The sequence below is a fragment of the Hirundo rustica genome, chromosome 20, assembly GCF_015227805.2.
Source record: "Hirundo rustica isolate bHirRus1 chromosome 20, bHirRus1.pri.v3, whole genome shotgun sequence".
NCBI lineage: Eukaryota > Metazoa > Chordata > Aves > Passeriformes > Hirundinidae > Hirundo > Hirundo rustica.
This window is the reverse complement of record NC_053469.1, coordinates 2581542-2718416: the sequence shown is the minus strand read 5'-3', so window position 1 is coordinate 2718416 and position 136875 is coordinate 2581542. Positions and strand designations below refer to the sequence as shown.

The 136875-nt window shown below is 53.4% G+C and overlaps 6 protein-coding genes across 14 annotated transcripts; 5 read left to right on the top strand and 1 right to left on the bottom strand.

The window, feature by feature from the left end:
- Positions 1–28938: 28938 nt before the first annotated feature.
- Positions 28939–71241, top strand: NOTCH1 (notch receptor 1). Of its 2 annotated transcripts, none has more exons than XM_040083157.2 (34): positions 28939–29057; positions 30635–30716; positions 47255–47517; positions 47795–48133; positions 51059–51181; positions 51313–51546; positions 51648–51803; positions 51892–52077; positions 52495–52608; positions 53217–53330; positions 54288–54521; positions 54865–54975; positions 55656–55848; positions 56084–56229; positions 56734–56847; positions 57778–57897; positions 58141–58293; positions 58670–58898; positions 59003–59204; positions 59314–59467; positions 59698–59882; positions 60056–60188; positions 60613–60732; positions 60842–60954; positions 61390–61961; positions 62677–63105; positions 63881–64029; positions 64681–64897; positions 65242–65332; positions 65536–65701; positions 66371–66666; positions 66942–67089; positions 67202–67299; positions 67739–71241. In XM_040083157.2, the coding sequence occupies exons 1-34, from the start codon at positions 29000–29002 to the stop codon at positions 69245–69247; spliced, it is 7551 nt and encodes a 2516-aa protein (XP_039939091.1). In that variant the 5' UTR covers positions 28939–28999; the 3' UTR covers positions 69248–71241. The 2 variants fall into 2 exon arrangements, with proteins under 2 accessions (XP_039939091.1, XP_039939089.1); XM_040083155.2 differs by having other exon boundaries at positions 60475–60732.
- Positions 71242–71671: 430 nt separating this feature from the next.
- SEC16A (SEC16 homolog A, endoplasmic reticulum export factor) lies at positions 71672–103251 on the top strand. Of its 6 annotated transcripts, XM_040083067.1 has the most exons (32): positions 75957–76080; positions 80047–82598; positions 83340–83846; positions 84398–84543; positions 87360–87445; positions 88149–88278; positions 89083–89281; positions 90321–90498; positions 90890–91032; positions 91462–91523; positions 91745–91883; positions 92144–92386; positions 92626–92723; positions 93255–93336; positions 93492–93609; positions 93830–93941; positions 94164–94269; positions 94711–94851; positions 94947–95060; positions 95656–95857; positions 96057–96296; positions 96975–97063; positions 97459–97617; positions 97844–97921; positions 98147–98203; positions 98377–98488; positions 98793–98930; positions 99007–99107; positions 99487–99561; positions 100196–100255; positions 101141–101215; positions 101610–103251. In XM_040083067.1, exons 2-32 carry the CDS (start codon positions 80118–80120, stop codon positions 101676–101678), a joined length of 6540 nt encoding a protein of 2179 aa, XP_039939001.1. In that variant the 5' UTR covers positions 75957–76080; positions 80047–80117; the 3' UTR covers positions 101679–103251. The 6 variants fall into 6 exon arrangements, with proteins under 6 accessions (XP_039938997.1, XP_039939001.1, XP_039939000.1 ...); XM_040083063.2 differs by lacking the exon at positions 75957–76080 and adding an exon at positions 71672–71692 and having other exon boundaries at positions 80047–83846; XM_040083066.1 differs by having other exon boundaries at positions 80047–83846; positions 90381–90498.
- A 555-nt stretch (positions 103252–103806) lies between these two features.
- Positions 103807–113410, top strand: INPP5E (inositol polyphosphate-5-phosphatase E). 2 transcript variants are annotated; one of them, XM_040083224.1, is made up of 11 exons: positions 103807–103916; positions 104658–105710; positions 107193–107316; positions 107502–107599; positions 108143–108267; positions 108387–108506; positions 108879–108986; positions 109747–109908; positions 110445–110560; positions 110929–111065; positions 112058–113410. In XM_040083224.1, the coding sequence occupies exons 2-11, from the start codon at positions 104869–104871 to the stop codon at positions 112188–112190; spliced, it is 1965 nt and encodes a 654-aa protein (XP_039939158.1). In that variant the 5' UTR covers positions 103807–103916; positions 104658–104868; the 3' UTR covers positions 112191–113410. The 2 variants fall into 2 exon arrangements, with proteins under 2 accessions (XP_039939158.1, XP_039939157.1); XM_040083223.1 differs by having other exon boundaries at positions 103813–103916; positions 104650–105710.
- A 186-nt stretch (positions 113411–113596) lies between these two features.
- PMPCA (peptidase, mitochondrial processing subunit alpha) lies at positions 113597–119565 on the bottom strand. The gene is made up of 13 exons (XM_040083225.2): positions 119501–119565; positions 119108–119310; positions 118907–118986; positions 118515–118597; positions 118123–118217; positions 117865–117965; positions 117213–117476; positions 116912–117004; positions 116546–116664; positions 116023–116113; positions 115861–115923; positions 115356–115500; positions 113597–115091 (listed from the first exon to the last, which is right to left on the bottom strand). Exons 1-13 carry the CDS (start codon positions 119551–119553, stop codon positions 114922–114924), a joined length of 1560 nt encoding a protein of 519 aa, XP_039939159.1. The 5' UTR covers positions 119554–119565; the 3' UTR covers positions 113597–114921.
- Positions 119566–119658: 93 nt separating this feature from the next.
- Positions 119659–122339, top strand: ENTR1 (endosome associated trafficking regulator 1). The gene is made up of 7 exons (XM_040083597.1): positions 119659–119787; positions 119857–120057; positions 120503–120576; positions 120726–120837; positions 121104–121166; positions 121732–121868; positions 122180–122339. Exons 1-7 carry the CDS (start codon positions 119659–119661, stop codon positions 122271–122273), a joined length of 810 nt encoding a protein of 269 aa, XP_039939531.1. The 3' UTR covers positions 122274–122339.
- An 807-nt stretch (positions 122340–123146) lies between these two features.
- SNAPC4 (small nuclear RNA activating complex polypeptide 4) lies at positions 123147–136343 on the top strand. 2 transcript variants are annotated; one of them, XM_040083342.1, is made up of 23 exons: positions 123147–123312; positions 123955–124013; positions 124359–124517; positions 124901–125020; positions 125676–125754; positions 126253–126334; positions 126872–126976; positions 127437–127509; positions 127775–127939; positions 128156–128303; positions 128449–128555; positions 128821–128915; positions 129061–129155; positions 129432–129517; positions 129968–130357; positions 130743–130832; positions 131060–131285; positions 131375–131445; positions 131785–131868; positions 132111–132138; positions 132574–134609; positions 135091–135215; positions 135843–136343. In XM_040083342.1, the coding sequence occupies exons 1-22, from the start codon at positions 123147–123149 to the stop codon at positions 135202–135204; spliced, it is 4578 nt and encodes a 1525-aa protein (XP_039939276.1). In that variant the 3' UTR covers positions 135205–135215; positions 135843–136343. The 2 variants fall into 2 exon arrangements, with proteins under 2 accessions (XP_039939276.1, XP_039939277.1); XM_040083343.1 differs by having other exon boundaries at positions 135091–135237.
- The last annotated feature ends 532 nt before the right edge of the window (positions 136344–136875 follow it).

Here is a 136875-nt window from a genome sequence, read left to right as displayed (position 1 = left end):
GTGGTGTGACTTTTTGGGCAAGAGATCAGGGGTTGGCTTTTCCCGTCCAGCACTGCTCCCCTGCACTGGCTCGGCTCAGCTTGGCTCAGCTCGGTTTGGCTGCTCCCAGAGTTTGGGAGCACTAAGGGAAGCAGGGAGAGGCTGGGAACAGAGGAGGAGGTGGAAGAAGCCTGTTCCGTTGGTTAAATGTCAGCCAAAACATCCCTGTGGGGAGCTCTGCAGCGCAAGGTGTGAAGGGCAGCAGGTCGCAGGTCGGGGCTCTCTGTGCTCGGCCTCCCCTTGTGCTGTGCCGCCGGTGCCAGCCCAGCCCAGCCCAGCCCAGCCCAGCCTCACTCCCAGCGGCAGATTTCGATTTCCCAGACTTCCTCTTTCGGGTGAAATTTATGAAGGTCTGATCGCAGCAATTAGGAACTGGGAATGACCCAGCGAGGCTGCCCCAGGGGGTAAAAATAGCCCTGGGTGGTGACGCAGCGGCTGCAGAGCCCCGAGGCTGTGGACGCCCTCCCCGTGTCACCCTCTGCGCCCTCCTGTCCTGCCCGTGTGCCTCCCACACCGATGAGCCGTATGAGAAGGTTCCAGAGGAATCCAGATGTGTGCAGCGGGGACAATTTCCATGGTGGGGGCATCCAGGAGCTGATGTCCCGCCTCTGTCACGTCGCTGTGCCCACGTCCTGGCAGAGCCTGGCCAGGGGTGCCCATGGATGGGGGGCTGCCTTCCCAGGAGCCTCACAGCCTGCCTGGGGAAAGCAGCTTGGCAGCAAGGATCTGGAAGGAGCCAGGCTGGATGTTGGGAGCGTTTGGGGCTACGCTTTACCTGCTGATGCAAACACCCGCACGCCAGCAGCTCTGTCCCTCCCCGCCCTCAGGCGGGACTGGAGGGGGGCCAGACCCTGCGTGTGAGCACTGCGTGTCCCTGCCACATCCCGGCGCTGCTCCTTTTCCCTGTCTGATCCCATCAGGCACCGAGCTCCGCTGAAGCACAGCCCCGAGCGGCCGGGCACGCTCAGCCGAGCAGAAGCGTCTGCGGAGGGTGGCCGATCCCGCGGGGGGACCGTGCTTCCTCCCTGCGAGCTAAAAATAGGCGGCAGAGCCCGAAGAAGGAGGCGCCGGGCGCACACCTCTGCTGCTCAGGGCACGGGAAGCAGGATCTGCGGAGAAGTTGTGAGAACCAGCTCAGTTCAATGCACCCTACCACGCTCCAGTTTCGGGAGTCCCTTTTGTTTTCGCGGCAGATTTGCGCTTGGAAAGCCGCTGTCAAGTTTGCACGCACAAACGTGTAGCCAGGCCAGGAGCAGGAATGGTGCCCTCCGCTTTCCAGAGCCGTCCCAATGCCTGTTGCACGCCCACGGAGCAGCACCAGGCTCCCAAGCTGGCCCGGAGCAGTGAGTGAAAGCTCCACGGCGCATCCACCGGCAGCGCTGCGTGCTGAACCCACATCCCATCCCATCCCGGGGCAGACGGAGCTGCCCTGCCCGCTGATTAATGACCCTCCGCTGCGATTTCCCAGAAGGAAACAAGCGTCTTCCCATTGGAAGGAGCTCATTTCTGCCGACACGGCCCCGACAGCTCCCGCCATCCCCGGCAAAAAGGGGCTTTGACCGTGAACTCCCGCCCCGCAGGCTGACTTTGCATTCCCGACTTGGGAACAGCAGCAGTGCCAGTCCCTCCAGCCCCGCGGTGCTCCGGGATCGCCCTGGAGCGGGGCAGAGCTGATCCCTGGCTCAGCCCCTGTCTCCTTTGAGAGCGAGCTGTTCCCTCGCGTGGCGACACGTCCCCAGCCGAGCCACCCAGCACCGGCGGCGCCGGTGCCAGCTCATCTCTAAAGCTGAATTCTCAGCAGCTTAAGGGAGCTGTGTGGTCCGGGCATCACCGCGAGGCTGCCCTGCGGGAGCTCGCTCCCTGCACACGAGGCTGCACGGGGCGAGCGCTGCTGTGCCAGGGCCTGCGGGCAGTGGGGCTGCTCGGGCTGGAAATGCTGCGGGGAACCACTTTTAGGGCCCTGGGCCCGGCCAGGGTGTCCCCACACGCGTGGTTTGCACTTCTGCAGATGGTTTTGCATCATCCCAGCACGGTGCCAGTGGGGGAACAGGGGAAACCGCAATCCTGGCCGGCCTCAAACCATCCCGGTGCCTCAGCTGGCAGCCTTGGGGCTGCCCACATCCAGGGAGAATTTGCTCCAAGCCCTTTTGGTCAAGCGCAGAGAGCTGGAGAGGGCTCGTGCCAAGAGCTGGTCCTCTCCCACTCACTGCTGGAAGGGTTATCAGGACAGGAGTGAAATCTGGAGCGGGGCCGAGGTGGGAGAGGTGTGGGAACGCAGACAAGGCAGGGTTATTTCCCCTGCACCGCGGAGAAGCGAGGCAGGAAAGACACACAAATAGACATAATTGAGGCTAAATGTCTTAGGTTTTTGAATCAACACGCACCGCTGAGAGCACAATCAAAGGGCTCTTTAGTAATTTATTGACTTACCCTGAAGTAAAATTATCTGCGCGCATTTATCACGCCCACACCCACCCGCACCCCTTCCTATTAGGTAACTGAGTCCTTCCAGAGCGCTCAGCTGCCCGGTGCCACACGCCGCGGGGAGGAGGATGGGATGTGGGACAGGGAATTCTGTGCAGGAGCCAGCCTCACACCAGCCACATCAGCAGCCACAGGGCGCAGGTTTGCTGCAGGTGGGTGGATCCCGCTGCTCTGAAATTCAGATCACACCCGAGCACAGCTCCGGGGACATCCCCAGTGGGGTCAGCGGCTCCGCAAGCGCCGTGGGCACGGGGGACTGGGAGATTCCTCGGGAGGCTCAGCAGCACCGTGGCATCCATCACACCTCCCTGCCCCGCTCTGCAGCGCTGAGGATCCCTCAGAGTGCCGGGAGACGGCTCAAAAGCGGTTTTGAATTCACCCACGATGTCCCAGCTCCCCGTCCTGGTGCTCCGTCCGTTATGGGAGTGATTCACTGCCCTGCCCACGCCCAGCTGAGCCCGAGCAAACTCAGGGCAGGGTTGTCCCTTCCTGCCTCCAGGCCAGCCCCAGTGACATCCCAGCCTCGTTTTTCCAGGCAGAAAGGGGAAGGTGGCAGTGACAGGCGCAGCCGCCAGGCCCCGAGGTCAGGCTCGGTTTCAAAAGGCACGTGCGGGTTCTCTGCGCTTGCAAAACTTCCCCGTCCCTCCTCTTACGAAAGACCCTCGGCTTGCAAAAGAGCAGGGCCTTGGGAACACGCGAGAAAACAAAACAAACGGTAAAGAAAAACCACAGTTAAGGTGTCTGGCTCTGACTTCCCCACCGTAGCAGCGGCGGGGGCAGCTCGTGCCTCAGTTTCCCCTACAGCTGTGGGAGCAGCCAGTGCCACTAAGCCCAGGCTGTGGCCGTGCTCCCGGTCCTGCTCCCATTCTGGCACCCAGCCCTGGCCCAGGGGCTCAGAAAAACCTTCCCTCCCCGCCCCACAGTGCAGATCCAGAGCACCGATTTTGATTACTGACGATGGAGGAGGAGGCCAATCCTGACCCCACATCCCCTGGAAGCACCAATTGCAGCTGTGGGCTTCCAAAACGGCTCCAGCTCCCGCAGAAGGGGAGACGAATCACCAGGAGATGAATCTTCTCCAGTGGGAAACCCCAGCACCAGGCACAGCCCTCCCACAGGGTATCACCACACCCCGGGGTGCTTCTGGGGGGCAAAACACAACTGGAGGTGGGGCAGGAGCAATTTTACATCCCAAGGATTCATCCCTGGGCACCAGGGTGGGGTAGAACCAAGCCAGAGGAGCATGGGGAGAGGTGCAGGGTGCAGCCTGACTCATAAATGAGGGGGGCACCACGCACACCAAAGCCCCCGGGCTGGGATTTGGGGTTGTTTTCCCTCTGCTTTGCCCCAGCCCTATCGCCCAAACCCAGCATGGGAAACCGTGGGTGTGACAAAGATAGTGCCCGAGGGCAGATATCAGCCGCGCTTCCTGCACCGCGCTGCGCCCTCCACCCACCCGCAGCCCCTGCCGCCCACAGCTCATCCACCACCCTGGCACCAATTAGCCTGATTAACACCAGAACCCCGTGCAGTGATAGAGGCAGAGCCCCAGCCTGTGCATGGATGAGGGGATGCTCCTTCCCAGGCCGGGGTTACCCCCAAAAAGGAGGAGAGCTGATGGCCCTGCTACATTTTGGTTGCAGGCTGGCCCTGGGTGGGCAGTGTGTGCCAGTGTGTGTGACACAGCTGGGACAAGCCTCAGTTTCCCCTCCAAGCCTCCCTTGGGTGTGCCCATGGCCGCTCTGCCCACGTGGCCCCAAACCTCTGCCAGGCACTGCAGGTGCCTGATGTCCTGATGGGGAACGATTCGACTCCAAAATCCCGAAATCTCACATTTCTGAGCACAGTGATGACCGAATCCCCCTGCTGTGCCCACACCCAGGAGAGGGAAGGGCCGTGTCATGGGTGTGAGCGGGCACGGGTGAGTGTGCAAGGACAGGTGAGTGTGCAAGGACAGGTGAGTGTGCAAAGACAGGTGAGTGTGCACACCTCGGGATGTCACTGGCAGCAGGCAGGAGGTCAGAGCCCGGGTCAAGCCCTTCCCTGTGCAGGCTGTGAAGGGGAAGGGGCAGGGACGGATGCTGGCGTCGTCCCCAGCGACAAACCCAGCCTTGGGAACAATCAGCAGCAGCTCAGCTCGGGCTGCCGTGAATTATGGACCCCTGGACACGCCAGTCCCCGCAGCAGAAGGCACTGCTTGGGTTCAGCCCCCACAGCTGCCTCCCCAGGGCTCCCCGGGGATGGCAGCCCTGGGAACGGGCACGGGGGGAGCTCAGCAATCCGGGGATGAGATCCACAGCCGCTGCTGTGCCCTGGCAGCGCCGCTTCCATGCCCCGAGGGGAGGCACAGCACCCAGGCCGGGCTGCAGAGACATCCCCGAGCTGCTCGTGCTGCCAGCACTGCCCACGGGGGTGCTGCAGCTGGGACAGGGCAATCCACCCCAAAAATCCGTCAGTTTTACCGGGAAAATGTCTGGGAAGGTCACAGAATCACAGAATCACAGAATCACAGAATCACAGAATCACAGAATCACCAGGTCGGAAGAGACTTCAAGATCAAGCCCAGCCCAGCCCTAACACTTCAACTAAACCCTGGCACCAAGGGCCACATCCAGTCTTTTTTTAAACACATCCAGGGATGGTGACTCTACCGCCTCCCTGGGCAGGCAATTCCAGTGTTTTATCACTCTTTCCATAGATGTCATTGCTAAAGTCAACGACAGCTCACAGCTGGGGGGAGATGTGGGGTGAGATCACAACAGAGCTGCACGAGGGCTCCCAAAACTCTGGCAGCACAAAGGCGCAGCAGCCCCATCCCCACATGCAGGATTGGATCCGCAGTGAAGGATCCATCCCTACCCCAGGACCAAGGTGTCCCATTGGGGTTTTTTCACCCAGTCCCACAGGTCTGAGGGTGGGTGTCCCTGTGCTGCCTCACAGCAGGATAAATCCTGGCCCTGGAGCAGTGAAGAGCCCTGCTCCAGGCAGCTGGGGACAATCCCTGGGCGAGGAAGATGTGTGGGGGCAGGAAAACACAAGGCAGGGAAATGCGGCAGCACTGGGAAAAGTCAGCGCTTTTTTTTTTCTTTTCTTTTATTATTGTTGGAGTTTTTTTGTTCTTCTTTTTTTTTTTTCCTTCGGAAGGTGCCTGGGAAAGGAAGCGATTGTTTGGAGCAGATCTTGATGGCTCCAGGCCCCTCATGGGGGAGATAACCAGGCGCAGCCCCTCTGCTGCGGCCAGGCACAGCCCGACCCCGGTGGGAAATGTCCCTCTGCAGCTGGGCAGCTGTGGGGGGATCCGGGACCCCAAAAAACCACCCCCCTCACCGCCCTCAGAGCTGCAGCAACTCGGGGATGGGCTGCTTGGGGTCCCCCAGCCCTGCCACCCCCGCAGCCGCGGCTCCAGGACACGTCCCCACCTCGGTCCTGCCTGTTTGAGGCTATTTTGGGGGTAAGCGGGAATTAGGCGGCTTTAACTCCTTTCTGATGTTGCTGCCAAAACTCTTGGCTAAGCGTACGTAATTAGGGACTCGGTCATTCCCGGAGCTGTTCCCCCCCTGCCCGGCGCTGATTTGCAATATCCACGTCTCAAACACCGCCGGGGCCTGGCCCTCTCCTCTGCTTCCCACCATCTCTCACGGCTCGAGCCGGAGATTAGGAAACAAGAGAAGGGTTTGGGGCCTCGCTGTCAGCCAGGAGATAGAGCCGGGTTCGCTCTGAGGAGGGAATTATTCTGGGTATGAATTATGTCATTTTCCTCTCCGGAAGCGGCGCATGCTCCCGGGTGTCACAGCTGGCGGGGCGGAGGGGGACGCTCCTTCCCCGGCACGTCCCGGCTCCCCGACATCGCTGGGACCCCGAACCACGAGGAGAAGAACGGGAGCAGCCGGAGGGGGAAGGAAAATGAGCAGCGCCTCCTTTTCCCTGTCCCCGCTCCGTCCCAGCTGCCGGCCACGCGGGAAGGATGCGGCCGCAGTTGTGCCGGGCCCCCGCGGGCTCAGCTGTGCGCGGAGCAGGGGAGATGTGGGGCGGATCAAAGCCCCCCGAGCCCCTCTCCCAGCCCCCCTGAGGAGCCCCCAGGGCTCTGCGGCACGTGGAGCATCCCAAGAATCAGAGCAAATGCTGGGGGGCAGCATCCCCCTGCCCTGGGCGCGGCGGTTAAAGCTGGAAGCGAGGGCAAAGAGCTCTTGGAACAACGGGGACATCCACGCTGCAGTGAGCTGAGCCAGGCTGGGGTGCAGCACCCACCCTGGGAGCACCCCAAAAACCCCGACTGGGCGCTGCTGAGGAGCAACCAGCAGCCCTCAGGCGCTCTCCTGGTGGCAGCCCCGGGAGCTGTGGTGAAAGGGAGCATTTAGGGCCACGCTGGCACCCTTGGCAGGCGCCGGGGCGCGCGGCCGGCCCAGCTGCTGCCGCTGGCGCCAGAGCCGGCGGCGCGGGCCGGGGGCAGGTGGACGGCTGGCTCGGCCACCGCGCTCCCCACAAAGGAGCCCCTTTCTCCGCGGCAGCGCGGGATCTGAATGAATCCGCCTGATTTATCTGGCGCCGTTGCCTCGGATGGGTTTTTTTTCCCCCTCTCCTGCGAGCGTGTCCGTGCTGCTGCTGGCACGGCCCTGGTGCTCCTGGAGAGGAGGCAGGTGAGGGTCCCGGCGGAGCACGCGGCTCTGGGGGATCACCTGCAGATGCCTGGGGAAGGAAACACCTGAGCATTTTTGGGGAGAGGCCAAGCGGTTTGCCAGCCCCCGTGGGAAGATGCTGGGGGTGTGTGAGAGGAGTGAAATGCTGGTGGGATTTGCTCCAGAGGCTCACGTTTACCCCAAAGTGCCTCAAAAACTCACTGTGACCTCTCCACATCCTCTCTGAGCGCTGGGCATGCAGAGGGAGGATGCACAGCAGAGCCCTGCTCCATCCCTGGGGTTGTCACCCTGCCCACCCCGACCCCAGCAGCACCCAGGGAGAGCTGGGGCCCAGACATGAAAAGGGCTCTGTGCTTCTTCTTCCTGGTGTTATCCCAGTGCAATATCCGTTAAAACCCGCTCTGTCTGGGGATGCAAATGCTGCCTGGCGTGCCGGTGCACACCGAGGGAGTCACCCCGTCTCTGTCGGTGAGGGCCCAGCTCTGCTCATTTCACTATCTCACCCCGTCGGAAATCTTAATTAAACGCTGCCTTTGGTTTGGGCGTGCTCCTGCACCCCGTGCAGCTCCTGCCGGGGCGTGCAAGCCTCCCCCAGCACCCACCCACTCCTCCTGCTCGGGGGAGCACCCCACACCCGCAGATCCTGGGGGTGGTGGGTGTAAAAACCCCAAGTCAGGGGGTCCCAGTGCCTCCCTGAACCCTGACACGGGGCAGGCGTGGTAAAACAGGACCCGAGATGGGGAGATCTTCGGGAGATCTTCATCAGCTGTCGGAGGCTGGGGGCTGGAGGCTGCTTGGAGGTGCCTTTTCCTTCCAGGGTTTTCCACTCGGGTTGACATCCGCCCATCCAGCCGCGCACGGCTGCGTGCCGGTGCTTAAAAACTACTTTTTTTTAAAAAAAAAAAAAAAGAGAAATAACCCCAAGAAGACGCCAGGGCTCGGGGCTGCTGTTTGCACACCCTGGTGACAGATGAAAGGCCGTGCACGCTTATCAGAGACGCCTTCCCCCTGCATCCCCCCGGACGTGGTGACTTTTGCCGGCGCAGCCCCCTCCTCCAGCCCGCGGGGGGGTTTCCAGCCGGAGAGAGCAGCGGGGCCGGTGCCTGACAGCTCACAGATGGGGCAGAGCAGCAAAGTAGGACAGCTTGGGGAGGCAGCTCTGCCTGCCCGGCCCCATTGTCCCCTTTTCTTCGCGGGAGGACGCGCGGGGCTCAGCATCACGCCGGCGGGTTTCCATGGCATTTCCCTGCCAACCCCAGCCCCATTCCCGGCCCCTCCGTGCCTGCTGCTGCCTGAGCCCCGCGTGTTCGGCACGGCCGAGCCTCCCTCCCTCCCTCCCTCCCTCCAGCCCTTCCTCCGGACCATGAGCAGCCGTTGGGGACGGAAGCTGCGGGCAGGAATTCATTGACCCGGCGGCAGTTGCTCCGAGGATGTGTTTCACCTGCCCGGTGAAATCTGGGACTTTCCTACCTGGCTAACTTGGGCCGAGCGCAGGATCGGCTCGTTTGCTGCTAATTTGCTATTTTGTTCCTGCTGCTATGGCAAATATTTGTGTGTGGTATGTGTGGAGAAGTTCCTCCTTTGTTCCGCAGCCTCTCCCTCCGCCAGTCCCTGCAGCAAAGGCAGTCTGGGCTGATTGTTGATGTAGAGCGGTTTGGCAAGGAGGATCCTGCCTCTCCCCAAAATCTCCATCAGCGATGGGCTCGGGGTGGCACCGGGCTCCACTTCCCACCTCTCCCCCTCCGCACAGACCGAGGGAAGAGGGGCTGAGCAGGGAAGGGAAAAGTTCTGCTCTGTAGGAATCCACAGCCAAGCGTTGCAAAGATTCCAGGCGTGCACTTCTGCAGAGTCCTCTGTAGCAGGGCCAGAGGAGCTCCTGCTTCCCAAGGCATGGGAACAAACTGCCCAAAGACTCTGTGCTGGAAGTATTGATGACCTGAGAAACCCCCAAATCCCAGCTCAGCGCACCTGGGATTGCTGGAAACACTCCCCTGTCCCAAGGACCTGTCCCTCCTGCCTTCAGTGTGCTGGAGCAGAAGATTCCCTCGTGGAAAATCAGGGGGGTTTATTGGATGCTGAGCTGCCCCACGGCTCCTGGGGTCACCCCCAGCCACAGACGGTGTCTGCTGCAGTGCAGGGAGCGCTTGGAGGGATGGCAGGGATGGCTGGGAGCATTTACACACCCCGGTCCAACCTGTGCTCCTCACAGAGCTCCAAAACGAGGGCAAGCACCATGCCAAATCCAGCCCTGAAGACAGAAACCGAAATTCATTTGCTTTGTTAATTACCTAATTACCCTGCAGGTAAACAACAGAGAGCATCTCGGGGGCCTTTCAGCCTGCTGGATGTCAGATCCCTCCGGCCTCCCAGCCCACCCATGGCACAGCAGATCGATTTTGGGGTGCCTTGTGCAAGGGGCATTGCTGCTGGAGCTGGGCAGCAGCTCAACTCCCACCCACCAGGGCCTGGAAAGGAATTTGGCCTCCAGGGCCGTGTGAATTAGGATTCCTCCTCGCTGCTGCAGCCAGGTTTCCCTCACGTCCGTGAGCTTTGCAAACACCCACGTCCCCGGCGTGGGGCTGTGGGACGTGTGGGCCCGAGGAGCCCGGGATGCGGCACCCCAGCTCCACAGGTGCTTCCACATCCACCTGCCGCCCCATCCCGCCGTGCCGAGACAAAGGGCGGCTGCTCCCCGCACCCTCCCGCTGCGGGGATGTGCCCGGGCACATCCCCCTCGCCTCGGTGCAGCCACCCAAAGCTCGCTCTGCTGGGGTTCAAACGTGCAGGGATGTCCCGGGGCGCGCAGAGAGGGGACCCTGCCGACACGTCCCCCGCGCGTGGGGTCCTCGTGCCTCTCTCGGGAGCGCCACAGACCCTCTGGAGCGGGGAAGGAAGGATCCCAGCCGGGATAAACCCGGCCACCCCCTCACCCCAGCACAGCCAGGCCTCCCCGTGGTGCCAAACCCCGCTGTGGTACCCGTGGGGCTGCGTGGGCAGGGGGCGTTCGGTGCCGGAGGTCCCCGCGTTCCCGCAGCCGCTCTGGTTTCGTGGAGCAGGCAGGATTCCAGCTGGGGCCCAGCCAAAACCAACCCATTCGTTACAGTCCGGATCTCAGACTGGGCTTTACAACGCCCGCGGTCCCGGGGCGGAGGGAGGATGCCCAAACCCACCGCTCCTGCCCTCCCCAGCCCGTGTCCCTCCAGAAGCGGCTCCGGAGCTGCGGTGTCAAAGCTCTGGTGGGAGAACAGAGGGTGAGGCCGCACTGATTTAGCCATGGGAGACGATTTCCTGCTCCCAAGGGCCGGGCTGCTCCCGGGAAAGCCTCGTGGTGGAGGCACAGCGAGCGTTCCTGCCCCCGTGGGGATCCTCAGGAGCCAAACCCCAGCGCGGTGGCAGGGAGAGCGCAGGAAACGCTCAGGCTGGGACTGGGGGGGATGAGGAATAGATAGGGAAAGACATCTCAAACCCTCCCCCGCCGGGATCCTTACGCTCTGCACTAAACATCTCTGGCACAAACGTGCCGGTTGCTCAAGCCCCGAGGGGGCTCCGGGGGGCCGGGGGCGTGCAGGAAGGCGGCTCCAATTACCCCAGCGGCCTCTCCAGCGCCGAGGCTTCGCAAAGACTCCCAGGAGCCTGGGAAGGGTCTCTGCCAGGTGACGCTTCGGAGCTCAAACCCCCTCCGCGTTTGGGGCGCCCGCCTTGCAGCCAGCCCGGCGCGGGGTGAGGATGCTGGGGCGCAGCAAGAACGGGCGGCCACGGAGGCAGGAGCAGCTCCCGGAGCTGGGATGGCTCCAGCTGGAGCCAGAGCAGCCCGGGGCGCCCCGTGGCCCAGCCGGCGTGCGGGCAGCCGGTCCCGGCGAGGGGGGAGCGGGTGGCACAGCTGGACACAGCGGTGGCACCGGGGACAGAGGCAGCAGCGCCGCAGCTGCCGCTCCACAGAGCTGGAAAGGCTCAGCTCCCCCGCTTTTCCCTGCAGCGGTTCGGGGTTTTGTGCGTGGAAAGGCAAGGAGCGGCCCCCAAAAGTTTGATTTCCTCCGGCCCCCCCCCCGGCCCCGCTCTCCTTCTCGCAGCAGCGCGAGTTGAATTTAATGTTGTTAGTCAGGCAGTGCCTGGCTGGCTGCGCCGCTCTGCAAGCTGATGGGGAAACCAATTGAGGGCAAAATTGCTGCAAACAATTGTCCTTTTGTCCCTTTCCCTGGGGTCTGTCTGCCAAGGTTAGTGGAGCTGAATAAAACTCACTTGAGCTGCAACTCACACAACATACCAAGGGCTCCTTTCGGGGCTCGGCGGGGCGAGAGGAGGGGGAGAGCAGAGCGAGGGAGGATGGGGAGCAGCCGGGAATGGAGAGGGGAGGACGCGCCGCCGGGCACTGGGATGTGGAGGTGGGACAGGGAGCATCCTTCGGTCCCAAGATGCCCCCAAACCATCCACCAGCAGCGGCTGAGCCGCTGGGATTGGGGCTGCTCTGGTACAGCGCTGCCCGTCCGGGGAGCCGGGGGGGCTCCTCTCCCACTGCCCCCTGCCCGGTGCCAACCCAAAAAGCAGTTTGGCCGGCCCCTGCTCCGTGCCCGTGGGCAAACCCCTGTAAAACACACAGAAACCGATGCCTCCTCCAAATAAATAATAGCACACTTGTTTGATTTCCTGAGCACAATAATTAAAAGCCCGGGGGCAGGAGGCATTGTCTGAGCGCCCCTGGGACCCAGCTCCCTCAGCTGACTCTTTATATTCCCCTAGTTATTCTTTGCATTTTCTTTTTTTTTTTTTTTGCTTATTCTTTTTTAACATTCTCCGTTGGCGAACGAAAAATAAAAGCACTTTTTTTTTTTTTCCTTTTCCATCAATCTGGCTTTGTTACTGGAAGCTGATGCCTGAAAAGAACTTCTGTGGGGTTTTTTTTCATGAGTAATGAGCACTTCTGTTCTCGCTGCCCAAACATGTATGTGTTTTCCCATGGGGATGCCCCCGGCTTCCTCTCCCCCCACTCCTCCAGGTTTGTCCCGGGAGATTTCTTGAGGTATCTGTGTGATGAGTTAGAGCTGGGTGGAGCAGCCAGGCCCTGGTGGGACCAACAGGCTCGAGGCTGCTGAGCTGGGCTGGCACATCTGTCCCAGCCCTGTGCCAGGGGAAAAGTGGCATCTCAGAAAGGGCAGGAGAAGAGGCTCAGCCTCACCAGCACCTGACACAATCCTTGGTGCTCCTCTGCTCTGCTCTGCTCTGCTCTGGAGAGCTTTCAGTCAGAGAGGCTGATGCAGCCTCCAGCCACCGCCAGACCACAATGGGAAGCTGCAACGTGCAAGAAAAATAAAGCAAAATTACACCAAAGAGGGACTGGCCGCTTCCCTATTATCATTCCTGGGTTTGTTTGCAAAGCTGCACTGGGCAAAATCCAATTTCTGGGACCGTCTGGGAGCTGGTTTTCTAGGAAGCAGCTGTGGGAAGGACGAGGGACGGGCAGGCTGGTGGCGGCTGTGCTGCCGTGACAGGAGCCTTTCCCTGCCAGCACGGACAGGTTTCAGTTCCTCCTGGGATCGTCTGCTCGCAGCAGAGAGGGGCTGCTCCCCACCTGTCCCCGCTGGCAGCCCCGGCAAGGGCACATTCCCACCCCCGGGCGCAGGGGATGCGCAGGAGAGGGCAGAGGGGCCGCTGCAGCTGCTGGGATGAGCATTCCCACAGGTGACAGCACTCCCGGTGGCTTTATTCCCCCCTGGAGGCTCCGATTTGCCGAGGGATGAGAAATCTCTCGCCTGCCCGTGAAGAGCAGTCGGGACAGCTGCCCCCAGCTCAGTGCTTCCAGTGCCCCAGCACAACCCATGTGGACACAGCTCTGGCCCAGCCACCCTTAGGACACCCCATTTGTGCCAAAATATGAGCCAGAGGGGACCAAGCCCCCGTGCTGGAACTGTGCACACACTATAGCCTCCAAAACCCTGTGGCATTCCCAGGAGAAACCCCCAGGAGGGACATCAGGATAGCTCCCATCACCTGGCCACCACCTCGGAAACATTTTGCCTTCCCATTTTTAGCTTTGCTGATGAGGGAAAAGCAAGAAACGCTGCCAAAGGATCTGCGGGGAGGGGGAAATACCTGAAAATGAATCAGCCAAAGCCAGGCACCGCAGGCTGCAGCCAGAAATGCTGGGAAGATCTCAGCATGGTCTGCACCAATGTGGCAATTAGGTTCATTTGCCAGGAAAACACCCTCAAACACCAGCTGAGTGTTGGTTAACCAGGCACTGGGTTTGGTGCTCGGTTTGGTGAGCTGGAAACCAGAGAGGCAAAGCAATACCCAGCAGGGGTTTGCCAGCACTGCCCGCAGAGCTGTGCTCCCACCAGCCCAGATGTGATTCTGACCCAGAGTGGTTTTAGTTTACAGTTGTGAAATGCAAAAAGAAAAAAAAAAAAAAAAAAAAAAGTCGAGCCCAAACTATTCTTTTCATCTCTTTTTGGCAAGTTTTGTTCTGAAAAACCTCTGAGCGTTGTAGCATTGTTGTCTCTTTCCAACCCGGAGCCTGCCTGGTGATTCGAACCATCAATGAGAGCTGCTGCCCCGGCCACAGCAAAATGAGGAGCTTTCAGCAGCCTGAACGTGTCGTTGGGAAGTTGCCATCAAAGGCTGGTTAAAAAAAACACAGCAGAAAAACAAAACAAAAAAAAAACCAAAACCCCCAAACAAAGGCAAGAGTACAAACAGACAGCGCTTGGGATCAGACCGAAGGCAGGAAGAAAAAAAAGGAGTTACGAACTATATTTACTCTGCCCGAGATCCTTCTCTGCCTTCGCTTCTGTGCGTGGTTATTTATTCACCGAGGGCCAAATCGCAGGAAGCGCTCGGAGCCGGGGGCTCCTGGCGAACCACTGGAGCTGCTGCAGCTGCCACGGCCATCCTGCCTCCCACACCCCCGTGGGACCTTCTCCCGGCACTCCTGGCTCCTGCATCCCCAGGGACCCTCTCCCAGCCCTCCTGCGTCCATCACCCCTCAGTGACGTTTTCCCGGCACCACGCGACACCGGCGTCCCGGCCGGAGAGCGCGGCATTCCCAGAGGCCGCGGTGGTCCCCGTGGTGGTTCCCCCACTTCCAGGTGGTGTTTCCCAGCTTTTCCAGGTGGTTTTTGAGCACTGCAGAGCGTTGGTCAAGTGGGAGCTGCTCCAGCGTGGAGCCCAGATTCCAAATTGTGTTGGAGCAGAGGAGCTGGGGAGGGGCTGGTCGGGCCCCCCCAAACTGAGTCCAGCCCGCTTGAGTTTTGTGAGTGCAGAGGGGCTCAGACCCACCCCAGGGTGGCCAGACTGCTCAAAAACAGGAGACAGCAAAGGATGACGGCTGCCTCCACATCACTCTTACTTTCGTTACTTCGTTTTTCCACTGAAATGCCTCCTACCCAGGCATGGGGGTTTCCTAGGGAGCCCCAGGTGGATCCCTGACCCCGCTCTCACCCCTTTCCAGGGGCAGCAGGTGGGGAAGGGCTGGAAATGCAAAATCTCCGGCCGGCAGTGAAAGCGTGGGCAGAGCACTTCACAGCCAAGCGTGCAGCGCAGTGCCATGCCCAGATCCAGGCAGGGGAGCGCTCCGGGGCTGCAGGAAGGTTCCCCTTTGCCTCTCAGCTGCTTTCCAGGAGCAGCAGCCTCAGCGAGGGGATTCTGCTCCTGCGGCTGTCAGGGCTCAGCGTTCCCACGTGCCTCCACGCAGGGTTATTTTTCTAACATTTATTTTTTCTCTTTTTTTTTTTTTTTTCTTTTTTTTTCTCCCCACTCATCCGGTACGGTTGTTGTGACACTGCAGTCAGCAAATATCATCGAGCGGTAGGAAACGTGAGGTTTTGCTGCTTCGGTGAGGTTCGGCTGGTTAAAAGAGGAAGAGAGAAGCACTCTCTGAGAGGGTGTGAAGCCCTCGTGAGCCACCCCGGGCCTTCCCGCGCCCCAAAATCTGGGTCTGCTCCAGCTGCAGCCACATTTGGGGTGGGGAGGTCACCCACAAAGATGCCAGGGTGTCACTGCCTGCCTGGCAGGGATGGGACACCCTCGCTGAGGGCGGGACATGAGTTGGATGCTGCTCCCAAATTCTGCAAAAAAACCCCACGGGCTCGCTCTGGCCGGGGCTGGTGGCCATGGCCAGCACTGGCTCCTTTATCTGATGGGACATTTGGAGGGAACAATGTCCCCCGTGGCAGGGCTGGGGGGAACAATGGGCGCGGGGCGGCTGGGCGGCCGGGCTGCGGGACCCCGGGCGCCCCGGCCCGCAGGAAATCCTTTTATTTTTCACTTGTGCGCTGAAACAAACACAAGCTCCTGTTTATTTCCTGGTCGATTGTATTTTGGAGGATGGAGGTGGCTTCCCCACGCCGGAGGTTTAACTCCTGCCCTGCCGGCTGCCGCTGTCCTCCTGTCCCCAGCCCGGCGGTGGCCACGAGCGGGACCCCGCTTCCCCCGCCCCCGCTAATTTATGTCTAATTTGAAAACCTGAGGGTCATAAATAACACGTGCTGGCGTGGGAAGTCTGGGAAGCGGGAAGCCAGCCCATCCCCTCCCCTGGCTGAGGCCGGGGAGTCTGGAGCTGCTGCTGGAGGAGTGATGCAACATCCCCGAGGCTGCTCCGCGCCAGCCGCGGTCCCGTGGGATGCCCACGCCGGAGCAGAAGGGGAACGGGGTGGCTCTGGCTCAGCCGGGCAGCTCTGTCCCTCCTCTCTCCGTGCCATGCCCCGGCCCGGACAGCCACCGTCCCTCGGGCCCCTTGCTCCTCAGCCGGGCGCTCTCCTGCGAGGGAGAGGATCCCACGGCGAGGCCGAAGGTTTGAAACCTCAGGCTTTTCTCACAGCTTCCCCATCACATCCTCCCCGGCTCCCACGTCTGCCGTTCACAGGCGCTGCTCTCTTGGCTCCCGGCCCCGGGGCCTGTGCCTGGCTGGAAACAGCATCCAGATGGAGCTTTTTTTTTTTTTTTTTTTTTTTTTTTTTTTTTTCCCACATTTTTGGGGGGGAGGGGAGGAAGGTTTGGGAAAAAGCTGCCGGGACTAGGGAAGCAGAGGGAAGGAGAGGGTTTGGAAGGGGTCTGGTTAGTATGGTTTCTGCAGGGAACGGAGGGCCTGGCAGGGAAACTGAGGCACGGAGCGTGCCACCAGGGCAGTGCCCTGGCTGACAGTGAACCCCGACTCCTGCCCCAGGAATTAAATCCATTGACTCCTCAATGCGATTAGGGGGACAGCACAGTCCAGCTCCCATTTCCATCAGCGGCGGCAGCTGCCCACACAAGGAATTTGGTGCCACAGGCAGAACCCAAACTCATCTCTCGCTCATCCAGAGCCCAGAGGGGGAGGAAAAAAGCCCTCCACCCCTCCAGCCTTAAACCTCATCCACAGAAAACTTTCGAAACCCCACCATTGTGCGAGAGGATAAACATTTATTGAATATTTCCTGTTTGGCACAAATTCTCCGCGAGTCCCCTACAGCTTTTTTCTTCTCGCGTCTTTAAATGAGAACGGTTTGAGTTGAATCGTAAAGGAAAAAGGATCCCCCCGAGCACGGAGCCCCTGGGAGCGGGGAACGAAGGGAAGCCCACGTGTGTGCCATGCCTGCTTGCTGTTAGCTATTAATTTCTGTCTCCCGAGGTCTGACATGAGCAATGCATTATGCAAAGGTTGTGGGAATATTTCAGACTCTGCATCCCGGGAGAACTACAATTTCAGTTTTACAGGGTTTGGGGTATTTTTTTTTTTTTTTTTTCCCCTCTGTTTCTTTCAAATGTGTTATTTCACTGGGTTGGAGCAGTGGTTGTGAGTTACACAGCGCAGGGAAGGATGAGCTGGCTCTGGCTGGGGTGGTCAAGGGATCACTGCCCGGCCCCTCGTGTTTGGAGGAGCAGCAGTGTGACCCCACTGGCATATTTGGGAGCTGGAAAAACCTGTGGGGCTGGAGAGGGGCTAAAATCAGGGCTGGAGAGGGGTTGGAAGCGGGGATGTGAGGCATGGACAACTGGTGCTGAGGCAGCAGCCAGGGTGGGAGGCTGGTGAGGTGATAGCACCGGGGAGCACACTGGGGTTTGGGCCAACACTTGGCATACCCTGGGCTGGGAAAAGCCTCCCAAAACATGAATCCTTCCAGCAGATGAGTCTAGCAACAGGCAGCAGCCACTGGGAGTGTTCTGCTCTCCACCACTCCTTGGGATGTGCCACCACAGAGCCCCTGGGCTGGAGCTGGGGAAGGTGGGGGCACACGGAGCCACCCTGTCCTGTGCCACCTGGAGCCCAGGGACAGAGAGGAGGCTCAGGCTGAGATGAAGCTGAACAGGGCTTGGTCTGAAGGCAGTCTAATTCTGGCCCGGGCACAATCCAAAGGGATTTATTTTTAGGCTCTGGGCTATCGCTGCTTTGGGGAATTGAATGGAAAATGTATATTTAGCTTCTTTGGCGATATGCTTAGAAAAATAAGCTCCTGTCACTGTTGTGGGTGGTGATTTGTGCCAGCCCTGCCCTTGCCAGCGCTGGGAGGCATCGCCCACCTCACAGCTGGAGCCTCCAGCCCTGCATCTCTTGGACAGCAGAGCTGGGAGCTGGATTCCAGGCTTCCTGTTTCCTTTTCTTGTTTGCTTCTCCAAAGGATCTTGCCCCCCATCCCGAGGACTTTGCCCTCGCTGTGCAGGTGCTGAGGGCAGCGCCGTGTCTCCCCATCCCCGTGCTGCGGGTTATCCCACCTGGCTTCCCAGCTGTGCCCAGCGCTGTTCCCGCAGCAGGGACACGGTCACGGAGGTCCCACTGGCGGGACCTGCTTTGTGCTGTGCCCGCGGGAAGCGCCGGGGCCTCTCCAGCGTGGAGGCGGCGCACGAACGCACGGCAGGGAGAGGGAGCTTCCTCCCCAAAACACAGGTGAGAGCCAGAAGGGCAGCACTCACCGAGCCTCAGGCACTATAAATATACCGCAAACACAGGAACCCGGGGCTATTTTTGCCTGCAGGAAGCCGGGGTGAGAAGGAGAGCATCCCTCCCTCCCCAGCACGTTGCTGGCAGTGGGACGTGCCCGGGGCCAGGAGTGCCTCTGGCAGAGGGTGCAGGGTCCCTGTTCCAGGCTGCTGCAAGTGTCTCACTTCCAGGTGATGGGAATGGCTGGGATAGAGCCTGTGGTGGGTGACCCCAGGGCCACAGGACCCCGTCATGTTCCCCAACACCCTCTGATTGGGCAGCTGATGGAATAGATGTGTTGCCTTCTCCAGGACTGAAATCAGCTCCGCACCCCACGGAGATCTGACTGATGTCCTGCTCCTCTTGCGTGGGAAACACCAGCACTGGATGAGGCTGTGAAGCCCAGCCAGTGTGGGGGGCATCGCTGGGGCTGCCTCCTCCTCTGGTCAGGTCTCAGACAGCTCTCTCCATCCACACTCCTCTGCTCCGACTGCCTCCTCGCTCAGCTGTGCCTCGCCTGGCATCACTTTCCCTGGAAGAAGCCAAAGGCAAAACTTGCACGGAGCCAGCGATGGCAAACCCCCAGCAGCAGCATCACTAATTGCACAGATGTTATCACCCCCCCCAGCAGTGCCTGTCTGCCTCTGCATCCTCTCACCTCTAGAAACTGGGACCCAGAAATGTTTCTTGGTGCAGAAAAACTTAAAAGCAGAGTCTCGTCTTTGCCAGCTACTCGCTCGGTGCCTGCCTGTGTGTGTGTGTGTGTTGCACGTCTGTGCCTCTGGGCGTGAGTGCGCTCGTGTGCGTAGAAAGCACATTTTGCAACAGACAAACGGGAACGAAATATTTCAAGAATGTCTCTTAAATCAAGTAATCTTGGGGAATTTGACAGCCAAGGTCACCAATGACTTTTGGTTCTTGTTTGCTCAGTGTGGAGCCAGGGCTGGGCTCTGCCCAGGCAGGGCCCCACGACTGAGGGGGGGGGTCTGGTCCCCAGCACCCTGAGGAAAAGCTGTGTGTCTTGAGATCTATGTCCAAGAGCAGGAATAGCTTCAGGACGTGGCTGGAACCCAGAGCTCCCACCTCAGGAGCAACCCTGCCTGGGGAGTGCCTCTCCTCCGAGTCCTGGCGTGACCTGCCGGGGCACGCTCCGGCTCCGGCATTCACCGAGAGAAAAGAAGCAGGAAAAAAAAAAAAAAAAAAAAGTCAGCTCCTCGTGATGCAGCCCCGTAATTACCTGTTATTCTCATATCGAGGTAATTAACAATTAGGCAGCTGTCTGAATCACATGCAGAGGAACAATCATTTCGTTATTAATGGATCCTATTTAACAGGTCCGATTTTCCCAGTCGTGGGGGTTTTTTTTTTTCCCCCTTCCTTGTGCTCTCGTGAATTATCCTCGCAATTATACCTGCACCAGAAAGAGGGAGGAGTAGCCCTAATATTTACTGAACCTTGCAAAGCATCACATTTCTCAGCTTATGAACCTGTCACAAGCCATCGGGGGGCTCCGGCGGTGATGGGGAGGCTGTAACCCAACACCCTGCGCTGTCACCTGCGCAGCCCCGCTGCCTCTGCCCTGCTGCTGCCGGGAGCTTATTCATTTCACTGCAGATAAAAGCCATTATTTACAGTCAGTTACATATTTCCGTTGGCAAACCTCCTCCCTCGAGAGCAGGTTTGAAAACATCCCGCTCAGCAAACCGAAGCCAACCCGCTGAAGCCAACCCGCTCTGGCACGGAGGGGGGGAACGGTGCCCTCGGTGCCCCGTGGGGCTGTGCTGGGTCTCACCCCGGCATGGTTGTGGTTTTTTTGGGGGGCAGGGACAGCCTGGATGGGCTCCTCACCCTCGTGTTCCCTTCGCAGGAGGCACCTCGGGCTCTCCCCAGGGCGTGCTGTGGGGTGGGATGAGCTCCCCTTTCCTCAGCACCTCATGCTGCTCCTGCACTCTGTGCAGAGAAACACGTTCATGTTTCAATTTAAGTAATGTTTTAATTTAAACCCCCCTGAACACTTAGCACAGACCAGGTCAGACCCTTGGAGTGGTCTCCCACGGGTGCAGAGATGGTTTTGGTCACACTGCCCAGGACTCTGCCGGGCTGCCTGGGGTTCAGCAGGGATGAGGTGCAGGGGAGTAGGCGCATGGGGGATAATCCCTCTGCAGGGAAAATTTAATTTTGGTTTTCTCACCTTTTCACTTTGTCTCATGCCCCGAAGCAGGAAGGTTTGACTCCTACCCAAACCCCTGAGTCCGGAGTTTCTTTGAAGAGGGGATTTTTTGGAGTCGTTTCCTCCGTTTCTGACCATGCACCAGTCCAGCTCTGGAGTTTGTGTTTTCAACAAACAGCCAAGGCTGTGCCCTTGCAGCTACCCTGCACAGGGCCAGGCACCTGCTCTGCTCTCATTTGTTTTTTTTCCAGGCACGGAGTTAGGGATTTCACTGAAAAACAGGAACTCTGCTGGACAGCAGCTGCTCTCTCGGCTCGTCCCACTGACGCCCAGCGGAGCCGTGCCAGCGCCGCGCTCCCACAGCCAGTGCCGGCGTGGCCGGGGTCCCCGTGTGGCAGCAGTGTCCCCAGCAGTGTCCAGGGGCTGGCCCGTGGCTGTGACCGCCCGTGTGGCACCACTGAGGGGTCTGTGGCTGCTGCCCCGGCCCCACCACCCGCACAGAATTCACAGTGCGGACAGCTAATGCCTTTTGTCCCAGCCTGACTTTCCGCCTCCCAGCAGGATTAGGATGGGATGACCGGGCAAGGGGGCCCTTAATCCCATTAGGGATCCTGGCGCAGCCCTGTCGGGCAGCCCTGGGAACCGGCCCCGGCCCCGGGGAAGCAGCGGGTGAGGCAGCAGCCCGCAACGCCCTGTGCTGCCGCCGTCCCGCTCACCTAAATCCGCTTCGCTCCGAGCACTGAGCACAACGCCCTGGCATGCACGGGCAGCAAACGGGCATCCACAACCCCTGCAGCCCCCGCCGGCAGGGCTCAGCCCCCACAGCCACCCACCCAAGAGCATTTGGAGCAGGTGGTCCCGAGCCCTTTTGGCCAGTTTGGCCCATTTGGCTCATTTGTCTCATTTCTCCACGGGGTCACAGCTGAGCGGGCAGCAAACCTCCTCCCGCCTGGAGAGAGAGTTGTTTTTCTCCCCCGCCAGTTGCGAGGAGCCGTGTTTGTCTTTCTGTCCCTTCCTGTTTACTCGCTGCCATCAGGACACGCTTTGATGTGTTTGTGCTGCTGGCCGCCCGTGGGAGCATCGTCCCGTGCCTGCAGCTCCCTGCTCCGTGGGGCAGCGCCGCGGCTCCCTCCGGGCCTCGGCAGAACCCACGTGCCACGGGGCACGGCTCGGCTCGGTGCCAGAGCACGACGCCACCACCCCCGGCAGCTCCCGCGCTCCAAAGTCCAGGTGACAGCGCCAGCCCAGCCCAGCTGTGCCGGGAGCAGACGTGACTCCAAAGGCGCAGAATCCTGCCGGCAGCGCGGAGCTGGTGGTGGCATGTGGGTGCCACCAGGCAGCGTCGCTTTGTCCCCGCGTGTTGGGACAAGGGGGTCTGTCCCATCCATCCTGTGGGTTTCTTTCCCTCTTGCAATCCTCCCTGGCTGGGAGCCTCCCCGCCCCGTGCGGGAGCCGCTGCATTTGAAAGGTCGCCGGGCTTTGAAGTCTGCGGCTCCGGGCGGCAGAGGAGGGATCGCACCTTGCTGGCATCTCCGTGCGGGCCGGTTCCCAGCTCGCCAGCCGCGCCGGCCCGTGCGGCAGGAGGAGATGCTGCCGGGGCTGGAACGGCGCACGGCCCGGCCCGTGCCACCGCACCGTGCCACCGCACCGTGCCACCGCAGCAGCGACACCGCCCTTGTACGCGGGGGAGCAGCCAGGGAACCCCCAGAGCCCATCCCGCTGAGAGGCAGCAGCCGAACAGGAGTGACCTCCCACCCCTCGGGAAGGGGGGATGAAGGATTCGGGCATCACAGGGACTCGTGGTTAAATTGATGGTTCAGCTTAAAGCTAAAGAAAAAAGGAGTTATCTAGGAAAGCCTGTAGGTGTAATCATTGTGAATTTCAGCAAAGCTTTTGATAGCATCTCTCACAGTACCGTGTATAAGGTCAGGAACTGAGCTCCGTGATGCTGACGGGTGCCTTCCCACGCAGAAATTCTGTGATTCTGTAAAAATCTACAGGTTTGGGTTTTTACAGAAATGGCTCACGTAGAACTGCCCGTGAGCAGAGGTTGGGGAATGGGCTCTGGGGCTCCTCCAAACCCTTTGGAACCGGCTGTGGCACCACCAAACCCCACAGCCTGTACCGTGGGGACCGCTGTGGCACAGGGCAGGGGATCCCTGTGCCCCGACACTCGGTGTGATGGGGGCTTCCTGGAGCTCCTGGGTACCCCAAGAATGGTTTTTCCGGGGCCCTCCCTCCCTGCCAGGCACGGAGCCTGCTGTGACGGGCCACCCTGCGATAGCACAGCCGCTGCTCTCCCAGAGGAAGCGGCATCTCTGGGCCGATTTCTCCCGGTTCCCCTCTTCGTGTGCCTGGCTTTGATTGGCGGCCTGGCTCTGTGATAATGTGGCTGCCTGGGAAGGAAGGGAGTAGAAGGAACTGGCTATTATGTTTGGCCCCTCTCCAGGAGGTGTTTTTGCTGGGAGGCACCAAGGTCAGAGCAGGGTGGGAAGCGTTCCCCGACAGCAGCCCTCGCAGATGTGCCCAGCCGTGGCAGGGGGGGACGAGGGAGCACCCCCACCACCCCAGCATGGGGCTGGCACTGCGAGTGCCACAGCCCAGCACACCCTGCATCAGTGCAGAACATGTGTGGTGCTCCCCGCGTGTGTTTCGGGGGGGAAAGGGCCGCTCCGCAGCCGTTCTGGAAAGTGAAACATCTCCCAGCCTTCCCGTTTCCATGCGGAAGGAAAGAGGGGGCGGCGGGTGGGAGTGCCCGTGAATGCAGCACCAGCGAAGGCTGGGGTGCAAAAAAATCCTTTTTTTTTTTTTTTTTTAAACTCTCTTTTTGTAATCGCTTAAGAATTTCAGCTGGCTTCATCCCGGCACAAGAGTCCCAAATCCCAGAGCTGTGAGAACAGAGCTGGCACTGAGCTGCCCCTGAAACTCTCCGCTGGTATCAGCGGCGTCCCAGGACCCTGCCAGGCAGCCCCCCGGGGCAGAGCAGCGAGAAGGGGCACGCCCAGATCTCTGTGAGTGATGTCTCCCAGAAAACCTGCCCGAAACCTGTGCGGAGCGAGCGTCCGCACGGCATGAGGTTTTTTCCTTGAGCGTGTGCCCTGGTGGAGGCGAACCCCGGCAGCACAGAGCCCGGTGAAACTGCGGGGATGCCAGCGTGACTTGGATGAGCTTGGCATCGCACCACGGTCCAGAAATCCAGTATCAGGTTCATGCCCGGGCTTGTGCGCAGAGAATCACGCTTGGGTTTTCGCTGCTGTGAGTGATGGTTTTTGATTATTTAACAGAGATATCAGAGGAGGTTTGATCCCAGCCCCTCCACACACTCCGGTGAGCAATTTGTTTGCTGAGGTGATGAAAGCAGCCTCGGGAGGAAAAGGAGGAATGGAAGAAAAAGCAAAGGAACGGATGGCTTTGAAGGAAGATGCAAACAAAATACAAACGTGTCCCGCACATCCCCAGGGCTGGGACAATTCTGGGCTGAGTTCTGCACTCCAGAGAGTTGGGGTCACCCCCTGCATCTCCTCTGTGGGTGAGAGCTGATGGGTGCAGAGCTGCCCCAATCCCCGAGCCGGGTGTCTGTGACACCCTGAGGAATCCCCCTGGAGAGGAGCAGGAGAGGGACACGCAGGGTCTGCAGCACCAGGGTGCAGACAAAGGCATGAACAAGCATGGAGGGAACGGGGCCATGCACCGAAGGGCAGGGAGAGCTGCATTTGCAGCGGCCCATGTGGGTTGGGACGGGCCTGGGGACAAGCACATTGTCACTCGCAGCTCCATAAACCCCTCCAGGCTCTGTTTACACAACACAGAATGTTTCAGTTGTTTTATGGTGGTGCATAGGAACAGCACAGGGACCAATGAGGCCGGGGCCAGCGCCTGCCCAGCACCTGCTCTCCCCTCGCAGCCCATAAAGACATTTTATTTTAAACGTAACACAGATTTTACAGGGCAATTTGGGAGCAGCACCTTTCACCCAGGTACAAAGCTGCTCCTCCGGGACGTCTTCCCGCCTGCCACTAATCCCTGGGTGAGAGTTCCTGGGCTGGCTTTACGCACAGAGAAATGATGGCCAGGAGCAACCCTGCAATTAAAACCAGTTTCAGCAGCCCGTGAGGAGGGAAACGCCGTGGGTGCCAAGCCCGGTGCAGCAGCCGTGCCAAGGCAGGGACACGCATGGCACCAACCTCTGCCCATGGCAGCGAGGACTGAGTGTCCTTTGTCCCATCCCAGCCCTGAACATCCTGATGGCACCAAATCCCACTGCACTGCCAGGAGGAAAAGTCGTCCTCCACGGGCACGTGCTGCCAGAGCTCCGTGGCAGAGGGATGGCACCATCCCAGGTGTGATTTAACCTGTGACTGTCCAGGCACATCCCTCTGCTCAACTATGAAAGGAAAATGAGATTAAAAATAATAATAATAATTTTTTAAAAGGCAGGATTGAGACCATTCTTGCAAATCCAGCCTCTTTTCTCTGGTGCCCTGGAGAATCATGCCGTAATCCCCTTAGGGAGAAGTTTGGGGATAGTTTTACCTCACAGACTCCGTGACCGGCGCATTTTTATCTGCTCAGACTTTCCGGGATGCTCTACCTGCTTTGATTCACACTTAATTACTAAAAATTAGGGTTTTTTTTCAAGAGCATGAGGGAGGGTGGGGGTGCATGTACCAGCATGAGGAGGGCTAACCCTCGGTGCTGCTCCGAAATCCAGGCGGCAGAGCAATGCCAAGCCAAGCACGGCGGGGAAAGCAGGAGAGATCCAGTTTGATGTCTGCCCTTATCAGACTTATTTTTATCGCACCGAAGGTATAAGAGCAAAATATTGATTGTGGTGATAAAGAGATGAAAGTGTCAAGAAGGAATAGGCACACAAGTTACTCAGGCGATTGGAAGCCGTGTTGGTTGTATTTAACAGGCATTTGCCATTAAGAAAAAAAAAAAAAAGAAACGCCTGTTTTTATTTAAATAGCCTCGGGCAAATTTCTCACTAAACCAACTTTCCCACGCCAGCCTAGTGCTCTAACTCTGGTTTTTGGCAAATTTTTTCCTGAGCTGTCAAGGCAAAATATATATAAGAATGCTGGTCTCACTTAGGTTTTTTTCCAGCCCCTGGAGACATGAAAATAATTTACAGATGTGCGTTACCTGTTTATATTTGTATTAAGTTTTGCTTAACGGACATGATTTTCTTAGCTTGCAGTAACAAAAAAATATTCCCAGAGTTTCACTCATTTAATTTTAACTTATTAAAACTTTTAAACATGTGTGGAGGTTTCATGTTTTTAAATCACTAATCACATGGACAGTTGCCAAGGTTTCTATTAAAGCCTTTTACAAACACTGTTTTTAAAAGGACCTAAAATCCCATTATTTTTAACCCCCGAAGACCACTCGAAATAAAAAGTTTCTCTGGATTTATGCCTTATTCACCTCTCATTGCAAAAAAGATTTATGCCGAGGGCTGACTTCTGCCTTCCTCCCTTTTTTTACTTTTGCTGGTAGGAATCTCTGGAGGAGGCGTCCGGGAGAAGGAAACTTGAGGAGGTTCCCCACCAGGATCTTGCAGCAGATCTCTCTGTACCAGGGGAAGGATGGAACCAGATTAAAGCGGGACATCTCGCCTGGAGGAGCCATCCTCGTGTCCAGGCTTCCATGGGAAACCGCAGAGGACCCTTTTAGCTCCCTCCCAGCCGAGCCTTTTCCCCAAGCAGAGCCCCAGAGCTGCGGGGTCACAGAGCCCCCGGGCGATGGCAATAAATAGATGTATTTGACCTCCTGTGCTCGGGGGACGAGGCGACGCGGCTGCGTGGCCGCACGCCCGGCTCTGGCTGTGTTTGTCCGGGGACACTGCGCAGACCCTTCCAGCCACAGAGGAAACCCAGAGGCAGGGCTCACTCCTGGCTTCCCACGTGCCCATTCGGTCCAGCACCTCCAGGAGCAGCGTGGCACGCAGGGTTAGCCAGGGTCTCCAGCACTGCACCCCACCGCCCTGCGCACCCCTCGGCATCGGCGCCTCTCCATGCCCTGGTGGCACCCTGAGAGCCCCGGGTCCCCTGGCACACCCATGATGGTCCAGAGGGACAGGGGGGATCTCTCCCAAGTCTCAGGGATCGAGTCCCAGAGCGCAGCTGAGCTGAATGCACGGTGCTTTCTGCACACGGAGAACAAGCCCGGGCAAAGCTTGGGCCGGTATTTCCAGGCAGGTTGGGCTGAGATGCTCCCTGCTCCATGGGCTCTGATGGAGAGGGGAAGACGGGGGAGATGGAGAAACAGCACAAAGTCTCCATCCCCAAGGATGCCCAAGCGCAGAAGCCTCAGGCTGTCCTCACACCTCTAGATGAGGCTGAGGACGGTGGCAAGGTTGTGGTGGCACAGCTGGGGTCACATCCCACCGCCCAGTTGTTGTCACCCTACAGGTGAGGGTGACAGGGAGGACAGAACAGGCAGCACCCAGGTTCTGGAACTGTTCTACCAGCTCAGTTCTTTCTGGAATTGAACCACCAGTGGCACCTGGACCCCAGTGGCACCGTGCTCCACACAGGGCCCTGGCTCCCCAGCCCCGATCAGGGAACCCTTTGGAGCCCAGAGTGGGGAAGGCAGGAGGAGCGGGGAAGGAGCGAGCCGCGGGAGCGAGGTACCGCTGCAGGGCTCACGCCTTTGATCTGGTGAGCAGACTCTGCCCTTCGGTTTGTTTAATTGTTTCACACTTGCTCTGGAAATAGTTTACAACAGGAAGCAGTGGGATAACAGCAGGGCTGGCATGGGATGGGATGGGATGAGCCCGGGGGCTGGTGGAGAGGTACCCTGAGATGAGAGGCACAGATGACCACAATGTCACCTCCTTCCCATTAACCCGTTGCCGACTCTCCTTCCTCTTCCTCTTTCCCAAGCTTTCAGCCAGAGGCTGGCTGCCATCCCTCCACGTCCTCATGTTTGGGAGCCATAAAAGAGCCATCCAATACCCTCCAACAGCTCAGAGGGGCTGGGGGGGGACCCAGGAATCCAAAGGGATTTAAGTACCCATGTCCTTGGACAGCTGGTACCCCGAATTCTTCACACTCAGAGTTTTTGCTCCCCACTTTTGTAGGCAGTGTGGCCTCGCCTAGCAGGGCTGGCCCCCGAAACCCCACAAGGAAGCATCATTTTTAAGCACCCTCACACGAGCGGTTCCCGTCCGTGGTGCTCTGTGGGTACAGCCCTGAGCACCCCCCTGCAGCCACAAACACCTGGAAGGCTTCAACCTGTCCTGGGCTCGGGGCCCCGATGGATTTCTGGTGGGACATTCCGGCTTGGTTTTCCAGGCTTGCCTGTGGCACGGTGGCAGCCAGGGTAGGAATGGGGCTCTGGGACGAGGGCACAGGGACCCCCTGTCACCGCTGCTCTAACGGGAAAGCTGCACACGTGTGGGGGTTGTGGGGCTGCCCCTGGGTTTGGCTTCCCCGTTTCTCCCAGCATGTTTGTTTATTTGTGGATGCGGCGCACGGGGCTGGCCGGGCTCTGCCTGGGAGTTCATGAGTTCACAGCACAAAACAAACAACATCCGACCCAGCTCCGTGCGAGCTGCCTGCACCTGCGGGGGAGCTGGGTGGGAAACGGCTCCGGGTACCTGTGCACACCTGAGCCCTGCTGGGGGTCAGGAGGGGAGCCCCAAAGTGCGCTTCCAGCAGCCTGGGGATGGGCACTCCGTGTCCTGGTGCCCCGGGTACAACCACCCCATTCCGTGTGTCCCGTGGTTTGTGTGCCCCAGGTCCTTGCACGGACACAGCGTGGGTCAGCCTGGGGTCTCCTGTGGTCACTCTGTGGGTACTACGGCCCCAGGGGCTGTGCAGGGACTGGGGGCTGCACTGGAAAAGCTGTGCAGGGACTGGGGATGCTGGGCAGGGACTGGGGGCTGTACTGGGGAGCTGTGCAGGGACTGGGGGCTGCACTGGAAAAGCTGTGCAGGGACTAGAGGGCTGTACTGGGGATGCTGTGCAGGGACTGGGGATGCTGTGCAGGGACTGGGGATGCTGGGCAGGGACTGGGGGCTGTACTCGGGAGCTGTGCAGGAGCTGCACTGGGACCATAGAGGAACTACACTGGGATTACGCAGGGTGTGCATGGGGGAGCCGCACCAATACTGGGCTGGGGGCTGAACTGGGGGTGTCGGGAGCTGCACTAGGGACATGCGGGTTCTTGTGGGGGCTGCACGGAGGTGTCCGGAGCTGTGCTGGGGCTCTGCAGCGGCCGCACGTGCGAGCTGTGCTGGAGCTGCGCTGGGAATGGGGGGCTGCCCTGCGGGTTTTGGGGGACTGCAGAGGGGAGGCTGCACGGAGAGAAGGAGCTGCACCCGGTGCATCCCTGTGTGCATGCGGGGGGCTGCACCGGGGGTGTCCAGCCGCTGCACAGAGGGACTCGGCCGCCCCGGGACTGCCCTTAGGGGATGCGCGGACCCCTCAGCACCACTCTCGTCCCACTCTGTGGCGGGAAGGGGGTTCCCAGCCGCGGCCCCCCGGGCTGGGCGGGGAGGAGCGTCTCGCCCGTCCCGTCCCATCCCCTCCCGTCCCGCGGCTCCCGTCCCGCCCCGCACCGTCCCGACCCGCCCTCCTCCGCCCGGCCCGGCCCGCCGGGGCTGAGCAGCCGCGGGAGGCGCCGCGTTCGGAGTCGCTGCGCTCGGGCGCGCTGCGTTTGGGGCTCCCGGCGGGGCGGCGCGGACCCGCACAGGAACCGGCACCGGCACCGGCTCGGCTCGGCCGAGGCCCCGAGGATCTATGCGGCTGTGAGCGGCGGGAGCAGAGCGGGATGGAGCGGCTCCTGGCGCCCGGCCTCCTGGTGCTCCTGCTGCCCGCCCTGACGCGAGGTGAGGGCCGCCGCCGCGGGCCCCGCACCGGCCGCCCCGCTGGAAGTTTGCCGGGAGCGGGGCCGGGCGCGGCGGGCACCGGAGCCCGGCTCGGGAGGTTCCCGTGGGAAACCGGGATTCGGCTCCTGCGGCGGGACCGGAGCGCGGATCTCTCACGGGGGGGTCCGGGGCGCGGGGTGCTCGTGGGAACCGGGGCTCGGTGCCGCGGGATGCGCCGGGATCGGGCTCGGCTCTTGCGGGAGAACCGGGACCGTGTTTGGCAGAGCGGGGCCGAGCCCCGCGGGGGTGGCCGGAGCTCGGGGGAGCCGGAACGGAGCGGGGGAGCGCGGCTGAGCCCGCGGCGGGGCCGGGGCTCGGTGCCCCGAAGGAGGCGCTCGGGGCCGCCGGGAGCCGGAGCTCGGTGCCCGGGGCTGCGGCGGGGAGCGGCGCTCGCTGCCGTCGGGAGGAGCCGGGGCTCGTCCCGGCGGAGGGGCGCGCAGGGCGGCCGCGCTCCTGCTGCTGTTCTGCGAGAGCTTTTTGACCGTTTTGCAAATTTTTCTCGGTTTCCTGTTTCTTGAAAGTCGGGGGCCCTCGGTTCCCTCCCCCCGCTCCGGAGCGGATCCGGGTGCATCACCGCAAAGCGCTCTCGGGGGCAGCGGGTCGGGGCACGGGAAAAGAGCCCCTAAAGCGGCCGGGGGTGCGGGACGGAGTGGGGGGCAGCCCATCCCGGGGGGTCGGGATCCCTGTAGTGCTCTCCTGCCCCGGGAATGAGCCAGCAGTCCCCTCCGGAGAGCCCTGAGAGGATTTTGGGGAGCGAAAGCAGCGGCGCTGCTCCCACAGCAGGGCTGGGAGGCGTCGGAAGCAAAGTTTGCAGAAAGTTGTGCCCGGCCGCAGCGGTCTCCAACGCCCCGGTCCGTCTGCACGGAGCTGCAGCCGGGTGTCCCCGGGCTGCGTGGGCTCGGCGCCCGTCCGGGGCAGGACCTGGGTTGTGGCGGTGCGAAGCTGCAGTCGCTCAATGTGAAACTGCCCCGGCTGCACACGCGTGTCGCAGAACCAGTTACCGTGAAGAGCGAGAGGGCAGAGAAGGGGAAGAGCGAGCCGGGGTGGAAATCGGAAACGATTCTGGTACTTTCAGCGAGTTGCTGTGGTAACTCTGCAGAATTTGGCTCTGGGGGCCAGACAATGAAACCTTTACTCATAGCAAGTTACGGCGGGCGACTCATTTCGTTACCGAGCTCACGGTAACTAATGGGCCCCGGGCTGGATGGTTTTTTTTTTTTCCCAAATGGCATTTGTCAGTCAAGGGCCTGATCTGGGGTTTCTCTCTGTCAGTCCTCCTGCTGGAGGAGCAGGCACAGCCTACCCTCAAACCCACCCCGGGTTTATTTTTAGGCGAGCCTCTCAGCGCAGGGGCAGCACAGTCCCTGCCCTGCCCATCACCCCGCGGGGTGGATCCCACCTCACCAGGCTGTGCAGGCACAGGGGGGGCCTGGGGGTCTCAGCGAGCCTGTCCCCAGCCCAGGTGACGCCAGGGGATGCAGCCCCCCTGCTGCCACCAGGGCCCTGAGCTGTGGCTAACGCTGTCCCTCTGTTTGCAGGTTTACGGTGCTCGCAGCTTGCCGAATCCTGCCTCAACGGGGGCAAGTGTGAAACTTTTCCCAACGGGACGGAGGTGTGCCAGTAAGTATGGAGCAGCCAGAGGATTTTCATCTCCCCCGACCAAAGTTATTGCCATGCATGTTGACTTTGCTTTGAAGGCTCTGGATTTTAATAGGGCAAGATGCGTTTTCTTTCCTTGAGTGGCAAGAATAACCTGCTTGTGTAGGAGTCACCGCGAGTTTGGCAGGATCGGGCTTTGTTCCTGGCTGGGTGGAAAAACATGGGCAAAGGGCCATGTTTTGCTGGTGTTAGCCTATGCAGACTGCCCTGCTGATGGAGCAGGAGGTAGGGCCAGCCCGCGGCGCTCCTTGGACCGTCGGGCGGGGAGGGAGGCTGTCTGTCTGTCTGTCTGTCTGTCTTCCAGCTACTCCCTCCTGGCCCCGAAGCATTGCCTTTCGGTCCCTTGCACACTAGGGTGACCGGTGCATCTGCAATAAACGCTCGAGAGGGGTTCCGTGGCGTGGCTCTGGCTGCTGGGGCTGCCCCAGTGGTGTCCGTGGGCCGATGAGGCATCGCCAGGGCAGCAGGGTGCCTCCTCCTGCATCCCTGCCAGCGCTGGTGCCAAGCTGTGGTCTAGCCTGGCGTTCCTGGTGGGACCTGGCACCCAGGCTGGGGCTTTCTCCAAGTCTGATTGTGGGGAAACGGATGTGTAAAGCACTGGGACTCTTTGAAGGACCAAGCGACCCACCGCAGCGATGGCCGATTCACTCCAGGCTCCCAGGGAACAATAACCAAGAGAAATGAATAAGGCTCCAGCTCCCTTTTTAAAACTATTCCATAAAAGAAATGTGAATGGGCAAGGCTCTGTTTTCCGGCCAGATTTCCCCTCTGCCTGTTGAACACGGCCCGAGCTGCGAGCAGGCGGGGAGACGTTCCCACCCACCCCAAATTTCCAAATAGGAAGTCCTCGGCGGAGGAACCCGAAGGCATTTCCAATCCCAACCTGTTGAATGGCAGTTTCCCTTGACAATGCCTGTTGCTTTTTTGCAAATCCGCCTGGGTGCCGTTACTCTGCCCAGTAGCCGGGCACCTCCCGCCCCTTTCTCCAAGCTGAGCCCCCCAACCCTTTGGTGCAAATAAATCAGCAAATCAATCAGGCACATGAGCAATTTAATGGACAAAGGCTGGGTCCCTTTGTGAGGCACTAATGAATGCACGCCACTTTTTTTTGCACAGAAGCCCTTACCAACGCTTGACGCTCTAAATCTTGTTTTCTTTCATTCAAAGAGCGACAGCTGGGATTCGGTCGAAATTCGGCAGCTATTGTTAAGGGAGGCAGATTAATGCTGTGTGACTAATCATGTATGGCTTCCCAGAATGCCCAACCCTCCACCCCCTCCCCAACCTTACACCCCTCCTTTTCCTTGTGGTCATTCTTTCCTTTTTTTCTTAAGTCTCTGCAACTCCTGATTTACATTTCATGTGCAGATGGTGATGGAATCTAATTAGGTCTGATGTGTGCGAGCTCTATTTGGAGAAGCCTCCAAAGTAGGCTCGGGGTGGGTTGTTTTTTTCTTGGTTTTTTGGGGTGGGTTTTTTTGTTGGTTTTTTTTTTTTTTTTTAAAGAGAAAAAGTTAACTTTAAAGAAGTTCTTGGCTGCTGGCTGTGAGGAATAACCACTTCTCCCTTGACTGCAGATGCTTCGTGAGAGTGTGTGAGCACAAGGTGTGCGCTCTGGGTGTGTTAAAGCTCTTGTCCCGTGCAGGGCGATGGGGGCAGATATCAGAGCCACAGCCAGACTGAAGGAGGTGCAACTTCCCAAGTTACCTGATAGCAAGCCACAAAATCCTGTTTTTTTCACTTTGTTTGAATATCTTTTCACTTTGTTTGAATATCTCTTGACGAGGAGCTTTGCTTCCGAGCTTCTTAAACAAAGCAGAGCCAAGAGCACGAGATACCAGACGCAGAAAAGCTTGGCACTGCCCTTTGGCGCCTGCGTGAAATGCACCATTTTGGCTGCTGGCCACATCTCTGCTCGGCCTGGCACTTAACAAAGTTTGGCCATAAAGCCCCTTTGTGCTGCCCCCACAAATCCAATTAGAAAGTGGAGTGAAATAAATAGCGTACGAGGGGGACGCTGCTCCGCAGGACGAGCGTCCCAGAGCTCGTTGGGTTACGTGGAGCCGGCTCTGATAACTCCAGCCGCAGGTTATCGGCCCTGCTGCGGAAAGGGAACCGCCGCTGCCGGACCAGGAGCTTTCTCTGCCTTTTATTATTTTACAGGGACAGTTTGTAAAGCTCCAGGTGCCTTATCTTGCTTGTCCCTTTGCCAGGCGGCGCAGGGCACGCAGGGCTTTGATTGAATGGAGGGCACCGAGCATTGGGTTGGAGGGCTCCGGACAGAAGCGCCCTAATTAAGCTCCTTTGGGGCTGCTTTTCATCTCGGCAGCGTTATCCGGGTCTTTCGGCGCAGGAGGAGCAGCAGCAGTTTTGTGGGTCTTGCACAGACCCCAGCTGAAGGCTCTGGGTGTTTTTTGTCCCAGAGCTGGAGCTTTAGAAGGTCCAGGCTGGAGCTGGTGGCTGCTGCGGGGCTTGGCAGTGAGGTTCCGTGGTGCTGGGCAGCTGTGGCGTTCCAGAAAAGGCACTCGCCCTGGACTAAGGCATTTTCCCAGACTAAATGAGAAGGTTTTTCCACGAGGTCGTTTTTGACTTCTAGTGATAGCTCCTAATTAGACTGCTGGATAACCCCAGTTTTGACTGGCATCCCTGCAAATGAGTCGGGCTGGTTTTAGCTCCCTGTGCCATGTGACGTCTATTCCCAGGACCTCCCTTGCTCCGCTAGTTAAAAGCAGATGGCATTGAAAAGGGGGCCGAGCTTCCAGCCCTGCTCCACCAGCCTCTCACCATTAAAGCCAGAGGAGCTGTGCCTGGCTTCTCCTCTTGCTCAGAGGAGCGAAAGAGGCGGTGGAGGGAAAGAATAAGTTAAATTAATCACTGGGCTTGTGCTGAAAAGGGGGAAAAGTCGGTTTGCTAAAGTACTTCCTCTGTTTATGGATCAGCGCAGCGTTGTCGTTCAGCCAGGGCAGTGGCTCCTGAGCTGGTGCCCGTTGCCACCACCAGCTTCCACGGGCAGCGGGCCAGAAGCATGGGAAGAAACATTCTGAGGGGGGCCGTAGCGGGAAGAGGTGATTATTTTAGCTCAGAACTCTTTCAGGAGACAACCAGGAAGGCAGAGGAGTGATGTGAGCCCCGCGAGTTTCTGTGCCCTTCAAGTTATTCAGCTGCTCAGTCATTGTTATCTCATTGTAAAGGGCGGAAGTTTCCTTCTGGTTTGGTTTTTCTCATGTGCTTTAACCCAACGTTATTTCCATGAAATAATAACAAAGAAAAAATGCAGTCTCGGTGCTGGAGAGGAAGAGGGTGGAGTGTTGAACAATCAACCAGAGGAAGCTCTTAAAGAAGTAGACGAGCAGTGATTCAGCCATGTTGAGAACTCTTGACGGCTCTTTCGAGTCTGAGCTCATTCTCGGAAAGAATAAGGTGGAAATGGGTAAGAGGGGAGATTAAAAATACCAAAGTGTCACCTGTTGCAGATTCCAGTGGAAGAGAAACTGAAGCCCAGCTGCTGAGGTCATTGGGACAGCAGCGGGGGTTTTAGCGCTCGTCTGAACGATTCTGTTTGTATCTCTGCCCTCTGCAAGGGGTCTCAATGGTTATCAGTTGTCTCAGGTGGTCCCACTCACTCCTGCTCTGTGTCCTTGGGATTTTATTGCTTGGGCTGAGGGTTTTTTTGCTTGGTTTTTCTCTTGGCTTGGATACCTGTGGTGGCCAGAGGCTTGTCCTGTGTGACGGGCATGGGGTGTGTTTGAGGGGAGATGTCTCTGTAGGTCCCTCAGCAGCACCCACAGCGCAGAGATGAGCAGGAGAGATGCAGAGGGGGTCCGGAGCTCACAGTGGCGTTCATCACCGCAGATTAGCGGGGTTCCCCACGTTCCCCACCAGGTCCTCGAAGCTGTGTGCTCACAGAATGGCTTGGGTTGGAAAGGACCTTTAAAAGTCACCTGCAACGAGCAGGAGCATCTTCAATTTCCACGGTCTCGTGGTGTGAAGCAGGGAGTGCACGGGGCTCTGCTCCCGGGGGCTGCAGGTCACCCGCTCCGTGGTGTGGGGCACGTTTTACTCCACCAAAATCTGTTCCATCTCAACACCTGACTCGCTGTCTTCCTTCCTGCTGGCAGCCACAGCGCGTCCATTTGTTCCAGCTGATGCCTCACACCTGCCCTCGCCTCCCAGGCTATTATGGTTTATTGTATGTAGCATGAGGGCGACACGTATAAGTCACTGCGAGACCAGGCTATTCACCAATTAAGGGCTCGCACAACATAATCAGGAGGCAGTTAGCAAGTTTTAAAATAACATTGTTTGGAAATTAACCTGCTTTTTCCAGGCCTGGAGGTGTGGTGACCCTCGTTTTGCCGCTGTTGGTTGATGTCCCGAGCGGTGGCGGCGTGTGTACATGAGTGGAATGTGAAATTTATAGAGCATCAGCGTGTTTAACCAGGGAGTAGCCCCGGGGTGCACTTAGGGAGAGCTGGTGAGCTCTGGATCTGGATGGAGACTTCTCTGTGCTGCCAGGTGAAGGTTTTGCACCATGTGTTGGTGCTGCGGAGTGGAAGAGGCTCTGGGATGTAACTTAACCCCCCCTGGGAAAGCAGACCTGCTGTGGGGTTTTGGTTGAGTCCTGTCTTCTTCCTAGTGGCCAAAAAGCTGTTCAGGATCCCCAGCTCCACTCAGGGCTCTGTGCAGCCATCCTCGAGGACCTGCCAGGCTCCTTCTGCTGCCTGGGATGGGGCAGCACCAAGGGGCTGTTCACTCACCACACCCCAAGCTGGGCTATTCCTGCAGCTCTGCTTTGTGTTCAGGGTTAGGAAGGTCAGCAGTCCACAGAAGCGATGGTTTGGGATGATTCCAGTTTCTTCCCAGATGCTGTTTTGGTCCCATTTCGTGCCCGTGGCACATGGTGCTGAGCCCATGCCTGAAGGATGGTGCTGCATCCACCCATCCCAGCAGCTGCTCCCAAACCCCCTCGGGCCCTGATGCTGCCTTGAAGCCCAGATTTGCTGCAGCCAGAGCTCTGGAATGAGGACAGAAATGCTGCTCTGGTGTCAAGGGGGAGTGTTGGATTTTTGAGTCTCGGGTATCTGGATGTGGAGGAACCCAGGAGCAGAGAGCTGTGAGGGGCAAAGCCCTGCTGGCTGGACTTCATAGCAGAGCTCCTGTGGGTGATGTTGGGAAGTCTTTGCAGCGCCCTGCTGGTCCCAGCGGCGCCAGACCCTGGCAGCACCCCAGGACAGTTAGAGATGCCCACCTGGGAACCCCCTCAGTGTTTAACACCCAGCTCAGTGCTGCTTCCAGCTGAGCTCCTGGCCGGGTGTGGCGGTGCCTGTTCACAGCTGGACACCCACACGTGGACTCTGCCTTCCTCTGGTGCACGTCTGCTGGGTCAGGTCCTCGTCCTGTCACCTCCTCATGCTGGCAGGTGCCCCATGGGCAGGGTCTGTGGTTCAGGACGGTGTTGGGGTTTCCACATATCCCAAGCGACTTGCTGGTGGTTAATAGGGCGATCATGGAACTGTGGGATAGTTTGGGTTGGAAAGGATCTTCCTTAAAGATCTCTTTCCACCCCCTGCCATGGGCAGGGACACCTTTCACCAGCCCAGGTTGCTCCCAACCCTGTCCAACCTGGCCTTGGACACTTCCAGGGATGGGGCAGCCACAGCTTCTCTGGGCACCTGGATGATGCTGGAAGTTCCCACTGGTAAATGCAGTGCTTGGTGTGAGAGATGCAGGGAATGAAACCTCTGTGAGGAGTTTGGCATGGGGGAAAGATGTTTGGCTGGGCTCTACGGGGAGCTCTGCCCCCAGAAATAATATTTTCAGTTGGGAGGAGCCTACAATGATCATTGAGTCCTCCCCGTGCCTACCACCTCACAAAATTCACGCTGTGCTTAGAGCCAGCCATACCCCAAATCAGTTCTGTTGGGAATCACAGAATGCCCTGAGCTGGAAAGGACCCACAAGGATCACTGAGTGCAACTCTTGGCGCTGCGTAGAACCAGCCCCAAAATCCCAGCCTGTGCCATGGGAGCAGGATGCTGCTGAGAAGGGAGCTCAGGGTGTGCCTCCCTCGCACAGCAGTAATTAATGTCTGCTTTAAGCTCTCACCCATCACGTCCTCCCCTTCCCCCCATGGCAGCCTGGAGTTAATATTGGAAAAGCCAGTTAAACAGTTAATGTTTAGGCCATGGTTATTAGGCCCTTGCACATTTCCAGCAAAGGGAGCCCAGTCGCATTTTAATGGGAAACTTTCATGCTCAGTCAAGTAGCAAAAATTTATTTGCGGCAAAGTCATTTTCTTTTAACAAGTTTTCACCCTAATTCCCTTCCCCAAAACCTGGATTTAATGGTATTTATATGGGAAATGGATTTATTAAGTTTTAATGATGCTATAACGTCGCCCTTATTTAATAGAAGGGGCACCCTGCAGGCAGGTGGCCGGGTGGTGGTGGGCTGGGTGCGCAGGGGCACCCAGGGGTGGGGAACCTGTTGCTTTGGGCTCCATTTGAAGTCACCGTGGCCGAGAGCGGCAGTGCCACCTCTGCTTCTACCCTCTGGGCTGTGCGTGATCCGTTGTCAGGACTGAGTTTGGCTTCCCTCTGCCAATTCCTCCTCATCCTCCGCGGCGCTCCCTGCGCCTGTCACACCTGTCCCCAAGAGGGGCGTGGAAAGGGTGATGGCGCTGCGGTTTTTGGCTTTGTCAGCTGCTCTGCTCCGTGTCAGGGCCACGCGCTCCCTGCTGGCATCACTGCCTGGGGATTGAGCATTTGTGGGCGTCCCGTGGTTTATTTGAAGGAATTTTCTGCTGTCAATGAGTAGATCCGGAGGAGAGCACATCCCCGGCGCTCCTGCCCCGCTGGAGCATCCCTGCTTGAGGGGAACAGGATGAGACCCTCCCAAAGGCACTGCCGGATGGGTGACCCATGGGATGGCTCCTCTGGAGCAGGTGGAGGAATGGAATGTGTCCGTCCTCTGGGATGTGCAGCTCCCGCGGCGGCCGGAGCTTTGGGGCGGGCTGGGAGAGTGACCCCGCTGGGGAGCAGCCCGGGAGGAGGGGGGACCTGTCCCCGGCCCCCAGCCCCTATTAAAATGTTAGACACAGACCTCCAAGTCAAAAGGCAGGGCGACAGACGGCCCTTTCACAGGGCCTGCTGCTCCCCACAAAAGGGGGGTTTCCAGGGGAGGGGGGCAGGAATGCGGGCTGCGGCCGGAGGGCAGAGCCGCCACCATTGTCCCTGCTCCCTCGGCGAGGGCGTCATGTTGACACAGGGATTTCTGCCGGCAAAAAGGTGTCGGAGGCAGAGGCTTCCCTCCCTCTCTCGCCCGTTTCCTTGGTTAAACTCGGCAGCAGCAGAAATCCCGGGATACGGATCCCAGGAGCTGGTGCCCGTCTGCTCCCGGGTGGTTTACGTCCTTAAGCACGTGGTTTCCAAGTGGGCAAGAGTTTTTGTTGCTAATAACTACTTCTGGGAAGTTTTGCTCGCAAAGGGAGACCAGCAGCTCTGTGGCTGTGAGCTTGAGGGGGGCTGGATCCATCCCTGTCTGGCTGTGGCCACTTTTGCCCACTCCCCATCCCACTGAAACATCCCCCCGGCAGGAATTTCTCTGGCTTTCGCTTGGCTTTGTGCCACGGGGCACCCGTGTGCTCTGCAAAACCCCCCCCTCTCCTCCTTGTTTATAAATATCAGGGCTAAATTTAGCTTGTTTAAACTCTTGGTGGCTGCTCAGATCCTAATCGTAGGTTTTAAGTTCAGGATTAGACGAGTGGGATGGTGGGGTCACGAGTGGGAGTTTTCCATATTTGGCTCTGGGGCAGCGCGGTGTTTAGCCAAAACTTGGTTTGAGGGGGGGAAAGGGGAAAGAAGGAGGAGTCCATCATCACTTAGTGGGATGGTGACGCTGGGGCTGTGTGTGCCAGAGCTCTGAGAGCACGGCAGAGCGAATCCAACCTGCATGGGCAGCAACTGCCGGGTCCAGAGCGGGGGAGAAGCAGCAGTTACCCCAAAAAGGGGTGGGGAGGGAAGGGTGACCCCAGGCACCAGCAGTGCGGGCAGCCTGTGGGGGTAGAAATTCCTTATCTCCCCAAAATTCTGACTTTTTCATGTGCTGGCTTAAAGAATGAAACACTTCTAGAGGGCAAAAGCAGGGGGCAGCTGTAGGGAGTGTTTTCAGACGCCACAGGGGCCGGGTGCCATTCCAGTGGGCGCTGTGGGTGCTTTTTGGGGGAACCTGCTCCAGGAAAATCACATGGGTGGGTGATGGCACCACGTGCCAGCCTCAGCCCAGGCTGTGTTCCCTGGGGATTCCTCTGCTGGAAGCACATCCTTCGTGGTCACCCCACAAATGGGCTCCTGCAAGAGAAGGAGCAGGGGCCAGGGCGAGCTCCCACAAACAATGGGGCTGTGCAGCTTTACACCGGCAGAGGATATTAAAAAAAAAAAAAAAAAAAGCATCGACTGGGGAAAACAAATATTTCATAGCAGCCATTGTTGAGGGTGGGAATGAGGCGAGTTTTGTCTTGGGCTCTTCCTTCGACATCTTTCATGTTTGTTGTGAATGAAGCTCCATTGAAAGGCAGCTCCTTCCCAGGTAGCCAGTTACCACCCGTGAATAGCCCGGCCACTCTGCTTAGTAATGGGATTATATTGTTTTTCATTACAATGGGAACTTTGATTCCCAAACTGTCCTGACTAATGTCTGCTTAAGAAACAAAGCCATTTTTTTTTCCTGCATAGGAGGAACAGGGCTCTAACATGTTGTTGTTTTTTCCCCCCCACTCCTGTCCACAAGTATATGCAGCTTTGGGAATTCCTTTAGTTTCTCTCCAGATGAAAGTCTGGATCTTAAAATCTCAATTAGATGACTTGGGCTAGGTGAAAAACGAAATGGAACAAGAAAAAAAAAAAAAAAAAACAACAAAAACACATCAAAGACTTGGGATTGCAGTTTGCTTTTTTAATTAAACGAGAATGGAGATCTGCTCTTGCTTTATTAACCTGATGTCACTTGGAGTAACCTGCTGCTTTGCCAACCACCTCCCTGTGTGAAACTCTGCTTTTTTCCCAGGCTGGTGTCCCAGAGTGTTTAATAAAGCAGGACCTGGATGAGACTTCTTAAAAAACCACCGCTTAGGTCTTGCTCTGGGTTTTGGTACTGGGAGCTCCGTCGTGGCTGCTGGAGGTTTCTGTGGGGCTGTGCCGGCGCTGGGGGAGCTTTTGGGTGCCCCACATGGGTGAGGGCAGCTGGGCAGCCCTGCCTTCGTGCCTTGGCTCTCCCGGGAGCTGTGGTGAAACCTTTGGTGTCTTAACAGCCACCCGTGCCAGGAGCCACCGAGCGAAGCTGCAGGTGAGGTGAGGCGTGGTGAGCCCGGCCGTGCCCGCTGCCAGAGGGGGCTCCAGCAGCCCCCAGCCCCTGGCTGCCAGGGGACAGGGAGCATCCACAGCCCCATGTGCTCCAGGGAGGGCAGGGCAGCATCCAAAAGTATTCCTCGTCTCCCTGCGCCCATTTCCTGCTGCGTCCTCCCGGAGGTGAGGAGTGGAGAGCAGGGTCCTGGGCTCTGATTGCCCAGCAGGATCGTGTTCCAGACCTCCCTGCCTTCCCCTGGCTCCAGAGCGCGCTCCTGTGTCAGCAGGACTCTTCCAAGGCAGGAAAGCCGTCCTGGTGAGCACAGTATGCACCTCTTGCTCCACACACCACGGGAGGGGTCCTTGGGAAAGCGGTGGAAAATGAGAGCGAACGGAATACGATGGAGTGAGAAGCAGGTTTCATCTCTCAGGGACACGGAGGCGTATCCCCAGGCACCGGCCTTTTTCTCTGGAACCAGGGGAGGTCAGGGCTCCCCGGGCTGGCAGCGAGCAGATGTGTCTTACGGGGAAGGGTGGAACTTCAGGAGAAAGCCGGGGGTGCTGCTGGCAGGCTGTGCCAGGCAGCGAGCCGCCGGCGCGGCTGGGAAGGTGACTTCCCTGACGGGCACCGGGCTCCCCCCTGCCTGGGCTCTGCAGCTGCTGGGGGACAGGAGAAGGTGTGGGGCAGGAGGTTGTGGTTCCCCTCGTCGGCCCCAGGATGGTGACGGTTACCCCGAGAGCGGTGGGGACAGCGGGGTGGGGCCGCGTCGCTGCTCCGCACCTGGGAGCAGCCTGCAGCGGCTCGGGGCTGTTGTGCAGCCTGAGGGAGGCTCTCCTGCGAGTCGCTTCTCCTTCCCTCAGCTGTTGCCAGCAAACGTGTGAAATCTGAGCGTCCTGCTCACGTTCGGCCGCTCGCTTCGCTCCATGGGGTCCCCGCCAGGCTTGGCACGGCCACCCACGGGTCACGCAGCACATTTGCTGCTGCACAGGGCTCTGGGCGTGTGAAAGTCGCTCGGGGGGGACCCTCTGCACCACTCAGGGTCGCAGCTGTGGTGCTGAACCTTCTCTGTGCTGGGGTGGGACTGTGGGGCTCGTCTGAGGCGGCTGTTCCAAGCCACAGGTACCACGGAGCAGAGATTGGCATCCCCCAGCCCAGCCTGTCTCCCCATGGTGGGAGACCCTACACCCAGCCCCAGGGAGTGCCCTGGTCCCATCAAGTCTCAAGTGCCCCCAAAATGGTGCTCGAGCAAAGACCCGAGCCTGCTCTGCTCAGCTTTCCCACGCTGCTGACACCTTGGGGAAAACAGCCACGGCCGTTTATGCTTCCAGCAGCTGAGGGTGAGGAAGAGGCCAGGTGATAGCGGAGAAGATAAGAGGCAGCCTGGATGTGGGGCCAGGATGGGGCTCCTCTGTCCCCCCCCCTGCAGTGTGGGGCTGCCCCCTGAACCTCCCCCTCCATAGGATGGGCATGGGGGACAGCTCGTGCACGTGCTCCACTTTACACCCAGCTTCCACTTTGCTTGTTGGGTTTTTTTTTTTTTTTGTACATTTTAAGCCCAGAGTGGGCTTTTTTTGGTACATTTTAAGCCCAGAGTGGGCTTTTTTTGGTACATTTTAAGCCCAGAGTGGGCTTTTTTTGGTACATTTTTTGGTACATTTTAAGCCCAGAGTGGGCTTTTTTTGGTACATTTTTTGGTACATTTTAAGCCCAGAGTGGGCTTTTTTGGGTACATTTTTTGGTACATTTTAAGCCCAGAGTGGGCTTTTTTTGGGTACATTTTTTTTAATATTTTTTTGTACATTTTAAGCCCAGAGTGGGTTTTAGCTCCAGCCATTGGGGGGGGACACGCTGAGGCCAGGCAGGAGAGCGGTGGGTGCTGTGAGCTCAGGGGTGATGCAGGCTCAGGTGTGAGCTCGGGGGTGATGCAGGCTCAGGTGTGAGCTCGGGGGTGATGCAGACCGAGCCCCCACATCCAGGACACCTCTGGGACACGCCCTGCTGCCGGGGCCGTGCTTGTGCAGGGCTGAACATCCCGAGTTTGGACAAAGCCCCCGTGCCGTGCCGCCGTGCGGGAGCCGAGCCGGGCTGCGGGAGCGCCTGGGTGTCATCTGTGCCGGCCGTGGCAGATGGCAGCTTAGTGCAGAAAGGAAAACATTAGCCTTGGGTCAGAGGTCGCAGAAACATCTGCCTCGGGATGCTTTCAGTGCCCGCATTGCTGCGGAGGGACAAAACCTGTTGCTGGTGGGACGGAGGGAAAGCCGGGAGCGGGGTGAACAAAGGGCTGGCAGCGCCAGAGCCACGCACGGGGAGCAGCCAGAGCAGGAACCACGGCTTGGGGGGGACTGGGATGGGCACCCCAGCTCTGCCAGCGCTGCTGGAGGGGCCAGAGGTGCTGGAAGCTGTGGCAGCCCAGCGAGCAGAGGGGTAGAGCAGAGCTCTGGTACTCATTCATGCTTTTGATCATCTGGTGTGCTGAGCTCTCCTGGAGCCTCGCTGGAATCGCTGCAGCGTTGGGCCGCTGGCTGTAACTCCTTAAGGATGTGCGGCAGACACAACAAATGCACGTGCCCGTGCTGAGCAGATCCAGATTTGGCCCGGGCTCGGTGCTGGGAGCAGAGTGGGAATTTGGGGCCGCTGTTGCTGTTCCCAGGCTGTCCCCAGGGACTGCTGTCTGACCTTGGACAAGGCCTTCTCCATCACCCTTCACACTGGCCATGAATCATGCAGATTTATGGGCCGGCAGCTCGGTGCATTATTAATCGTGTCCCCCCCTCACCACAGTTTGCACTCGGATGCTCATTCCGAGGGGGAAGACACATCCCAGCCTGGTGCTGTGGGAATCCAGCTCCCAGCCTCTGCCTGACCCCCAGAAACAAAAAAAAGCCACCAGGGATGGCCGGCAGACACCCGGGGGGTGTAAATCAGTGTGTAAATCACCCCTGCAAGGAGCACCCTCATCCACAGCCATGGGGACCGGCTGCTGTCCCCTGCCCTGCCTCGGTGGAGCACACCCCAGGAGCGTAGAGCTGTGGGATTGTCAGCTGGAATGGTGCTGGGAGAGGGAGCATTGTGTGTTGGAGCAGGGTTTGGCCATCCCTGGGATGGGATTGGGGTTGGGATAGGGATTGGGATGGGGATTGGGGTTGGGATAGGGATTGGGATGGGGATTCGGGTTGGGATGGGGATGTCATCACCCTCCATCAGTGACTAAAATGGAGCATTTGAAGCCTCCTCAGCACGTTAATGAGTCAATGGAAACAGTGAGGGAGACACTGGGGTATTTTTAGCCATTCCTGCCTGGTTTGAGAACGGGGTGCTCGTCACGCCTGAAGCTGGGACTGTGACCACACCAGCCTAACCGAGGCTTTCACAGAGGCTCCTCAGGACCCCGGGCAGCTTGGCCACATTTCACCTCCTCAAAGCCGCTTTCTAATGGCCCTGCTGAGCTGTTTTGATCCTGCAGCACCCGCCCTGTCCTCTGCCAAGACGTATATCTGTAATTAAAGCCGAGCTTTAATGTCTCCTATGCTAATTTCCATGAGCTGCTTGGGGTTTGGTTTGGGTAGCCCTGGCTTGGGAAATGCCAAAGGAAAAAACCACAGGGTGATCTTCACCTGGCTGAGCCCGCGGGGATGTCGCATCCTCCACGTCTGCTCACCTGGAATCCCTGACACCACCTCATGGGGTTTTTACAGAAAATAAGGCTCAGCTCCCTGAGCTGAGCTTTAGGAGAGGTTTTTAGTCCCTGGAGAAATAGGGTGAGGTTGTGGCATAGCTGGGAGTTGAACGTAGCTCTGCTGAATCCAGCCTTTCCAGACCTGGAAAAGTTGAAAAATAACTACGACTTGGATTGCCCTGATTCTTCACCTGGTTTTTGATCTCTCGCTTTGCATGTGAGACTTGTCTCCAGGCTTTCCTCTGCAGCCAGGACTCTCTGCATCTGCTGAGGTCGCTGGGCTTTGAAATGCAGCTCCAGCCCGTGAGTGAGCTCCGGGACCCGTGAGGGGAGGGAACAGTGAAATTCATCCTGTGGCTTCATCCACAGCTGGGAATGTGCTCGGCCCTGCTGTTGCAGAGAGGGCAGGAGCAGCCTCGTTCTGTGCTGAAGCATCTGCAGAAGGTGCAGGAGTGATGTGAAGGCCTCCAGGTGCGAGGGAGGAGGATGTCCTGGGCACAAAGAAACCGGGATGACTTAGAACGCCTGGAAAGATTTGGGAGGTTCCCGGTGCTGGGAGCTGCCTGTGCAGCGGGTGTGTGAGGTTGGGAGTTGCTGGGCACGTACAGAGGGTCTGTGCTGCACAGCCCCACGTGGCACCATAGAAACTCCTCCCTGGGTTAGAGCGGTGACTGCTGGACTGGGAAGGTGCCTGTGCTGTGTTGCTTTTTCTCCTGAAGATTTGCTGGGAATGCCCCTTTCTGGGAGGAGAAATATGGAGCACGAGTGTACCCTGGCCTTGCTGTGCCCATCTCAGCCCTTCCAAGCTGAACTCTTCCCTGCCCGCTGCTGCACTCTCCACGCTTCTGGAGCTGATTGTGGCCATCAGTCAGCCCTTAACACAAACAAATAGAAATTAATTTTAAAACAATCTACCAACTCCGTGAGACTCGAGGGGTTTCCTGAAGCACGAGCCTGGGAAGCACCCGAGGAGCTCAGCCCAGCCCAGCCCAGCCAGGCGTGAGGCAGCCCCCAGCCCGGGCACTGCAGTGACCCCAACCCACCCTGTGCCTTCAGGCAGGGTCTTCCCCGTCCCACACTCCTTCTTCCAATCACTAATTAACCTCCTGGCTAATAACCATGCCCAGATTCAGGGATTTGATTTGGTTTCCCATCCATGTGTTCAAATCCTCACTTTCCTGCGCTGGAATCGGTCCGAAAACTAATTGGGTGGGAGGGCGCTGGGCTGTGTGCCCCTCTCCCCGACCTCACGGCGCAGGAACCCCAATTCCAGAGAGCCCCCCTGGCCTCCTGGCATGCCGATCATCCCCTCCTGGTCCCCCGGCACCGTGTCCCTCTCCCACGGTGTCACCGCCGCGCTCAGCGCTTCCCGCGCTGCCACCAGCGCTCTTTGTCCCGCAGAGTTTTTTTCCACCCCCCTCTCCTCATTCCCTTTTTTTTTTTTTTCCCTTTTCCACCTCCCCTCCCATCGGAGCCTCCCGTGTCTCTCCGCCAGCCCCCGCGGCAGCGCTGGGAAGGATGGAGAGGATTGTTTTAAGAAAAAAAGCGTGCGCGGCGCGGTGCGGCGCGGCGGAGGCGCGCACGGACGGGGAGGTTTTGCCAGATGACTGCACAGCCGAGCGGCGTGCCTGTGCCTGCTCCCGTCCCCTCGCCCCTTCCCGTGGCCGGCCCGGCACAAAGAACCCTTCTCAGGCGGCCCCGACCTCCGCATTCCCCCGCGCAGCCACCCAGAAGCGCCGTCGCTCCGCGGCCGCGGCGCCCGGGGCTCGGAGCCGCCGTCGAGCCGGGCACGGTCCGCGGGCGCCGGCAGCTGCTCAGCCTCATTAGGATGCACACCTGCTCCCCGCCGCCCTTTTGTGCGCCGAGCAGATGCCCTGATTTATTATTGTACGCGTTTTCTTTTTCGTTTGGCCCGGATAATGCCGTCTCATTAACTCAAAATGTCTCCCGAATCCTGACAAATTCTCACACAATCCCCGACAATGAAATCAGAATTGGGTTAAAAAAAAAAAAAAAAAAAAAAAAAAAAAAGCAGGGGAGGAGGAGGAGAAGGGGAGAGAGGCTGAAACGTCATCTTGCCGCCGGCAAAGCGCCGTGGCTCCGGGCTGGGGCGGCTGAGGGTGGGGTTTGCTGGTTGTGCTTCACCGGAGGAGCCCCACAGACTTGTTTTGGAGGTTGCAGGTGTCTGCTGTGCTCTGCAGCATCCTCTGTCCCCCCCCTCTGCTCAGCCCCTTGCCACAGGAGCCTTGGAGGCCGTGCAGGAGGCTCAGGAATGCGATGTCCCAGCAGATCTGCTGGCAGCAGGTGTGAGCTCGTGGTGCCCTGAGCCTGACCTGACCACAGTCCCCCGGTGCCCAGCTGCTGTCACCTTCCCCACCCATCACCTCCAGCTTGCCTCACCCCAGGCTCCTGGCCGTGCAAAGCTCCCAGATTTATTTCTGCTCTCGAGAACTCTGGTAGAAGCTGTGAGCTGAGTGTGGTGCACGCTGTGGTGGCATTGCCATCGTGGTGTGGCACAGCAGTGTGGACAGCACCGTCCCACTCCTCCCGTGCCCTGCTCAGCACAGCACAGCCGGGACAGGACATCCCTCTTTGGAAGAGCTGTAATGGGATCAGAGCTGGTGGGGGACAAAACCTGTGGTGGCATCGCGTGTTGCAGGCGGGATACAAGAGATGCCACTCCAGGAGGGTTCCTGCCTCATCCCGGGGATGTTTTTTTTGTGTCGGGTGCACACCTTTGCTCCGTCCTCATCCTCCCACCTCTGCAGGGTCCTGCCAACCACACATCCTGCCCAGGCCCACCGGGATGGCTGGTGGGATTTGCCCTCAGGCCATATCCCTGGTGCCAGCTCCAGTCCTGCTCCAGGTGGCCGATGGTGACAGATGGTGAAGCTGGTGGTGGCATTGAGGGTTCTTTTCTCAGAGGGACGCAGCAGCCAGGGCCACTCACCCTCCTTGTGCAGGGTTTGGCTTTGGGGAAGCTCTCAGCTAACTGCGAGCAGCAGGAACTCGTCCCACCTGTTGCCAGCCTATGCTGAGCCCCTGCTTAATTGTGTTTGAGTGATTTAGGATGGAGGGAGGATAAAAATAGCCCTGCTGAAGCAGAGACTCCAGCGTGGGCAGGCAGCAGGGCTGTCCCCATGCTGCCTGGCCCCGTGGATTTGGTGTGCCTGTGGGGATGCTCCTTTCACCCCCACCGTGTGTCCCTTGTGCCTCGATTTCCCCTTCGGCAGGGAGGGGAGGGAGAAGAATCTCCCCGCCATGAGACGCAGGATGTCAGCGCCGCGGTTGTGCGAGTCAGCACAGGCCCCGTCCGTGGGGGCCGCCTTTGTTCCCAGCACCTCTTTCATCTTCCTCTTCCCAGCCCGGAGCAGCCGGGGCAGAGCCTCGCCACCGCCGAACCCGACGTGCCGGGCCGCGCCGGCCCCGGGGGTACCCGGTGCCCCGCGGCCGCTGACGGCGTTTGTCTCTCCCCTGCCAGGTGTAGCGGTGCCTACGTGGGCGAGCGGTGCCAGCTGCCCAACCCTTGCCTGAGCTCCCCCTGCAAGAACGCCGGCACCTGCACGGCGCTGGTGCGCGGCAGCACCGCGGATTACACCTGCGCCTGCCGCCTGGGCTTCACCGACGAGCTGTGCCTGACGCCCCGCGACAACGTCTGCCTCAGCAACCCCTGCCGCAACGGCGGCACCTGCGACCTGCTGACGCTCAGCGAGTACAAGTGCCGCTGCCCGCCCGGCTGGTCAGGTGAGGGGTGACGCCAGGGGACAGGGCCTGCCCGGGGAGGGACGGCCGTGCCACAGGCGCGTGGAGAGCCGCCTCCGATTTTGGCTTCGGAGGGGTGTGGAGGGTGGTCTGCGACGGTGATTGGGGCGGGTGGGTGGCAGCCAGGCGACCCTCCGGCACGGCGGGGGGAATCGGTCGCAGCCGGTCCCAGATCCGGGTCTGCAGCCCGGTGTAGATCGCCGCCGCCAAGAGCTGAGCTGCTGTTTGCACGCTCACCTTCCCTCCCTGCCTTCCCCAGGCAAAACCTGCCAGCAGGCCGACCCCTGCGCCTCCAACCCCTGCGCCAACGGCGGCCAGTGCGTGCCCTTCGAAGCCCACTACATCTGCCGCTGCACCGCCGGCTTCCACGGCGCCAACTGCAAGCAGGACGTCAACGAGTGCAACATCTCCCCGCCCGTCTGCAAGAACGGGGGCAGCTGCACCAACGAGGTGGGCACCTACCAGTGCTCCTGCAAGCCGGCCTACACGGGGCAGAACTGCGAGCACCTCTACGTGCCCTGCAACCCCTCGCCCTGCCAGAACGGGGGCACCTGCCGCCAGATCGGGGACACCACCTACGACTGCACCTGCCTGCCAGGTAGGGAGGGAAAGGCGTGGGTCCACCCTGAGTGAGCAGTGCCTGAATTTCCCGCAGGCTGGGACTCCGGCTGCGGGCTGGTTGCGCCGTGTGCTGTAGGGGAGAGGCTGGGCAGCGCTGCCCGAGGTGGAGAGTTCATCTGGGGGCTTTATATACTTTGTGCTTCACCAAAATAGCTCTTCCAAAACAACTGTTTGAGCAGAGGCCCCTGTGCGGATGCTCATATTCCAGAATAAGAGTGCCTTTTTCCGCTTTAGCTTAATCCACTTCCAGAATGGAATAATTAGCCCGGAATAGCTATTTTGGAAAGTTTCCGAGTGCTAATGGAGCTGGGGAAGGAAGACCCTCTCTGAGCTCGCTGCTGCTCCCTCCGGCAAGCTCTGGAGCAGCCCGGCAGGATTGCAGCCTCTGGCTTGGAGAGCTCTTGTGGAGGTGCCTGGTGAGGGCTGTCCTGGGAGCTTGGCACCCTAGAAAAGAGCTTGGCACCCTGGAAAAGAGCTTGGCATGCTGCAAACCCTAGAGAAGAACAGCAGCTGTGAAAGGGCCCCCTGACCCCAGCAAGCCCTTTCACTTCTGCCCTCGGGCAGCGGGTCTGCAGTGCAGGAAGGGCAGGGAGTGCAAGGGACTGAGCAGCTCCACGCTCCCCTCGTCCCTGTGTCAGCTGGAGAAATGAAACTGGAGTTTCAGCCCAGAGCCACGCTCAGACCAGGTTGTGTTTCCTGGGATGAGTGCTGCTCCTCACCCCAGCCAGCCACACTGTGGCAGATGTGGAGGGGATGCACCCGCCCTGTCCCTGGGAAGGAAGCTGTGGGCAGCCCTGCGCTGCCTGAGGAGTCTCCTGCAGGGTTGGTTTGATCCTCTGCTCACCCATAGCCCGGCAGTGGCCAGAGCAGGTTGAGGGTTGGGTGGCTTCTCTGCACCCTGGGCAGGGCTGGGCATTGCCATGGGGAGCTCCAGCCCCATCCCTGTAGCTCCTGCCCCATCCCTGCTGGGGACGTGGCATCAGGGTGGGGACGGGGTCTCCCAGATGGCACAGACACCCACACCCTGCTGGCAGCACAGCCCAGCTCAGGGGGAGGTAAGTGATCCCTGGGAGCTGTGTGGGGATCTTGTCTTGATGTCTGACACGGGTCCAGAGGTTCCATCCCCTTCCCAAAGCTTTGGGCTGCAGCACCTCGGGAATGTCATTAACCATCCAGAACAGCCCTGCAGGATCTCCTGCCTCGCTTCCACCACAGCTCACCCAGGCTGGAGCAAAGCTCCTGTCCTTAGGGACAGGGAGGTGTGGGGCTGGCCGGGCGAGCAGTGCCAGGAAGGAAACCCTTCCTTGCAGGATGAGCTCCCGGGGGCGACGCTCCGTTGGAGCAGCTCCCAGCCCTGTCCCGCAGGGATGGGCAGGTGGAGGTGGCAGGAGGAGCCCTGCCCTGCCATTCTGCTGACGAGGCACTTTCTCTGAGCAGCGGGGCACGGCGGGGTGAGGCACGGCCCCGGGGGAGAGCCCTGCTCCCGGCAGGATCGGCGCTGGCACACCCAGCTGCGGCTCCCTGGGCCGCTCCCAGGAGATTTGCATCCTGCAGGAGCTGGTTCACCTCCCGTGGGGTGGCACAGCCGCTGCTCCGGGGAGCAGGGGGTCCCTCAGCACCTCCTCCATCCCCACAGGATGCAGGAGCTGCAGCAGAGGCAGAGGGACAGGGGGCTGTTGCTCGTGATAAGGGCGTGATTGATATGCTGGTATGTGGCACAGCAAACCTGGAACAATGTTCCCTTTTCATTCCCGGAGAGGCCTGGCTGTACCGCGTTTCTTCAAGTTAAACTAATCTTGGCTGTTTTATCGTGCCATCGCTGCAGAATGTAACCCTGAGTTTGAGGTAATTGCCGTGCTAATTACTCATTTGGATGGTTCAAAATGAGTTAATCCTGGTGTCTAGGACATGGTGAGTTATTGCTTCTCAGGCTCAGCCCCGCTGCTTAAAAGCGAGGTGCAGGTGAATGTTATCTGCTCTGGACTCCTACCAGCAATCATAAAAAGTGGCTGTTCCCCACGTGATGGGGCTGGGGAGAGGAAAATGTGGAGAGAGCGAGGGGAAAGCTCCCAGCTGGGCCAGGGTCTGGGGTCCCGCAGAGGATGAGTTTGGACACCTGGTCCTTACCTGTGGAGGTTGACATTTTTTGCTGCCTGGGTGGGGAGCAACCTGGTCTGGACCTGCAGAGTGCCCTGGGGAGTTTGAGGCAGCTGCAGATGGACACGGGCACTGTGGGCTGGCATTGCCATCCCAAACCCCAAGCGGCTGGGACAAGAGCTTTGAGGGTCGTAGAGTAAACGCAGCTTTTAACACAAATGTCGGTCAGAGGTGGCTTGGCAGATGTCCCGAGAAGGGCCTGGCTGCTGTGCTCCTGCTGGAGGGGCTGGGGGTGGCAGGGTTTCCACGCCATCAGCTGGAGGTGATAACAAACCCAAGCAGGAGGTGGGCTGGGACGAGCCCAGCGCCGTGTGGGACGGTGGCTCGCCCTGGCAGGGACTCGGATCCCCCTCAGGGGCAAGCGCCGCTGCTGAGGCTCTTTACAAGTGAAATTAAACACCGGTGATTCAGCGCCGGGTGCCACAAGCCTTCGTGGGAGCAGCCCTGCTTCGTTCTGGCTTGCGTGGAGTCAGATCTTCCAGTGCTCGGGGCAAGCGTCTCCAGAGCTGGCGGCTCTGGCAGCAGGGACACCCTGCCCCGTGCAGAGGGAGCTGCTGCCTGCCAGGCCCCAGCAGGGGCTGAGTGGGGATGGAGATGAAACCAGGCAGCTGCTCCAGAGGCACCTGGCACACGCTCCGCACCTGATAATGAACAGCCTGCTGGTGGCGGGGGGCGGCGAGGGGCAGGCTGGGGTGACGCGGCCGCTGGGTGGGTTGGCATCACGGCAGGCATCTCCTCTGCGCAGGGTTCACGGGTCAGAACTGCGAGGAGAACATCAACGACTGCCCGGGCAACAACTGCAAGAACGGGGGCACCTGCGTGGACGGCGTCAACACCTACAACTGCCAGTGCCCACCTGAGTGGACAGGTAGCGCCGGGAATGAGGGTGGCACAGGGTCGTGCCCGGGGGGATGTTGGGCACGGCGTGGGCAGATCCGCCCTGCTTCACATCCGGGGCGGTCAGTGCCGGCTCCCTGCAGCTGCCCTGTCCCCCGGCAGGTCAGTACTGCACCGAGGACGTGGACGAGTGCCAGCTGATGCCCAACGCCTGCCAGAACGGCGGCACCTGCCACAACAACCACGGCGGCTACAACTGCGTCTGCGTCAACGGCTGGACGGGCGAGGACTGCAGCGAGAACATCGACGACTGCGCCATGGCCGCCTGCTTCCACGGGGCCACCTGCCACGACCGGGTGGCCTCCTTCTACTGCGAGTGCCCCCACGGCCGCACGGGTGAGGCCCTGTCCCACCTCGTCCCCTGCCCTGCCCGTCCCCTGGCTCCTTGCTGTGACTCGTCGTCCTCGGCGTGCAAACCCTTTTTTCTCGCTGCCCAGGTTTGCTGTGCCACCTGGACGACGCCTGCATCAGCAACCCCTGCAACGAGGGCTCCAACTGCGACACCAACCCCGTCAATGGCAAAGCCATCTGCACGTGTCCTTCGGGGTACATGGGGCCAGCCTGCAACCAGGACGTGGACGAGTGCTCGCTGGGTGAGCTCACGGGGGTGACAGCAGCACGGCTGGGGAGGTTCTGGCACAGCCAGGGGCGAGTCCTGAGGGCTGCGCTTGTGTTTTACAGGAGCTAACCCGTGCGAGCACGCGGGGAAGTGCATCAACACCCAAGGGTCCTTCCAGTGCCAGTGTCTGCAGGGCTACTCGGGCCCTCGCTGCGAGATTGATGTCAATGAGTGCCTCTCCAACCCCTGCCAGAACGATGCCACCTGCCTCGACCAGATCGGGGAGTTCCAGTGCATCTGCATGCCCGGTGCGTGGGCAGCCCTGTGGGCTCGGCCTTAGTGCTGGGGGTGGGCAGAGAGAGGGCTTTAAATGCCCCCGAGCTTCAGCTCGGCGCAGGGTTGGGACAACAGCTCCTCTGTGCCTGGGGACAGCACCAAAGGAAAGAGCTCAGTAAAGGTTGTGGGATGAGGGGAAAAGAAGGGAGATTTGGGCACCGTCAGCCCTACACCGAACTCCTCCTCTCGCTAACCTTGCTAGCTTGGATCGAGCCAAAGCCTGTTGATCCAAGGAGCAGCTTGTGCACCAAATCCCGCCACGCGTAGAGCATCTCCCCAGCTGCCTTTTAAAGATGGGGGGGCACCAGGTGTGCGCGGGTGTAACACACCTGTTGCGGGGCTGTGCCAGCCCTGTGCCACGGTGCTGACAGCGCTGGGTCTCTCGGCAGGCTACGAGGGGGTTTACTGCGAGATCAACACGGACGAGTGCGCCAGCAGCCCCTGCCTGCACAACGGCAACTGCCTCGACAAGATCAACGAGTTCCACTGCGAGTGCCCCACTGGTGCGTGGCACCCCTCCCACTGCCAGCAGCCATCCCCCCCGCCACTGCGGTGGAAACAAAGCCAGGATGCATCCTGGCTCGAGCCAGGAACGGGCTCCTTAAATTTCATAGCCCTCCGCTTTTGGGAGAGCGTAGCGAGCACCTCTCCTTCGGAGGGGGCTTCTCCCGTTGCAGTGAGGGGCTGTGCGCCGTGCAGGCGATGCCGATGCCGCTGCAGCTCCGGCCCATGGGAGAGGGGAAGAAGGATTAAACCCCACGGCTTTGCACTTGAAAAGGCCCCTCTTTGGGAAGAGGGCTGGGGGCTGGGGGGGGGGGCCCCGCACCAGCGGCTTTGAATGCGGTGTCAAAGTCACGGGGTGGAGCAGAGAATGGGGAGACGGTTAATCTGTGAAAGGAGGTTTTGAAGTTCAGAGACTTTGCTCCTCTAGAGATGTAAATAAGATGCTCTCAATGGTGGGTCACAGCCCCGCATTCAGGGCCCCCAGCAGCCGTCCCCATGGAAACCCGGCGCCCCGGCTGGGATGCGGGGGGCCGGCGGGAGCGGGGCAGGGAGGGGAGCCTGGCGGGTCCGGCCGTGCGCAGGGACGTGACTTCTTGCTCCGTTCCAGGCTTCAACGGGCACCTGTGCCAGTTTGACATCGACGAGTGTGCCAGCACCCCCTGCAAGAATGGTGCCAAGTGCGTGGACGGCCCCAACACCTACAGCTGCGAGTGCACTGAAGGTGAGGGGATCCTGGGGGGCTCCGCCCGTGATGTGCCCTAAAACCGCACCGACAAATCATTTAGTGCCCACCTCCCCAGGCACCTGCTGTGGCAGGTGTCCCCGAGCCATCCATGCCTGGGGTCAGTCCCTGCTGATGCCGCTCCCGTGGGGCAGGATGTCCCTTTTCCTGGTGCTGGCAGAACGAGTCGAGCTCTGGAGCTTGCTGGCCCCGGATCCAGGTGTGTGGGGCCTGGCACTCCTTAGGTGTGGCCCCGCAGCAGCCGTCCCACCGTGCTCCCGCCTGCCAGGGCGGCAGCGAGGGGGAAGGCAGGAAGGAAGGAATAAAGCTGCCTCTATGGGGAACGCAAGGTGCAGGGCCGCGGGGGCTCGCCGACCGAAACCCAAGGAGCAGTTGCACAAAATGATGACTTGAGCCCTGGTGGCAAACAGTGGCTCTTTTGTGGAGCAGCTCCCGCCAGAAATCTTCCAGCTGAATGGCCTCTAATTAGTGTCTTGCTAATGCCAAGCCCCGATGAAAAGCTGCTATGTGGGCTTGGCGGGGTCTAGTCAAAGCTGTACTTTGTCCTCGGCTCTCCACCCCCAAACCCGGCGGGGAGGGAGCGGGCCGGGAGAATGGGAGCTGCCGGGGGTGTTATTATTCGGGGGTGCTTGCGGCCGGCCCCCCCGTGCGCTCCGGGACGAGCGCGGGGCCCCGCTCCGCGGCCGAGGCGGCTTTAATGCAGATCATTGTGCACCCCGGGACAAAACCCCCGGGCTGGGCTCTGACCAGCCCCACCATGAGCGCATCGGGGTGCTCCCTGCCTGCACCCCGCTCCTGGGCGTCCCAGAGCTCACGGTGGGGCAGGTAAAGCCACCCCGGTGCGCTGCCTCACACCTGGGCAGCGTGGGAAGGGGTGTCCCCCATCCCCGCCCCATGTCCCCCATCCTCACTCTGTGTCTCTCCCGCTGGCGGCAGGTTTCACGGGCGCCCACTGCGAGATCGACATCGACGAGTGTGACCCTGACCCGTGCCACTACGGGACCTGCAAGGATGGCATCGCCTCCTTCACCTGCCTCTGCCAGCCCGGCTACACCGGCCACCGCTGCGACATCAACATCAACGAGTGCCAGAGCCAGCCCTGCAAAAACGGGGGGACCTGCCAGGACAGGAACAACGCCTACAACTGCATCTGCCTCAAAGGGACCACGGGTGAGCAGGAGGGAACCCCTGGGGCTCCACGTGGGTCGGCGGTGCCGGTGCAGCATCCCGCTCCCATCCTCATCCCGGGGCAGGTTGGCCCCGGGCCACCGCCAGCAGCCGCCCCGGTCTGGGGCATCCTGGGTGAGGACAAGTTCTCCCAGTTTGGTGCCCAGCTCTGGCAAGAACCGCGCCCCAGCCGGGAGCTGCCCGTGGCGGAGGCGCTTTGTTGTGGGGTGGCGGTGGCAGTTCCTGCCAGCGGGCTTCGTTTTACTGCTTTGACGGGGCTGAGGACCTCCTAATGACACCCCTCTCCTCCTGGGGACCCCCTAACAACCTCCCCTCTCCTCCCCAGGCTCCAACTGCGAGATCAACCTGGATGACTGTGCCAGCAACCCCTGCGACTACGGCAAGTGCATCGACAAGATCAATGGCTACGAGTGCACCTGCGAGCCGGGGTACACAGGTGAGAGCAGGGCCTCACACCCTGGGGAGCTGCAGCTGCTGGTGCCTCACAAAACCAGGACGAGGGTGCAGTGGGGAGGGGGGATGCTGCCATCCCGCTTGTAGGAGGTTTTACACCCTCCAGCGCTCCTGCCTGCTCAGGAGGATGACCCCGGCTCAGTCCGAAATCAAAGGGGTGTCTGGTGCTGTGAATTCGACTCCCGCTGCGCCCACTCCCATGGGTATCAGGTTGCTGCCTTGTCCGACTGGTTTGTTTGATGGCTGCTGGAAATGGTGGAGGGCTTTGATGGGAGCAGCCCCCAGCGCTCCCCGCTTGCACGGCCCCTTGTCCTCGGGCCCGCCCGGAGCCGAAATAAAGCCTGGCTTTGTCGGCCGTGGCAGGTAGGGTTACAGCCTGAAACCTCCTCCCTTCGGTGTTCCCTCCTGCACCAAAGCAGCGCAGGGCACGGCCTCTTCCCAGTCACATTTAATGAAGGCAGGCAGGCCGTGCAGGGTGTGAAGTCACCCTGCCTGCAGGGCAGCCCACTCCTCTGCAGCCAGCATGCAGTGTGTCCTGCGATCCCAGCCTCCAGCAGACGTTCCCTGGGCGGCTGGAGGGGGGTCTGCCTGGTGGGCGCGCTCCCCACCGCGCCGTGCCGTCCACGCTCACGGGGTGACTGTTCCCTGCTCCCCCTTTCCCAGGGCGCATGTGCAACATCAACATTGACGAGTGTGCCAGCAACCCCTGCCACAACGGGGGCACGTGCAAGGACGGCATCAACGGCTTCACCTGCGTGTGCCCCGAGGGCTTCCACGACCCCAAGTGCCTGTCCGAAGTCAACGAGTGCAACAGCAACCCCTGCATCCACGGGAAATGCCACGATGGATTGAATGGGTAGGCTGGAGGGTGCGGGGGGTGCTGGGGGGCTGCAGGGACCAAAGGGTCCCCAAAAACGTCAGGGTTAGAGGAGAGTGAGCGTCTGTCCCTTTGAGTTGGTGCTTGTCCGTGCTGTGGGCCAGTGCCATGGGATGTTTCCCTGAAGGGATAGGGTTCGCTGGATAAATGGTGGCTGGTGCAGCCCAGAGGGCCAGGGTGGAGCAGCTCTTTATGCCCCAATTTTTCCCCAAAGCTACAAGTGTGACTGCGACCCTGGCTGGAGTGGGACAAACTGTGACATTAACAACAACGAGTGTGAATCCAATCCCTGCATGAACGGTGGCACCTGCAAGGACATGACCAGCGGCTACATCTGCACCTGCAGGGAGGGCTTCAGCGGTAAGTGCGGGGTTAGATGGGATATCCTGAGAAATCCCTTCCTGGAAATGGTGGATCAAGCTGCCCAGGGAAGTGGTGGAGTCACCATGACTGGAAGCGTTCAGAAGGGCTGTGGGTGTGGATCACAGTGATGCTGGTTTATGGTCGGACTTGATGACCTTAGAGGGCTTTTCCAGCATTATGTCTGTGATTCCATTACTCTCGGGGTGCAGCCAGGGACGCTGCCATGTTCCCCCCACGCCGAGGCCTGCGTGGGAGCTGTGGGTGTTCTCCTGATGCTGGGTGGGCTGGAGGCTTCACGCTGGGTACGGTGGAGCTCCAGGTGTGGCTGTGCAGCCGTCCTGGGACCCTCAGCAGAGTTCAGGGCTGGAGCTGAGCACAGGAGGCTTTCCCAGGGCGATGGATGTGCTGTTGTCACTGTCACCGTGTCCCCAGCGTGCCCTCAGCCCCCTGCCACCAGCACTCCTCCATCACAGCCACTTCTATCTATTTTCCTTCACGCAGGCCCCAACTGCCAGACCAATATCAACGAGTGTGCATCCAACCCCTGCCTGAACCAGGGCACGTGCATTGATGATGTTGCTGGCTACACCTGCAACTGCCTGCTGCCCTACACAGGTGAGGGCAGCACCCCGTGTGCCACCACGGCTCTCTGGGCTTTTCCTGCTTCACGTGTGTCACCAAACTGGTCCCCAGCCCCTGCGGTGAGCTGGCTCTGAGCACAAAGGCTTCTCTCACCCTGCCCTGCCGAGGGGCTGCCCACAGCCACGGCCCCACCTCTCCACAGCGCAGCTGGAGGAAACCAGCAGGAGCTTTGAGAAGCTGCCGGCCACAGCTTCCTCCTCTTCCTCCTCCTCCTCCTCCTGGAGGGGCACCAGGGCGGTGGCTCGGGGGCAGCAGCACCCAGGGGCCGCCCCACTCACACCCCACCGTTCCCCAGCCGTGATGCCCGCGCTGGAAAAGGCGATCCGAGGCCGAGGGGCCGGGGGATTCTGCTGAGCCAATTCCTGTTTGCCGGGCCTGCGCTTCCGCTCGCGCAGCCCGGCACAATTGCAGGAAGCCGTGAGCTGTTTCCTGCCCTCGCCAGTGGCCATAGAAACCCCTGGGGGGGACGAGGACTGGGCAGGCAGGGAGGGGAAGGCTCTGGAAAATAGCAAAGGCCAGTTCAGGAGATATTGGCTGACAGGGAAGATAAGGGTTCGGAGGGAACGTGTCCCTTGGCTGGACGTAAACAGGAAAAGCAGCGGAGAGGGAAGGGGGGAGGGAGTGCAAGGGGGAAAAGACACCCCGAGCAGCACTTCCCTGCCAAAGGAAGTGTGCAGTGCTTTCATGCAGCCCAGATAGCCAAGGCTTAAAAGTCTGGGGGGGGTTCAGGGTCATGGGTGACCCGGAATGGAGGACACAGCCCCAGCTGGGCTGCCCTGGGGTGCTGGGGAGGTCCAGAGCCTTCCCCACACTGGCAGCAGCCCAAGGCAGGGGGCAGGGATAGCAGGGCCGTGGGCCACCTGTCATTTTGGAGGGTGTCAGCAGGTGTTTGTGCCTGTTCAGGAGCCACCTGTGAGGACGTGCTGGCCCCCTGTGCTGGCAGCCCCTGCAAGAACGGCGGCGAGTGCCAGGAGTCGGAGGACTACAAGAGCTTCTCCTGCAGTTGCCCCCCTGGCTGGCAAGGTGTGGACGTGGCCCTTTTGGGGGTCAGAACCTTTCCCTCAGGGAGGGGAAGGCACAGGGGAGGGGGCCAAGCCTTGGGGAGGGTCCTGACCTGCCCCATGGCTCAGCTGAGTGGATGGGACACAACCACGGCATCCCTTGGCTTCTGCCCTGGTGTGAGCGGTGCCCCAGATGTCACTGTCACCCCTGGGGCTTTCACCAGCACCCCCAGCCCACACAAACCCTGTCCTGCTCTGTCCCCAGGTCAGACCTGTGAGATTGACATCAATGAGTGCGTGAAGAGCCCCTGCAGGAACGGGGCCACGTGCCAGAACACCAACGGGAGCTACCGCTGCGCCTGCCGGACCGGCTTCTCCGGCCGCAACTGCGACACCGACATCGACGACTGCAAGCCCAGTAAGAGCAGGGGCTGCCCCAAACTGCACCCAGCCCAGCCCTGAGCCTCATCACCCTTCCTGGGGCTGGCATGGACCAGCCCTGGCTGCCACTGTGGCCTGGGCTGTGCTGCGAGCCTCGCTTGGCTTTTGGGCCACCTCACGCACGTCCCTGTCGAGCTGTGTCAGTCCAAGATGGGAGCAGGAGGAAAGAAGCTGGGGTGTGCCATGGGTTCTCCTTGTGCCCAGTCTCCTGGTGGGGCTGGTCTGGCTTCTGCCCAGTCCACGGGCTCGGTCCCATTGCTCACGTGGCCAGGGAATGCGTGCGGGGACAGTGCTGCGGGGCAGCACCGCAGCCGTCCCCGTCACACCTTCACCTGCACGTCCCTCCTCTCCAGATCCGTGCCACAACGGTGGCTCCTGCTCCGATGGCATTGGCACGTTCTTCTGCGAGTGCCTGGCTGGCTTCCGTGGGCCCAAGTGCGAGGAGGACATCAACGAGTGCGCCAGCAACCCCTGCAAGAACGGGGCCAACTGCACCGACTGCGTCAACAGCTACACCTGCACCTGCCCCTCCGGCTTCAGCGGCATCCACTGCGAGAACAACACCCCCGACTGCACGGAGAGGTACAGCTGGGACAAGGGGCTGGGGTCCTGGGTGGGTGCGTGGGGCCCTGGGCGTGGGGCACGAGCAGCGGCGGCTGACTGGGGTGCGATGTCTGCGTCCCCAGCTCCTGCTTCAACGGCGGCACGTGCGTGGACGGCATCAACACCTTCACCTGCGTGTGCCTGCCCGGCTTCACGGGCAGCTACTGCGAGCACAACATCAACGAGTGCGACTCCAAGCCGTGCCTCAACGGGGGCACGTGTCAGGACAGCTACGGCACGTACAAGTGCACCTGTCCCCAGGGATACACCGGCCTCAACTGCCAGGTACGGGAAGCTTTTGGGGGGAGGCTGCTGTGGGGATCTGGGGGGGTCGCTGCGCTCCTGCTGGAGCCCTGCTGGGTCCTCACGCTCATCTCTTGCTCCGCTCCCCCAGAACCTGGTGCGCTGGTGTGACTCCTCGCCCTGCAAAAACGGAGGCAAGTGCTGGCAGACCAGCAACCTGTACCACTGCGAGTGCAACAGCGGCTGGACGGGGCTCTACTGCGACGTCCCCAGCGTGTCCTGCGAGGTGGCTGCCAAGCAGCAAGGTAACGCCCCGCCGTGTGTACAGGGCCAGGCTGGGGTCCCCTGTGCTGGGCTCTGAGCAGGGGTGCAGCCGGTTCTCTTGGATCTTTGGCACAGAGCGATCTCAAGGATTGCTCTAGCAGTTCACCCCCAAGGCTGTGATTCCCTGTGGGATGTGCGGTGGGCAGGACACGGCCCTGTGGGGTGTGGGTGTCACCAAGGTCCCTGCATCTCGCTCTGCTCTCCCTGGCAGGTATCGATGTAGCGCACCTCTGCAGGAACTCGGGGCTCTGTGTTGACACTGGCAACACTCATTTCTGCCGCTGCCAAGCTGGCTACACCGGCAGCTACTGCGAGGAGCAGGTGGATGAATGCTCCCCCAACCCCTGCCAGAACGGAGCCACCTGCACAGACTACCTGGGAGGCTACTCCTGTGAGGTGGGTGCCTGGGGTCAGGAATTCCCAGGGAAAAAGCCTCTGTTACTGCCTTTCTGCTGCCCAAGATGCTGCCCTTGCATGATGCCCCTTTACCAAGTTGCAGGCTGTGCTCCTAGAGCCATGTGGGAATGGAAGGAGCCCTCTCTGATGGTTCCCCTCTTTCCTCCTTGCAGTGTGTGGCTGGTTATCATGGAGTTAACTGCTCAGAGGAGATCAATGAGTGCTTGTCCCACCCATGCCAGAACGGAGGAACCTGCATCGATCTCATCAATACCTACAAATGCTCCTGCCCCAGAGGAACTCAAGGTAAATTAATTCCCCAGGCTGGGGCATTAGTGGGCTGAGTGCAGATATCCTTGGATTCTGCTCATTAGCTGCTCGGGCTGGCAGCAGCAATCGCGGCGGGCGAGGTCTGCGTTCGCTTGTGGGCTTAGCCATCAAGGCCACGCGGCCTTGGCCACGTGGTGCCGTGTCCCTGCCGCCCCAGAGGTGGCTCAGGCTGCCACTGGGCAGGGGAGGCCCGCAGAGGGGAGCAGCGAGCCCCCCGATACTGTTTGATGAGCTGTGTGGGTTGTTCCCCCCTCTCTCTTAGGGGTGCACTGTGAGATCAATGTGGATGACTGCAGCCCTTTCTTTGATCCTGTCACCCTGGGGCCCAAGTGCTTTAACAATGGCAAGTGCAAGGATCGGGTAGGTGGCTACAGCTGCATCTGCCCCCCTGGCTTTGTAGGGGAGCGCTGCGAGGGAGATGTCAACGAGTGCCTGTCCAACCCCTGCGACGCCCGCGGCACCCAGAACTGCGTGCAGCGGGTCAACGACTACAAATGCGAGTGCCGGCCTGGCTACGCGGGTGAGCGCCGCGTCCCCCGCTGCTCCCGGCGTCCAGCCCGCAGCCCCCGGCCCCGCCAGGCACCCCTGCACGCCTCCGTCTGCTCCTCACACGCTCCTCTCCCTCGCAGGCCGCCGCTGTGACACCGTGGTGGACGGCTGCAAAGGCAAACCCTGCAGGAATGGGGGAACCTGTGCTGTTGCCAGCAACACCGGCCGCGGCTTCATCTGCAAGTGCCCCCCGGTAGGTGCCTGCTCCCCTCCAGCTCGGAGCGGGGAATGTCGCGTGGGCGTGAGAGGTGGTCAAGAGGCCAGTTTAGCCCCTGAGGCTTCCCCAGCTGGGATAGGCGTGGATGGGAGACTGCTTTGCTGTGGGTGGATCCGTAAATGTGCACCCTCCACGCTTGCAAGGGTGCTGGAATAGAGTTAGGGAGAGGATGGCTCAGGGTGAAGATTGAACAGGCTGGATGTTATTCGCACCATGCAGAGTGGGACAGGCAGCTATGGAGAAGAGCTCCCTTCACTTTGAAGGGATGCTCTAACGAGCTTCACGTTCAAGATTATTGCCCATCGCCAGTTTTAGAGGGCGACTCTCAGTTTCCCAGACCACACGCGTGTTGATGCTGCCTGTAGGGCAGCATCAGCGGTTCTGACTCCCTGCTTGCCGTGCCTCCCCCAGGGCTTCGTGGGCGCCACCTGCGAGAACGACTCCCGCACCTGCGGGAACCTGCACTGCCTCAACGGTGGCACCTGCATCTCCATCCACAAGAGCTCCAAGTGCATGTGCACGCCGGCCTTCACGGGCCCCGAGTGCCAGTACCCGGCCAGCAGCCCCTGCACCTCCAACCCCTGCTACAACGGGGGCACCTGCGAGTTCTTCAGCGACGCCTCCCCCTACTACCGCTGCAACTGCCCCGCCAACTTCAACGGCCTCAACTGCCACATCCTGGACTTCGACTTCCAGGGCGGCATCGGGCAGGACATCATCCCGCCCAAGATCGAGGAGAAGTGCGAGATCGCCGTGTGCGCGGGGTACGCCGGCAACAAGATCTGCGACGGGAAGTGCAACAACCACGCCTGCGGCTGGGACGGGGGCGACTGCTCCCTCAACTTCAACGACCCCTGGAAGAACTGCTCCCAGTCCCTGCAGTGCTGGAAGTATTTCAACGACGGCAAGTGTGACTCTCAGTGCAATAACGCTGGCTGCCTCTACGACGGGTTTGACTGCCAGAAATACGAGGGGCAGTGCAAGTAAGTGGTTTCTTTAAAAACTCATTGTTTTAAAGCCCGTGAAGGTCACTGTCTGTGGTGACCCTGTAGTTCTTCTGATTGGGACCTGGTAAAACTCCTCAACTCAGGCCTGCTGTTGGCTCCCAACATTCTGTTCTGCTGCCTGTGGGGGCTGGAACTCAATGTAGTCACGTCTCCCTGTGGTCCTTCTGAGTTTACATCCACTTGGAAGCTCTCTGGGTTTGACTCATTGCAGATGGCTTCCCTGTCCTTGCTTGTATCCCTCCACAGAAATGAATCCTCCAACTCGCAGCAGTAACACAGTCAGTTTCAAGGCAGGGAGACCCCAGATGGAAGAGCAGCCAGGAAACATGATGATGTTAACATCCAAGCATTTCCCAAACATTGTCTTTGGCAACAGCAGGAACTTAGTCCCAGATTCCTGGACCAACTGTGGTCTTAGTAACTACTCTGTGAGCCCATGCCTCCTCTGAGTCACAGTAATTTGTCCCTTTTTCTTTTATAATTTAACAGCTGCTCTCTCTCACCTGCAGCGGTGAGTGCTTCACAGTGCTGCGTGAAACAGCTGTTTTCTGTGTAAACTGCTTTGGTGTCTGTCACGGTGAAGAATATTTACACAAAAGAGAGACCACCACTGCTTTTTCTCTGCAGATAGGTGTTATTTGCAGCACTTGGCCTAATTCTTTCCTCTGCCTTGCTTCTCCCTCCCACCCAGCCCTCTGTACGACCAGTACTGCAAAGATCACTTCTCGGACGGTCACTGCGACCAGGGCTGCAACAATTTTGAGTGCGAGTGGGACGGTCTGGACTGTGCCAACAACATGCCAGAGAAGCTGGCAGACGGCACGCTGGTGGTGGTGGTCCTCATCACGCCCGAGAACCTGAAGAACAACTCCTTCAACTTCCTGCGGGAGCTGAGCCGCGTGCTGCACACCAACGTGGTCTTCAAGAAGAACCCCAAGGGGGAGTACATGATCTTCCCGTACTACGGCAATGAGGAGGAGCTGAAAAAGCATTACATCAAGAGGTCCACAGAGGACTGGTCAGATATGTCCAGTGCTGTCATCAACAAAGTGAAGAGCAGCCTCTACTCCAGGGCTGGCAGGAGGCAGAAGAGGGAGCTCGATCAGATGGACATCAGAGGGTAAGAGGGTTCCATTTTCTCTGAGCAGAGTGTGTTTTCTGTGTTGAGAATAGTAACACGCTAGGAAGGGAAGGATGTAGGCCAGATAATTGTGTTTAGATGCTGCTTTCTGTGTGAACAGAAACCGGATTTCGCTCTCATGTGGGAAAACGGAGTGATCATTCAGGAGTCCCTGGTGCAATGCTGCGCCGACTCTCACGATTGAAGGAGTCCTGTGCATTGTTGGGAGCCGGGGCTGGGCTGGGTGGGACCTGGAAGCAGAGGTTGGCCTGACCGACTGTCTGACTTCAGGAAGTCATTAAGTTAAGCCTCATTTTCTCCCTGGGAAATGCTTTCTAGAGCTTTGTTGTAAAACTCGATTACTGCAATCTGTGTTTGGAGATCTTTTGGTGTAAACACACACATCTAACCTGCTCCCACTCCGTGGACTCAATCAAAAACCCCTGAAAGCAAAGCAGTTAGAGCAGCGAAACTGATGTGAGGAGATCTGAAGGCTCCCAAACAGCATTATTTAAGATACTGTAGTGTCTGGGTAATTATAAAACATTGTGGAGCAGAGACTCCCTTCCATTCCTGTAAAGAGCTGGATTTTACAGCATTCACTGAGGCAAATCCAACAGACCATAAGTGTGAGCTGCAGGCTTTGGGCCACAGGGGAGCGAGGAGATGGGCTCCCACCTTCTAATTCCCACTGATGGGGGTTAAAGAGGGAAGGGAGACGTGTCCTCGGTGTGGTCACGGCTCCCTGCTCCTTATTGACTCTCCTCTCTCACAGATCCATTGTCTACTTGGAAATTGATAACCGCCAGTGCATCCAGTCATCTTCCCAGTGCTTCCAGAGCGCCACCGATGTGGCAGCATTCCTGGGAGCCTTGGCCTCCCTGGGCAACCTGAACATACCCTACAAAATAGAGGCTGTCAAAAGTAAGTACAGCTGGTCAGCTGGGGAGCAGAGACACCCAAAACTTTCCAGCCTTCCCCGAGTTTAGTTATCTCTCAATTGGCTGAGTTTGAGCACAGTCTGGTTTTAATAACCTCACATATTTATTTTTTTTCCCCTTTAAGTCGTTTCTGCAAAAAAAAATTGCAAGCCCACTTTATTATTTTTGCTTATTCCAGGTTTTATTTCAAAATCATTATCACTCTAAAAGTTATTAAAAAAAAAAAAGAAAAGAAAAAGAAAACCCAAGCTGCTCCAATCAATCAGTGACATGCAAGGAGTTGAAGTTTGCATCTTGAAAATCCCTCCTAAATCCTTTTGTCTTAACAGCTCAATGCAAGCGCAATGATTTGAAGTTTGCTAATCCTTTTCCTTAAAGGAGAAAAAAGTGAAGCTGTCTCCTGGTGCAGGCTGCCTTGCGCAGCCGAGAATTTGCCGATAGTTTGCAATTCTGATTAATAGCGTATAAAATGACCTTATTTTGGGGTGGGGTTGGGGGGGGGGGGCGGTGTGAGTGCTGATTTAGATCAGACTTAGGTACCTCTATTAACAAATTTTCCTTCATTTCCACTCCGTCCCTCGTTTGCTATGCAGCTTAATGTCTCAGCATCTCTCTGTGCCCCGCTGTTGTGTAGGTGAGACGGCCGAGCCCACGAAGAACTCCCAGCTGTATCCTATGTACGTGGTGGTGGCTGCGCTGGTCTTGCTCGCCTTCATCGGGCTGGGAGTGCTGGTGTCTCGCAAGCGCCGCAGGGAGCATGGCCAACTCTGGTTCCCAGAGGGCTTCAAAGTGACGGAGTCGAGCAAGAAGAAGCGGCGGGAGCCCCTCGGGGAGGATTCTGTTGGGCTGAAGTGAGTAATTTGCTTGCTGACCCGACGGACGCTGAGAGCAGGGCTGCTCAGGGCTCTTCCGAGGGAGCCCGTGGGAGTTTTGTTCGCTGGTGGATCCTAGTGGTGTGGCAGGGAGGAGAAGAATCAGGGGTCTTAAAGTTCTGCATGGGGAGGGGAAAAAAAAAGCAGTGTCTGGTCCGTGCTTTGTAATCTTTTTGCACCTGGTTAAAGAAACGGAATGCAACCTGAGGGGAGCCTCCTGGAAACTGGTTGATTCTTCTTTCAGTTTGTGCCTGTGCACGGACAAACACCATGAATGGTTCCTGCAGAGGAGGTAACTTTTTGTGTGGTTTTATTTTTTAAAGACCCCTCAAAAATGCTTCGGACGGCACGCTGATGGATGACAACCAGAATGAGTGGGGTGACGAGGAGACCTTGGACACCAAGAAGTTCAGGGTAAGCCCTCTGCCACATTCCCAGCCCGTGCTGCTCCCGGGTTTGTCACGGAAGGAGCAGGGCGACCCCTCATTGCTGCCCTCAGCTCCTTTGCAAACCTGCCTGTGACAAACACACGCACCTTGGAGCCTCGCAGCGCTCGCCAGGCTGGAGCTCAGCCCGGGGCGCTTTTCTGGGAGCTCATTCCCCGCTGTTGCCCTCAGTTCGAGGAGCAGGCGATGCTGCCCGACACGGACGACCAGACGGATCACAGGCAGTGGACGCAGCAGCACCTGGACGCCGCTGACCTGCGCATTTCCTCCATGGCCCCGACGCCTCCGCAGGGGGAAATCGATGCTGACTGCATGGATGTCAACGTCAGAGGGCCGGGTAAGGACCCCTTGCACTTGTGCAGTGTCAGCTGGTGTCAAAGCTCCCTCAGCCCCTGCGGAGGAGCGGCCCCGCAGCCCTCCCTGTCCCTTGCTGGTGCAGAGCTCTGCACTCGGGGTTGCTGTTGTGTGTGATTTAGAGAGAGAACCTGTCACATTCTGCTTTCCATGAGAGCTCTTTTGTTCAGTGACTGAGATGGAAATTACAGAAGTACCTATTAAATCACCCAGGTTATCTCCCTGCTGCTCCGATATTCCTCTCCTCCCACCCAGCTGCACATTTCACAGTCTTCCTTTAAGGTTTTTAACAATGGCTAATAGCTTTTTAAATTCTTACAAACACTTGATCTTCCCCATGTCTGTCCTCTGAAATAATGAAGGTATTTACCATACTCTATTTGCTTTGAGCAGCCTTCCTTATAGACTGCGCCTTACACAGAGCAGATGAAACAGGGAAAGCAGTGAGCAGCGAGATACCACTGAGGAATTTCAGATCCATATCAGAGGAAGGATATTCGTGTTTGATGTTCAGAGCTAGTCAGGAACTCAGTCCTGGTGCACCCAGGGGAGTAAGCATCTATCGCAGGCAGAGCATCTGCCTGAGCCTCCTGCATTACAGAGGGTAAAAAAGCCTTTTTTTTGTTTTCCCCGGGCTCCCCTGCGCTTCCAGACGGCTTCACCCCGCTGATGATCGCCTCGTGCAGCGGAGGAGGGCTGGAGACCGGCAACAGCGAGGAGGAGGACGACGCTCCCGCCGTCATCTCGGACTTCATCTACCAGGGCGCCAGCCTGCACAACCAGACTGACCGCACGGGCGAGACCGCCCTGCACCTGGCCGCCAGGTACTCGCGCTCGGACGCTGCCAAGCGCCTGCTGGAGGCCAGCGCCGACGCCAACATCCAGGACAACATGGGCCGCACGCCCCTCCACGCCGCCGTCTCTGCCGACGCACAAGGAGTCTTCCAGGTACGGGGCGGGCACCGGTTTCGGGGTTTTCAGGGGGAAATCGGTGAGGAGTCTGGTCGCCCGTTCACCTGGGCAAGGCGTGGGGCGATAGTTGTAAGAAATGAAGCCCCTTGCTGTCTCGGGGCACAGCAGCACGCCTGGAGTGGGAGCAGAGCCGGAGAGATGGACCTTTGGAAAGGGCATTGCAGGTCCTGAGGTGCGGGTACCTGGAGTGCCTTGCTGTGTGCCCCTCCTAACGTTCGGTGTTCCCTCTGCTTGGGCCCTTCTTGTGGCAGATCCTGATTAGGAACAGGGCAACCGACCTGGATGCCCGGATGCATGACGGGACCACTCCCCTGATCCTGGCTGCTCGCTTGGCTGTGGAGGGGATGCTGGATGACCTCATCAACTGCCACGCTGACGTCAACGCCGTGGATGATTTAGGTACTGAGGCAGCTAAAACACCGGTTCACCCAGGCACGGGGCAAAAGGGCTGCTTGCTGTTGATCTCAGCACTCTCTAATGTGCGTCGTGTTTCGTGGTTTTTCCTCTCCAGGCAAGTCAGCCCTGCACTGGGCAGCTGCTGTGAATAATGTGGAAGCTGCAATGGTCCTCCTGAAGAACGGTGCCAATAAGGACATGCAGAATAATAAGGTAGGCTCTCCTAGGCTGATATATGCAAGGGAGCAACCATTCGGGGAGTCTGTTAAAGAGTAATTTCTGGCTAAAATACAAATGTCTGGCGCTGAGGCTCTGATTTGATTGTTCTGCTGTGAATGAAGCTGGATTTGGCTCAAAGAAGCACTGTAGGATTTGGTTGTGGGGGTGATGCTGAGGGGCCCTGAAGCGGCTGGTGGGCAGTCTCTTTGTGGCTGCCTCCAGCGTGTTCTGGGTCACTCTCAGGGCTCCTGGTCTGATACCAGTACATGGACGTGGCTCAGCAGGGTAGGAAAAAGCAGGAGCAAATCCTCACCAGAGGAGAGATGATGGCCGACCATCTCCTCCACCCAACAACACGGGCGCAGAGCTCAGAGCAGCGCTAGCCGGGAGACTCTGTGACATCAACCCTAACCAAACCTTGCTGGCTTTGCAGGAGGAGACCCCACTGTTCCTGGCAGCCAGAGAAGGGAGCTACGAAACCGCCAAGGTCCTGCTGGACCATTTTGCCAACCGGGACATCACGGACCACATGGACCGGCTGCCGCGGGACATCGCCCAGGAGCGCATGCACCACGACATCGTCCGGCTGCTGGACGAGTACAACCTGGTGCGGAGCCCCACCCTGCACAACGGGCCCCTGGGGGCACCCACCCTGTCCCCCCCGCTCTGCTCCCCCAACAGCTACATCGGCAACCTCAAACCCGCCGTGCAGGGCAAGAAGGCCAGGAAGCCGAGCACCAAGGGGCTGAGCTGCAACGGCAAGGACGCCAAAGACCTCAAAGCCCGGAGGAAAAAGTCCCAGGATGGCAAAGGGTGTCTGCTCGACAGCTCCGGCGTGTTGTCTCCGGTGGACTCGCTGGAGTCGCCGCACGGGTACCTCTCAGACGTGGCCTCTCCGCCGCTGATGACCTCTCCGTTCCAGCAGTCCCCTTCCATGCCTCTGAACCACCTGCCGGGCATGCCCGACGCCCACCTGAGCATCAACCACCTCAACATGGCGGGCAAGCAGGATATGGCCATGGGCAACTCGGGCAGGATGGGCTTCGACTCGGTGCCGCCGCGCCTGTCCCACCTGCCGGTGTCCAGCCCCAGCACGGGGATGAGCAGTGCCCCCATGAGCTTCTCGGTGGGCGGCGGGGCCGGGCTGAACGGGCAGTGCGACTGGCTCAGCCGGCTGCAGAACGGCATGGTGCAGGGCCAGTACAACCCCCTGAGGGGCAGCCTGCAGCCCGGGGCTCACCAGCAGCCCCAGAACCTGCAGCACGGCATGATGACCTCGCTGCACAACGGGCTGCCCACCGCCGGCTTGTCGCAGATGATGAGCTACCAGGCCATGCCCAACACCCGGCTGGCCTCGCAGCCCCACCTGATGCAGAGCCAGCAGCTCCAGCAGATGCAGCAGCAGCAGCAGCAGCAGCAGCAGCAGCAGCTCCAGCAGCCCAGCCTGCAGCCGCCGCAGCAGCAGCAGCCGCCGCCGCAGCAAGCGCCGCAGCCGCCGCCGCAGCAAGCGCCGCAGCAACAGCAGCACCACAACCCCGGCTCCAACGGGGGCGGCCACATGGGCCAGAATTTCCTGGGTACGGAGCTGAGCCAGCCCGAGCTGCAGCCGGTGAGCGGCAGCGCCATGGCCGTGCACACCATCCTGCCGCAGGATTCCCAGATGCTGCCCACCTCCCTGCCCTCCTCCCTCGCCCAGCCCATGACCACCACGCAGTTCCTGACGCCGCCTTCCCAGCACAGTTATTCCTCCCCCTTGGACAACACCCCCAGCCACCAGCTCCAGGTGCCCGACCACCCTTTCCTCACGCCCTCGCCCGAGTCGCCGGATCAGTGGTCCAGCTCCTCTCCTCACTCCAACGTGTCCGACTGGTCCGAGGGCATCTCCAGCCCTCCCACGAGTATGCAGTCGCAGATGGGACACATCCCCGAGGCCTTCAAGTGAAAAAAAAAAAAAAAAAAAGAAAAGGAAATAATTTTTTTTTTTTAAAAAAAAGGTGTTTTAGAGACGCTCGCTGAGAGCCAGAAGCTCGAGGGAGATCTTTTTTTCTAAAAAAGGACCGCCGGATGCTTTTATTGAAAGGAACCTTTTTAAATATGTTTTTATAAAAAAGGAAAAAAAAAAAAAAAGAGAGAGAGAAAAGAAAAAGGCGAATTCCTTTTTTTTTTTTTTTTTAGTATTTATTTATGTACTTTTTGTTTTACATGAGAACACTGCCTTTTTTTATTTATATGTTCTGTTGTTAAGAACTCAAAGTGGGACACCAGTTGTGTTTCGAGAAATCAAACAAATTAGGTTTTTATAGGACGTTCTCTTTTGTTTGGGGGGGTTCATTGTGTTTGATTTGAGAGGAAATGTTTATATAAAGCTATAAGCAACGATTTGTGATTCTGAAATGCCATTAATTTATTTTTTTCTCTTTCATCTCAGAAAGAGATGTGAGAAAGAAGAGGAGAAGGAAAAATTGACTAAAAACACCACCCCTTAAGGGGAAAAAAATTAAGTGTGGACAAATTTTTTAAATGTACTTTAAAATGCTTCCTTTTGCAATTATATGAGAGGACATTTTATGGTACCAGTCATGAATCTTTGTTTAAATTTCAGTATTATATAGTTGTACATTTGCCTTGATAATAGAAATTTTTGTTCTCTCTTGTTTTTATATATATAAAAATATATATATTTAAATGATTTTTATGATCTAAAAAAAAAAAAAAAAAAGAAAAAAAATCAGGATTATAGACCTGTAAGAACAGTTTCTAAGCTAAAAAAAAAACCAACCTACAAAACATGAATACTGTCCCCCATCAAAAAGAAATGTATTTGCCAAACTTCCAAGAGAGCAAGCCCATAACCACGGAGTATATACACAAAAGAGACTGAATTTTACTTTGAATATCTTTACTGATTCTTTTTTTTTTTTCCCCCGCTTCGTTTCGTTTTCGTGTTTGAGTAAGTGTCTTGAGAAAGAAATGCCAATATAAACTGTGTAAACCACATCCTTATTTTAAGGATGGCCCGCCTATTTGTATTTTTATTTTTATTTTATTTTATTTTTTTTTTAAAGAAGAAGGTGTGTCTGGCAGTGCAGACACCCTGAGTGAGATTACAAAGCATTATCACACTGCCACCCCCACGTGCTCGCCCGGCCCCTCTGGCAGAGCGCTCACTGGGAGCCCAGTGGGATGCGCTGCTGGTTTTGGTGGGAGGCTGGACTGGCCAAACTGGAGGGCGAGGGGCCAGCACAGCTGTGCTGTGAAACGTTGACATTTTGTTCTGTGACGTTAGCCTGGAGTGATGCATCTTTTTTTATACTGGTGTGCACTCTTCCTGTGTATCGTGTAAAATATAGTATAAGCCTGTGGCAGATTTAATGTTTGTAAATAGGGGGGTGGGGGGAGTGTTTTTTGGTTTGGTTGGTTTGGGGTTTTTTTTTTTTATATATATATATTTTTTTTTTTTTTTTTTCAAGAAAAGGTGGATTTTGTTTCAAAAATCTAAATGATCAAGTCTTAAATATATCATAAATATATCACCTTGTAGAGGTGTTGGAATATCACTCACTCGGGTGCAAAGGCAAGCAGACACCCCAAGACTAGGTAATGTGTATGGGACAGGCAGATAGAGAGCAGTTAATCAAGAAAACCTAAGAAAAGGGTTCCTTTTCCTCATTCCTTTCTATTAGAACACCAAATAAAGTGGATATTTCTCAAGGCACAGCGCCTTGCCGAGCGCTCATCTTAGTTAACATTTCAGACCATTGTTATTGTGACACGCCTAATATGAGTGATAAAGACATCACGTGGTGTTGAATCTTCCTATGTTTTATAAACTAGAGTGTAGTTTAAGAAAAGATATCTTCTGTAATAAAGTTATCTACATGCAAAGTTGTAGTTTGCAAAAATGATGTATTTTTTTTGGTTAACTGATTTGCAATAAATGATGCTTCTGGGCATCTAGATTTTACTAAAACTGGAACTTGGTGTTTTTGTTATGGGTCAGTGGAATTCTGGATTTGACACCTGCACAGAGGGCTGGAGCTTCCTCAACATCTTGTTCTCTGTGTAAAAACTCGGAGAAGAGCTTTGGACAATGAAAATTTCTCTTTTAACTTCTGCTAAACTCTCACTGACTTGAGACACCTGAGCAAGGCAGGAGGGGCTCTGCCCAGGTAGCTCTTCACCTGCTGTGGGTGCTCTGATATCCTCAGGGTATCAGGTTGAGATCTAAAACGGGAAACATGGCAAGATTGTTTTAAAGAATGTCCCTCTTGCATCTCCAAAAAAAACAGGAACAGCAGCACCAGAGGGACAGTTTTACTTGTGCCACTCTGGGCACAAACACCACCCAGAAATGTTTGCTGTCCTCGCTGTGCTCAAGATTTTAAAGGTAATTTAATTTAATTTAATTCTCTCTCTACCCCACAGGAACTCTGCAGTGCAAATGCAGCTGCAAAGTCCCCAAATAACTGGATATAAATAGCTGAGCCATTGACCTCCTCCCAAATCACATAAGCCTGGAATGCTGGTATTTTCCACTCCGTGGCCGGGCAGGGCGAGGGTTTGTGTGCGCATGGGGCTGGTATCCATCCCCAGACAGGCCCAGGGCCACCAGACACCTGCTGTACAACTGGTCAGCTACTGGTGCTGTGACAGTGGCGCTTCACGTGGCACCCACAGCAGCGAAACGCACCTTCAGAGGTCAGGGAGGTGACATCCCGGGAAAGGGAACGCCAAACTCCACGGAAAAGGGGATTTTAAGGCAGAACAAACCCCTCTTCCCCCCTCAAAACGTGCCACCAGCGAGGATCCCAATGCCCAGAGGGACATCCTGGAGGAGACGAGCTTCCCAGGATCGTGTCATCCCCCTTGGCTGTGTCTGGCTGCATCCCATCTGGAATGCGCTGAGCGGAGTTTGTCCGCCTCCAGCGTGGGCTGCTCACGGATCCCACTCAGCTCAGCTTTCCAGGCTGCCCCCACACATTCCCGTCCCCAGGACCAGCCCAGCACAGCTCTGGGGCTGCTGCTGGGGCTGGCAGAGGCTCATCCCAAAGTGAGGAGGCATTGGAAGGATCCTCTCCTGCCTGGTCCCGTGTGAAACCAAATCCTCTCCTGCCTGGTCCGGTGTAAAACCAGATCCTCTCCTGCCTGGTCCGGTGTAAAACCAGATCCTCTCCTGCCTGGTCCCGTGTAAAACCAGATCCTCTCCTGCCTGGTCCCGTGTAAAACCAGATCTTCTCCTGCCTGGTCCCGTGTAAAACCAAATCTCTCACGGGCAAGACAGAAATTCGGCTTGGAACAGATTTGGAGAAGGATCCTCTCCTGCCTGGTCCAGTGTAAAACCAAATCTCTCATGGGCAAGGCAGAAATTTGGCTTGGAATAGATTAAAAAAAAAAAAAAAAAAGGGGTTTATGAGGACATGGAAAACAACGTGACGTTGCAAGAGGCAACACATGCGGCTCGTTTAACAAGAGGGGCTGCAAAGCGTGGGATTTTCCATGAGGAATGGTCAGAGGAGGAAAGAGAGGGGCTAAATACCACGGAAAGGAGCAAATAGATAGATAATGAATAGCAAATTAGATACTAATTAATTGTCCACGAGGTAATTCAAACTAGAATCCGGTTAAGGTTTTTTTAAGTAGTAGAGCAGTAAGGCTGCAAAAAAATTTAGGTTTTAAGTGTTTTGCCCCAAATGACTTTGATTTATGAAGGTACCTACCGACCTAGGGGTACATGAGGTGATTGTGGTGTCACAGATCCGGTGGGGATCGAGGCAAACTTAAATTAGAAACAAGAGAAATGGCCCCAGTTTTAAATTCTCACACTTAAAGCTTCTTCCCACACCAACCACCCCACATTGTCCCACCGAAAGCTCATCTTCACCTCGCGTGGGTAAAGAATTTTAGGAGCTGAATTTCAAGCTCTCCCAGCATCAGAAGATGCCGTGGAGTGACTGGATCACAGCTGTCTCAGCATTCCAGGTGAAAAAGGCTGAGAAGCACTAAAATCACCTCACACACCCAGGGACGGGTTCAGGAGGGTTGGCGTAAAACAAGATTAGCACCGGCTATTGCCACGGCAGGTATGTTGGTGCTCTGAGGCATCCCTGCACCTGAACTATTTGTTTATATGCTGGAGGGCTTGGTTTTCTTTTTTTTTTTTTCTTTTTTTTTTTTTTTTCCACTCTTTGTTTTCATTATCCCTGCTCAATTAGATGGGACATTTAGAAACTGCAACTCTGTATTGCTTCTCCCTCCGGGCTCTTGGTGTTTGCTCACAGAGTTGCTCACAGCTGCTCCAGCCCTGATTTGAGGAATTGTTGCCGCAGCTGAAATCAGCCCCTGAAGAATGTCCAAAAGGAGCCAAATTCATCTCGGATCACACAGGGGTTAATGTGGCTGGGTAAATAAATAAAACTCAGATTGCCCGGTTGGCCAGCATGGTGCAGAACACCGCTAAGGGATAGAGACACTCTCCTTTTTTTCCATGTTTCCAAACTCAAAGAATGATCCTTTTCATAGCCAGCTCGCGGGGCAAGGTTGTGTTTCTGGCTGTGTGCAACCTGAAGGCTGAATAAATCGCCAGAAAAAGGGTCAGAATTGCTTGTGTTGTATCCCAGGTGAGCCGAGGAACAGAGAAGCTGTGGCTGCCCCTGGATCCCTGGAAATGTCCAAGGCCAGGTTGGATTTGGTTTGGAGTACCCTGGGCCAGTGGAAGGTGTCCTTGCCCACGGCAGGGAGTGGAATTTGATGATTTTTAAGGTCCTTTCCAAACCATTCTGTGAAGCAGGAGAGAAAGACACACACTGTCCTCACTGGCAAAGGTTTTTATTTATAATGGGTCACTCAGAACTACTGCTGAGTCCAGCAAACCAGCTGGAAAACTTCATGTTAAAGAGGGATCGAATGCTTAAATGTGGCAATTCTTTATAATCACGCATTTATCAGGAGAAGAGCAAAGGTGAGACCCCACTGTTGGTGTTTGCATAGTGTACCCCTGTATGAGGGGGTTAAATATGTAACATAAATATCTAACTATAGACACAGAAGAGCGCTATTGACGGTGTTCAGCACACAAAAAACCCAGGGTAATTAAAACCATGTTTCCCCCGATTACACCTGTTTGGGGACATATCAAGGGAGAACCAGGGCTTTATCTGCAACTCATGCCTGCGCAGGGAAATTGTATTTGACAAGCTGGTTTATAAGAATGTTCCTACAAAAGAGGGAGATGAAAGGCACTTAAAAATCACAGCGCTGCCTCTGGTTCCCACACCGGCATCAAAGTGCTGCTTGCCCTGCTTGGCCGGGGCTTTGAGGATATTCCCTGCTTTAATGATCAAGCGTGCAGGAACAGCTCTCGAACTGATAATGACCCTTGATTAAGATGTTTGTTTAGGTCGTTGTGTTTTCCTCTCCGAGGCCTGTTGTTGGGTGCAGGGTGTGACAGCATCAGCGCGGGGCCCACGCCGGTGAATGACGAGCATTCTTCTGGTGGCTGGAACAGGGGTTCACCCCCCCTAAAAAGCTTCGTGTTTGTGTAAGATAGAGCTGCAGCTCGCAGAGCCACGAAGTTGGTGAAGGGTCTGGAGCGCCAGGAGCGGCTGAAGGAGCTGGGAGGGCTCAGCCTGGAGAAAAGGAGGCTCAGGAGGGGAATGGTTTTGCGCCGCTTCTGTGCTTTTGATTCCCAAGGAGCTGTTTTCATGGGATCACAGACTGGTGTGTGTTGGAAGGGACCTTCAGGATGATCTCATCCCGCCCCGTGCCATGGGCAGGGACAGCTTCTCCCTGTCCACAGCCCCCCGACAGGAGGATGGGCACAGGTGAGGTTCAGGCTCTGCTCCAAGGGAACAAGGACAGGGTGAAAGGAAACGGCCTCGAGTTGTGCCAGGGGAGGATTAGACCGGCTTTTGGGGAAAATTTAATCGCAGGAAGGCCTTGGAACAGTGCTGGAATCACCATCCCTGGAGCGTTCAAATGGGCATGCAGATGTGGCTCTTGGGGACGAGGCTTAGTGGGGAACCCAGTACTCGGTAATCTTAGAGGGCTTTTTCAGCTTTGAGGATTCTGGGATTCGTTTCTGATTCTGATGCTTTTGTACATGTGCACTCCAGACTTCTCCAATTAATGTGCCTTTCCTAATTAAGCCCCCACGGACGTGCAGGACACGACCTCACTCAGCAGCGAGCCACAGCTTCGCTCTGTGAGACAGAATGTCGTTTCTCCTGTCTACAAACACGGATTTTTCGGTTCCAGCAGCCGTGGGGAGCCCCTGACCCGGCCCGCGGTGTGCAGCCAGCGGCTCCCCCGGCACCGGCACCGGACCGGCGGAGCTCTGTCCCGCCCTGGCGGCCGCCCGCGCCACTGCACCCGCACCGGGCAACCGAGGGGACCAGAACCTCCACGGAACCCGCACGGGGCCGCGCTCCGCCGCTCCCTGGCCTAGGGGCGAGATCGCGGCGGCACAGGGGAGACACCGGGACGAGGCGACCCGAACGGGACTCGAACCCGCGACTTCGGAGCCCGCAGCCGCCCCAGCCGGGACTCGAACCCGGGTCCCTCCCGCCCCCGCTTTCTCTCCAAGGGGCCGGCGAGCGGCGACGCCGCCGGGTGCGCGCGCCGCCGTGACGTCATCGCGCGCCGCGCCGTGACACGTCGGCGGCGGCGGCGGAACCCCGAGCCGGATGTGCCAAGATGGCGGCGGCCGGTGCTGCGGCCGTCAGGGGCGGCGGCGTCCGCGCCCGCTGCTGAGGGGCCTCGGCCGGCGGGGGCTGCCAGGTACCGCGGGGCGCGCCCGGAGGGAGAGCCACGGGTCCCGGGTGGGCTGCGTGAGGAGCTCCGGGCCTGAGGCGCGGGCCCCGGTGTCCCCGGTTGCCCACCCCGCCGTGCCTCAGCGTGGGCCTTAGGGCTGTCGCAGCGCAGGGAGCCGGCGGGTGCCGCAGCCCCGGGCTCGGCCCTCGGCCCCGGCTGGGGCGGGCTGTGGTGCCGCAAGGAGGAGCGAAGGCGCTGCCGCAGTCGCGGGGCTGCGCTGCCCGCGGGATTTCCCGCAGGGTTTGGGTCGCTCTGGGTGGTTTCGAGTGGGGCGGTGGGACCGGGACACTCTGCGGGGCTCCGAAGGTTATTCCGTGGGGTGCGGGGGGGGCAGGAGGTTCGGTCTGATGGTGGCTATCACGTATCCCCTTTGACAGCACACGGCGCTGGTCCCAGGTCAGGGTTGTTTTTGCGGGCTGTCAGGTGCCACGGGTCTGTGCAACTGGTGCTGACTCAGGAGTGCGGCTGCCTGAGAGCCTGGGACCTGCTGGGGACAAGAACTGGTAGTCGGGCTCCTTTCGGAATAAATGGGAATGCTTTGTGCTGCTTCCGTGCTTTGGATTCCCAAAGAGCTGTCTTCATGGAGTCACAGGCTGGTTTGTGTAGGAAGGGACCTTATAAATCATCAAATTCCACCCCCTGCCATGGGCAGGGACACCTTCCACTAGCCCTGGGTGCTCTTGCCTTGGACACTTCATGGATCCAGGGGCAGCCACAGCTTCTCTGTGCCAGGGCATCCCCACCTCACAGTGAAGGATTTCTTCCTGATTTCTCATTAAACCTGCCCTGTGCCTGTTTAAATCCATTCCCCTTTGTCCTGTTGTTACATTTTAACAGGATAACATTTGTAACTCTGGTTGCTGTTTAGGAAAAGCCCGGTAGGAATCTGGCAGGAGCATGAACGACAACGTAGAATGTGTTCAATCTGTCACCCACATGCGTGCAGATGTGCAGCTGTCTACGCAAGATAAAACTGCAAAAAGCAGTTGCTGATTTTAAAGCTGCAAATCTCATTTTCCAGCTGTTTCTGTATTTGAGATTGCAGTGGGTTGTGGGTTTTTTTGGTCACTTTGTTCTTATTAGGAATCTGTGTCTTTGAACACGTTATTTATTGTTTGGTTCATGCGTGAGGACGAGAGTTAATATGAGTCCCTTGTAACCTGCTTTACGGGCATAGTTACTCTGGTTAACAGTAGTTTATTTAGACAGGTTTGAATTAATTGCCCCCCAAGAAATTATTTCTTTATAGATGAAGCTATAAAGCTCATCAGGTGAAATTGATTTTGTGGCCTTTTCTAGAGGGTTTTAACCTTTTTTTCCTCTTTGGCAATGTTTTTTGGTGTGCCTGGAAACACCTTCTACAATTGTTACTCCTGGTGACTCATGTTTAACAGGCTGCTCTGCTTTATCAATTAATAAACCAGCTGAAAGTTAAGAATTTCCAAACTAGATAAAGCAGAGGTGGATTGCTCTTAACTTGTGTCAATTCCTTAAAATCAGCATTTCTGTTAATCCTGGACAGGGCACAAGGGAGGGTCAGTAGCACTGAGTTATCTTCTGTTTAAATTACTTGACATGGGCACGTTCATTTTATTTGGACTCAGTTCCTCAAATCTGGCTTGTTTTTACTACTGTGCGCAGTCTGTTAATATTAACTTTGCTGCTGAGGAAGCTGATCACTCATATTGAACTTCTGTCATGCACCATCAGAGATCCTGTTAGAAGAAAAGCCAGTTCTGTCTTAAAGTAGGACTTTACACTTATTAGCTAATTACTGGTACCAATTGTTACAAAAATATGGCCAAGTATTAGGATTTTTTTCTTTTTAATAAGACACTCCAAGGAGTAAAGTCCGCATTAGACATTTTGAAGTGGGTATTTAAGTCGGCTTTTGTGCTCAGCTGTATTTCAGAAACTATTTTCTATGAAAAACAGAGCTATTTAGTAGATACCAATATTTTGTTCGGTGAACTTTGTGCTTTCCAGGACATAAATGCCTTGGCAGATGGTTGAATTAGCTTTTTCACTCCCCAAGCCAAAGTATGTTGCATAAACCCATGGGTTTATTTGGGGGGGAGAGAGGAGTTTTTAAAACCTGGTTAATGCAACAAAGAACATGATGAAAAAGAAATGGGGATGCCCAGAAGAGCCAGAAGTTCCTTAAGCATGTGGGAATTGGGATGGGGTGTTTAGTCAGGATTTCCTGGAAACGTGGTTGGCAGCAAGGCTGGTGAGCATGGCCAGCTGGAAAACCCTCACCTCAGGATTGTAACGGGAGAAAAGATTGCAAAGTCCTGAAACCTTTTTGTAAGCATTCCTTGATGGAATTCAGCAGCTGTGCCTTAAAAAGAGTGGTGAGGGCACGTGCAAGTAGTGCATGAAACTGATGGAGCTCTAATGCTTCTGTTGAAATCTGGTTCGTGTTGTCCTTCCCATCTCAGTAAAACACAAATTTATGGAATCTTAACTCTAGAGATGGCTGTGGAATATATGGATATAGGGGAGAAATCAAGTCTCTGTTAACTGTGGAAGAGGGACCTGGATTATTCACAGGGCTCTTGGAGACATTCTTCTTCAGGAGAAGTTGTACTGACGTCCAGTGAAGTCTGTGCTGTGGTGCTGTCAGTGTGCTTTTTATTGGGATGTTTTAGGTATAAATCTTTATGAAATACATGTAGTATTTTTTAATAACAAGAAACCAGAAGTGCTTTGCTTTTGAACTCCTCTATAACTATTACGGTTTTGTTCTGATTGCAAACATCTGACTTTTCTGGCTTCCCATTTTACTGCTCTTACGACAAGATGCTGAATCTTAGAAGAACTCCAAATAAGAATCACACAGCTTTTTTCTTTTATAGGCAGAAGTGCATCTGGCATGGAGCAATTGCTGCAGGTGCTTCACTCTGCATATTGTAAATAATATTTGTCGTGTACTATGAGAAAAAAGATTATTGTATGCTGCTAAGGCTTCACTGAACTCCACTGAACAAGTACTGATGAGTCCCTCTGGTTTGTCAGCCTCCATCCTCCCCAGATTGTTAAGAGGTGATAAAATTGAAAAAGACACTCTGAAGAATTTACTGAGCTTCCTGTCTGCCAGATTCCTGACTGGTGTTGTTTGGAGTTGGGGTTGGATTACTTCCGAGCGTGTCCTTTCCACCCTCAAGTGCAGCCGTAACCCTGATACCGTGCCAAAGTCCTGCTGGTGTTAAAGTGAGAATGGTCATTGTTAAGTGGCGGTAGTTGATTGTTTTTCTGTCCTTGAATGCAGTTTTGCTATGCATCTAGAAGAGAGAATAATTGTGATGAAGATGCAGTTGCCTTTCTCAAAATAAATAACGATACTGTGTCACGCGTTGTTTTCTTGGTTAAACCAAAAGTAGACCGTTGAGGGTGATAACATCTCATTAATTCCTTCTTGGGATGCTTCTCATCTTACCTGTGAAAAGGTCCATTCACATGGAGTGCCAACACAGCAGGGCTGAAGATCATCTCTAACAGAATTGGAGTTAGATAATGACTTCTCAACTCTTCATAATTAAATCGAGCAGGGCATGGTGCTGCAGGCTCTGTTCCAGGCTGGTTGCTCTCCTGTCTGTGATGCATATTTCTGGGAAATGTAACAGTGGGGTACCACTGAAGGGTTTGACACTAATACAGATCTGAACTGTGTTTCATTAGTCTTACTTGGATATATTTGATAGAATTGTTAAATAATGTGCTTTGATATCGCACAGCCTTACACTTCATTAATGCCAGACTTGGATTTAGAACTACAATGGAGCGTGTCAGTTCTTTATGCACTCTGAAGAAGAGGGAGATATTTTCCACTTTGAATCCTTCGAGTGATTTTATTTCTGAAATAAAAGTTACTTAGGTGCTGCACGTATTGTGAGAAAGGGAACTGACTTGTAACCTGTGTTGTCTCAGCAGGGCAGAAGAAGAAATCTCTCTGCTGCCTCCACGAGCGGATTGTCACCGTGTGACCGGGCCAGAAGGCCACCATGCAGCAGCCACCGCAGCCTGTCCCTCCAGGGGCGGCTCCTCCTCCTGCCGCCGGCGTGGCTCGGAACATGTACTGGAGGAACAGCCCGCTCAGCAAACGGGCAAACGCCGCGGCTGCGCCGGTGCAGCCCGTGACAGACCCGTTTGCCTTTGGCAAGCAAACCCCCCAGGGCTCCCCTTTGGATAACGCATCCAAGGGCAACGCCCCGGCGTTCCCACAGCCAGCCCTGGTGCATCCGCTGCCCGCCCGCGCCGGGGACAACCCTCATGGACCACACACGTCTCTGCCAGCTCCCGTGTCTCAGGCGGGGATAAGCACCAATACCTTTTCCAATGCTCCGGTTCCTTCTCCGTCCCTGGGGTACGGTATAAACAGTGCTGCAGAAGGGCATCCCAACGCCGATCTCGGACTCCGTGCGCCTGCAGTGCCCCTGCATTATAACCCGGGAGCAGCAGTGGAGAATTCTTTGGGCGTGCATCCCGGAATGGTGTCTGCAGCGAGCAAACCCGGAGCTAGGCAGGACGTTGGCAGAGATCCAAATGATGCACCTTCAGCACCCAACGCGGCAGCGCTCTTCCCACCGCCTCCCCAGCAGCCTGGGTCCCAGTGGAGGCCCGTCCCAGGGAATCTGCAGTCTCCAGTTCGGAATTTTGTGCCCTATCCTGAGCCGTCTGCTCAGACTGACGTTCATAACATTTCTCAGCCTTCCGTCAGCGCTTCTCACCCTCCTCCACATGCAAATGTCCCGCAGGGTCCTGGACTCCAAGGTGTTCCACAAAACATCGTGCAAGCGCCTTTATCCGCCGGTGGTGAGAAGAGTGGCAAAAACGGCCCTGCAAACAGCAGTCAGCACATGAACAGCGTCCAGCCTGGAAATGTGTTTAGGCAGAACACGGAAATGACTAACCCTTGGTTAAGCCAGCCTTACCAGGAACAGTTTTACCCACAGCCACCTTTGCGAGACTCCGGTTTTGTCCTTCCCACAGCTCAGGAAAACAACCCCAAAACCCAGTCTTCAGCTATGTCTGAAACGTCAAATAGGTCTGTCCCCTCGGATCGAGATCCGGGAACTCTCTCCATGTTTTTCAAAGGGGATGAGGCAGAAAATGAAGAAATACTTTCATCTGAAAAAAATTATGTGATGGAGAAAACAGAGTTTGATGCCGGTCAGCAAAATTCGGCCTCCCTGTATCACCAGCCCGTGCATCCTCAGCAGGTGGCAACCAATATTCTCTCTCAGGCACAGCTGGGAACGGGTTCAGCTGGTGAGATGGTACAGAAAGGAATGGATGTCCAGTACTTCCCTAAACTCGTCAGCCATCAGGAGGCACAGGCTGCTAAGCACTCTCTGTTTGCTGGTGGTGACAAGGCACAGCTAGGCGACACAGCTGCTGGGTCCCAGTACGAAAATGTGGAGAACCTGGAGTGCATTCAGAATCAGGAAGTGCTGCCGAGCGGACCACAGAACATCAATGCCTCATCCCCTGCTGCCGGCCCCGATCCGTACAGGTACGGATCCTTCCTGCCTCAGATGCTTCCAAAGAACGCTGCTGTGAGCCACGCCGAAGGAGGACCAAACTTGGAGGCACCTGATTCCTTACCTCACCCCGTCCGACCAGACAGCGTCTCTTCCAACTACAGCACCGTCAGCCACAGGAGCGCCTCCAGCTCAGCACGGCCCCCGGAGCAAGCCGGTACGTTTATCCAGCAGGAAATTGGGAAGCCCGAGGAGGAATCCTCTGCCAGCTTCTTCAAACAGATTGACTCCTCTCCTCTGGGGGGTGATTCGGGTGAGCTAAACCTGAGCAAGAACTACCACGGCAATCTATCCCAGCCTCCCACTCCAAGTCCTCCCAAGCCTACCGGAGTGTTTCAGACAAGTGCAAATAGTTCTTTTGAACCTGTGAGGTCCCATGGAGTTGGTATAAAACCTGCAGAGATTGACCAAGCAAAGATGGTGGTTGAATTAAGAGAGAACCACTCAAACCAAAAGAATATCAAGAAGAGCACAGCAGTGCCTGCTGCATCCCCTGGCAATCTTGAACAGCCCCCAGATAATCTGGAAACAATTTACATGCCTCAGGTACACCCAGGGCCTCTTGCAGGCGCTGGGGAAGCTGGAAACACGCTGCACTCTGGGCCTGTTGTGGAAAATATACAATCGGTGTCTGAGAGAAGGTCCTCAACCAGAGCTCAGGGAGCAGTTAAGAAGTGTGATAGCCCAGCAACAACTCTGTGGGCTCACAATGAGTTACCAAATTTTGGGGGAAATGTTCTCCTAGCTCCTGCTGCTCCTGCAGTGTACGTACCTGCCAAACAGACTGTGGAAGTCATTCAGCCACCAGAAGAAGGTTTGTCTAACCAGCAGCCGTGTAAACCAGGGACTATTGCTGTGCAGCACTCCCAGGATGGAAATATAACTTTTGAAAATCTTGAGAACCCTCCCAAAATGGGAGAGGAGGAAGCACTTCAGTCTCAGGCAAGTTCTGGTTATGCAAGTTTATTGTCTTCTCCACCTACGGAGTCTTTGCAAAATCAGCCTATCCTGATTGCTCAGCCTAATCAAAGCTATAACTTGGCTCAGCCAATTAATTTTTCTATTTCTCTATCTAATCAGCTAAGCAACAATGAAAACAATCACCCAATGAAGGACTCTGGAGTTGGGGACAAGCCTGCCATGGGTCCCCAAACTTCACATGCTGGTGGGGAAAACATGCCGTTACCTGTGATGCAAGTTGGATCTCTCTTAGTTAACGCACTTCCAAATACTAATCTGTTAAAACATAATTTATTACAAAGTCCTGTTAATTCTCCTGATGCTGCTTCTAATCAGCCTGCAAACTTGCTTATGAAAACTCCTCTTAATTTGACTCCAGAAGGGCAAAAGAATGTTAATATGGAAGGCCTCGTTCCTGAATTTGCTAGCAAGCCAGGGTCTAACTCATCTGTTTCTCCTGGGACAAATCTTCCCAGTGGAAGTGCAAGTGGCTTAGTCCCCCCTATTAATTCCATAGCACAGGCCAATAACTCTGCAAATCAATCAAGTAGCAAAGAAGCTGCTGGAGCGCTCGACTTCACGGTGTCACGGACGTTGGAGAAAAGCAGCACAAGTAATTCTGGCCACAGCCAGTCACCCTCTGGTGCTCCAGTGCAACAGGCGGCCGGTGGTGGTGGTCAGGCGCGTGCCGAGGCGCCTGACAAGCAACATTTCTATCAACAGGTGACAAAAGATGTGCAGCACCAGGCTGTAGCAGAGCGAGCTGCACAGGGATCGCTGCCACCCCAACCACAGATGCAAGCAGCTCAAATGCAGCCACCAACATCTGGGCAGTCCTCAGTTCCTCCGGACTCCCAGATTTCCACTGGGGGTAAAGCCGTGCAGCAGGGGGAGAACCAGGCTCTGGGTACCCGTGCCCAGCCTGGGGGGCCCCAGGAGGCAGGTTCAGCCCAGCCAAGGTACGACCAGACGAGTCCCGGGAAGCAGCCGGTGTCAGAGCAGCCTCCAGGTGCTCCAGCTGCCGCAGCCCCTCCTGCCACCGCTGCTCAGGCAGTGCCACCCAACGGGCAGCAAGACCTGCAGCGTCCACCCCCTCCTCAGACCCCTCAGGAAGCCTTTGGTCCACCCCAGAACCCTTACTACTACTACAGACATCCTTACGATGCTTACCAGGCCCCATATCCACCTTATCCTCCTGCAGACCCCAGGACAGCTCACCTTTATTACATGGTAAGTTTTTATTTTTCCCTTTCGTCCCCTGTTGTATCTATCATTAATTCTCTTTTTTGAGTTATCTAAACGGTCGTGTCACAGTGAGCATTCACATTAAGTGTTTAAGTGTAGGGAAAATCCAGACAGCAGGAGCCAAACTGACACTGCAAAGATTATGGAAACTTAAGTAGTTGCTGATACCAATTCCAGTTGGCACAGATGTCAGCTCACAGCCATTTGTTTGGTTCTTTGGAAGAAGCTGGCAGTTGTAACTGGCTTTGCTGTCCAGGTGCTCAAACCTGAGTCCTGTCTGCCTCCTGAATTATTGATGGTGTAGTAGAGAGGTTGAAGTGCCTTTAGTACAGACATAATGGGTTTTTTTCCCTTAAGTTTAGGTTATTAGTAACTTGACTAGAACTTCTACCACAGAAAGTAATGAAAGCTGAACTGTAGTTTACTAACATGCATCTCTTCAGGCGTCACCGCTGAGGTGTGAATGGTGATGGTTTTTGGTTTGAACTGTAAATTTTGGAGGTGTGAAGCCTCTTCCCTTGCCTGTGCTGTTGCAGGAGGACAGCTATGGGCAGTATGACCCCCGGTACCGACACTACGACAGCAGCAGCGCTGCCTACATGGAACCCGGGAGTTATCGCTACCCCGAGCCGGAACGGCCCAGCTCCAGGGCCAGCCACTGCTCTGACAGACCTTCCTCCAGGTGTGTGATTCCTAAACTGACACAACATTTGGATACCCCAAAGCAGGGGGTGTAGTGATGCCTGTCCAAGTTTTACAGCATAAACCACAGGGAGGAATTCAAAAGCTCTTTGTGTGCTGCCCTAGGGACAGATGGTATCAAATGTCTGGAAAGGATACAATTCCCCAGCCTTTTCTCTTGCTTGTTATTCCTTTCATTCAGCTCTTTGGGGGTTGTTGGTGTTTCTGCCAGGCAGGAAGTCACTGTGATAGCCTCAGTGCTGGTGTTTGCAGGCCATGGGGTTATTAATCAATACTCATTTATTTTCTGCCTTGCACTTAAGCAGGGGCCCCTCGTTCTGTTGATGAATGGCACTTTTGCACATTGGGTGGGCTTTGCCTTGCAAGCACCGTGGATACACAGTGGCTCAGGTGCTCAGAAGAGAGTGGTGTGTCAGGTGACAACATCCTGGCACTGTGGCACGTCCATTTGTGTGACAATTCCCTCAGCTGTGGATCAGCTTTCCTCACAAAGCTCCCACAATGGGGTCTGGGTGGCAGAGGTGCTGTGTGGGCATGTCCCACCCACTCATTTTACTGCAGCTTTTGATTAGGGAAACTTAGAAGCCTTGATCTGTCTGATTAATGCAAAATAAAGACGTTTGAGAGGGAGGAACAATGTATTCAGATGCTACTTGAAAATGTTAAATAAATGCAGGATTAAATCTCTACTCAACCAAGAAGCAGCGAGTTACCTTGAAGAGATTGCTGCTTTCTGATGATAATTCTGTAAGTTATTTGTATGAACTTCAAATTAATGACAAAATGTTACTGTTGTTACCTGCTGAGGGGTTTGCAGTTTCTAACAGAGAAACTCCTGTTACCTGTCTAGAAATGATTAAACCCCTTGTAATGTTTGTCTGTTGTTGGTAGTTCACTCATGGAGCAGTGATCAAATTACAAATACAACATTTTGTTTACCATCTCCAGAAGATTATAGATGTATTTTGGTCTTGAGGAGAACAAAACAATGGCTATAGCTCCACGTGATAACTTTTACCATTTTCTTAAGTGAATTTAAGTGTGCTGTGAGCTCTTGAAACGAGATGATAACCCCTGATAGCACTTCCTGGTGTGTACTCTCCTGAGGTCCTATTTTTAGAAGGGGTTGAAGTTTCTGTACGTGGCAGTGGGCAGATCAAAGCCCAGCTGTGTCAGGGCTGATGTGTGAGTGCCAGTGCAGTCAGACAGGGACTGTGGTGTGGAGCTGCACTGATGTGTGAGTGCCAGTGCAGTCAGACAGGGACTGTGGTGTGGAGCTGCACTGATGTGTGAGTGCCAGTGCAGTCACATGGGGACTGTGGTGTGGAGCTGCACTGATGTGTGAGTGCCAGTGCAGTCAGACAGGGACGGTGGTGTGGAGCTGCACTGATGTGTGAGTGCCAGTGCAGTCACATGGGGACTGTGGTGTGGAGCTGCACTGATGTGTGAGTGCCAGTGCAGTCAGACAGGGACTGTGGTGTGGAGCTGCACTGATGTGTGAGTGCCAGTGCAGTCAGACAGGGACGGTGGTGTGGAGCTGCACTGGTGTGTGAGTGCCAGTGCAGTCAGACAGGGACTGTGGTGTGGAGCTGCACTGGTGTGTGAGTGCCAGTGCAGTCAGACGGGGACTGTGGTGTGGAGCTGCACTGGTGTGTGAGTGCCAGTGCAGTCAGACAGGGACTGTGGTGTGGAGCTGCACTGGTGTGTGAGTGCCAGTGCAGTCAGACGGGGACTGTGGTGTGGAGCTGCAGGGCAGCAGAGCCCTGTGTGTGTGGAACTGCCCCGAATGTGCACTGGCGGTGATGCAGCTCTGTAAACTCTGCTTGGAGAAAGGAATAAAATCTCTCTGGAGGAGACTGGGGAGACTGGTTGGGCGGCTAAACCTGATCTGATAAGATCAGACCTCCTCCTCTGCAGAGTGAGTGCTGTGCTAGCAGACTTCCCACACTCCTGGACTCGCTGGGCCACTTTGGAGTTTGCTCTCGCAGTTGTAGGACCAGTTGTAGGGAAAGGTGGAAGTTTCCATCACTCCACACTGGCATTAAATACCTTCACCTGCTGTGTGTGTGTGCACAGGTGTGTTTGTGAGATTAATGCACCTGTGTAGGTACAAACATACATGGATGTATACATTCATGTGTATGCACATGCATGTAGACACTGCATTTTTCATCTAACATTCACCCTCTGGCTTTTTTCAGAAATTCTAGGATGATGACCTGAAAAATGTTGTATAATAAAGGCTCATGATATTTCAAAGAATGGCCACATCTTTCTTTTTTCATCAGAAGAAATCATCTTTTTCTATACACTGGATCTGTGTTGGTTTCAGCCAGGTTTTTGTGCTTGTTTGGACAATCAGCTCTGTAAATGAGTATTTTCTTCATCATAAGCTGGATAATAAAACACTGTTAAACTTGGAGGAGCTATTATTTCTTAATGAATTGTTAAATTATCAACTTCTCTGTTGAGACAGTTCAAAGGATCCTAATTATAGCACTAGTTTTTGTGATTAATTGTCTGTAAGTAATTAAACTTATCACCAGAGCAGTTTATAAAGCCACTAAATTATTGTATGCTAAGGGCTGTCAGCTTTTGATGGCACGCAATTTATATTGGTATATTGGGTTGTAAAGTCTTAATTTTATGATTCCTTGGTTTCTTGGAAATGCATTATTTTAACTATAAAACTCTGTCTAATCAATTGTGGCACAGAGTTTTTTCTACTTCCTGCTGAAATTAGAAGAAATTAAGGAGGAATAACACCTTTTCATATACTTGTGTGCTTTCTTTCAGGCAAGGGTACACAGAAGATTATTACGGAAAAAGTGGATGGAGTGATTATTATTCAGGCTATTACCCAAACTCCTATGATTATGGAGGTAAGGTGTCCAAAAGAACTCTGATTTTTTTTTTTTTTTTTTTCCCATAGATTTTCCTCACTTCAGCCCTCGGTTTGCCTTTCCTTTGTCCAAACACTCCATTGCAAGGGAACAGTTTTGTTCCATGCGTTGCCTTTCACTGGGGTGTGTCTTTGGGGTGTGACCTGAAGGCAAAGCTGTAAAGTGAATTTTAGGTGGGTGTAAACAGAAGTTGACTCACAGCTGGCTTTTGGTTTTGTCCATCATTATCTAAGTGCTCACTGAGACATGCTGGCGTTGGGAGTGTGGAGGTAATTGCTTGTGTAGTGCCTGGGAGGGTTTTGAGCAACATCTGTCCACATCCTGAGGTGTTTTGCTTGGCACTCTGCAGACTGATCACAGGGATTCTGTGAATGTCATGTGAACAAATAGTAGGATTGAGTTTTAAAGATGTTGGAAAAGATCTGATGGCAAACACTGACCTCCCCCAAGAGTAACTAACTGTAACAACCATGTTTCTCTGAAAGGTGTGAAACTGATTTTTTTTACGCTTTTTTTGAAAAACTAAAAAGGAGTGCACATATTTATGTACCTTTAAGTATATTGTTTTGGTTTCGCTCTGTGCTTCAGGACCAAACCAGCTTGTAATTAAAGAGAAAGGAGCAGAAAAAGATTATAGGCAAAACCTACCCATGTCTGAAGCATTTCTTTTTCTTTTCCAAAGATCCGAGTCGCTGGGAACGATACCCATACGACCCCAGGTACAGAGACCCGAGAAGTTACGACCAGAGGTACTGGTATGATGCTGAGCACAACCCTTATCAGAAGAGAGAAGCGTATCCATATGGCAGCAGGTTTGTCCAGTCAATCCATGTTCTCCCAGTGCTCTTTCCAGAGCTGGGGCAGCAGATTCTCTGGAGCAGTGTTACACATAGTTCAGTGTTGCTAGTTCTTTAGCATTGGTCATTGAGGGAAACCAGATGAGCTGTCACATCACTCTGAGAGGGACTGAGGATCGCAGCACTGGCTTTTAGATCTGTTGCACGTTGTGTTTTAGAGCACGTTCTGAGTATGATGTTGGTCTTGATCTTGAATTGTCATTGTTAGGGCGGACACAACATGGAGAGTGAAACGATAGAATCTCTTCAGAAGCCTCTTTATTATGGCCACATGCTGTCTTTTACAGTTTTTACAAACCCCAAGGGTAACTTCTAATTGGTTAATAGCTTTTTTGTTAATTATTCGATTGGTTAGTAAAAGGTGTTTTACTTGTTTATCAAAATATCTATTCTTGGACTGTTTACATATTTTCTTTAGTGCTTCTCATGGGACAAATCCCTTGTTATTGCAGGTGCACTTATTTTTCACCCTCAGAATAGATTGTTGTGTTGAAGGAGCTTCTCCTTCTTAAAATAGCTTCATATGTGAACTTACAAATTGCTTGTTAGCATCACTTAGAAGAAATGGCAGGCTAGCTTTTTACCCAATTCCTACATTACATGGAATAATCTGGATGAACTCCATGAGGGAATGCCAGTTTGTTTACTGTAACAACCACCTCAGTGCAGGCAGTGATTTAAGAGCCCTTCAGGAGTGAGGTCTGATTTTCCTCATGTACCCTGAGTGGCTGAGCCGGCTCTGCTCTCTGTGTCCACCAGGAATGACCGATACGAGGATAACTGGAGGTACGATCCCCGTTTCACGGGCAGCTTTGACGATGACTCGGAGCCGCACAGGGATCCCTACGGGGACGAGTTTGACCGGCGCAGCGTCCACAGCGAGCACTCCGGCCACAGCCTGCGCAGCTCCCGCAGCGTCCACAGCCACCACAGCAGCTTCAGCTCCCGCTCCCAGCAGGTGAGGTCCAGCTGCACACAGCAGCCTGCCGCTTGCTCTCTTGGGGGTGGGTGAAGCGTTAGAAAATCAGAAAATAATTCAGGGGTTAGCACGGGGAGTGTGTGTTTTGAAAGCTTTCTTAAGCTGAGGCTGCTTTGTAATATAGCTTTGAACTTCGTGTTTGTCACAGTTGTCAAGAGAACTTTAACCAAAATCAGCACTCTGCTGTGCGAGTTGCCACACACACAGAAATGGAAAAATTCCTCTACTGAATCCATTTGCTGTTTGTGAGAACACTGCCTTCCCTGTGCTTGGCTGTAGTGGACAGCGTGTCTGGCTTTGTCATCGCAAGCTTGACCGTGTTACTGAACTTGGGATGTATTAAAGGACTAACTCCCTATTTGTATGATGTTATTTTGGCTTTAAAAGCAAAAACCAAAGCTAACTGATTACTCATCCACTTACACCACAAATACAGATACCTGAAAACCTCAGAGAATATTTGGCTAATTTTTGAGGTAGGGTTTTTGCTCATGTAATGGGTCATCTTACCTGTAGTTGGTTCATCATGTTTCTTGGAAGTTTAGGTATTTTTCCAGTCTGAATTCCAATTCATTTAGTAATGTTTGAAGTAGTATTGGAAATCATTTAGGCATTAATCTTTAGGCACCTGATGTACTTTGGCATTTGTTGGGATTTTTCAATTGGGATTTTCTGTCTGTTACAGCAGAGGTGAACATTCATTCTGACCCACAGTTGTTGGTAACAGAACTCGTGCTACCATCTTAACTTTTCACACAAGCACATAGAAATTCTGTTGTGAGCGAACTCAACATGCTTGGATGTGAACAGATCAAATGATGGTAGAAAACACTGGGGGAGAAGACAAAGATAATTAATTCCCTGCACAGAAGGGTCTCACGGGGTGGCTTTCTGCCAGGCAGTGGTGCAGCCAGCCTGGTTCCCGAGAACAGAAGCTGTCAGGAAGGACACTCACTGTCTGCAGTGCTGCTTGCTGTGTGTAACTCCCAGCTAACCCTCACTAATCTGCTGTGCCTAGAGCCAGCTCTACAGGAGCAATCACGATCTAACGGGCAATGCCTACGAACCTCCTGCACAGGCAGTGTCGCTCCATGCAGAGTATCCCTACGGAGGCTATGATCCCAGCTTCAGTGGACAGCAGCCTTTCACAGACTATGGCTACCCTGCTGAGACGGGCTGGTCAGCTGTGGAGCAAGGTATGGACACGCTGGGGAGTGAGGGAAAGCCTCGTGCTATGGATACAAAACACTTCCTCTGGAAAAGCTTTCCTAAAGCTTCCCAGCTCTTTGAAGATGTGTTATAATGTGTTATATGTACAGATATGACAGGGATGTGTCTGATACAAGCAAAGCCTCTGGGCTTTAAAGTTCTGGAGTCTAGGTTTGTTCTAGTTATTGCAAATCTTCAGGTTTGGGATTTTTGGATTATAAAGGACCTGATTGTTTCTTACAAAATTCAGCCAAATTGAATAGCAGGGTGTTTTCCACTAATTCTGCAGGATTATTGAATTGGGTAAATACATCAGCAAGTTTACTTAGTTGCAGGGCAAGTTACCTGTTCTTATTTTGTCTTTTCTCCCCATTTCAGCACCATTAAGGCCCTCAACACCTGAGAAATTTTCAGTGCCTCATATCTGTGCCAGGTTTGGGCCTGGGGGCTTCTTAATAAAAGCACTGCCAAACCTGCCTTCTGAGGGTCAGCCAGCTCTGGTTGAAATCCACAGCATGGAGGTAAAGTTTAAAAGGAAAAATGGGAAGTAATGGAATAAAGGTCTTTCTTTTGGAAGGGAATGCATAACTTGAATCTGTAACTTCCTGATTTCTCTTTTTTTATGTCAGTGCATGTATCTTTATCTGTTTGGGCTGTAGTCATAAGTAAAACAGTAAATTTGAAAGTTCCTTTCCTCTGAGAGATGACTTAGTCATGTTGAGATCATCCAGCTTCTTATAATTTTGTTCAGGATGATGTACAGAAGAACTTGCATTTAAAGCAGATTTCATAATTTATCAGTCTTGTGCGGGTTGTGGCAAAGTCACCCTTTATATTTTGCTTAAGAAGCTTGATTCCACAGTGGGTTATGTTCAGCTCTGGGGCTTTTAGGGGTAAAAAGCAAAATTTAGATTTACAAGAATTTCTTATGCATTATATTTGTGTTTTAGACTATGTTGCAACATTCCCCAGAGCAAGAAGAGATGAGAGCCTTTCCTGGTCCTCTTGCTAAGTATGTTCCTACAGTTTTCAGAAACAATTTTCCTACATCCAGAAATTATTTCTTCATTGCAAATTACAGGATTTAAACTGACTTAAAATATTTGTGACTTTTCACCTGCTTAAATAATACATGAGCTCTAAATTTATTCCTCAGACAAATCACAAATAATTACCTGAATATTTACATTTGTCTCACTAAAAACGTTCTTCTCAATTTCTCTTTTTTTTCAGGGATGAGACCCATAAAGTGGATGTTATTAATTTTGCACAAAGTAAAGCTGCACAGTGCTTCAAGAACGAAAATTTAATTGACAAAGAATCTGCAAGTCTTCTTTGGGACTTTATTGTACTGTTGTGTAGGCAGAATGGGGTATGTCTCACTGCTTGAGTTTTTATCTGTCCTAAAGTATTTTGTACACAAATAGTTTTTGTGCAAAGGTCGGGAACATGTGTTGTAGCCACTGATCTTGGAATGTGTCACACACTGAAGGAGTGTGTAAACTGGGCACTCATCCTCAGCTGCTCAGAGGTGCTGATGTTCACATGTTGCTGTTGAAGTGCCAAATTAAATGCAGGCAGTGTTGAAATAACAGATTTTTTTCTATTTTTGTTTTCTCTCCGCACACACAGACTGTTGTGGGAACAGACCTGGCTGAACTTCTGCTCCGAGATCATAAAACAGTGTGGCTTCCTGGGAAGTCCCCTAATGAGGCAAATTTGATTGATTTCACTAATGAGGCTTTGGAACAAGTGGAAGAGGAATCTGGTGAAGCCCAGCTCTCATTTCTCACTGATAATCTTCTAACCACAGTTGACAGTTTTGAGAAGGAGACTGAGAGATTCAGGGAGCTGCTGCTTTATGGCCGTAAGAAAGTGAGTGCCTATGCTGCTGCTTATTTTTACGACTTTTGTAGTAATATTTCATAGCACTGTATTACACTGATACAGAAATTTATACCCTACAGTTCAGAATCTACAACAAAATTATAGTTGTGTGTTAGCTTTTAACTAAACAAACATATTTTGATTTGATCAAAATCATTACTGTAAACCTGTTTTTTGTGAGCAATATGTGAAGCTATTCCCAGGAAACTAATTTATGTCTTTTTTAGGATGCTTTGGAGTCTGCCATGAAGCATGGTTTGTGGGGTCATGCTCTGCTCCTTGCCAGCAAAATGGACAGCAGGACACACGCCAGAGTGATGACCAGGTACTGGCTTGCTTTTTGATTAGTGAAATTTGGCTGCCTGTTCTGCTAATGAGGTGGGGAATGTCAAAATCATGGGTTGTCCGTAGTAGTTCGTGCTTTAATTTTATTGTGTATTTATTTGTCAGTTGTTACTTTTTATTCTGAGGTGTTCTGGCTATAAATTTAAACCTGAGCAGTTGTTTCTCTGCCACCTGATCCATTTAAGGAGTATTTGAACAATGTCATCTGTGGCCTTGCTCAGGAAAAACTGCAAAAATTCAGCTGTCAATTTTGTTAAAGTCACCTGGCTTGGGGACAATCCGGAGGTTTTCCTAGTTTGGACTGTCTGATGTTACAGTGACAGAACCAGTTCACAGGGAATGTTTTACTCTTGGACATTATCCACTGGGTAATCTCCTCTTCAGTGCAGTATTTTCACACAGCACTTCCTTCTCTTGAACTAGGTTTGATGAATTGCCACTGAGAGCTGAAGTACATTTCAACTGCTTACCCCACGTTTGTGTTTTGTTTTTCTCTGCAATGTCTCTGTAGGTTTGCCAACAGTCTCCCAATTAATGACCCTCTGCAGACTGTTTACCAGCTCATGTCTGGAAGGATGCCAGCTGCATCCACGGTAAGATTCACTGGGAGCTGCAGGCAGTAGTGGAGTTCCCAACAGAAATCTTTCCCAAAATGTCAGAGAAGTTGTTTTGGTCCTTTTTAGGCTGAAACACTTAACCGTGCAGAGCTCCAGTCACTGATTTGACCTAGTAATTCTTCTCATTTTAGTGCTGTGGAGATGAGAAATGGGGAGACTGGAGGCCTCATCTAGCAATGGTGTTATCCAACTTGACCAATAACGTGGACTTGGAATCCAGGACCATTGCTACCATGGGAGACACTCTTGGTAATTCTTGGGGAAATGAACAGGGTGATGACTGAAGGAAAAGCTTTAATTGCTCAGCCTCGTTTTTTGAAAACAGTCAATTTCTTTATAAAATACAAAGTGGAGCAGTTTTATATGGGCTTGTCTCTATTGTGAAGGCATTTGAATGCAAAGCCAAACAGTACAGGACACTGAATGTGCCACTGAAATATCCTGAGCTCTGTCCTTTATTTCTCTACAGCTTCTAAAGGCCTGCTGGATGCTGCTCATTTTTGTTACCTTATGGCCCAAGTTGGGTTTGGAGTTTACACAAGGAAGACAACAAAGCTTGTCCTAATTGGATCAAATCACAGGTCTGGCTTTTTTTCTTTTTAAAACACAACTTTCTCAATGCAAAAATAAAAGACTAGATTTCACTGTTCCCCTTATCCTCACTACCTGTTTTTGAGATTACTATTTGATGTCATGTCTTGTAGAAGTTGTTGACATTTTGTGTCTAACAGAGCTGTGTGTCTGACATTGACAGATCTGTTTATTGTCAGCTCAAATAATATTTTTTCTTCTATTTGAAACAGCTTGCCATTTTTAAAGTTTGCCACCAATGAAGCTATTCAAAGAACTGAAGCCTACGAATATGCACAGTCACTAGGAAGTCAGCCTGGCTGCTTGCCCAATTTCCAGGTGAGGAGTTGTTCCTGTTTTGGTTTGGCAGATTTCATGCTTTTCATCTCTCGTGTGCTGTAGTCAGTGTGGCAAATATTTTCTCTGTTCTATCCATGAATATTTCACGTTATTAATGCCATATAGCTGGTTACCTCTTGTCATTCCATTTTCACTTTTTTCATCTCTACATCCTGAACTTCTGAATTTTAACTTTATAAATTGTAATTCTGTATTCCAGAAGAAAAATCCATCAGAATTTGCTGGCACTAGCTGTAGATAAATAGACAACTTCCACTGTATGCATTAGGTGGAAGAGGAGAATTTAATGCTTTTTTCATTTAATTTTAGGGGTGACTATGAGATATCTGGGCTTTCATCTGAAATGTCAGCCTGCCTTTTATTTGTTACCACCCAGAGTGTTGTGATCACTTGGTTTATTTGTCCTGCCTGCCTCCCCAGGTTTTCAAGTTCATTTATGCCTGTCGGCTGGCTGAGATGGGCCTCGCTGCCCAGGCTTTCCACTACTGCGAGGTGATTTCCAGAACGGTCCTCAAAGATCCACATTACTATTCCCCTGTGCTGATTGGCCAGCTGATCCAGGTAACATGAGGCAGAATGAAGTGTTTGTGGCTGGATGGTGTTGGTGGGAAGCTGTGGCTGATGAACTCAGGCTTTGCAATGCTTCCTTCCCTCAGATGTCATCCCAGCTGCGCCTGTTTGACCCTCAGATAAAAGAAAAACCAGAACAGGAATCTTTTATTGAACCCTCCTGGTTAGTCACACTTCGACATGTGGATGGACAGATCAAGGTATGGTGTGTGCTTTTCAGCATAAATTATTCCCTTTAAAGGATTACTGTAAATCCAGTTATTAAAATATGGATTTTTTTTAATCACAGAAGCTTGGGAAGTGACCTTATATATTCATGTCCTAAATTGCAAATGTTATGGTGTAAACCAAGTGAATTTACCACACTTTAGTGCCCTGAGATTCAGTACAGAATAATTAAAGTTACATGAGACAGGGTTTTGTTAATACCATAATACAAGGAGAATTGCAAGACTCATTAGGTTGCAGTGATCAGGGGATCTGCTTGCCATAAAAATATCTTGGGTGTTGCTAGATTATAACAGAGTGGAAATAATTATCATTTATTTAAAGAGACATATTAGAAACTTGAACCCTGAGCTAATTAACTGTGTTTCAGTTTACAAAAAAATAAACCCTTTAAAGTATTGGTTGATCTTGGCTTATAAATGGCTGACGACTCGGGGGGGGGGGAGGGGGTTGACTGAACACTAAAAACTGTTTTCACACCTAATATTTCCTTTGCTCTGCGTTCCCTTGGTTATGAACTGAATGTCTGGTGCGGCTGAGTTCATAATATCTTGTTTTTTCCTGCAGGAGGGTGCAATAGCCTATACCACAGACAGATCCACGCCCCCTCCCTATGAATGCAGCACTCCCAGCTCTGAACTGGACCGTGCCAGTCAGTGTGATGGGGGAGGAGGCCGTGACGTGGGGCCAGGTGCTGAAAATGCCTTGCTGGCATCCTTGTTACCCAATATGGCTCAACAGATGCAGAGCGTGCAGCTGATGCCTTCAGGTCGGTGTTTCATATCCTTTGTGACGGAGAGAAAGCAAAGGTTTTGGGTTTCTGATACAAGAAACCCCTTGAGCGGCTGGTTGGAACAGCGAGGTTTCACTTCTGCATTTTATCATTCACAGGGTAAAAGGTTCACATGGAATTCCTGTTCAATTATAACTCTTAATTCTGTTGTTTTTTGGTTTTTTTCATGCTGCAGTACCTCAGGCTGTCCTTGATGGCTCAGCTGCCATGATTCCTCCTGGTGACCAGGGAAGTGTCCCCTTCTACCCAGTGGCTCCTCAGCCTCTTGGTCCAGGACCTGGCTTTGCACCTCAAGGATTTTCAAATCCCTATGGAACTGAACCATCCCCAGTATATTTGGGGTCAACACTACCCCCAGGAGGGCCACCACAAGAAATGGAACCACAGCCAGAAGAGCAGAAAAACCTGGAAACAGGTCTGGGATCTTAACAAACAGCTTTCCTTCCTTACAAAGGGAATGAAGTGTTTCAGGGAATAATTCAAAATATCTCAGTATTTAAAAAATAGTCATGTTTTGGGTAATAAAATTTATAACACCGTGTAATGGTATAGAAACATCTGTAAAAGTTGTAATAGTCATCCTGCTTTTTTGGCTTACTCTAAAGTGAGGTCAGACTCAGCAGATTGTGGTTTAGACCTTGACAGATAATCCCTGAGTGCAGTGAAATTGCCAGTTCTGTTTCCATGGGATTTCCAAGGGATTTCTGCCTCTGAACATGAATTTCTAGGACCCTGATAAGTTTTAACTCTGTGACAGCAGAGCCTGACATATGTGGAGGGAAGGAAATGTAAATTTGGCAGAGTCTGAGATGTGAGGAACCTTGAACTGCTCCATCCTGATGGTTGCATCCCTTAGCCTGCTCTGGCCTGTGTTTAGAACAAACACAAACCCAGACAAGAGATAAAAAAAAATCACAGCAATTGCAGCTCTCATTCTTTAAAAGATCAGGTTCTCTCTAGCATGAAACTCGTAACTGGTGAAAACTTTTGCCTTAAAACTGTTGTGGGGCTTGGGGGCTTTGGTGTTTGTTGTTGGGTTTTTTGTCAGCCTGTGTCCCTGCTAACATAATCTATTTATTTTATTTTTTTTAAGGAATGCAGAGAATTGCCCCAGAGTCTCCTGCACAAAACTCCTTCCCTGAACAGAGAGAGGATGATTTCTATGGCAGAATGGCTAACATGGTATTGTTATTTCACACATTTCTTCAGCTGCATTGCAGCACAATGCAAACACAAAAAGGATTTGAGGGCTCTGTTTTGCTGTTCAGCAAGACCTGAAGCTTGGTTTTTAGAAGTCCCCAAAGAACCAGATTAAATGTCTTTGTGTGGAAATTCTTGATAAAAAATTAATGCTGTGTCAGATACTTATCTGCTTGTTTATTATGCATTTATGTCCTGGCTTGATATCCAACCAGGCACAAGGATCAAGATCCATCTTTAGCTTTATTTTGTATGAACTTTTAGATCTGTTCTGTTTATGGTTTTTTTAAAGAAGGATTTTTTTTTTAGCAAGATGAAATGCAATCCATCACTGCAGCAGTGACAACTTTGTGCTTTCCTGTGCATTTGTCACCCAGGGCTATGAGCGAAGGTCCCGAACAACTTCAGAGTCCTCTGCTCATTCTGTGGGACGAGAGAGATCCAACTCTGCAGCAAAACAACCCTCTCCTCCTCCCTCTGCTCCTGCAGGGAAAGAGACTAAAAAAGAAACAAAAAAGGAGGCAGCACCTAGAAAGGTAAACTCTCCTAGAAAGGTACCTACAGCTGGAGGACATTTGTGGTAACTCCTGGTCCACTGTACTTCAGAAGTCCTGACTAAACTGTTCATTTCTATTTATTAGTTGCAACTCTGGGCTCAGAGTTGACGTCGCTAACAGAAAATATGTTGTTGCATGAAAGTTTGTTTTAACTTGCCTGTAAAGTGAGACAAGAATTAACTGAGTAGATTCAATTTGTTTTTAGTCTGGTGCAACCTGGTTTCGCTGGCTGATGGGAAAAGGAAAGAATGAGGCTCACCTGCCAGATGACAAGAATAAATCAGTAAGGCCCCAAAAATCCCAAAAACCTTTATACACTTGAATTTGTTCCTAATGTTCTCCTGGATGAGAGATGGATGTTGTTTTGATGAGTAAACAAATGATTGTGAAACTTTGAAGATAATTCTTATTCTAAGAGCAGCTTTAAAAAAAAAATAGTTACAGTTATTTTAAACTTTTTTAGCAGCTTGCTTTGAGCTCTTTGTTTTTGACTGTGATTTTCTTTTAGATTGTTTGGGATGAGCAGAAACAACGTTGGGTTAATCTGGATGAACCAGAAGAAGAGGTAAGGATCTGAGTCCTCATGATTTCTCCAAGTGGAAAACAAAAATGTCTACTTGGCACACAGTTTTCTTTAATCTGCTATTGTCTCTTAAGAAAGCTGCTTTTTACTGAGTTTGGATTTAAATGTGCGGCATCAGTCAGCGATGTGATTGGATTTTTTTTGTCTCCCTGCAGAGTAAACCTCCTCCACCACCTCCCACAGGATTTCCCAAAGCTGCTCAGGCTGCTCCCCCTGGGCCTGGAGGCCCACCTGGTGCTCCTGTCAACGTGTTCTCCAGGAGAGCAGGTAACAGCCAGCACTGACATTTGAAGCCTTTCTCCTGTACAAAACATGAATGCAGACATTCTGACTTTCCCTGGGTTGTTTGTGAGCAGTTGGCAGCTCAGTGGAGCTGTGGCTATCGCTGGCTTTGCTCGTGCCCAGCTCCTGCATTGCTATCATAATACCATGACTTGGGCATTACTGTTTGTATCTCTGAAGTGTTATTTCCTGATCCTGAAAGATGCTTTAACCAGCAAACTGTTCAAAGCAGTCGCAGGCATGATAAGCACAAGGGTTATTTCTGTTTTTCTGCATGTTTCTGGTTTAGCTGGAAGCAGAGCCCGTTATGTGGATGTTCTGAATCCCGGAGGAACCAAGGCAAGTGGTGCTGTTCCTGCGCCGTCAGACCTGTTTGCCCCCCTGGCACCAATGCCCATTCCTGCCAACGTGTTTGTTCCAAACTCAGGTGTGTAAATGGGATTGTGGGGAGGTTTTATGGCTGTTTATGGGGTGTGTTTGGCTAAATCCTATTTCCTCTGTAGTTCCAGGGGAATCCCAGCCCATGGAAGGGAGCGGAGCAGCAGAGCCCACAGCAGCTGCAAACCAAACCAACACAGACCCTGCTGCAGCTGTGGAACCAGAGGTGGGTTCAAAGGAATGTCTTGCAGACAGAACCCAAAGTTCTGATGCAAACCCCCTCAGGATTCTGAGCAGCAGTTTCACAGCCACAGTACATAAAGTATGATGTTCTTGCAGGGTTTGTGGTTTAACGTTCTACTGAAAGAACAGGAGAAGAGAAATGCAAGTGAAAATGGAAGTGGGAGGTTGCATTTCCTAATTTGGCAGGGCTGCAGCTTCCATGGGTGCAGGAAAGGGATTGAGAATATGGGAAGAATCTTACACTGCATGTTACATCTGCCTGATGTGCTGTAACATCGTTCTGCCTCAGTGGGATCTCTAAGGGAAATATGCAATAGCCTCGTAGTTATGATGATAAACACAAGTGCTTTGTTTTTCTTCAGTACTTAAACCCTGCAGCCCTTCCTCCTGGATCTGGACTTCATGTTCCTAACCCTGATGGCTCCCAGTCAGGCGAGGTAAGGCTTGATGTGAAGTATTTAATTAATGACTTTTTACAGTTAATTGTAGTGGTCTTACAGTGGGCCATCTAAAACAACAAGTAACTGATTCAGTAGCTGATAAGTAGCCAAGATGTGATATGACTGCCTCCAGAATTATACAGAAAGGACCTCTAAGCCCATATGAGAAGTTCAGCCTCCATGTCCCGCCTTCTGTGATCTCTTTTTTTCTACATAAATACTTTTTAAAAAGTCTTTTTCAGAGTAAAATATCAGTAGCCGTTGAAGGATCTCTTCTTGCCTCCATGCATGCATATAATTTCACTAATATTAAGTGCAAGACACAAGAAGAACAAGTTGCTGTGTGCCAGGCAGAGTAACATGACCTTTGTTCCTACTAAATGTGTTCTATACCTACATAATTCTGTGCTTTAAGAAGTCCTTTTGATTTTAAACTAACTTCTGGCTTTACGTTTGTTTTTGTTTTGGTTTTGATCTTTTTTTTTTTTTTTTTTTAACTTGAAGTTGGTTTAACCTTTGGCAGTGAGACTTTGACAATGAAATAAAACAACTGGAAGCTTGGGGCAGTGACATGCATGACGATTTTTTTATTTGTGTTTTTTTGTATTTGTGTGTTCTTGCTGTTTTGTAGCTTTCGCGCTCTAGTTCAATGAGTTCATTATCACGTGAAGTAAGCCAGCATTTTAATCAGGTACATGTGGCTGGCCATTCTCATTTATGTTAACTTATTTACTTTCCCCCCCTCCCCTCTTTATTTTGCATTTGCTCAAATACTAATGCTACTTTTAGTCATTTCCCCCTCATTTCACAGAAATGTCATTAAAAGTAGATCATGATGTAGTGTTCCTTTTTACACTCAAACAGGGTCTTCAGTTTCCTGTATTTGAGAGTGCATGTAATCCAAGCATGCTTTTTATTTATGTTCCTAAGAGATTCACATAATTTCATCATCTTTTTGCTGGGATACTAAAGAAATCAGTTGATTTTAAATGGAAAAAACCAACAAAAATCCTCCAATGAAACCAAACAAACCTAAAAAGACTCAATACAAGCAAAACTTGGTCACTCTGCTGCTGCCAGTCTCAAATTGGTAATAAACCACCTGCAAAAGTCCCTGTAGGAATTAAAGGAATGCTTCATCTCTGCTGGAAGTTCCAGAGCTGTGGGGTCACCACAGAGGGGTGACACAAACCTTTCTGATATTTCTTAGTCAAGCAAAACCCGACATAGAATGTTTGTTTTGGGGCAAGTGCTGAGGTGTACTAACAAAGGCAGAAGGTACTAATTGAGTGGAGTTGCACTGGTGTCCTGTGTTGGTTTTGCATGCTTTGGACCTGCTCTTTGCAGTTGATGCATGTGACATTGTTTGGCCAATTCCTACATCAAGCCAGCCCTGTTCTAGATCTGGATGCAAGCTCTACCAGCACTCTGGAGTTGTCAATAGGCTGCGCTCTCCATGTTGTTGGCATTATTCCTGTGAATATTTGCTCTGTATAACTCAGCAGACCACGTTTGCAGTTGTCTAATTTTAATTTTTTAATTGCCCTTGTGTAATTTCAGTGTTTTCTCTTCCCAGCCTGCCACTGTTCCACCCTCGGGGACACCTTCAGCAGGAGCAGTACCGTTCTACAACCCCTCTCAATTTGCACAAGTGAGTGAAGGCCTCATCTTTCCTTTTCTTTATCCTTATTATCCAACATTTCCCAGAGAAGCTGTGGCTGCCCCTGGATCCCTGGAAGTGTCCAAGGCCAGGCTGGACAGGATTCAGAGCAGTCTGGGATCGTGGAAGGTGTCCCTGCCCATGGCAGGGGGTGGAATGGGATGTCCTTTAAAGTCCCTTCCAACCCAAACCAGTCTGATTCTATACTTTTCACAAAACGTGATTTTGTGCTTTACCAGCTCAATCTGGGTTCTTGCACGCAGAAGATCAGTCTGGCACCTGTTCAATTTAACAAGTTTCCATTCAAAACTTCCAAATTTTTTGAAATTCGTCTCCAGCATGACACTTTTACAGAACATTTTGTTTATTCCTGTTCTTTTTTTAGTCTCCTGCAGCCACTGGAAGTTCAAGACTGGGAAGAATTGGACAGAGGAAGTATCCAACATTGAAGTAGAATGCAATGGCTTTGTGTTTGGAATCCTTACTCATGTTCTGAGTATGCAAAGAGCCGTTCAGCCTTATGGCACGTGGTATCAGCTGCCATTGACATGACAGAAATATAATGATGGGTGATCTCTTTCATGCTTGCACCTCATCTACGCAAACCATTACCAAACGTGAAATATATGTAACTTTTCCTTTTCAAAACCTGGCTAGAAATAGCTTTGCTGTGATAAAGAATAGACACAAGGGAGGAAATAGTTGCTGTCTGTTACAAAACCTGTTTGTAAATTGCATAGGCAATTTATTCCTTAAATTTATTTTAGACCTTACTAGCGTGACCTTCCGAGACATAGTTTCAGGGTTTCAGGAGCATTCTGAAGGATGCTCCCCTCCCAGCAGGGGCAAAAATAAAAACAAACCCTGTCCACATTGTAAGATAACACTGTGGCCTTAAGAGGACCATGCACAATCGTGATGCTTTCAGCCAGAGTGTGGAACCAGAGGTGTTCCCCTGGGAGAGCCTCGTGCTGGTTTGGTTTTTGGGAGGCGGGAGGGGGCCACAGCTCATCCAAATAAGTCGACCTATATTGAATGAAAACTGTGACTGTAATCTAATCCTGATTTGATTTGGATCTTTCCTAGTCTGTATGTAGTTTGTGGTTCTAGACTACCTGTAAAGCCAAGTGTATAGTGGGAAGGAGCTCTGTACCATAGCCAACGCTGTTCTCTTGACGAGTGAGTGTTTGTTTAAGTGCAATACGGTTACTTTGCTTTCTCTCAAACTGCTGGCACTCTGCAGCTGGGGGTGGTAACAGCTTGAAAGTTGTTTATTTCTTCCTTTTGGGAGTGCCAGAATCAGTGTAATAATCCGTTCTTGAATCTCTCTTACTAAAATAACCAAGGTCTTAAGTAGCTAACAGCTAAATTTCATACTAAAGGTAGATGGATTAGACCTCTGCGGATGGACTTTAAAATCTTTAGGTTTAATACAGAAAATCTTGAAAACCATGGTATGCAGCGTTTATATCACTGAAGAATCTGAATTATCTGCAAAGAGAGAAATAAACTTTAAATATTTATTTAATCATTAGGCCATATTTTATTTAGAACTTGCCACCAAACTATTTGATTTTACTTGAATTTCTGCCCTGGAGTAGAAGTAATATGAATGTGAAATTGCCAGTATTTGTCCCCAGCTGTTGTTTTATTTTTCTTTTCCTGAATAACACCACTTTTCTAAGATCGTGATAGCCTTATGTATGTCCCAAAAGGTTTGTGTGCAGCCCAAGTAAAACACTATTTGGGCGGATTAGAAACCTTTGTGTGCTGCTCCATTCTCCATTCCAGACATGGACAGCAGCAGTCAGTGTGGTTTACTTTTCTATAACTGAAACCTAATCAGACACTTGGCTTTCCTCTAGTCCAGCCAGGCTGCTGATTATTTTCTCCTTTCAGTAGAGACTGCCAAACAACTTCAGTCAAGGAGGCTCCCTCTGAGCTGGGAGCGGCTGTCTTTCCTAAGTGTAAGATTTGACACTGTAAATTCTTAAATAAAATATTTTGCGCTCTGGAGCACTTTCACATTTTACTTTCTTCTTGTGGTTATTGCTTTAGTGACCTGGGTGGAGGAACCTTTCCTGTTTGTCTGGGAATGATCTGTGTGAGGAAAGGCGGTCTGAGGTGCTTGGAACGGCTCCATGGGAGCAGGTTTAGATGTGATGCTGGGAAGAAATCCTTCCCTAAGAGGGTGAAGGGGCTCTGGCACAGGGTGCCCAGAGAAGCTGTGGCTGCCCCATCCCTGGCAGTGTCCAAGGCCAGGCTGGACAGGGCTTGGAGCCTGTGCCAGGTGTCATCCCTGCCCATGGTGAAGGTTGGACACTGGGTGATCTTCAAGGTCCTTTCCACCCCCAGTCTGTGATTCTGTGATCGCTGTTTGTACCGAAATGTTCCAAATTGAAGCTTTAGGCTTAACACAGCCAACTTTTAAATTCTTTTAAGTGTAACACGTTTACTTTAAGCTGCTTTTTCAACGCCGCCTTCCTCCCGCGTCGTGACGGCGGCGACTCTCGGCGCTCTCTGCCGGGCGCTCCTCCGGCCGCCCGGGGGCGCTGCGGGCGGGGCGGGCGCGGCCCGGCGCTGCCCCCGTTACCACGGCGGGGCCGCGGCGGCCGCCCCGGGAGCGAGACCGGCACAGGAACGGGCACCGCCGCCGCCACCGCGGGCACCGGCGAGGAGCCGTGAGGAACCGGTGAGGCCCGGGCTGCGTCCCGCCCGCAGCGGCGGGGAAGGGGCGGCCCCGGCGGGCGGGAGGCGCGGCCGTGGTGAGGGGGTGAGGGTGTGAGGGTGAGGCCGGGTCCCTGCCGGGGCCGGGTCCCTCCTGCCCGGCCGGGGGATGCGGGCGGCGGCCCCTCGGTGCCAAAGCCGCGCTCCGGGCTGCCGGAGCAGCCGGGTGGTGCCCTCCCGGGGCCGGGCGAGGCTGGCCCGCGATAGCCGCAGAATGACGAGGTGCTTCCCCCGTGTAGGGATGGAGGGAATTCCTTTTTCTGTACCCTAAAGCCACCCCTGGGGTATTTTCTCGGTGTCAGCGGCGGTGAGCGGGGTTGGTGCAAGGCAGGAGAAGGCGGCAGCGATTTCCCGATCGCTGGAAATTTCCTGGCCTCGGGCTGCGGGCTGGTCGTGCTGGTGACGCCGTGTGTACAGCAAGGACAAGGAGCTGTGGTTGCTGTGCAGCTTAAATTTCCTTTCGTGCTAGCAGGGCGCACAGGCTTTCCTTAAAGAAGGGTCTGCACAGCCGTGATGTCTGCAGTGAGGTCTCTGCTCTGCTTTTTGGGGCAAAAAACGGGAAATAACAGTGATTTTCTAACAAGGTCACGTTAAGGTGTGAGTTGTGCTAGAGGGAGGTCCTGCAAGGAGATGCTTTCTGATCAAGGAGTACAGTTTGCAGCTCGATAACTTTTCATTCTTACATCTTTCTCTTGGAGAAATCCAGGTATCCCACGTCTTGGAATTTTGCAGACAATGCATCTGCCTGCGCATTCACCTGCCCTTCCTTCCCAGCTAAAGGCTGAGCTGTCTGCAAGTCCCATGCCTTGCTGGCTGAGTAAAGCCCTGTGAACCCACAGGGTGATAAAGGGAAGGAAACTATGCTTTGAGGAACTTTTCGTCCGGAGCAGCATCCACAGCTGGTACCCAGGGGGACGATGAGTACTCCAAATGGATTTCCGCAGCACTCCAGGGTGTGTCTTACTCGGAGCATGGAAGGTGGAGCAGTACAGGACCTGCAGGCAAAAAAAGCTGGAAAAGCAGCGAAAAAGGAGGCTGGGGGCGATGGGGCACCTCCGAAGATAGGCACGCCCATAAGCGAGACCTTAAAGCTTCTGCCAGAAGAACTCAAAGCCAATATGAAGATTAAATCGATCACTCCGAGGCCCCCTCGCAAACCCCGGCTGGAACGTGCCGCATCCCTGGACGAAAAGAGCTGGAGGAAGTGGAGACGATTTAGAACGAGCCAGGAAAGTCTGACTGATCCCAACGAGACGAGCTCCTCCAACGGTTCCCTGCAGGAAGCATCCCCCAGCCCTCCCACCAGGGGCAGGGCCAGCCCCTGCAATCCCTGCTGCCAGCAGGATTCCTCGCACAGCTCGCCGGACGCCTTGGAAGCCGGTCCCGGGGGGAAGAGCAGGGGAGGCGCCTCGGACCTGGGCAAACGAGCCTCCGAGATCTCCAGTGCCTTTGGGGGGCTCCTGCGGGGAAAGGGGTTCGCGGGGGGCAAACCCCGGCTGTCCCAAATCATGCCGGCCCGCCCCCTCCCCCCCATGGAGCTCAACGTGGCCTCCCACTCGCTGAGGACAGCTAATAGGATCGACTCCGATTGTCTGGATTACCGACATTATTCTCAGCACAAGTTTGGGAGGGTGAGCAGCAGCCTCAGCGACTCCAGGCTGCAGGGCAATGGGACGCTCTATGACAATTGCTCCACGGACTCCATGAAATCCACCTTCAGCGTGCTCACCCCCATCCGAGCCAAGGATGTTCGCAGCAGGTAGGGCTCCCCCGGCTTTGCTCCTGGTTTGGGGGTGTTAGCAGGCAGGAGAATCCCACTGGGCAGGGAACTCCTGAGCTCCTGCTGAAGCACAAAAGCCGTTCTGTGTTATTTAACCTGCTGTGAAGAGAGTTGGAAGCTGAAGGGATCGGTACAAATACTCTGCATTTGCTCCTTTTAGCCAAGTATTTTCATTAAGTACGAGCCTGATTTGCTGTCAGTTTGCTTGTAACGTTAACATAATCTGGTTTGGGAATTAAGAAGTGCCAGCAGCTGCTTTTTAGAAAAATCTAAAAGTTCATTGGGCTTGAACCGAAAGGAAAAATTACAGAAAAAAATAACACCAGGCATTTTAAATTGAGATTGTCGTGCAGCTTTATCACAGTCCTGTGAGGTGCTGAGCAGATGTTGCATTTGTTTGGTTACTGGCAGGATCCAATTATGTGCTGGGAACTACTCCAGTTTCCCACAGGAGCTCCTCTGCCCCAGCATCTCCAGGAGGGAAGAGGCTAATCATTGATCCAAAGCGTGGGAGTCAGTAGCAGAGGGGAAATAACTGAGATAAATTAAAGTGTTACTAGCTGGTAAAAAAAGCCCCAAAGATAGATTGTTACTTGTTTGCCAGGAGGGTTTTCTTTCCCATTCCTCCCTCAAGCAGCTGGAGCCAAGTGGGCAGTGTTGGGTTGCCCAGAACACCCTGATACTATTCTCTCATCATTATTTGCAGAGCTTAAGCAAGATTAAAAATGCTTATTCAAATGCAGTCCCTGTGCCAGCATCCCTCACCTCTGTAAGCGTGTCCTTCAGAGAGGCAGGTGCTGTGGGATGCATCTGTGCTTCCCAAAGGGGATATTTTGAGACCTCAGGCTCAGTAAATTATTTTCTTGAAGCTGATTTGATGAGCCTGAATTGAAGGAGGGATGTGAGTTTGAGTTTTCGGCTAGGAGAAACCAGATGCCAGAACACTGGGAGTGGTGGAGCTGTTTGGAGCAAACCGAGCTGCCTCAAGGTGCTCAAATTTAATGGGATCACAGAATCACAGAATGGTTTGGGTGGAAGGGATCTCAGAGCTCATCCAGCCCCACCCCTGCCATGGCAGGGACACTTCCCACTGTCCCAGGCTGCTCCAAGCCCTGTCCAGCCTGGCCTGGGACACTGCCAGGGGCAGCCAGAGCTGCTCTGGGTGCCCTGAGGTCCTCAAACCAATTTCTTTGTTCTGTGTCTGCATGAGTATTAGTGGGGCTGAAGACTTTGCATGCTTCTGCCTTCTCACCACAGAACTTGAGCAGCATCAGCCTCACCATCACCCTCGTGTCCTGGCTTTGGAAGGAGCTTTAGGCAAGCGGAACGATTTATAAATATTAAATTCCTTCTTCTTAAAGGTATATTCTCGGTTACTTCGAGATTCAGACATTACAACATCAATGTCCCAGCTGCCGTGCCCTTTCCTTAGATGCTCTTTTTTGGGTCTTCTGTGCACAGGAGCTATTTGGAAGGCAGCCTTCTGGCAAGTGGTGCCTTAATGGGAGCAGAAGAACTCAGCAGATATTTCCCTAATCGGAATATGGGAATCTTTGTGGCCACCTGGAACATGCAGGGACAGAAGGTAGGTGCACAGAGCTCTTCACTTTGGCAGCAGTAAAGTTACCCCAGCTCTACTGAGAGGACTGGGGTGATTTTTTCTGTTTGTGACCGTGTTCCTTTGTCCAACTGCAAAGTGTTTTTCTAATAAATTTTCACATAACTAATATTGCTTTTCTTTCTTTTTGTTTTAAATTTCTTGTGTAATAGGAACTTCCAGCAAATCTGGATGACTTCTTATTGCCAACAGATCCAGACTTTGCCCAGGACATGTATGTCATTGGGGTTCAAGAAGGCTGTCCAGACAGGTAGCAAAAACAATGTAATGAATCATCTTCTTTTATTGTTAACTAATTATTTGGCTTTGAGTTAGACTAGGAATAGTCTCCATTATATTCCTAATACTTTCAATAATCAACCCATTTAACAAGACTGAATTCTATTGCATGAGCACCAAAGGAAATGGGATTTAGAGGAAAAAGCCACAGAGATCTGTAAATCATAAAATCCCAGAATGTTTTGGGCTGGAGGGGACATCAAAACCCATCCAGTGCCGTGTGCAGGGACACCTTCCACTAGACCAGGGTGCTCCAAGCCCTGTCCAACCTGGCCTTGGACACTTCCAGGGATGGAACAGCTTCTCTGGGCATACAGAATTTCATCCTGAGGGCAAAGCTCTGCCGATTTCTGCGGCACCTCAGCACCAGCCCTTAGTTCAGCACAGGGAGGTTGTGCTCGTGGCTCGATGTTGTGCGCGAGGGGGATTGCCGTGCGTGCAGGACGCTGATCCGCTCTCCTGGTTGTTGTCTCCTGTACTGTCTGTGTGATCCAGCTGTTGTTCTTTCCCGCAGAAGAGAGTGGGAGATCCGCCTGCAGGAGACGCTGGGCCCCCACTACGTCCTGCTGCACTCGGCTGCCCACGGCGTGCTCTACATGTCCGTGTTCATCCGCAGGGACCTCATCTGGTTCTGCTCGGGTGTGTGGGCAGTGCGGGCTCTGCTGCCAGCCCGTGCCCTGCCCTTTTCTCCCCGCTCCAACCTCCCCGCTCGCTGTCAGGAGCGTTTCAGTAACGGCGTCTTCTTTTCCTCCTTCCAGAAGTGGAGTATGCCACGGTGACAACCCGAATCGTGTCTCAGATCAAAACCAAGGGAGCTCTGGGAATCAGCTTCACGTTTTTTGGGACCTCCTTTCTCTTCATCACCTCCCACTTCACATGTGAGACTTTTGCAATCTCGCTACGGGTGTCCTGGCGGAGGGAGGAGCAGGGGGAGCTGTGGAAAGGTGAAAAAAGCAGGACAGGCTGAAGCCAAAGCTCAGGATTGCTGAGCTGAGGATAAGGGGGGGGGACATTTGTTTGGTAACAAACTTACACAAGAACTGTGTTTGTGGAAACAGAAATGAACTCTGCACCATTGTATCCCTTTTCCCACACTTTCTGCCATCATTATTCAGTGCAGACGCTCCCAGAGCGTCACGTTTTCCATCTGGAAAATGTCTGATACCCTTTGGAAGCTCCTGGTATAACCAAAAGTGGTCATTGAGTGAAAATGATTGATTGTTGGCAGTAATGGGGTTTCTCTCTTGCAGCTGGGGACAGTAAAGTGAATGAGAGGAAACTGGACTACAATAAAACCATTCAAGCCCTTACACTTCCCAAGAACGTTCCAGACACAAATCCATATCGATCCAGTTCTAGTAAGTGTGAAACCATGAGGGTGGGGAGCCCAGATCAGCAGAGTGTGTGCATTGTCTCAGTCTGCACTGAGAAAGAGACAAGAAGAGTGATAATTTCAGACTGTGTAACAAGAGACTACAGGTCTTTTTGTCTGAGCTTGGTTATTACTCCCATGGTTTTTTTAAATTTTTTTTTTGAAATTGGGAATTTGAGAAAAAAAATTAAATATGAGAGAGAAAGTTCTGAAGGGAATTTTTACTTGATGTATTTTTTTTAGCAATATGGTAATTTTGGTTTAATTATTTTGAATATTACAGACGTGTTTCACTTTCCAAGTGTTTTGTAGAACAATTAGGAATTATTTCAAAATTTAAGAGAATAAACCTTATGTCACTTAGCATGTACACAGGTCAGAGCATTGTTTGCCAAAGTCCATTATTGTTTCCTAATACTGTGTGGACAACTTGATACCTAGATAAATAATTAGGTCCTTTTCCTAGGAAATTGAATATACTCTTTATCTGCAGTGTAGCATTAGCCTTTTGTGTTCCCTCTGGTGTTATGTCCTACAGATAGTTTGGTCTCTTTTCAGCTTTTTCTGTGGTTTTTAACATTTCCGTTCTGTTTTCTCCTGGGTTGTTAATTCCCACATTCAGTGGTGATCACAGGCAGAAATCATACTCAATGTCACATCTCCAGGTAGCAAAAAGGAAGAATTTCTTCCTGTTCCTCGAGCACGTTCAGCAGCAGCCCCTGAACGCTTGTGGTGTGAATTTGCAGGTGATGTCACGACTCGCTTTGATGAAGTTTTCTGGTTTGGTGACTTCAACTTCCGGCTGAATAAAGATCGGGAGACTGTGGATTCCATCCTGAACCAGAACCCGGACACAGACGTGTCCAAGCTCCTGGTGTATGACCAGCTGACCAGTGAGATGAGTCGGGGTAAGGGGCAGCTCTTCATCTCCCTCCTCTCCAGAAGCAAAGATACACACAGGAGTAATGTCAGCCCAGTCCCCATTTCCTGGGGACCTTTCCTGCTTCCTTTGGTTAAGTTCCCTAAAAAAGGGACTCAGCAGTTGTCAAATACAGTGGCAGTGTGTCAGGGGACCTTTTGCTGTAGCAGTTTGCTCTGTTTAATGTGACCTCCCAAGCCATCTGCTGCTGTTTCATCCGTAACCTGAGCATCACTCTGTCCCAGTGTCCAGGAATTTGGATCTGAACAGCATTTACAAAGCAGCACAAGATTTCAGTGGAAGGGGAAGTGCATGGACCAGGTGTTCTTTGTTTACTTGACCACTGACTAAACAGCCACTGGCTGTTTTTTATCCTCTCCATGTCAGCTTGCTCCCTTTCTGGAGCCCAAGTCCAGGTTTTTCTGGGATGTACATGGCTGTTGTTTCTAGCCAGCATTAGTAGACACAGTGCCCAGTTCTCAGGAAGGAGGAGTTTGTTCATGCTGTTCTCCCCTTCCCTTGCAGGGTCTATTTTCAAAGGATTCCAAGAGGCTGATATCCATTTCCGTCCTTCCTACAAGTTTGACATAGGGAAGGACAGCTACGACACCACTTCCAAGCAGAGGACTCCCTCCTACACGGTAAGGGATGATTTCAGGGGTCTAAGGGGATTCAGTTGTGCTGGGATTTGTTGCTTAAGGGCAGCTGGGGCTGCTGGAAGAAAAGACTGTTGAGTTTGTGAGCACAGGGAGAGTTTGGCACAGGCTGTTAACCTCATTTTCCCTGCATGACATCCTGTCCGAGGGGGGTCCCCTGTGCTCAGAGCTGGCACAGAACAGCTGCTGGGGACAGACACTTCATGAACGGATCCCCATCCAAGGACACGTTAATTTCATTAAGTGGAGCGTGATCAGTGAATGGATTTGTCTCTTGTGAAGCAGTGCTGCTTTCCAGGGTGGATGATGTGCAGGGGGAGTCACCTCCCTGTCCCCTCTCTCCCTGCCTCCAGGACCGAGTCGTGTTCCGCAGCCGCTACAAGGACGACATCCAGGCTGTCAAATATTCCTCTTGTCCTGTCATCAAAACCTCGGACCACCGGCCTGTGTTTGCCTTGTTCCGTGTGAAAGTGAGGCCTGGCAGAGACAAGTGAGTACCTCCTGCAGCTCCACACGATTGCTCCTGGCTCCAGTGATCCCGAGGATATTCTGCTGTGTCTATCCCTGCAGCCTCTTTGGGTTTTACCCAGGACAGGCTGGTGGTCAGAGCTTAAACCTTGCACTGACAGCTGAAATCCCTGCTGCCAGGTCCCTTAATCCTCCTGAGGGGGATAAACAGAGCCCGCTGGAATTGAATAGAAATCTGTGCTTTATCTGAGAGGCAGCTCTTTGTTTTCCCTGTCAGCGTGGGCAGCTTTCCTCCCCTCTTCCTCTTTCCCTCTTTAGGATCAGTTCTGTTTTCCCTCCCCAGTGGAGGCTGCAGTTCAGCACAGCTGGGTGTCAGTGGGGGATTATGAGATCCTCCAAGTTCTTAATATCCTACTGTAGGCTGTCATATTAGTAGAACTCCTTAGAAGATTTGGTTTGGAATTGTTCTCTTTTCTGTGAGTGACATGGTCAGGGATTTCAAGACCCGGATATCTAGAAAAGTGATTTCTCCAAGTATTTGAGCAGCAGTGCAATTACAGTGGGAATTTTTGTTTCTGGGTATTCAATACCCATTAAATAGCAGTGTGTGATGGGCTGCTCAGGTTTCCTCTGGCCTCTCTAAAACAGACCGAGGTAAGAATTGTTGAGATGAACCACACCAGTGAATACACCAACTCAGCAGTAACCTGGCTTAGCTTTTCGAATGAATGGGTTTTAATTTAGAGTCATTAAGACTTTTATATATTAAAGCAGGTGAGTTCATGCTAAAATTTAAAGTACATGTTCCTTTTACAACCACCATTTTAAAGTATTGTGAAAAACCTTAACTTGTTCCTGTGGAAGAACGACTCCTGTTTCTCCCACAGCAGTAGCCAAATGCCTTAAGAAACCAAAAATCAGGTTTGTGGCCTTTGTTGGATGAAGCAGTAGGGAAATGCTGGGCAAACAAGAGCTATTGATGCCCTGACGTGCTGGCTTGTGTTCCTGTTGCAGCATCCCCCTGGCTGCAGGGCTGTTTGACAGAGATCTCTATTTAATCGGAATAAGGAGGCGAGCTACACGGGAGCTTCTGAAACGCCGCGAACAAAAGGACCAAAGATCCAGCAGCATATGTAGCATTTCTTGAGCTGAGAGCTCTGCAGCGCTTGTGGTAGAGGTGCCCCGAAAGAGGATTTCAGGCCATGGCAAACTCTGCATAAGCACCTCTGGCAGTTGCTGTGGCTTGTGAAGAATGTCTTAAACCTCATCCTGGATTCATTTGCATGAGCTAATCCATGTAGCTCAAGCGCTTCTGCCGAAGAAAAGGAGCCACTTATTTAAGACATCCAACCCAAGTGGTGTAACTGATTTATTTTTAACCAGACTATCTTAGGAAGCCACTGGGTGCAGACCCTTGGTTCCCCTCCACGCAGGGGCACAGCTGCTGGAGCTGGCATCACCCAGGGCAGGGGACCTAAGAAAAGCTTGCAGAAAGGTGAATTCTTTGTTTGTCTCTTTGGTTTGGTCAGATTAACTTCCATCCAGTGTGGGGTTGGGTGTGCTCCTTCTCTGTAGCCAAGTGTTGGTGTTCTGTGCAAGGAGTAACAGGGACCGGTTCTGTGTATGGATGGTGCTCCTGTGTTGGGCTTTTTGGGTCCTCTACAGCAAATTGTGTGTGAATGTACTGCTGTACATTGAAGTGTAGAAACATTGCCTTTCAATAATCATTCTACAGGCCTTCTGTTACTAAGGGGGTAAATACCAAACTCTCAGGCCATATATTTTGTCTGCTGAGGCTGCTTGAAGCGATCCCTTCCTGAGCTCACTTCGTCCTCCCCAGGGCCGATTAAGCACTACCTGCCTTCAGCAGCAGCAGCTGGCATTTATCTGAGAACAGGCACTGTGTGATGCTTCACCAAAGTGATGCCTATAGTGAGTGCTCCAGGGAGGTTTGCAGAGCAACTGCGGCCACTCAGCTCCACACAGCTCCATTACCTCCAATCACAGTCAATTCCTTTCGGTTTTATTTTTCCAGATCAGTAAACTGTGAATAACTTGCTATTTTTGAAGTAGTGTTGTCTTAAGGCTATATATACTACAAGGACCAGCGTGGCACTGGTGAAATGTTAAGTACAGCTAATAATTAAGAACTCCTCATGGGCACAGATGGGATCATCAATCACTTTAGGATCTAAAACATCATGCAAACACCTTGGAGGAAGTGCTGCCGACTATGCAACCTGTCCAAGACAGGCTCCTGTTCTGCGGTACATTTATGGCACCGACCTGTCTGTAGCCATCAGGTATTTGGATTTCCTTTCTTTTTAAAGGAGTAAGAATAAATTAATGCAATACCTTAACTGAGAACCAGCTTTTATTGTTGTCAGAACCAGAGTTCTTTGCGTGGTGTGTGTTTGGGTGACCTGGGCCGTTTCTCTTCAGCTGGAGGGGTGGCACAGATTTCTCTGCAACTGTTTGCACTGAACAAAGCGTGCTCTACATTCCAGCTCAGGAAACCCGTGGCAGATGAATTTCACAACTCTTACTACTCACTCCAGTTGTTCAGAGGTCTCTTTATTTCCTCGCAAGCATACACAACAACTGAACGGGACTTCCACACTGTGGGCTCTGCAGGAAGCAATGCAACGTTTTGAGTTGCAGGAGGGAAGGATGGGGTGAAGCAGGTAACAGCAGCCTCACAGTGCTCTGCTCCCAGCTGGATTGCTCCTCTCAGTGAAGAGCTGCAATGCACCTGTCTTGTATTTTTAAACCCAAGTATTAGGGGATTATATAAACCCAGTGTTTTATTCCTCTTTTGAGTCTCCATTTCTTCAGCAGGTCACACATGTGGCGCTTGGCTTTGTGTGATGTGGTGTCAGTCAAGACCATGTTTCTAAACGTTATGATTTTGTTATCTTGACTTCCAGCTGAGCCACATCTCTGCTCTGAGAACGACTGTATCTTCGTTTTGCAAGGCCTTAGGTCCATCTGGGTGACACTGAGGAAATGAGGCACGAGTTTCAGGTGAAGCAGCAGCAACTCCTTTAATAACTGTTTGTACAGCAACTCTAGAGGAAAGGAGATTTCATTCTTTAGCACAGTTCATGTCCAAGTGAAACACATGAAGAATAGGCTCGATCTCATTCTCAGGTGTCCATTATGTACAGTACTTCTGCAGAGGAACTCCACAGAAAATTGGTTCTGTCATGGGTCTGCTTTCCTTGGAGCTCTAGCAAGATGATGAAGTTATTCCCAGGGGGTGACTCCTTGTCAGATGGTGAAAATGTTGAAAATGGATCCATGATCTGTAACAAAATCTGGATTGCAGGAAACTTCTTTTTGCCTAACTTCACAGGGACAGTAACTATTATTTTCCTAATTCAGTTTGACCAAGTCTTTGCTCACCTTGGTAACAGTTATAAATATTCTTTGAGTTCAGACATGTAAGCCGAGCTGTTTAAGGTGCCATTCCTCAGGAAGGGCACAGTGGGGCCTCGTGTGACAGCCCCACTCCCACTGCTGGGGTGATGAAGAGGCAGTGACTGCTCAGAGATGTTCTTTCATTGTAGTGGTGAATATTTTGGCTTGCTCTGTTCTCCCCAAAGCCAAGAGAAGGGTGTCAACACCCATCTTCTCTTGAAACCTACTCAGAGGGTTGAACTCCTCCTCCAGAGCCAGCACTGGCTCCTTAGAGGAGTTCTCTGCAGTCCAGTGCTCTGAAGCAGCTTTGCTCAGCTCCGTGGTTGCACAGAATGCCTGGGAGCATTGAGGGGAGGGAGGGTGGTACAGCAACATGAGAATCAAAAAAAAAAAAAACAAAAAAAAACAACAAACCATTAAAAAAGAAGGGATTTTGAGGCTGGGCAGGAGGCGCTGCTCTATCGGAAGAGGCGGTAGAGCCGCGGGAGCCGCCCGTCCTTGCTGGAAAGGGCGGCCTGGATGTGCTCATACGTGGGCAGATCTGTCAGATCACCCAGGGCAGCCACTGCTGGCTTCTTATGCAGCATCTTAGTCACCACCCTCTTGAGATCAGCGGGTTTCACCTGACCTGCAGACAGAAAAAAGGGCAGAGCTGTGACACCTCCATTGTGAGCGGCTTTAGGCCGATGCTCAGAAAACCAACTCTGTATCTTCTCCATGATTCTCACCTTCCTTCTGACTAAAATAAGCCCTCTGTTAGCTTGAGAGCAATTAGGCTCAGTTTGAAAGATACTCCTGTAGTATTATGCCCCCGGGCTTTAATCAGTGCTACAAGAATATTTTAACTGTACCGACAGCTCCCTCAAGGCAAGGCAAAGCATTGTCTACTCACCGATGAGGGCGCAGAGCTCATGAGGTAGCTTCCTTGTGTTTGTTGCCAAAACCTGCCTCCCCACATCTTCAAAGATCACTGGCCGAGACTCCAGGTTCATCATGAGCATGGATTTGAGCTGTGTCTTTGCTCTCTCAAGTTCTACCTGTGAATGAGCAGGAAATTAAAAAAAAAAAAAAAATCTGTTTGCTGCTCTGTAGTACAAGGTAACACAAAGAGTTCTGCAGACACCCCTCTCTCTGTGGATGCATTAATGCTGCTGTATCCTCTTACAGAAATATGTAACTAAATTATCTATAAAAATCCATTCTAGTACAGTCAATGCAATGCATTCACAGAATCCCAGACTGGTTTGGGTTGCAAGGGACCTTAAATCCCATCCACTTCCACCCCCTGCCAGGGCCCAGGTTGCTCCAAGCCCTGTCCAGCCTGGCCTCAGACACTTCCAGGGATTATTTCATACTTCAGCTCAAAGACCATGTGCAAAATCAAACGTGCTGCTGACCTCTCCCACTGCTCCTGCCATGAGGATGAATTCCCTGGTGATGATTTCCACCATCTCCCGAACCTGGGGAAAACAGACCGTGGAAAGAAGATCAGAACAACACAGGACTCTGGTACTGAGATGTGGTTACTGTTCAAGGACTCCTGTTTAAGGACTCTGTACCTGTTTTGGATCTGCACTGGCATGGATACACAGGAGACCTGTGTCCTCATAGCTGTGGTGGTAAGAGGTGGCATTGTACATCCAGTGGTGCCTGTGAGTATGCAAACAGCATTTTAAAATTTAAACCGCAGGATTTACCATGTAAAAGTTAAACACGGGCAGTGAGCATTTTGACTCCTAGAGCATTTTCAGTGCAATGAGCATTTTCAATCCCTGCCTCTGCCATTTACACATGTGGCATCTTCTCCCTTCTCTCCACTTGAATCCTTGAGACCAAACCCAGGACAATACAAAGCCAATCCTGTTAATATTAAAAGCACGGACAGCACCAGCAGAAGAAAAGAAAATTCCTGGTCACTTCTGCCCTTTACTTTCACTCTCTCAAAATGCCAACTGACACGCCAGTCCCACGTTCCAAGCAAAACAAAATGATATAAAAACTGGTGGGGTTTGCTTTTTTTTTCCCATGTAAATCTGCTACAGGATCGTTTCTGGCACCCCTCAAACAGCAAGACCGACCAACCTGTTGAGCACATTGAGGTACAGCCGGGTGAACATGCCCTTGCCAGGCCCTCCAGCTGAAAAGGAGCCACCACCTCCCATCATCATGTTCAGCACCGCAAAAGGAATGAAATCGTCCTCCTGGATTGGAACAAAAACACTCAGGTAATGGCAGAGCCCTCAAGGGTCTGGGGTGAGTAAAGGGGAGAAGAAAAGCACAGCACAAGAGAAGTGTGAAGGTCAAGGCCTTCAGCAAAATGTCATGGGAAATGTCATGCTTGTTTTCATGTGCAGCAGCAAAATGTTGATGTTTGAGTGATGGATCAGCGTTCCTGGGATTCTCCAAGTATAGGGCAAGCAAAATGTAGGATTTTAGGTTAATACTTACTAAAAATGAGCAGCTTTCTAACCCAATCATGATGTGGGTGAGCTCTGGGATGGGAGTAGGGCCCAGACTCACATCTGACATGTCTTTTTCAACCTGTGGAAAGGGAGAACAGATCATTAACACCAATTTTCACAGCAGCCGTACCCGGTCTGATACATTCCCAATAATCACCATGCCACCCAATTAACAGCCATCACGGCCAGTTTGAGCTCATGAAACATAATTTAAAAAAAAAAAGCAGAAGCCTGTAGAGAAATCAGCAAATCCCAGCAAGGTGCTGGACGCCAGCTCCACCACGTACCTTGATGATGCCTCCGGTGTACTGAGCCACGGATCTGTCCACAGCCCTGCCCTGCCCAGAGCCCCACACGGGCTCTACCCCCAGCAGGTATTTCCTGGCACACTCCACCAGGTGCTCGTGCTCAATCCCCACCCCGGCCAGCACCATCCTGTCTGGGGTGTAGTAACTGCTCAGGTACGAGTGCAGCACGTCCCGGTTGATTTTGTCCGTGTTCTCCACGGGGCAGAACCTCTTCAGGCCCACGGTGTTGTCTCTGAAGGCTGCCTAAAAGGGAACAGATAAAGTCACAAAGATCACTTCATTTTCCCCTGAACCCTGCTCTGAAGCTCTTTTTGCTCTGGAATTAAACCACACCTGGGAGAGGCAAAGCTGAGCATTATTTCACTAACGCCAGTGCAAGTCAGTAACATTTTGTCACCCACATCAACAAAGGGAAGTTACAGGTAGGTTTTTGGGTTTTTTTTTAGTTTGGGTTAGAATCTTCCACATGTGGAGAATGCTGGACTTCAGAGTGAAGGGACAGCTAAATTCTCCCATCACAGAAACTGAGTAACAAAAAAATCTGGTTTCAGAACAGTCTCAAATAAACCCTGAAGCTGCCAAAAACCACGAGGAAGAGAATGGAGCAGGAGTGGAATTCCCAGTGCGTTACCGCGTGGATCATTTCCGTGAGGAGAGGCTCTGGGTCAGGTCTCATATTCAGATCCTCCAGCTCAAACCTTATTGCCATTCGGGTCATCTCGATTTCTTCATCTGCAACGAGACAGAGCAAGGGATGGCAAGCCCTACACAAAACACCCAGCTGCTGCAAGGTCACCTCTGAGAGAATTCTGAGCTCTTAAGAGCAAGCCACATGTTGGAAATGGTTTTGTTTTGGTTTTTTTTGAGGCAGAGGATTGTGTTGCCACACCTGATAACCTGGGCTGGAGCGTTACATCAGCCAGCAAGTTGACCACGGTGTCCAGGCCTCTGGCATCAGCAGACACTGCGTACATGATGGTGTCCCTGCATCACAGGAAAACAAAAAACTCACTGAGAAGTCACTTTTGGAGTCGTTCAGCGTCATCTCAGTATCAGGAATTCACAGATGAAGCTGTTTGAATCATTAAGTGTTTCGGAAATGAAATAGATCTGAATTTTACGATCCTTTCAGGCTCACTTTTGTAGCTTCCCAGCAGCCCAAACAAACGAATTTCTGCTGCTTGGGAACAAAAAGTGGCTTTTCCTGCCCCATGCCAGAAAAAAGAGATTCAAAGTGCTGTCAGTGCTACAACACCCAGGTAAAGCTGAAGGAGCACCCACCTCGATGCCTGGCAGTCACAAATGCCTCCATGCTTCTCTAAGGTGAGGAGAATTTCATCTTTGCTGCCAAACTGAGCTGTGGACTAAGGAAAAAGATACCAGTGTTATTAATTAGTAAAGTATCAACTGTTTATAACCCCTCAGTGTAACCCAGAACATCTTCTACATCCTTTCAGTCAAATGGTTTGATGCTAACCTTGGAGGTGAAACCACAAAGACTACCAAAATATAATTACAGTCAGGATAATTAATAATCAGTTAAGATTCTGCGGCTCTATCGAAGCTGTCACCGCTGTTTTAACAGCTCAAGAGCAGAGAACCCTCCTGGGCTGCTCTCCCTCCCTGCCCCGTGCAGATTTGGGGACCCCCGGGCAGCGCAGGGCAGCACTCACAGAGAACGCCAGCTTCTCCAAGAAGTGGGAGATTCCGCTGAGGTATTTCGCTTCGTGTCTTGATCCCGAATTCACCAGAACTGGCGCAAAGAAGAGAAAAAACCAGCGTGACTTTCACACCCCAGGCCCTCACAACCACAGCCCCGGCTCGGGGGGGAGCTGAGGTGACACCGGCTGTCCCCAGCCCCGCCGGGTACTCACTGCCCACGGTGCAGAACTGCCCGAACTTGTTCTGGGAGGCGACGCGGAGCCCGTTCTCCAGCACCGTCACCCGCGTCTCGAAGCGCTCCCGGCCCTCGGCCGCCGCGAACACGGCCTTGGGCACGCCGGGCAGCGGGCACGTCAGCGACACGCTGGGGTAAGCGCCGCCGCCGCTGTAGCTCCGGCCGGCCGCCAGCCCGCACCTGCGGGAGGGACACCGGGGACAGCGTCACGGGCTGCGGGCGCGCCGCTCCGCCAAGGCCGGTACCGAGCGCTGATCCCCCTCCCAGAGCGGATCCCGAGCGCTGCCGCCCGTCCCCGCGCCGTCCCCGCGCCGTCCCCGCGCCGTCCCCCCGCCGTGCCCGCCCCGCGCGGTGCCGGGGCCGCGCTCACCGCCGGGCCGGGCCGCAGGCGCCGCGCCTCAGCCACCCCATGGCCGCCGCCATCTTGCTGCTCCCGGGAGCGCGGGGTCAGGGGGCGGGGCCGAGGCGCGGGGCCGGGCGCTGATTGGTCCGCCCGGAGGGGAGGCCCCGCCCCGCCCTCAGGCGGCCATGGCGGTGCCGCCGCCGCCGGTGGCGGAGCCGGTGCCGGGGGACCCGGCCGAGCCCAACCCCTTCTCCTTCCGCGAGTTCGTGCGCTCCAAGGCCCGCGGCGCTGACGGGCCGGGCGGTGACACGCAGGTAAGGCGCAGCGCGGCCGGGATCCGTGCCGTCAAGACGCCCGGCTCAGCCCCGCTGTCCCCTCCGCAGGCGGCTTGGCCCGGGCCCGTCGTGCCCCCGCTGCCCGCGGTGCCCGCAGAGTCGGGGGACGAGCAGGAGGAGGACGAGGAGGAATGGAGCGAGAGCTACCGGCCGCTGGCCGTGGAGCAGGCCCACCTGGGCAGCGCGGCCCCGCTGGGAGCCCCCCCGGGTCCGGAGCGCGTCTCCCCCCGGCAGCCGAGCTACGAGCAGGTGAGCGCTGCCCGCCCTCCCCGCGCCCCCTCTGTCAGAGCCGCTCTGAGCCGGGCCAGGGGCTCTTCCAGAACTCGGCGACACGGCCTGCTGCCACCAAGAGCTGCCGAGGAAGAGAATTAGAAATGTGCTTTTCAGCATGTCCAGCACTTTCTCTGTCCTGCTGCCCTGCACATGACCCAGGTGACTTCCTCGTGCTCCTGCCCCTTGGGGTCATGCTTGTTTAGAATCGGCAGCATTAATGCTGCTGGTGGTTCAGTGTCACATTCCTGTGTCCCGCAGTGGTTTCCAGATGGGTAAAACGAAGCTAAAATTAAGCTTGAATGTATTAAAAAGTGCAAGGATTTCCAGTATTAGAGCCGAATATTCTGTTATTGATCATGGATTGGTGGTATTGTGAAAATGCACCTCAATCCTAATAAGAATTTTTTATTTCTTTCTTTAGCTAAAGGAAGAGAATGCTCTTTTGAGAAGCAAGATCGATAAGCTTCAGATTCTGTCTGAAACTCAAGCAGACAAGTGCGTGAGAATTCATTTTCCCTATTACATGAAACCATGAGATTCTTGATCCTTTCCCAGAATTTCCTTCCTAAAGTATTTAGTGCTACAAGTGCTTACTCTCATTTTTATTATCTTATAAGAGTGTGCCATCTCTTATTTTTTTAAAGGATGAGGAAGCTTGAGAAGAAGCTTCAGGAAAACAAAATCAAAGAAGAAAAAGAAGCACAGGATTTGGAAGCAATGGTGCAGCACGTGGAGCAGAATCTCCAGCTGATGACTGTAAGTGTTGGCTTTAGGTTTAGATAAGATGTCAGGAAGAAATTCTCCCCTGTGAGGGTGGGGAGGTTCTGCAGATCCCAGAAAGGAGCAGTGAGGAAGGAGGGAGGGAGCTGTTCCTACCTGCTAAAACACTCAGAACACAGCGTGCTGTAGCACAGCCCGTATCCCTCCAAGTTCTGCGCTGGAATCACTCATCCCCACGTAGCTCAAGCTGCCTGGTTTATCCTCAGCACCCTGTGGTTTCAATAATCTCCGTTCTGTTGCAGAAACGGGCTGCCAAAGCTGAGAACAGCGCTGCCAAACTGAGGCAGGAAAATGCACAGCTCCAGGTACAGAGCAGCATTGCTGGGGCTGCAGGGATACGTCTCGGAATTGAGGCTCTGAGGAAAATGCATTCAGGTTCAGTTAAGAGTTGTGTCCTGTCAGAGGCTGGGAGCGCCTGGATGGTGCCAGACTCTTCAGTGGTGCCCAGTGACAGGATGAGGAGCAATGGCCAGAAACTGAAATGAGGAAGAGTTTCTTTCCATGGAGGGTGGCAGAGCCCTGGAGCAAACTGTCCAGGGAATGCATGGAGTCTCCCTCTCTGGAGACATCCAAACCCACCTGGAAATGTTCCTGTGTCACCTGGCAGGGGGTTGGACTGGATGCATCCAGAGGTCCTTTCCAACCCTGGTTCTCATTCTGGGAAGACTCTCCCTCCAGGAAGTTTGGTTATGGGATGTAGTCACTCTTTATTACATTGTTTTATTGTATTGGCTATCTTTGTGTTAGTTAATTATTACACTCATACACTCATTACACCCATAAAACTGCGGTGTGAATGTTGTCATTAACTGCAGAGTATCTGCTGGAGTTCTGGGGGTGTTTCACATGGATTTTGCCTGTTCCTCGCAGGCTGAGCTGAGGAACTCCAGGCTGGAGCAGGAGGCGCTGCGGGCGGGCCAGGCGGGGCTGGCAGCGGCCAGGCAGAACGCAGAGGTGGCCCTGCAGCTCCTGCTCCAGGTCACAACCAGCTCCCGAGCATCCATCAGGTGAGCCGGGCTGGGACAGCTCCCCTGACACCCTCCCAGGCCGGGGCTGCATTCTGGGCTCGCAGAGAAACGTCCTCAGTGGGATTTTTAGGATTGAAATTGAGGGGTTTGTGTTTTGTGCTGGAGGAGCTATTCCATGTTCTTACTGCCATGTGTTCTCCAAGTGAAGGTAGCAAAAATAACTGGAAACTGGTAGTCTCTGAGTCTCCAGGTCTGATAAAATGCTGCTTGGTAAAAGAATGTGGGAAAACTCTCCCAAAACTGCCTGGCTGCCTGTCCCCACACCTAACACTGCGTCTCTCCCCTTCCAGGCAGCTGCTGTCTGGAGCAGAATCCTTGCAGCTCATCGCTGATCTCCTGAAATCCATAGACAGAATCTCTGAGGTGTCAGAGGATGGACACTGAGTGACTCACACAACACGGAGGACTTTGTTTTTGTACGGAAATCATTACTAAAAAATGAACTTTTCATACTCGGCCTCATTTCCACTCACCAAACTGCAGACCTGGCTTGTCCATCCCTTCCCGCGGTGCACCCATAGCCAACGGATCCCTAAAGCCGAAAGGACCGGGCAGGCGGCACCGCGGTTCCTGCGGGGCTGGAACCACGGCCCCTTCTCCCGGGGCACCCGCAATTCCCCCGGGGACTGCCGGGGACTCTGCTGCACCCCGGGGCTTGGCTGGGGCTCTCCTTGCGTTCGGTGCTCTGGCTGTGGAGGGAGGGGGAAAGGCCCAGCGGTGGCGGTGTCCCGGTGTCACTGAGGGCCGTGTCCCGGTGTCACTGAGGGCCGTGCCGTGGTGTCCCGGTGTCACTGAGGGCCGTGTCCCGGTGTCACTGAGGGCCGTGTCCCGCTGTCCCGGTGTCACTGAGGGCCGTGTCGCAGTGTCCCGGTCCCGGTGTCACTGAGGGCCGTGTCCCGCTGTCCCGGTGTCACTGAGGGCCGTGTCCCGGTGTCACTGAGGGCCGTGTCGCGGTGTCCCGGTGTCACTGAGGGCCGTGTCCCGGTGTCACTGAGGGCCGTGTCGCGGTGTCCCGGTGTCACTGAGGGCCGTGTCGCGGTGTCCCGGTGTCCCGGTGTCACTGAGGGCCGTGTCCCCGTGTCACTGAGGGCCGTGTCCCGGTGCCGCGGGGGCCGCCCCCTGGCCGTGCACGTGCGCCGAGCCCCGCCCGGATTGGCTGCGCGGTGTCACGTGCCGGGTCAGCTGACCCGCGGCCGCAGCAGCGATTGGCGGAGCGGGGGGCGGGACCAGCGCAGCCCCGGGAGCGGCGGTGCCGCCATGTCCCGCGGGCCGGGCCGGGCCGGGCCCCTCCGCTCCCCGCAGGGCCTCGACCTCGATGCGGAGCGGGACAAGATCCGCCGGGAGATCGAGCAGCTGGAGCGCAGCCTGCAGCCCGGCGGCGCTGAAAGCCAGCTGTCCCTGTCCGAGTCCATCCTCATCTCCGGTACGGGTTCGGGGGGGCTCGGGGCGCTCCCCAGGCACCCGCCGGTACCGGCGCTTTGCGCGTTCCCTTTACACCCAAACACCGCCAGCGGTGAAATCGCGGGGCCTCGGCGGGGCTCACAAACCGCCTTGTGAGCCGCAGCGTCCCGCAGCGCTCCTGCGCCTCCTAAAGTTCATTTTTCCAATGAACGGTTGGAGCGTCTCTGTCCGGAGAGGCTTCACCCGCCGGTGCTGGGATCGCACGGCTCTGTGGAGCCGCTGGCACGAGGCTGAACCACAGCCGGTGATGCTGAGGGGCTGCTGGGGCCCAGCTTGTGTTTCTCCTGGCTCGGGATGTTCGCTTGGCTGCACACCCGGGAGCCTCTCGTGTGCAGGGCCACGATTCAGCTTTGCTGTAGTTATCCGGAGCTGCTCTTTTTTCCTTCTACAGAACAAAAACAAACCACCAACAAACAAACAAAAAGCGCCTAAGTGGAGAATAACTAAATACGCTTTTTACTTGACAACGTTGTCAGTAGCCAAACCCACTGATGCTCATGTCTCTGGTGCTTTTTCCCCTGTGCTTTAATTAAAATGATTTGGGTTTAAAGCTTTCTTCTCATCCCACTACAATCAGCATTTTTGTATTTTGTTTGTCCAACAGATGATGATGATGATGATGAAGATGATGATGAAGATGATGAAGCTTGTCATGCTGAAATGGTAATTGTTTTGCCTTTAAGAATGTATATCCAGATGTCTGTTGAAGGGAACAGGAGGAAGGGGAATTGCAGGATTTCCCTGCTCTGGGGAAATCCAGGCAATTGCCTTGGCTTTGTGCTCAGTAAAACCTGAATTTTGGGTATTCCTGCCCAGGATTTTGTTATTCAGTGTCAGGGATCTCTTCCTGTGCCAGGGTCAGAGGCCTCCCTGCTCTGTGTCTCTCAAACCCCACGGGCTGTGGGCACACAGCAGCTTCAGCTGAGTTACAGAGCTGATTGTTACACACCTGCTTTTCAAACAACTGCTTTCCTCTGCTTTCTCCCTAAATGTCTTATTTGCCTCAAGGAAGTGGAAATAGAAGACAGCGATGATGATGATGACGATATTGAAAGCCTGCCCCAGGATCCAGAAACCTGCCTGCAGATGAACCATGTGTACCAAGAAGTTATCAGGGAAAAGATTGAGGAAGTGGAGCTGCTCATTGCACAAAACAAAGAAGAGCAGGTGAGCAAAGCAGGAGTGAAATGCTCTTTTCTGTTCTTTTCTGGGTTGCCATTTGCCAACTTTCCTTCCTCTCAAGCCCAGGACTCAAGTGGTTTATTTAAATGATAGTTCCACGCTTTCTTACAATAAAAAAAATGGGTATTTTATATGTTATATTTTACCTTGTTGTGGCAAGTTAGTATTTTATTAATCTTTTTAATCATCTGCACTTTGCAAACTCAGGAGGTTCCAAATCCTGCCTTTAACTCCTGCACTGGTTTTACAGTCTGGTGCTGCAGGTTTGAACCCTGCCTGGGGCGTTTGTGAGCGCTCAGCCACTGCTCTCTGAAATTAAGGAATTTGGAGGAGACACTGATGCTGCTCAATTCATTCTTGTATTGCAGAAGGGAATCATGTCTGAGCTTGATGGCTCCAAAATATCCAAGGCAGGAGATGGCAGAAGTCTACCAGGTTTTTTGGGTCATTTTTTGAAGCCATACTTCAAGGATAAAAGCACAGGAATTGTAAGTAAATATAAGCAGCTTCCAGGCTGATGTGTCTTCAGTGGTGGATGTACATTGTAATGTGTTTACACTGTTCTCACCTCAGGTGTGTAACTGAAACCTTTTTCCTCTCACTTGTCACTCTCCCTCTTTTGGAAATGCTTGTTCAGCCCTGTGAGTTCTGAGGAGTGGAATTGCAGCCATCAGGGGCTTGAATGTTCTCGGGTTTAACTTAACTTTAACTGTCTTAATTTCCAAGACCCAATTCCATACTGCTGTTTAAAGCACTCACTGAAATCTGATTGTGAAACTGAGTTTTCTGTATTTTTTTTTCATATTTTCTGGAGCAATTATTAGTTTGTGGGTTTTTTTTTTTTTTTTTTTAATGTGTTTTTAAAAGGCCATCAGCAAAAGGAGGTCTTGGCTTTTTGTGGTTGCCAAGATGTCAACTATCATCATCCACATATTAATATATTCAAGCAATGACTGGTAATATTTCTGTTTAAATGATGCACCTCTGAGCTCTGGCTAGCAAAGGTATCTAAGCAGTGTGAGTGTGACAGTGGCACAAATTTGAGTTTCCAGTTATTTTTGTAGCAGTTTGTGCTGGGGTTTGAAGAAGAAACAGTGGTTTTGTCTGACTCTCAGTGTATCTAACCCTTCTAATCCTCATCAGGGCCCTCCTTCCAATGAAGATACCAGGGAAAAGGCAGCTCAGGGAATAAAATCCTTTGAACAGTTGCGTCCAACCAAGTGTAAGTAAGTCTGGGTGCTGTTCTAGCAGAGCTATAACATGTATATATTCATATAACAAATATATGTATTTATACTGTTGGGGTGTGTGTGTTCCTGTTTGCATTTAAACATCAACACCTCTGATTGACTCACAGAAAAGTCATTGAAAGGGAATGGGGTTCTCTATAAATTACTTCATTGTGTCATTAATGACTCCTTTTTAATTTGTTCTGCTGCATCAGCTCCTGTGAGCACTCCTAAACCAAGTGAGGTGGTGCAAGGGTAGTGCCCAGAGGAGGGAAGTTCCAGATGCCCACAGGGTGATTCCTTTATTGGGGTCTCCTTGGAGATCCCAATTTAACTGAGCCAGAGGCTGTGCCCTGCCCAAGTCTGACAGGATTTCGGTGATTTAGGCAGGGAATTCCCACTGCAGAGCTGGAGGCCGTTCTCAGGGGTGCTGGGAGCAGTGGGTGTCTCCTGGTTTTGCACTGATGTCTGGCTGCTCCCGTCTGCTCTAGGGAAAGCTGCAGAGAAGACGCTGCTGCAGGAATCCGTGGTGAGCGACCGCCTGCAGCGCCTGCTCCAGCCAAAGCTGCTCAAGTGAGTACTGCCCAAAAATCCTTTCTCCTGCTGAGAACATTGCATGGGAAAGGAGGAGAATGGAGATGTGCAGGTTTCACCTTCCTCCAGCAAGTTCCCATGTTAATTGCTTGTGTTTGTGGGGTTTTACAGCCGTCTATTTCTTTCCATTGGCACTGTGGTGTAACTTAAAATACTTTGCAGGGCTGGAAGTTGAAATTGTGATATGTGGTGAGGCCTAATGGTGTGTCCAGCAAGGGATTTGTGTGCTGGAGCTGGCACAGTCTTCGTGCCTGCTGCCTCACCCATTGGTTCTCTGTATAAACACCAAAATGGTTTATCTGAAACCTGTTGTGGGTCAGGGATTGCATTGAAGGGGTGAAAATACGGCAGTGAGTGTGCCTTGTGGGAAAACCTGGGAGAAGAGTTTTGTGTGGAAATAAACTTGAAGGGAGGAATGATAGTGATGGGGAAGGTGTCTCTGCTGTTCATCTTCTGATGCCATTGACCTCGCTCCCATCTATCCTATTAGGCAGTGATAAAAATGTCTTTGAACAGGTTGAGTTATTGGAATCAGAAACTGGAGAAAATCAAGACTGAAACAGAAAAACAGATCATGGAAAAGCAAATCAAGGAGTTGGAGCAAGAAATAGAGGCAATTAAGTAAGAAGTCTTTCTGTTCTTGGTGAAAAATGAAATGTCCTAGAGTTTAGCTCTAAAAGTTCCCTCATACTTCTAGATGGGTCATTGATGTTGGGTTGTAAAAAATTAGGTGCTGTTGTGGCTCTGTAGCTCTCTCATCTCCACAGTTCTTTACTAAGAAGTGGTTTTGTGTCTTGATACACAAAGTGTCGTGTCTGCACCCAGTACAGAGGTGCTGCTTTAAATGGTTCTTACTTTAGCAATAAAGGACCAGAGCTCTGATTTATTTTTTTTATTTTTGAGCTTTTGCTCATGAACAAATCTAGAGCAATGTATTTGGATATGGCATTAATTGTTTCTCCTGCTAATCCGAGTGCTCAGTTCTTGTGGGAGGAATGAGATGAGGCAGGATCAAGAAGACAAAGTGTTTCATTAACCATTTAATACGATTCTTTCTTCCTCTTTGTACCTTCTGCCTTAGCCAACTGCCAGAAAGTGACTTAATAGGATACAGATTCGATGAGCATGACTGGGACAAAATTTCAAACATCCACGTGAGTTGGAGAATCAGCTGTTTTGTTGCTTCTCTTATCTGTGTCCTTCCTCTTGAGAATCACCTGACCCTGTCTGCATCCAGGGTTTCCATCTTGCATTTCTCCAAGCTGACTGTTAAGTGATCTCATCTTGTTAAATCTGGTGATTTAATTCTGGAAAACCTGGCAGTAAGACATAGCTGGGATGCAGAATACTGCTGTTTGTCCAGGTGTCTTAATTCCAGCTTTGAGACTAAACATATTTTTTTGTTGTTGTTTCTTTTAGTTTAATGGACAACGTAGCTCAGAAGAACTGAGAAGCGTTTGGCAAAATTGGGAGCATCCAAGCATCAACAAAAAGGAATGGACTGAGGAGGAAATAGAGAGGCTGAAGCAGATAGCTGCTAAACACAACTACCTGGACTGGCAGACCATTGCCCAGGAGCTGGGGGTAAGGTCTGAGCTGGCACATTGGTTCATTCTGGCTTTACTCTTCCTCTTGTCAGGTTTAAAAAACAATGTTAATGCTAATTCACTGTTAATTAATGCTTTCTGAGGAGCGTCCAAGAACAGTAGGGAAAAGGTTTGGTACTTTAGCTTTTCCCTCTTGCTTTTTGTCCTCATAAATAACCGGTTACCTCCTTCTCTCTGTTTTCCTTGTATTAAGACAAACAGGACAGCTTTCCAGTGCTTGCAGAAATACCAAATCTATAACAAAGATTTTAAAAGGAAAGAATGGACCAAGGATGAGGACCAGATGCTTTTAGAGCTTGTTCAAGAGATGAGAGTGGGAAACCATATCCCATATAAGAAAAGTAAGTGACCCATTTGGCTGAAACTGGCTGAGCACCATTTTTTAAGAGATTAAAGTGCTGCTTATGGCAATCACTGCTTGCAACTGTTGTCCAGATAAAGGGAGAAGCATTAATTACAACAGTTAAATAAATTTTTAATTTCCAGTTGCTTACTACATGGAAGGAAGAGATTCTGCTCAGCTGATTTACCGCTGGACAAAGAGTGTGGACCCCAGCTTGAAGAAAGGACGCTGGACACCAGAGGAAGATGGTGTAAGCTCCATTCCCTGGGCCTGGAATGGCAGGGTGGGAATGTTGGAGTGCTGAGGTGTGGCATGGCTGTAGATCTGAGCTTTAGCAGTGGCACAGAGGAGTGTAAAACCGACCAAAGCGGGCACTTGACAGCTCAAGAGTGCTTAGAAGTTCCTAAGCAGTTTTGCCCAGAGATTTGCACAGGAAGCAAATAGAACTGCTTCTGTCTCAGGCCTGTTAGGGTTGGTGCTGGTGAGGATCTCAGCTCTTGCTTTGGTGCACACAGATGCTGATGGCTGCAGTTAAGAAGTACAGGGAGAAGGAGTGGTACAAAGTCCGGACAGAAGTGCCGGGCAGGAGCGACGCCCAGTGCCGGGACCGGTGAGTTCAGGCCAGGTACCAGCCCCTTAAATAAGGGAAAGCTCTGATTAGGAATGCTGCTTTTCTTCAGCCTCGGAGTGCAGTGATGATCTCATTTTGACAAGCACGATTGAATGTTTCTGGCTGTAATGTTTTCACTTTGAAGGTATTTAAAAGCATTGCACTGGGATCTAAAGAAAGGCAAGTGGAGCTCGAAGGAGGAGGAGCAGCTGATTGAACTGGTTCAAAAGCATGGCCTGGGTATGTGTTTGTGTGGCTTAATCTGTAGAAGTTTAAAGGTGTCATTGAGGTTTTCTCTTCTTTCATTGTAAGCCCTGCAGGCTCTGCTTTGTACTGATGATGCAACTTGTTTGTATTTTGTGTTGTGGGTATTAAGGATTTGAGATCCTTTCATGCAGGAGCTCTGTCTCTTATCCAGGGCAATGTATAATATATGTGTAATGGCTGCATTGAAAGGCTTGTTGCTCAGTTTGTGGCACAAGTAAAAATGTTCTGCATCCTCTGCATCCTTTTCAGGTCACTGGACTAGAATAGCTTCAGAGCTGCCACATCGGACTGGCTCCCAGTGCCGGAGCAAGTGGAGTCTCATGATTGGCTCTAAGGTATTGTGGAAATCCTGCTAAGTCACAGCCCCATCTCTTCAATTGAGTTTCTTTCAACTAAAAGTGGAATCCCGTGAAATCAATAAAAAAATTGACATTGATTTCACACAATCGAGGGTTTTGTTGTGGATTTCACGGTTTAATTTTTTGGTGGGTAAAGCAGCCTTCGTTCTGAAGGGCTGAAGTTAATTTTGCTATATATTTGTATATTATCCAGAATTCTTTCCTGCCTTGGAATGCCTGTAAGGATCGGATATATGTAGGTTTTCATGTCTGTACCTCATGAGTTGCCAGTTTTGGTCCCAGGCACTCAAGAAATTAGGACCATATTGAAGATGGTCTTGTTTCCAAAATCTTGTTTCCTTTGGAAAAGGAGACTTCCTGATTTCAGAGAGTTGCAAGCCAGGGGTGAACACTGACTAAAACCTGTGTGTGCTTGTTTTGATCAAGAGGAAAAGATCTGGGGCGACCAAACGGCACCATGCTGAGGGGAGCTTGAGCTCTTCAGAGAGCAGCAGTGAGGAGGACATGGAGCTGGAATACTGCTCAGAGGAGGAGATCAGCACCACGAGCAAGAAGTGTGCAGTCCCCAGCATTGACCTGTGGATACCAACAGGGACAGACACGCAGAAGGCAACCACAGAGAGATACCAAATCCAATCCCTCTTCCCCGCTGCCAGGGCTGGTGCAAGGAGCAGCTTCAGTGACATTGCAAGGGCAGGATGTGACAGAGACAGAGCTGCTGATGTGTCACGTGGGCTGACCACGGTGCTGAGGGGCATTAGACAGTCCCATGCCACAGACATGCTGGTGAAGAATCCAGCAGAAGTGATGGCCAAGGTGAGCTGGGATGGGAGCTTGGAGCAGAAGTTAGAAGGGAAGTGCAGCTGCTGCACTAAGGGCAGGATGTGATGAGCAGATAACATCTTGCTGTTCATTCCCTTGTACTGTTTTAAGTCAAAAAAAGTGAAGATAATTACCCAGTAAATTCTGGGGTTTGGGTTTTTGGTAGATCCCTCACACAAAAGTTTTTATGAAATAGGTGTTTGGTGTTGTGATGATGCACAAGGATTAAAAGTAAAGGTCGTCACTTCTGAGTTGATTTAGTTTAATAAGATACCTTCAACAGCAGGAATGTTGAAAACTCGTACCTGCTGTACATACCCAAATAATTTTCTTTGAGTGATTTCCCCTTCTGTCTTTTCTCGTGTGCTTTCATCTTCAGGCTTCCCAGTGTGGAAAACAAGTGCTGTGGGCTAGCCTGGGGGATGTGAGGACAATATTAAAGAAAAACACGAGCTTCCAGAGGCAACTGGTGAGTGCCTCTTGTGTCTTGTCTGCTCCTGTGACGTGAGCACTTCCAGGCTGTGCTTAGTAGGATTTATTTTTATGTAATCATAGACCTTGCACTGTAATCCCAAGAGGAAAAGCTCACAGTTTTTATCCTAACTGCCTTGTGAATGCTTTGTCCCGGGACTAACGGCAGAACCTTCCTAACGCGAACTTTTAATTGTGTATTTTTTTCACGCATGGCAATTAAAGATACTCAAACCTCCTGCCAGCCTTTTAGCCAGCCCCCCTGGAGCAGGAGCAGCTGTTGGCCAGCATGTCCAGAGGCTGCCAGAGAGAGCTTGGCGCCAGAGCAGGGAGCGCTGGAGGAGGTTCAGCCTGGACAGGAAGCTGCTGATGGCAGTGACCCCTTGGGTGGGCAATGTGCTGCTGCCCTTCACCTTGAAGGCTGGGAGGATGGCTTTCCACCACACAAAAGGTACTGGGGACCCATCCTAGGACTGTCCCTACTTTCTGATGTCTTCTGAGTGAATTCCCAGCTGATTTTGGTGTTGGATTTCTTTCCAGCTGCTGCTATTCACGAGAAGATGAAGTCAGTAGGTCTCACCAGCACTCCCCTGTTTGCACTGCTCATTCAGGTAAGTTTTACTGTCTAAATATAAGCATTACCTGCTTTCAAACAGTGGGAGTCTTTGTTTTTCAGTATTTGAGGCTTAAATAAGTGGTTTGTCTTTGTTTCTTAAACAAATAATCTAATTATTGGACTAATCTGCCCTCATGGTTTGCATATGAAGTTTCTTAAATAAATCCTGCACCCAAAGTCCGATCCTGCCTGGGCTTTTTCTGCGAGTGTAAAATATCCCCAGAATCCCAGAATCTTGCACGTGAAACATGTCCCCTCTATCTTGCTTTGTCACTGGCCCCACCAAAACATTTTTGTTCTCATTTTAATTGTTAATGAAGCTCTCACCTTGCAGCTGTTCCAGATTGATACTAAGGGCTGTTTGAAGGTTATTCAGGAGAGGAAGCTGAGGCAGTTGGAACTGCTTAAGGCTAATCAGGTATTGTGTTTTTAAGCTTTTCCTACTGAAGTCTTGACTAAAATAAGCACTTTAATTGTGTGGCCACACAATTTATATGTATGTTAGCAGTTTGGTTCAGAGGCAGAATAAAATGCTGGCTATATGGCCGTTTGTTCAGGAGGTGGCAGATGTGGGTTTGATTCCACATCTGTGCTGTTTTAATCATCTTTAAATTTATCAGAAGTATAATTTAATTTACTTTTTTTTTTTTTTTTTTACAGACTTCCGAAAATACACAGACTTTTTCAGGTACCTACCAGAACACTTATTTTTATAATGTGCGAGAACTTTCACATAATTCATCACTGTTACATTAATAACCAGTTTAACTGGAGGAGAATTTTGGGGACAAACCTGCTTTGTCATCCTCATTTTTGCTAGCTCTTGGATCTTTAAACTTGTTTCTCTTTGGTAAGGACTGGAAAAAGTCCTGGAGGGTTGGGGAACCCACCCAACTGGGCACTGGACCAGTTCAGTGGAGTGTTAGGGTGCATTCTTGGCCCATCTCTGATTTCTGGGGGCAGTTACCCTTTGTTCAGTTGTGGGGACATGGCTTGATTAAATCAGGACTGCATTGTTGTAGGAATTCTCACAAACAGGAATATTTTTCCACATTCCTTGATGTTTCATGAGAAATGGCTTTTGGAAATAACTGTTCATTCGTTGACATTTTCTCCTCTGCAGGCAACTCACCCCAAGCTTGTTCTCAGTGGAATTCCCAACAGAATGCTGTAGTATGTGCTCTGACGGGCTCAGAGAGCTGTGCCCCAGCTGTGCACAGAGCTCCCCCCGCCCAGTGGCAAAGGCAGAAGCCTAAAACTGTCTCAGAATTGCTGCAAGAGAAGCGTTTACGGGAGTCCCAGGCCAAGAAGGCTATGCAGAGGAGGACAGTGCTGGCTGCCCCACAGGTGCTGGTTTCAAGGCCTCTGATAATCCAGTACCCACCCCAGCAAATCATTCTGTCTGCACAAGCAGGGAGCAAACCTGCAGCACCTGCTGGGACAGATGGACAAGTGTGGGGTTCACCAGTGCCCACAAGGACTTCTGCTGCCGGTTCTGCTTCTGCTCTTGTGCCTGAAAACCATTCCTCAGCAGCGCCAGAACCTGGGGAAAGCCCTGGTTGCTCACAAGGGACGGATCTACAGTCAAGTAAGAAGCAAAATGAGGAAGCTCTGGAAAGCAGCCCTGAAGGAGGGGGTTCTCCAGGTATGAATCCAGCTGCAGCAGAGAAGGCCCCAGACCAGGGAGGGTGCAATGGTCAGATCACAGCCAGTAGCTCAGCTTCAGCAGTGTTGCAAAACCAGGCTTTTGTGCCTCAGCAGATCGCAGCAGTGCCTCCTGGCCTGGAGTCTGGCCAGTTGTCCCTTTCCACACCAGTCACCTCTGAGCTGAAAAGTAACAGGCCACAGCGGAGGCCAGTCCGCCTGCTGCCTGCTCTTGTCCCTCCACAAGCTGCTTCTCCTGCGACTCCCAACAGCATCCCGCCCTTCAAGTGGGTTGTAACCCCCCAGGGTCTGCTCCTCAGCGCTGTGCAGACCGTGCTGGGTGTTCCCCAGGAAATGCCAGCTGCTGCTGGGACAAGTCAGTGTCAGACAGCTCTGACTTCCAATGGCAATGCCTCTGATTTGGAAGGGATTCCTGATCCAGCTGGGGCAAATCCACCTCACCCCAGCAGTGCAGAGACAGAAGAGCCAAATTCCCAGCTGTTCCTGGGGATTCCTTTGGGAGAGGAAGCTGAGCAGTCCGCAATGCTCTTACGTGTGACCTCAGTGAGTCCTGGATGCAGCACACCCAGCGTTTTTGCTGTGACCCCTGCGTGTTCAGATGGCTTCTCCGTGCCTCCAGACTCCTCTGCAGCTCCAGCTGCCATCCCAGCTCTTAGTGCTGTGCTGCTGCTCGAAGCACAGCCCCCTGCCAGCACTCAGGGCTCTGATTCCCAGGCTGTGCCCAGTCTCACCAGCGTGGGAAGGAGCAGTGACTCCATCACAGCAAACAGATCATCCTCCATTCCATACAGCAGCAGGGAAGGGGTTGTGCTCTGGCCAGGAGCTGCAGCTCCTCACGACAGTGTCCCAGGGAGCTCTGGTCGCTCTGGTGCCCAGGCACCGAGGAACAGACCCTTTGCCTCCGAACCATGCAGTGCTGCCTTCCCCCCACAGCCAAGCACTTCCAGTGCAGAGAAGAATCTCCTTGACTTCAGCCTGATCTCCCTGGAGGACGAGGGCCTGGTGAAGGAGTGGCTGAGTGGGAAACAAGGGGTTCAGGTGCCATCCCTGCAGACCGGGCTGCCTTATCTGCCACCTTTCCTCTGCAGCATAAAAACCCTCTCAAAGCTCCTTGTGCAGAAAGCAGCTCTGGAAGAACAAGCAGCCTCTCTCCTGCCCTCTGAGGCCAGTGGGGATGGGGGCACTGGGGATGTTTTCCATGCTATTGGAGAACTGGTGCAGCAGAAACTGGGTGATAACCCTGCTTACCTCCTGCTGAAAGCCAGATTCCTGGCAGCCTTCACACTCCCAGCTCTCCTGGCAACTCTGCCTCCTCCCAGAGTGGAAACAACTCTGTCAGCCAACAGGAAGGAAGATGAGGAGAGTGATGACGAGGAGTGGCAGAGTGAGAAAATGTCTGAGGAAGAGAGTTGTGGAGATGAATTAACAGCAGTACAGGAGGACTGGAGACTTAAGCATGAACCTGCAGACAGAGTTGCTGATGTACTAAATCAGGTAAAACCTGTTCCAGGGGCTAAAAGCAGAAAATTACTGCCAGATAAATATTGCACTGGATTCCAGGGGGAAGCCCCCACTGTTCTTAAGTGTAGCAGAAATTTGGTCCTTTTGAATAAACACAGTTCTATAGCTGATAAAGAGCTCTGCAGCTCAGCTGGGAGGGTGAAGGCCCATGGTTCATGTACCTTAAACTTTCCAGGACAGTTCCCAGAAGTGGGTATCAAATCTCCCTTCCTCTTTCCGTTTATAATCTGCTGCCTTGACTCTTGCATTTTTGAAATCAGCCCTTTGTTTTCACTCTGTAAACTGATGTTTTGTGCCTTTTCTGACGTTGGTAATGGAATGTTGTCCCTTGCTTCATTTTGAAGGTAAATGAAAGATTGTTTTAGAAATCTTGCTGAGCTCCCTAAATCAAAAAGGTGGCTGAAGGGGTTATTGTAATTCTCGTGGTGTTGATCATCTCCTGCTTCTGTTGCAGGGCATGAGGGCTGAGGAGAGCCCTTCTCTGTCTGCCCTGGGCTCCTGCACTCATGATGCCAGAGCTCCCCAGATCAGGAGAAGTGCCCGCTTCAGGAAGAGGAGGAGGATATGAGGAGGAAATGTGTTAGTAGCTCCTCAGTGGTTTGTACGTCTTGCTGAGAAGCTGAACCACATTTTTCTGTGGTTCAGCTCAGACAATGATTCATGACCCCAGGAAAGGACTGAAACGATCTCTGCTCTTGTTCCCTGAGGACACAGAGTTCTACAGTCACCATCAGTCACAGCCTACAGCTGATAATATTTTGGGGAGAGGGGAAGTTGATGTCTCTATGATAGAATTATATATAAACTCATGAAATTCAAACATTTGGCAGCCTTTTAGTTCATGCCCTGAACCTTGCTTAGTATGCACCTAGTTGGTAGCACTCTACAGGCTTGGCAGTGGAGTTTTTCTTTAATATTTCATCTCTGAGCAACTTGGTGGGGTTTGGGGTTTATTTCCCCTATTTGGCTTCATTTCTGTACAGTTACAACAGGTCACCTCTGCAGGGTACAAATGGGTGATTCCTAATATCTGCTGAGGCTTTTGGTGCGCTGGATGGAATGAACATGGACAGTGTTTGATTCACGTGGTTGTCAGATGAGACTGGTTGGGGATTTTTTTCTTAAATTCATTTTAGAAACTGCAAGAGGGCAAACTTCCCTGTAAAAATGCTGTGACTGATAGGAGCTGGTTGTGCTTTGTTACAGGGGTCACTGGGATGAGCTCTGCCTTCCTGCGTGGCCATAGGAGATAATCTTTGCACTGTTCACTTTTACCACCTCCAATGCTGACTGGATGGACCTGGGGAAGAAGAAAATTCTGGATTGATTTTCCCATCCCTCAACAAAATCTGCATCTGTAGGCAAGGTGGAAAAATGAAGGAAACTGGCTGGAGGGAAATCTTTCAGGCACAGACTTCTGCCCTTTCAAACTCCCACCTGCCATAGATGCTGAGGGGGAATATTGTTGGAAATCTGGGGGAACAAGCAGTGGTGGTTATTTATTTCCTTCTTGTGTTAGCCCTTATTTATATGAATGTTTATCCATGTTCAGAATATGTTAATTGGGTGTTTTTTAGTGTTGTGACAGTGGCTTTGCTTGGTAACTGACTGAATACTGTGGAATAAGCAGCAGATTAATTTTGTATCAAAATGACTTTTAAGTATTTGTTGAAATACAGATGTTTTATTTTTCTCACTTAAAAATTACTGATGTGTTCTGTGTGGTTTTTTATTCCTGGTAAATAGTGCTTTTAATAATGTCTGTATGAGAGTGATTGCTAATGAGAAAAATGAGGTTTTCAGGCTGCATGAAAAGCAGGGAAAATGAGGGGAATGAATATTCATGTGCTTTAAACTGCAGGATTGAATTAGGATTCTTTCTTGATTTTTCCACACCCTGCCCTATACAGACATCACAAATCACTTTAAAAAAACTTGTTTCTTCATTTATACCCCAGCAATTTCTGTCTCGCAGAGAGGTGCAAGGTTAGCTGAGGCAAAGCTGATAAAATCTAGAGGGAAGATGCTGTGAAAGCTTCATTCCACTGCACTGACTGAACTTCCCTGAGTGTAGTGGGGAGTTGGGAGTTGGAGCTTTTCCACGAAGGCTCTTCAGGCAGTGCTGGGGGCACGGGGTGCCAGTGTTGCTGCAATTTGGTGTCAAGACTTCATGGAGCAATAGGAATGATTGTGGAATGCTCTCCTCTTGGCAGTGTACTCTGTTTTCCATAAGCTGCTA

Coding starts and splice junctions, on each gene's coding strand:
- NOTCH1 (XM_040083155.2), top strand. CDS start 29,000: ATGGAGCGGCTCCTGGCGCCCGGCCTCCTGGTGCTCCTGCTGCCCGCC. Junction 47,518..47,794: donor CTGCCCGCCCGGCTGGTCAG/GTGAGGGGTGAC, acceptor TGCCTTCCCCAG/GCAAAACCTGCCAGCAGGCC. Junction 64,898..65,241: donor GAGGATTCTGTTGGGCTGAA/GTGAGTAATTTG, acceptor TATTTTTTAAAG/ACCCCTCAAAAATGCTTCGG.
- SEC16A (XM_040083063.2), top strand. CDS start 80,118: ATGCAGCAGCCACCGCAGCCTGTCCCTCCAGGGGCGGCTCCTCCTCCT. Junction 91,524..91,744: donor TTTCCTGGTCCTCTTGCTAA/GTATGTTCCTAC, acceptor CTTTTTTTTCAG/GGATGAGACCCATAAAGTGG. Junction 98,489..98,792: donor CGTGTTCTCCAGGAGAGCAG/GTAACAGCCAGC, acceptor TTTCTGGTTTAG/CTGGAAGCAGAGCCCGTTAT.
- INPP5E (XM_040083224.1), top strand. CDS start 104,869: ATGAGTACTCCAAATGGATTTCCGCAGCACTCCAGGGTGTGTCTTACT. Junction 108,268..108,386: donor CCTCATCTGGTTCTGCTCGG/GTGTGTGGGCAG, acceptor TCCTCCTTCCAG/AAGTGGAGTATGCCACGGTG. Junction 108,507..108,878: donor CATCACCTCCCACTTCACAT/GTGAGACTTTTG, acceptor TCTCTCTTGCAG/CTGGGGACAGTAAAGTGAAT.
- PMPCA (XM_040083225.2), bottom strand. CDS start 119,553: ATGGCGGCGGCCATGGGGTGGCTGAGGCGCGGCGCCTGCGGCCCGGCC. Junction 119,311..119,500: donor GCCTGCGGCCCGGCCCGGCG/GTGAGCGCGGCC, acceptor TCCCTCCCGCAG/GTGCGGGCTGGCGGCCGGCC. Junction 117,966..118,122: donor GCTCCAGCCCAGGTTATCAG/GTGTGGCAACAC, acceptor GTCTCGTTGCAG/ATGAAGAAATCGAGATGACC.
- ENTR1 (XM_040083597.1), top strand. CDS start 119,659: ATGGCGGTGCCGCCGCCGCCGGTGGCGGAGCCGGTGCCGGGGGACCCG. Junction 119,788..119,856: donor GGCCGGGCGGTGACACGCAG/GTAAGGCGCAGC, acceptor TCCCCTCCGCAG/GCGGCTTGGCCCGGGCCCGT. Junction 121,869..122,179: donor AGCTCCCGAGCATCCATCAG/GTGAGCCGGGCT, acceptor CTCCCCTTCCAG/GCAGCTGCTGTCTGGAGCAG.
- SNAPC4 (XM_040083342.1), top strand. CDS start 123,147: ATGTCCCGCGGGCCGGGCCGGGCCGGGCCCCTCCGCTCCCCGCAGGGC. Junction 128,304..128,448: donor CCATATCCCATATAAGAAAA/GTAAGTGACCCA, acceptor TTTAATTTCCAG/TTGCTTACTACATGGAAGGA. Junction 130,833..131,059: donor CGAGCTTCCAGAGGCAACTG/GTGAGTGCCTCT, acceptor TGGCAATTAAAG/ATACTCAAACCTCCTGCCAG.